The sequence below is a fragment of the Sturnira hondurensis genome, unplaced genomic scaffold, assembly GCF_014824575.4.
Source record: "Sturnira hondurensis isolate 20B ecotype Veracruz unplaced genomic scaffold, ASM1482457v3 Scaffold0018097, whole genome shotgun sequence".
NCBI classification, from domain to species: Eukaryota; Metazoa; Chordata; class Mammalia; order Chiroptera; family Phyllostomidae; genus Sturnira; species Sturnira hondurensis.
This window is the reverse complement of record NW_028090728.1, coordinates 1,671,657-1,786,140: the sequence shown is the minus strand read 5'-3', so window position 1 is coordinate 1,786,140 and position 114,484 is coordinate 1,671,657. Positions and strand designations below refer to the sequence as shown.

The following is a 114,484-nucleotide window of genomic DNA, read 5'->3' as shown; positions in this document are numbered from 1 at the left end:
ATTTTATTGATTATGCCATTACAATCATCCCAACTTTTCACCCTTGGCCCCCATCCACCCAGTATCCCCACTCCCTCAGGCAATCCTCACACCATTGTTCATGTCCATGGGTCACGGGTATAAGTCCTTTGGCTACTCCATTTCCTATACTCTACATCCTCTATACTGTTCTGTAACTGCCTATTTTAACTTCTACATCCCTTTAGGGGACTGCTTTGCAAGGCATGGAAATGTAGCTCAACACCCACATGAAAAAGCAGTGGGGAGCGAGTCAGCACATAGGACCAAGCTTGAGAAGAAGTTCTCCCATGGGAAACCAGGCCTGCATTATAACTAGGCTGCGTTGTGACTTGCTCTTGCTAAAGCTCCCTCACCCTGAGTTCAGGCAGAAAGTGCTTACTGCATATCTTTAAAGAAACTTCCTGAAGTCTGTGCCAATTCTCCCAAGGACTGAAGTGTAACCAGACCTGTTACTCTTATCGTTCCCTTGCATTTGCAACATTTTTTCCTTATTAATCTGTAAGAAGTAATCAGTAACATCCCTTCTGTGGCTATCTGTAAAGAGTAATTACCTAAAGCAAACCTAAGTATAATGAATGAAAACCTTCTTTGATGTATACTATTAGAAAGCCAATAAAAGCCTGTCAAGGCAAGGGTCGGTGTGCTCTCCTCTTGAGAGAGTGGCTAAGCCACTCCAAGGCACCTTCACCCTGAGAGAGTAGCCGTGCCATCCTTTTTCCTCCACAAGACTCGGTAGTCCATGTGAATTTGTCTCGTCTCATCCATAACGCCGCAGAAATGTCCGAGTCACATCCCCTCACTTCATCCATTCTCCCCTTTCCCCTGCTTCCCATCAAGCAACCATCGAAATATTCTCTGTACCCATGATTCTGTCTCTGTTTTTATTTGCTTAGCTTGTTTTTTATTCAATAATTGATAGATATGTATTTATTGCCATTTTATTGTTCATAGTTTTGATCTTCTTTTTCTTAAATAAGTCTCTTTAAAATTTCATATAATGATGGCTTGGTAAGGATGAACTCCATTAGTTTTTTCTTGTCTGGGAAGTTCTTTATCTGCCCTTTGATTCTAAATGATAGCTTTGCCAAGTAGAGCAATCTTGGCTATAGGTCCCTACTTTTCACGACTTTGAATATTTCTTGCCAGTTCCTTTTAGCATGCAAACTTTCATTTGAGAAATCAGCTGACAGTCTTATGAGAACTCCCTTATAGGTAACTAACTGCTTTTCTCTCACTCCTTTTAAGATATCTCTTTTTATCTTTAACCTTTGGCAGTTTAATTATGCTGTGTCTTGCAGTGGGCCTCTTTGCACCCATCTTGTTTGGGACTCTCTGTGCTTCCTGGACTTACTTGCACGTCTATTTCTTTTACCAGAGTAGGGGAGTTTTCTTTCATTATTTTTTAAAACAGATTTCCAATTTCTTGCTCTTTCTGTTCTCCTTCTGGCACTCCTATGATACAGATTTTCGAATGCTTGAAGAGTTCCCAGGGTTCCTTACACAATTTTCGTTCCTCATGTTGTTCTGATTGGTTGTTTTGCTTCCTTATGTTCCAAACGATTGATTTGAATCTCAGCGTCATTTACTCTGCTATTGTTTTCCTGTAATTGTTCTTTATTTCAATTAGTGTATACTTCATTTCTGATTGGATCTTTCTTTATGCTGTTGAGGTCCTTGCTAAGTTCCTTGACCATCCTTATAACCAGTGTTTTGAACTTTTCATCTGATAGATTGCTTATCTCAATTTTGTTTAGTTCATTATTTGAAGGTTTTAAAAATCCTTTTTCTTTTTTAAAAATTTTATTTATTTTTATCGACAGAGGGGAAGAGAGGGAGCAAGAAGGGAGTGAAACATCAATGTGTGGTTGTCTCTCGTGTGCACCCTGCTGGGGAGCTGCCTCACAATCCAGGCATATGCCCTGATTGGGAGTTGAACCAGCAACACTTTGGTTCACAGGTCCGTGCTCAATCCACTGAGCCACACCAGCCAGGGCCATTTTATGAAATTTTGATTTGTTCTTTCATTTCGGTCTTGTTTCTTTGTCTTCTAATTTTGGCAGCCTCCCTGTGTTTGTTTCTATGTATTAAGTAGAGCTGCTAGGACTCCCTATCTTGGTTGCATGGCCTACTACAATACTGGCACAGCCTCTCCTATCACCCAAGCTGGGCATTTGAGGTGTGCCTTTTATGTGGGCTGAATATACTATCCTCTTGTAGTTGAGGCTTGATTTCTGTTGGCAGGCCATTGGGAGGGATTTACCCAGGCCAGTCAGCTGCAAGAACTGGCTGTGACCACTGACCCCCAACGTCCACCCTCCATTGAGGATTAGCCATGCAGGGACTTGATGGTGCTACTGCATTGTGGTCTGTAGCTGTCCACTGGGTGCACAGGCTCTGGGGTTTCCTGGATGGTGCAGGCCAAAGTCAGCTCCCACCTGTGTTTTGCCCACACCCTGCCTGGGCTATAGAGCAATCTTAGATGGCTGCTACTTGTGCTGGGCTTGAAGATTCCCAGACAAAGCCAAGCGGTGAATATAGGCTGGCTGCTGCTAGTGCTGGGCCTAGGGCAAATTGGCAGGAGGTACAGGGGCTGGGGGTTCACTGAGGCTGGCTGTGGCTTGTTTAGAAGATTTAGGAAGTTGTGAAGCATAAATCAAGACTAACCATTTATACGGAAAAGTCTCTGTTAACAGCTTGGGTGGGCCTATCAGTTGGGTGGGATGGGATCTCAGTGGATCTCCAGGACAAAGCAAACAATTTTAAACAGGTTGATGGAGTCTCAGATACGGCACCTACCTGCTGGTTCTATGAATCTGTGGCTCTGTGGCTCTGTGGGGGGAAGGTTCAGAAAAGAGACAATGGTTTCTGCCCACCTTTCTCTCTGGGAGAAAGCTGTCCCTCAACTCTCACCTTGGTGCCAGACACTTCAGTTCCTCCCTGTATGCAACTGGTGCCTTTCAAGCTGCTACCCTATTGCTGGAGCTCAAAGGGAGTGAGTCTGAGTAAGTCCATGTGTGGATTCTTTAAGAGAAACTGCTTGGTATTCCAGCAGTTTATTTCACTGACTCAATCTATGCTGGGTTTTGCAGCCAGAAGTTATGAAGACTTACCTTCCTGGCACTGGAACACTGGCCTGTGGGACCTGGTGTGGGATTGGAACTTCTCACTCCTGAGATAGCCTTCCCGAATTTTTATCCACCACACATGAATGTGGCACCAGCCTTTCTGTGTCAGGTAGGACCAGCCCTCCTACCTGTCTGGATGGGTGTGGATTCTTTAATTCCATAGCTGTCAGACTTCCACCCAACTCAATTTCGATGATTCTGAGTGATAGTTGCTGTGTAGTTTAGTTGTAATTTTGATGTGGTTATGGGAGAAGGCGAGCTGTGTTTACCTATATCTTCATCTTGACTAGAAGTCCTATCCCAGTTTTCTAAAACCTATTTCAGAGAAAAGAAGCAGAGGGAACACTTCCTAACCTATTCTGTGAGGCTGGCATTACCCTAATACCAAAACCAGACAAAGACATTACAAGAAAAGAAAACCAAATACCAATATTACTCATGAATATAGATGTAAAATTTCATAACAAAATGTTAACAAATTGAGTGAAATAATGCATAAAAATAATTATATACTGTGAACAAGTGAGATTTAACTCGGGTATGCAAGGCTGTTTTAACATTCAAAAATCAATATAACCCATCATATCAACAGGCTTTAAAAAATGCATGATTATGTCTATAGATGCACAAAAATCACCTGGCAAATTCAACCTCCATTTATGATAAAAACTCAGAAAACTGGGAGTAGAGGAAGAACATCAACTTAATAAAGAATAAATACAAACAACCTACAGTTAACATTATACTTAATGGTGAGAAACTTGAAGCCTTCCCACTAAAGTCAGGAAAAAGACAAGGATGACCCCTGTCATCAACTCTTTTTAACATCATACTGGAAATCCTAGGTAATGCAGTAAGGCAAGAAAATGATATAAAAGGTATACAAATTTGGAGACTTCTGGCCAAGATGGAGGTGTAGGTAGACACACTGCACCTCCTAGCACAAGCAAAAGAAGGACAACAACAAATTTAAAAACAAAAACCAACCAGAACTGACAAAAAATCAAACTGTATGGAAGTCCAAGACCAAGAAGTTAATGAAGAAACATTCATCTGGACCAGTAGGAGGGTGGAAGTGGGCAGGACTTACGGCAAGGTGGCCTCTAGAGGACGGGGTAGTCCCACATTCACATGCAGATAAGCAGAGAGGAACAGCTGGGGATTGAGACAGACCACGCAACCCAAGGTTATAATACGGGGAAACAGAGCCTCAAAGCCTCTAAGCCTCTAACTGAAAACACCTGCGGGGTTAAGGCAGCAGTGGGAGAGACTCCCAGCCTCACAAGAGAGTGTGTTGGAGAGACCCACAGGGTCCTAGAGTGTATACAAGCCCACCTACCTTGGAATCAGCCCCGGAAAGTCCCAATTTGATTGTGGGTAGCTGGGGAAGTGACTGAAAGCTGCCAGAGAGTGGAGCAAGTGGTATTGTTCCCTCTTCCCCCTGCCCCCACATACAGCACCACAATTCAGGGAAGTGGCTTGCCCTGCCCTGGTGAACAACTGAGGCTCTGCCCCTTATTACATAACAGGCATAAAGAGACAAAAAATGGCCCAAATGAAAGAACAGATCAAAGCTTGAGAAAAAATACAACTCAGTGACAAAGAGATAGCTGACCTGTTGGATGAACAGTTTAAAACACTGGTAATCAGGATGCCCACAGAAATGGTTGAATGTGGCTGCAAAATAGAGGAAAAACTGAAGGCTATGAAAAGTGAAATAAAGGAAAATGTGCAAGGAACCAACAGTGATGGGAAGGAAACCGGGACTCAAATCAATTGTTTGGAGCAGAAGGAAGAAATAAACGTTCAACCAGAACAGAATGAAGAAACAAGAACTCAAAAAAAAAAAAAAGGAGAAGCTTAGGAACACCGGGGACATCTTTAAACATTTCAACATCTGAATCATAGGGGTATCAGAAGAAGAAGAGGACGATCAAGAAATCAAAAACTTATTTGAAAAAATAATGAAGGAAAACCTCCCCAATCTGGCAAAGGAAATAAACATGCAAGTCCAAAAAGCTCAAAGAATCCCAAAGAAGTTGGACCCAAGGAGGAACACACCAAGGCACATCATAATTACGTTAGCCAAGATTAAAGGTAAGGTGAGAATTTTAAAAGCAGAAAGAGAAAAGGAGACAGTTATCTACAAAGGAGTTCCCATTAGGTTACCAGTCGATTTCTCAAAAGAAACCTTGCAGGCAAGAAGGGGCTAGAAGGAAGTATTCCAAGTCATGAAAGGCAAGGACCTACATCCAAAACGACTCTACCCACCAAAGCTTTTATTTAGAATGGAAGGGCAGATAAAGTGCTTCCCAGATAAGGTAAAGTTAAAGGAGTTCATCATCACCCAGCTCCTATTATATGAGATGTTAAAGGGACTTATCTAAGAAAAAGAAGATAAAAAATATGAACAGTAACATGACAACAAACTAACAGTTATTAACAACTGAACCTAAAACAAAACAAAACAAAACAAAACAAAACAAAAACAAACAAAACCAAGAACTAAGCAAACAACTAGAACAGGAACAGAATCACAGAAATGGAGATCACATGGAGGGTTATCAGTGGGGGAGGGCGAGAGAGGGGGAAAGATACAGAGAATAAGTAGTATAAATGGTAGGTAGAAGATAGACAGAGGGATGCTAAAAATAGTATAGGAAATGGAGAAGCCAAAGAACTTATATGTACAACCCATAGACGTGAACTAAAGGTGGGAGGGAATGCAGGTAGGAAGGGGTGTGCAGGTTGGAGAGGGATAAAGGGGGGAAATGGGACAACTGTAATAGCATAATTAATAAAATATATATTTTTAAAAAGGTATACAAATTTGGAACAAAGAAATCAAACTGCCTTTTCTCAGATGACATGATCGTCTACATGGAAAATGTGAAAGAATAGACCAAAAACCTCCTGGAACCAAAAAGGCATTTTAGCAGGGTTGCAAGATACAAAAGTCAATCACTTTCCTGTATACCAGCAATGAACAAGTGGAATTTGAAATTAAAATCAGAGCCGTTTTAATTAACACCACAAAATAAACTAGTATAAATCCAACAAAACATGAATAAGATCTGTATGAGGAAAAAGATAAAACTCTGATGAATGAAATCAGAGACCTAAATAAATGGAGAGATATTTCATGTTCATGAATAGGAAGATTTAATATTGTCAAGATGTCAGTTCTCCCCAAATTGATCTATAGATTCAACGTAATCCCAGTCAAAATCCTAGCAAGTTATTTTGTGGCTGTCAACAAACTGATTCTAAAGTATATAGGGATAGGTGAAAGACCCAGAATACTTAACTCAATACTGAAGAAGAACAAAGTTGAAGGACTGATGATACCTGACTTCAAGACTTATTCTAACGCTACCCTAGTCAAGACCATGTGGCACTGGAGAAAGAACAGACAAATAGATCAGTGGAACAGGACAGAGAGCCCAGAAATAGACCCCATAACTGATCTCTAACAAAGGAGCAAAGGCAATGCAATTGTGTGCTTCCTGTTGTTGTGTTGAGAACTGGACATTTTCAGCGTTATAACGTTGTAACAACTCTGGAAATTAGGCCTCCCTCCCTCCTGATGAGTTTCTGATTTTTGCTTGTTGAGATCTTTGGCATCCATTTACTTGGTCAGTTTTTCAAGCTACTTTTGCAAAGTGTGTATTACCTTTATGTGTTCAACATCACTACTCATTTGGGAAATGCAAATCAAAACCATAAGACATACAACTCTACACACACTAGTATAGCTATGATAAGGAAAAAACAGAAAACACGTGTTGGCAAGAATGTGGAGACATTTGAAACCTTGTGCATTGTTGGTAGGAATGTAAAATGGGACAGCCACTGTGGAAAATAGTTTGCAGTTCCTCAAAAATTGGAACACAGAATTACTATGTTAGTTCACAATCCCACTCCTGAGTACACACACAAAAGAACTGAAAACCAATGTTCAAACAAAAACGTGCATACTTGTTCATAGCAGCACTATCTGTAACAGCCAAAGGTGGAAACAAGCCAAATGTTCAAGAGCTGATGCATGAATAAACAAAATAGTGTATATCTATACGATTGAATATTATTCAGCCATAGGAAGGAATGGAGCGTTGATACATGCTGCAACAGGGATGAACCTTGAAAACATGCTAAATAAAAAGGATGCCAGATATGAAAGCCACATATTACATGATTCCACTTACATGAAATTTTCAGAATAGATAAATCGATAGGGACAGAAAGTTGATTACTAGTTGCCAGGGGATGGGAGCAGGGAATTGGGGACTGATTGCTTAATAAATACAGGTTTCCATTTGATGGGATACAGTCTCTTAGAACTAGATACTAGTGATGATTGCAGAACATTGTGAATGTACCAGAAGCCACTGGATTGTATGATTTACAAGAGTTGAAATGATATATTTTATATTACATATTTTATGTTATGTTATATATTTTACAAATCAATGTTGAAGGAAACTACAGTAGACCTAAGTGAATGGAAAGACAGACCATGACCATGGATTGGAAGACTTATTCTTAAGATGACAAGACTTCCCAGAGTGATAGTAGAATCCCTATTAAATCTTCACAGAATAGACAGATCAATCCTAACATTCGCATAAGTGGAATCTCCAGGGACTTCCAACAGCCAACACAGTCTTGAAAAAGAAGAACAAAGTTGGGAACTTGCATTTCTCCATTTCAAAGCTTATTACAAAGCAGCAGTAATCAAAAGTGTGGTATTGGCATAAGGAGACATATAGACTAATGGAATAGAATTAAGGGTTCAGGAATAAACCTATACATTATGGTCTATTCATTTTTTAATCCTCCACCAATGATATATTTATTAATTTTAGAGAGAGAGGAAGGGATGGATAGAAACACAGGGAGAGAGAAACGACAATGTGAGAGAGAAACATCAACTGGTTGTCCCCCATATGTGTCCTGACCAGGGGTTGAACCCGCAACCTTTTGGTGTATGGGTCAATGCTCCAACCAACACAGTCACCTGGCCAGGGCTGTTTATTAATTTTTGACTAGTGTGTCAAGACCTTTCAGTTAGAAAAAAATGGTGGGCTTTAATTTTTTTAATTTTTAGAATGGTGTTTTTAACATATGGGGCTGGGATAACTGAATACATATGTGCAAAAGAATTATAATGGATTTAAAATAAATCAAAGACCTATATTTAAGAGCTAAAATTATAAAACTTTTAGAATAAAACATAAGGGTAAATATCCATGAACTTGGATTTGGCAATGGTTTCTTAGATCTGACACCAAAAGCACAAGTAAACAACAAAAAGAAATAACATATATTGGATTTCATCAAATTAAAACTTCAGTGTAAAAGCACATTATCAAGAAAGTGAAGACAACTTAAAGTGGAAGGAATGTTTGCAAATGATGTAACTGATACGGGTGTAGTATCTAGAATACGCACACAATGTTCCACCCCTCCATCCATGGTTTCACCTGCAGTCAGCTTTGGTCCAAAGATATTAACTGGGAAATTCCAGAAAGAAACAGTTCATAAGTGTTCATTACTTGCTGTTCTAAGTAGCATAATGAAATCTCTCGCCATCCTGTCCCGCTCTGCCCAGAATGTGGGTCACCTTTGCCGAGCACATCCACACGGCGCATGCACGCTACTTACTCATTGTTAGCAGTGCCATCTCCATGATCAAACCGAATGTGTGGTATTGTGGGGCCTGCGTTTAAGTAACGCATGTTCTACTAAGTAACGACCCAAAAGACATGCGCATAGCTTGTGTTACAGCACATCGTTATAATTAATCCATGTTATTATTGTTGTTGTTAACCTCTTATTGTGCTTAATTTATAAATTGATCTTTATCATAGGTATATAGATGTAGGAAAAAAACACAGTAATAAGGCTCAGTACTATTTGCTGTTTTAAGCATCCACTGGGTGATCTTGGAAAATGTCCCCCATGGATAAGTGGTGACTGCTGTGCATGTGTGTACATATATATGATACATGTATGTGTGTGCATGTGTGCATATATAAAATCTTACAATTCAACAACAAAAAGACAATCCAATTAATAAATGGGCAAAACACTTGAATAAACATTTCTTCAAAAATATGCAAATGGCCAAAAATTACATGTAAAGACGTTCAACATCATTAGTCATTTGGTAATGCAAATTGAGAACCACAGTGAGATATCACTTCATACTCCACTGGATGCTTATACTAAAAACAAAGCAGAAACACAACCAAACAAATGAAAAAACAAACCAGAAAATAATGAGTGTTGGTATGAATGTGAAGAAACCCTGAAACACTGATGGCAGGAGCGTAAAATGGTGCAGCTACTGTGGAATACAGTCTGGTTATTCCTCAAAAAGTTAAACACGAGTTGCCATATGACCCAGCAAGACCCCAAAACAGATGTTCAAATAGGCAGGTGAACATACAGGTTCACAGCAGCATGTCCACAATAGCTGAAGCATGGAACAGCTTGAATGTCCACCAGTGGGTGAATGCATGTACAAAATTTAGTATTGCAAATACACGAAATAGAATATTATTCAGCTATAAAAATGAATGAATTAGAGATACAAGTTACAATGTGGATGAATCTCCAAAACGTTATGCTAAGTGAGAGAAACCAGGCCCCCAAAGCCCCATGTTGAATGAGTCCATTGTTATGACAGGTCTGGAATAGGCAGATTGATAAGAGTCAGAAAGCGGAGTGGTTGCCAGAGGGCGAAGGGTATGGACAGAAACTTCTTGATGGGCTCAGGGTTTTACCTTAGAATGATGAATGTTTGGGAGCTAGATAGAGATGGTGATTATAAAACTTGTAAGTATACTAAAAAACACTGAATTATTCACTTCAAATGGTTAATTTCACATTATATGCATTTTATCTTGCTAAAAATGAGAACAGGCTTCTGAGACCTAAAGGCTTCGCGGTCCCTCAGCCACTGGGCATGCTGCAGGGACACAGGGCGGAGCAGACCTGTGCTGGTGCAGCTGCAGCACACGCAGCTCTCAAGCAGTGCAATGGTGGCACCACCCGCGAAGCAGACAGGCACAGGGATGCCCGGGTCCAGCCCCGGCAAGTCTCAGGGTCCCTGAAAGATGGACGGCGCAGGCAATGAATGAAGAATCAGACACCCAATTGGATGCCAAAGAACAGCCAGCCTCTGTGGGTCTGACCAAACTTGCAGAGTTTGATTAAGCTTTATTTTTATAGAGATCGTTATATAAACATTAAAGGAACAGGTGCATGGCATGATCAGTTAAGTAGAAAAAATCAACACAGGGGTAACTAGGAGAAGTACAGAAATTCCATAGATTCAGTTATGCTAAACAAAGGTTATTTTGACCAGGACAGCCATTAATCAGACAATTAGAAATAGCTGTGTGTACAGAGTTTTAAATGTCTTATTGATGAATAGATTTATATTAAAGTTCTTAGAATTTGGCATGGGTCAAAAGGATATGCTAGACTGAACAGCAGTTATAGAAAATTTATTACAAGGCCTTTGTGGTGTCTAACTTAACTATCTATCTTTGTGTCTAGAATCTTTCTTTATGTACTTTGGACTCTAACTCCTTAGTAATTGTTTCTACGTGCTTAGCTTGTAATAGTTAACCAGCTTCTCCTGCTTTTTAACCTAATTCTATTAATACATACTCCTGTCCAAGGTAGAGGAGGGGCTGTTACTCCATCAACTTTTAGACATTCAAGGGCTACCTCATAAGGGGGAGTTTGTTCTATGGCCAAGAAATCATTTTGTACAACTTCATCGGAATTCTGCCGATCATTGGACCTGAAATACAGGTGTTTGAAAATCCCACCACCTTTTAGTCGCAAAGACAAACATGCAAGGAGAGACAGACAGGAAATCCAGCCATAGTTGCCTCTGCTGTGCAGATGCATCTCATCTGTCTTGACTGTGTCAAGGGACGGCTGTTGGTTGGCTCCTGACACAGGGATGCACAATGGTGGTGGTGACAGCTCAGCACGCCCTTGGAGGTTGACTGGAGTTTGCCTGGTGGGCCCAGTCGTGGGCCAGGGAAGTGTGGGGCAGAGTGGTGGGGCTGCTGGGGAGCTGGGAGCAGCAGGAAGTGGATCTGGGCCGGTGCTGAGCTAAAGGTCCTGCATTTGATCTTATAACTAGCAAGGGCCATTGAAAGGTGATTTTTAAAAGGTGTGCCATGTCGGGGGTTAACTTATTAGGTCATTCTGACATCTTCTGCATGGTGGGTGGATTAAAAGGGGAGACCAGCTCTTTTTCTCAGTACCTCAGAGGCAGTGGGCTGCTTCAGGATGAAGCTGAGCATGGCTTTCCCAGCCGCTGATTGCCAGAAACACACCAAAGTGGACGGTGTACGCAAATGTTGTGCCTTTTATGAGAATCATGTGGCAATGGAAGTTGCTGCTGACGCTCTGGGTGAAGAACAGAAGGGTTATGTGGTTCTAATCAGTGGTGGGGACAACAAACAAGGTTTCCCCAAGAAGCAGGGTGACTTCACACATGGTTGTGTCTGACTGCTGTTGAGTAAGGGGCATTCCTGTCAACGACCAGGGGGCACTGGAGAGAGAATGCACACCCATCCATTTGGGGGCGTGCAGTGGACACCAATCTCAGTGTTGTCCATCTGGTAATTGTCAAAAAAGTGAGAAAGGTATTCCTGGTCTCACTGACACTGCTGTACCTCATCACCTGGAGTCCAAAACAGCTAGCAAAATCCACAAATCTTCCAGTTTCTCTGAAGAAGACTGGAAGATTTCACAATATGGGGTGAAAAATCCACTAAACAAAGATGGTGATGAACCCAGAACCAAAGCACCCAAGATGCAGTGCTTTGTTGCTCCATGCATCCGACAGTGCAAATGTCAGCGTATTGCTCTGAAGAAGCAGTGTACAAAGAAAAATAAGAAAGAGGCCACAGAAGATGCTAAATTTTTGGCCAAGAGAATGAAGGAGGCCAAAGAAAAATACCAGGAACTGATTGCCAAGAGACATAGGCTTCTCTCTCTGAGAGCTTCTACCTCTGTCTGAGTCCTGTGAAAAATGAGATTTCCTGAAAGTAACAAGTAAGAATAGACATTTAAAATATATATATAGTTGAGACCAGATGCAGGGACACCAATCAGGCTCTGAGATTCAGGTGAGATTTCAGAAATATTTAGAGTCGAGCAGCCTGGAGGAGCAGACCAGGGCACCTGGGAGAGTATGTGAAGACTGAATGCCTGTCATGGGCTTCAACAGGCAGACTCAAGACGGAGATGATTGGGCCTTCACCTCTTCTCTGTCTCTCACTCCGTGACCTTGAGCCGGTTATTTAATTTCTCCATGCTTCCACTGTTGCATCCACCAAAGAGCTGGGGAAGGGTGCCAGTGTGCCTGAGCACGTGGGAAAAGCTCAGAAGAAAATGATGATGGTCATGCTCCAGAGCAGCCCCAGGGTCCAGACCTGGGTGGCTGGTGGTATTGCCGACCCAGCTCCGGAGAAGGGCAGATTTGGATTGTCGAGTCTAAGGGTAGCCAAGTGGGCAACTGGACATGAGCATCCAGATTGCACCCACCTGGTCAGCACATGGCCAGCAGACTCAAATGGGAGGTGCTGGCTGTCTCTGGTCAGACCAGCAACAGAAGAACTCAGTTTCCTCTCCAGCAAAGTGCTCCTTGGAGCTTCTCTACTCTGTGGTAAGAAACAGCTGGAAATGGCTCAGGAGAGGGAACCGAATCAGGGTCAGAGACCTCTGGGGGCTGGTGAAAAAGGGGTCTCTGGGCCCGCCTCAATCCCTTTCCCTGTCATTAACAAATTGGTGCACGTCCACATCCTCAGAACTGCAGTCATTTGGATGCACTCTTCTGCCTGGAACGAGGGGATAAGTATGCGTGCTTTCTGCAATTTGCTTTTTTCACTTAAAAATGTGTCTTCCCCTGTATTATTATATAAAGCCATCTTGTGTTTTTAATGACCACAGTATTCAATGTACCAAGATTCACTCTGCTATCCCTCTAGTTGGATATTTAGATGATTTTCAACTTTCTTCTACCTTGTACTTTCTTACACATGCTGCTGTGGTCACTCATGTGTTTCTAGAGGGATAGATGGGCTGATGATATTTAATAGGAACAAATGCTAAGCCTGTCTGTGTTTATTGCAAAAGCAGGAGCCACAGATAGGCAGCCAGATGGAGGGTTCAGTCCACAAGCTGGTGCAGAATAATTGTGAGCAAATACCACTTGTGTTTCAGTTCCTTCTAGCTCATCCACATTGTTTAGATGAGGCAAACCTCCTGCACGATTCTGGGGCACTAAGGAAGGAAATAAACCCAAAGACATCTCCTACGCCCACACCCAGAGAAGGAGACACGCCTCCAGGCCTCTCGCCTTGGCCCTAACAACCCCTTTCCTGCCCCCCCACCCCGACTCCTTACCCAGGAGATGCGTTTCATGAGTCTGAGGCAGTGATATAATAAAAAACAAACATGACTGTGCTACTTAACGACAGGGACACATTCTGAGGTGACTTCGTAGTTGTGTAAACATCATAGAGTGCGCTCACACAACCTGGGTGGTGTAGCCCACCGTGCACCCATGCCCTGTGGCTTCCCACCAAAGGAATTCGTGGAGTCCGTCTTGGACCCAGCTGTTGTTAGGCTGTGTCTGACCCAGATCCTGGCACACAACTTCCACAGTCATCCTTTGGGAATTTCCAGAGTGAAAAGAGTGTCTTTTGTATGATAATGAAATAATAGGCAGCTGGTGGCCCCTGTATAATTTAAGGATAGAAAACGGGCACCTGAAAGACCAGAGCATGATTAGAGGGTAGAGAACTTTCAACCCACAGCCCACCCCCCAACCTTCAGGAAGAGAGAGAGGCTGGAGACTGATGAATCACCAGTGGCCAAGGACTTACTCCATCATGCCTACGTACTTAAGCCTCCATAAAACCCCTGCACAGTGACTGGGGCTTGGAGAGCTTCCAGATCAGTGAGTACACCCATGTGACAGAAAGGGGGGTCACACCGCAGCTCCTCGGGGCAGAAGCTCCTGTGCTCAGGGCCCTTCTGGACCTTGCTCTGCACATCCCTTTACCCAGCTGTTCACCTCTTTCCTTCATTATATCCTTTATAAAAGCCATTCAGAGCGAAGTGTTTCCCTGAGTTCTGTGAGCAGTTCTAGCAAATTATCTACCTGAAGAGGGGGTTGTTCTGGACAGCTGGTCAGAAGTATGGGAAGTGCAGGACTTGCCTCTGGTGTCCTGAAGTGGCACCGTCTTGTGGGGCTGAGGCTTTCATCTGTGGGGTCCATGCTGAGTGGGGTAGCAACTGAACTGCAAGACGGCTGGTTGGTGTCCGCAGAGACGGGGAGTTGTTTGGTGTGGAAACCCCGACACAGTAGTTGTCAGAGTGATGTCTGAAAACACTTAGGTGCCCTCTCTTGGGATGGATGCAGCTTACAGGGTGTTGTGTGGCTGGCTGGCTCTTGGCTGGGCAGGACCCTGGCATTCCTGTCCTGGGCGAGTTGGCTTGCCAGAGTTGGACCTGCGACTGTGGTCATGCTGGGTTGGATGCGCTGGGCACGTAGGTGTGAATAGTCTTGAGTGTGGGGTTTCCCTCTAGTGTCCTCCGGTCCACTGCCCCTCCCTCTCTCCCGGGCCCCAGCCATCAGCTCCTCCTGACCCACCACCTTTGTCCAGGGCTTTTGGTCTGAAAGGGGCGGGGGTGCTATCTCTAAGTGATTTATTCCTTCTGAAGCCCAGGCTAAGGAAAGGGGGCCAAATACTATTTCTTTCAACTGCTTTATCTTTAGGAGACCGGTTTAGTAAATCTGACTCCTTCTGACAGGTACTAAGTGACCTTTGATTTACAATTCCCATCTAGCCCTGCCTTGGAAAGTAAACACTGCCGATAGGTTAGCTGGTTGAAGGTGAGGGCAGCTAAGGGGGCAGTCTGAGCCTTCCTGGGGTTACAAAAAGCAGTGACTCTGCCTTGGCCTGCATGTGAGGGGATTGGTTTCAGCCCCTGTTACTGAGTAACAGGCACAGTTGGTTTGGCAGACCAGCTTGTTCCAAGGCAGCTGCTCACCCGTGAACACTTCTGGACAAGCGACATGTCCTGGCTGAGCTCCAAAAGCCATGTCACAGAGGTGCCCGCCTGGTTTGGCATGCTGATTTGACCTGTAAGCCAGCACTATGACAGGAGGGGCCCGATGGCATCTGATGGAACCAGAGCCATCACTGCCACCAACAGGGAGGATCTGGGGGCCGGTCTGGAGCTACATCTCAACTTTGCCTCTTAAGTGGCTTTGAGATGATAGGAAGCTCAGCCTCCTGGCCTCCCTTCCTGACTGATTTGATGTCACTCACTTGATGGGTTTGCTGAGCACAATGTGAGTGTGAGAAACGGCTGAGCACAGTCAGTCTTCAGCTGCAGGCAGGCTCTTACTAGATATCAGGTCCCTTCATGCACCTAAGAAGGCCGTGGGGACCCAAAAAGAGAGTCAGGATGAGGGGCTTGGGCCTGTCTCACTGGTCTGGAAAGAGAAAATTTGGCAACAGGTCTCTATCACCCAACATGGCTACATTCTGGGCCCAGGACTGCTGTGACTGGTAGCAAAGCACATGCTGTGAGAGCCACACCCCAGGTCCTTCTCGGTCCACTCACAGCCCAGTGGCTGCCGGATGCAGCTGCCTGTCAGGATGGTGTACTTGGAAGGGAGACATCTGTCCCCAACCCTCCATGCTTCTTAGGGGAATTAAATATAGGTTGAGCCATGATTAGGTAATTGAGCCCTTTCTGGGATTATTCTGGTTGCCTTTGGATCCACTAAACTTTCTTTATGTTTCCCAAACCTTCTCTAAATTTAAGGAGGCTCCCCTTTCCAACCCTTCCTTTCCCCTCCCCACAAAGGGGAGGGGTGGGGAGTGGAGGAGACAGAGCTGCACTTTGAAGCAGGTTCCCTGCACATGGCCACGCCGTGGGCTGGAGATGCCACAGTCTTGCTTTGTTTAATGATCAATTTATCCCTGCTGGAGATCACATTCGACCTGGTTTAGCCCTCATTCTCTCAAGCTGCAAGAAGGCACCTGCTGCAGGATGGCGCTGGACAACTCCACCAGCGACCCTCATGTGCCTTGGTCACAGCTGAGGTTGGCTGACTTCATTGTCATCACCGTGTACTTCGCCTTGAATGTGGCTGTGGGGATATGGGTGAGAACACTGGGCTGGGTGTGGGGGCTGGGCAGCAGGTACCTGTGGCGTCTGCGTTGTCTCCCTGGGCAACTGGGGCTCTCAGGGATCCTGCTCCCAGTCCTGGGGTAGATTTGTCAGAGACCTTGATCAATTTCCTTTCTCTCTTCAGGCAATGGATTCTCAGCCCACAAAGTGAGGATGAGGAAGGTCTGTCTAAGGGACAGGCGCTACAGGAAGCTCAGTGGGCTTTTACAGGGCGCTGCCCTGCAGCGTGTCACCTTCCAGGTGTCGGTCTCCTCTATGTCAGATGGGCTCTTGAGAGAATATCTCCCTGAGCAACAGAATCACATGGGTTCCCGAATGTCCCCTAGACCTGCTGAGTCACAACCCAGAGGTGTGGAGGGGCACTTGGGCCTGGGCAAGGGTATCTTGATTTTTAACAAGCACCCCAGGGCATCTGAGTTTGCCACCTAGCCCAATCCAGAGGGCAGTTTCTCTCACCCTTGATAAGAAAGAGACATGATAGGAGCCATCACAGAATCCAGTGGAGTATGGGCCTTGTGACACAGGTGCCATGCAAATAGCCCTACAGGCAGGGGAGCCAGGGTTCACAGTGAGCCCCAAGGCCCCTTTGAACAGGGGAGGGGTCCCCATTTATGTGTGGGGTTGATCTCTTGAGGCCTTCGGACCAAGAGATGAGCACAATAGGCCTCTCAGCTGTGGGTCTGCCAGAGACAAGCTACCCTCCCAGTACCAAGTGTCCCCAGGCCAGTGTCCTTGAGCCTTGACATGTTGTGGTCTTTACCTTCTTATCTGCTTGGGCACTTGGCCTAACCCTGAGGGCTGTGGAGAAGACAATGGCTGTGTCCTCTGCTCTGGCACCCTAGGAAGTGGCTTGGCTTTCTGGGCCTCGGGGTCCTGATCTATAAGATGCACCCACCACCTACTTTGTCCTTAGCCCACATCCCTGAGGTTGAGGGAGATCTACCTGAGGGGGCTGGCCCCTGCTTCTGTTGCCACAGGAGCAGTGGTGGCGGTGGTCCTCATAGCCGCTGTGGCAGTGGTGGTGGGGTGGCGGTGATAATTAGTGGTGACAGTTGTGGTAATAGTAATAGCATCAACAGCAGCAGCAGTAATTGAAGTTGATTGTTTCGTGATTAAATGATAAGTCACAGTCCTGGTAGCCCAGTTACTTAGAGAGTTGTCCCAATATGCAAAGGTTGCAGGTTCCACTGTCAGGGCACATACAAGAATCAACCAATGAATGCATCGATAACAGCAACAAGTCAAAGTTTTGTGCGTGTGCATTCTCTCTCCCCCCTTTCTTCTCTCTTTAAAATCAATTAATAATTAAAAAAATAATAACCCTATAGATGGTTAATCACAGTGGTGGCCATCTAGAAAGCTGGGCTCTGGTTCTGACTCTCTCTATGTGCTTGGAACCCATTCATTACTTAGCTCTCTGGCCTCACTTTCCTCAAACACACAGTGCAGTGTCTGTGCAGTGCAGTGCCCTGGGTTGTTCTGAGGAGTGCATGGGCCGCTGGGCATGAGTATCTAGTGCTACCCTAGCAGGCAGTGTTCCTGGGGGAGCTGGGAATGCAGAGGAGGGGCATGCACACAGAATGAGCACAGAGGTTTTCCAGACCAGATGAGGTGAGAGCCCTGCTGAAGGTCAGCAAGTTCTAGTGAAAGAGGAGGAGAGGAGAGAGGAGAAGAGGGAGCTTTCTCGGTCAGCACCAGCAGGCACTGAGTTGGAAGTGCATGCCTAAGAAAGGTATTTTGGCCAGAACCTGGGCTGCCTGAGCATCCACCTCTCACAGCTCAGTCTGGCTATTGCTCAGGCAGTGTGGAGTTGGGGGAGTTCTAACCTGTCCCTCTCAGTGTCCATGCCAGCCCAGCTGGGTGCAGTTGGCAGAGAGCTGTGAGCATATGCAGAAAGGGACAGGGCTGGGTGAGGAGGGTGCAAGAGGTCCCACAGAGTTGTAGGTGCTCATGGGCCATAGGCAGACAGAGCAAGCTGGGAAGGTATAGCTCTGCAAAGCTGCTCTGATCATGGTAAGATTAGGAGAGCCAGGCAGGGGAGGGGGGCTTCAAGGAGGAGAGGGCCCTGAGCTAAATCTTGGCATCTGTGAGGGTCTTTATTAACAAGGGACAGAAAACCAACTTCAAATGAGCTAAATGCTGAAGAAAAGGTAATGACAGCCATACTGAAAACTTCAGCAACAATGAAGGCTTAGGTACAGTGTGATCCGGGGCTGCACTTCGCTGTGGTTCTCTCAGCCTCCGCCCACGTGTGGCTTTGTCCTGAGCCCAGTTTCCCTCAAGGAGGCAAAACGTCCAGCCTAGTGGTTGAGCCTGGGTTTAAATTCTGAATCCACCACTTCCTAGCCGGGTGTCCTTTCACTGCTGAAAGCATTGCTGCCTTGTTGATAACACAAGGATGATCGTGGTACTTACTTCATGGGACTATTGTTGTGAGGACAAACCTCGTGTAGGTAAAGCATTTGGAACCAGTTCTGCCACAGAGGGTTCTCAGTGGGCACTAATGAGGGGTGCGTGGCTACCGTAGCCTCAGAGCCCCAGCTTCCTCGTTCAAGTCAGTGACTGTCCCACCTGTCCCACTGTCACACCTGGTTCAGGTGTGACAGCTCAGAAATGGGATGGGTTCAGGGCCCCACAAGCTGCAGACTGGGTCGGGCTTACTCAAGTCGATTTCTGGGAAAGACAAGGCCCCTTTAGGGAGGGAAAAGAAGTAAGTAAGGAGGCAATTGGCAGTGCCCACTATATCCTTAAAAGATGACAAGACAGGGCAAGGAAAAGCCTGGGTCATGGCCAGAGCTGCTCTGGAGTTGTGTGGCACCCAGCTGGGTGCGGCAGTCCCCCGAGACTGCATTCTGCATGGCTAGGCCTCAGGGACAGTGAGAAAGTAGTGGGGGTTGGGACTGGAGAAGAGCATGAAGGAGTGCACCGAAATCTTTGGGTTTTTTTAAAGGTATATTTTACTGATTATGCTATTACATCTGTCCCATTTTTTTCTCCCCTTTACCACCACCCCTCTGCCCCACCTTAGTTTATGTCCAAGAACTTATTGTACATATAAGTTCTTTAGTTTCTCCATTTTCCATACTATTCTTAACCTCCCCCTGCCAATTTTGTACCTACCATTTATACTTCTTATTCCCTGTACCTTTCCCCTCTATTCCTCCCCTCCTCCTCCCCACTGATAACCCTCCATGTGACCTCCATTTCTGTAATTCTCTTCGTGTTCTAGTTGTTTGCTTTTTTTTTTAAGGTCCAGTTGCTGATAGTTGTGAGTTTGTTGTCATTTCACTGTTCTATTTTTGATCATCTTCTTTTTCTTAGATAAGTCTCTTTAACATCTTATGTAATAAGAGCTTGGTGATGATAAGTTCCTTTAACCTTACCTCATCTGGGAAGCACTTTATCTGCCCTTCCATTCTAAATGAAAGCTTTGCTGGATAGAGCAATCTTGGATGTAGGTTCTTGACTTTCACGACTTGGAATACTTCTTTCCAGCCCCTTCTTGCTTCAAGGTTTCTTTTGAGAAATCAGCTGATAGTCTGATGGGGACTCCTTTGTAGGTAACTGTCTCTTTCTCTCTTCCTGCTTTTAGAATTCTCTCCTTACCTTTAATCTTGACTAATGTAATTATGATGTGCTTTGGTGTGTTCTTCCTTGGGTCAAACTTCTTTGGGACTCTCTGAATTTTTTGGACTTGCATGTTTATTTCCTTTGCCAGACTGGGGAGGTTTTCCTTCATTATTTTTTCAAATAAGTTTTTTATTTCTTGCTCTTCCTCTTCTTCTTCTGGCACCTCTATGATTTGGACATTGGATATTTAAAGTTGTCCTGGAGGTTCCTAAGCTTCTCCTTTTTTTTTTTTTACATTTTTGTTTCTTCATTCTGTTCCAATTGAATGTTTATTTCTTCCTTCTGTTGTAAATCATTGATTTGAGTCCCAGTTTCCTTCCCATCATTGTTGGTTCCCTATATATTTTTCTTTATTTTACTTTGTGTAGCTGTTACTTCTTCCTCTATTTTGTGACCTTACTCAACCAACCTTACCAGCCAACCTCACTCTGAGCAAAACAATTACCAGTGTTTTGAACTCTGCATGTGATAGGTTGGCTATCTCTTCATTGCTTAGTTCTTTTTCTGTAGTTCTTTTTTTTTTTAAAGGAAAGGTCTTAAAACTTTTATTTATTTGATTTATTTTTTTAGGATTTTATTTATTTATTTTTAGAGAGGGGGGAAGGGAGGGAGAAAGAGAGAGATAGAAACATCAATGTGTGGTTGCCTCTCATGTGGGACCCACTGGGGACCTGGCCCACAACCCAGGCATGTGCCCTGACTGGGAATGAAACTGGTGACCCTTTGATTCCCAGCCCGTGCTCAATCCACTGAGCTATACTAGCCAGGGCTAGAGTTTAAATCTCTTCTTTCATTTGGGCCATATTTCTTTGTCTCAGCGCACCTGTTATGTAGTAAGGGGTGGAGCCTTAGGTATTCTCCATGGCAGGGCAAGCCACTTTCCTGCATTGTGGCACTGTATGTGGGGGAGAGAGGGAATAATGTCCTTGCTCATCTCTGATCCAGCTTTCAGTCACTTCCCCTGCTACCCACAAGCACATTGGACCCTTCTGGTGCTGATTCCCAGGTGGGTGAGTTTGTGTACATTCTAGAACCCTGTAGGTCTCTCCAACAAACTCTCCTGTGAGGCTGGGAGTTTCTCCTCCCAGGAGTTTTGAGTCTTTCTTTTCCCATGCTGGAACCCTGGGTTGCATGGTCTGTCTCACTCCCCATTTGTTCCTCCTGGTTCATCTGCATGCAAATGTGGGACCACCTGCTCTACCAGCCACCACCTTACCTGCCCCAGTCCACCAGCCACTGCCTGGCTGCACATCCTCTCTGCCCCTCCTACTGGTCTGAATGAATGTTTCTTCTTTAACTCCTTGGTTGTTAGACTTCCACACAGTTTGATTTTCTGGCAGTTCTGTTTATTTTTTGTTTTTAAATTTGTTATTGTCCTTCTTTTGTTTGTGTGAGGAGGCAAAATGTATCTACCTACAGCATCAACATCTTTGAATAGTAGGCGCAGACAAATTAGCCTAATCATCTTGAATATAGGCTGTGGACAAAGTCAGGAGAAAGGAGCCTATATAGTGATTGGTATTTTGTGATCTAGCCTTATGTTATGATATGTATGCTGTGAAAAAAGGAATGCAAAATATCTGTCTAGATACACCTTCCATGTCCCTCTTTCCAAATTTCTTCTGTTTTCAAGTTTACACCTTCTCAGCTCCTCTCATCCAGGGAGCACTGCACAGGGGTCTGAAAAAGCCACCTGATCACTGACCCTCCCTGCGTGCTCACCAGGCCCCGGCACTGTTGTCAGAGTGTTTCATGGATTAACTCACTAATCTCCTAAAAGCCCTGTGAGGGCAGAACTGTTATTAGGCCATGATTCAAAAGAGGAAATGGAGGCACATAAGTTAAATCACTTGCCCAAAGTCACACAGCCAGGTGGAGCCAGGATTTGCTCCCAAGCATTCTGATCTCAGATTTTAAAAATTCCATACACATGGAACACAAAATCTATACCCCCCCCGCCAGACAAAAGGTATTCAGGAATATGCAGGTGATAATTTGTTGAACTGTATCAGAAATACAAATATTAGAAGAAATCAAGGCCAGACCTGGCTGGTGTGGCTCAGTGGGTTGGGTGTCATCCCACAAACTGAAGGGCCACCTGTTTGATTCTCCGTCAGGGCCTGTGCTTTGGTTGCAGGTTCCGTCCTGGTTGGGCCACATACAGAAGATAGCCAATCGATGTTTCTCTCCTTTTTCTTCTCCCTCCCTTCCCATCTCTATAAAATAAAAAACAAACAAACAAACAAAAAAACCAGATCAAGGCCAAATGGCTCTCAGATTTTTTGGCTCAAAGAAAGCCCAGCTTAGCTGCTCACTGAGGAATGATCTCAGAGAGGTCCAAACATAGACTTGACCTTCAGGGCCACAGTAACTCCTCTGAGGCTGTTTGACTGGTTGAGGATAGGAAGCATGGAGGAGCCCTGCTCAGCCAGACACGTGACACCCTAGTCAGTGATGGGCAGTGGGGCTCATGGTCACCAGCTCCCTGTTGTGTCTGTCTCCATCCTTCCCTCAGGCCCAGAGCTCGGGAGAGGTGGGGCAGGGGTGGGCAACAGCCTGAAGAAGGCTGGAAATAGCGGAAGCTCTGGAGAAGCAGACTGCTGAGCTCCACACTCCCTCCAGCAATGCACAGGGTTCCAATTTTTGCTCTGTCCTTGCAGTCCTCTTGTCGAGCCAGCAGGAACACAGTGAGCGGCTACTTCCTGGCCGGCAGGAACATGATGTGGTGGCCGGTGAGCATACCCTGACTCCTCCCACCCCTTCTTTCCATGGGCCACAACTGACCTCCAGGCCAGCCAGCATCTGACTCCCTGAGGTCACTGCCTAGGCTGGCTCAAGTAGGTGGTGATGGGGCGGGCTGAGGCTGTCAGGGCGTCGCCAAGCTGGGGGTGTAGGAGAGGGGTGCTGGAAATTGTGGGAAGGGCGCATGCATTGGAGTCAAAGGTGATCCGAAACTGTTGCCTTTTCCTCTCTCCCCTCCAGATCGGAGCCTCCCTCTTTGCCAGCAGCGAGGGCTCAGGCCTCTTCATTGGACTGGCAGGCTCAGGCGCAGCAGGAGGCCTGGCTGTGGCAGGCTTTGAGTGGAATGTGAGCCCCCGGAGTCTGGGCCCAGGCTGTGGGAGGGCGTAACCACCTGGAAGGCCCTAGATGGCAGCCCCATTGGATTCCACCCCTCAAAAACCAGAAGGACACCTCCCAGCCACTTGGATCAGCCAGTGTCTGCATGTGTCCTTTGCAGCAGTGTTCCTGGGGAAGTCTGGCCCAAATGTTCAACAGACCAGTGGGCAGGGAGCTGCTGGCCTTGGCCCAGGCTGTCTGTTTACAAAGGTGGAAGGAGGGGAAGGGGCTGCCCTGGGTGCTCATGGTGAGTCAGGCCTCCTGACCACCGGTCCTGGTTTCACTCTGGGCAGGGCTTGTGGGAGCTATGCCCACTGTCCTCACCCTGACTCTGTCCCCCTTAGGCCACATATGTGCTGCTGGCCCTTGCGTGGGTGTTTGTGCCTATCTACATCTCCTCGGAGGTGAGTCTGGTCAGCACAGCCTTGCATGGGCCTGGGCCCTGGTTCAGTTTGGTGGCGGGGATGAGCAGGACCCCCTGGCTTCACTCACAAGTTGGTGAACACTCAGAGGTGTGTCTGTTATTAGTCCATTTAACATTCCTATTAACCCACAAAGGCAGGGCCCCTGGGATGTCAGCCCAGGTACCTGTTGGGTTTCCACTGCCCTGGCCTGCTGCATCTTGGGGATGATGCGCCATCTAACTGGGCACACAGGCTACACATCTGGGTAGCACATGTGGACATCTGGGTGGCACACCTGATCCGCACACCTATGTGCCACACCTGGGCAGCACACCTGGACTGCACACCTGGATGGCACACCTGGGCAACGTTGTCCCTGACTGCCCATTCCTTTAGCCACAGCCGAGGAGTCACTAAGTCTAGGCATGGGCGTCCAACCTTTTGGCATCTCTGGGCCACACTGGAAGAAGAATTGTCATCTTGGGCCAGACATTAAATACATAGACACTGATGAAAACTAATGAGCAAAAAAAGGTTTTAAGTAAATTTATGATTTTGTGTTGGGCCGAATTCATAGCCATCTTGGGCCCACAGAGCCCATGAGCTGGACACTGGGATTCCATTTCCTGGATCTCTCAGTCTGTCCCCCACTCTGCCCCTCACAGCCACCTTCTCCATTTAGCCTCAACATAGCTTATCTGGTTTTATCAAAGCAGTTTCCCAATGTGTCCCTCTGTCCCTAGCTACTACCCCTCGAATCCATTCCTCATATCAGCCCTGAAAAGCCCACATGAGCCTCCCGCTTCCCTGCCTAAAACCCTTGGGGATGGTCAGAACCCTGAGCCCGGAGTTCAATGCCCAGTGTGGCCTGTACCTTGACCTTGGACGGCTCCAGCCCTGAAGGCTTTAAAGGCCCTGAGTGCTGGGCATGGTCTCGGGACAGTGCTCAGCCCCTGCCCCTGCCTCCCCAGATTGTCACCATGCCTGAATACATCCAGAAGCGATACGGAGGCCAGCGGATACGCATGTACCTGTCTGTCCTGTCCCTGCTGCTGTCTGTCTTTACCAAGATATCGGTGAGCTGCCCCACCCCCGCTTCTGGCCAGTATAGCCTGGAAGAATCCCACTCTGGGGGCCCCTCAAACACACCTGACATCTTCTTATCCATTTCTGCCTAAACATCTGGGGAAACGGAGGCCCAAAGAGGGGCAATGACTTGCCTGGTGTTACTCAGTGAGTTTGTGACAACTGGTCCAGGCCCCAGTAGGTTCAGCAGCCAGCATAGTTGGGAGAAGAATGTAGGTTCTGTGACTCCTGATTCACTCCAGGTTCTAGACTTGGGGCACCAGAGGGGTACTCAGTATCAGGGGTTGGTGGTGGGTGTCCCGTCCACTTCCCACCTTCCTGGGCCTGCACCAAGTGAGCCAGCACTGCCCGCTAGGGGGTGCTGAGAGTCTGTGGTGTCTGGGCTGAGGTTCGGAGGCTGCGAGGAGCCTGCCTCCTGCCTCTCCCCTGTGGCTGGGCAGCTCTGCCACATACTGATCTGCAGCAGCGCCCTCCTGGCAGCAGGGTGCCACCGCAGAGGGCGCTTCCAGGCCTCTTTCCCTGGCGGCCTGGTCCTGGCCCCACTGGAAGGTCAAGAGCTGAAAGCATAGAAGAGCGTCAGTCAGGACTTGCTGATGGCTGGTCTTGTCTGAACCCCTGACTTCACAGATGGAGAAACCAAGGCCCAGGAACGGGACTTCCGGTTCTTGCTCCCCTAGGGCCAGCTAACCTACTTCTGCTCTAGCTGCTGACAGGGCTCAGGATGCAGGGCCTCTGGGCTGGAGCTCTGGGTTGGCCTGTTCTGGCTGGGTCAACCTGGACAAGCCTGAGCTTTGTGAGGTAGAGGACTGACTGGCAGGCCCGTCCTCAGGGCTGAAGTGGAGGGTGAGGAAGGCAGGTCCGTGGGGTGATGGGAAGCTCTCAGTGAGGCTGGCTTTCTCCTCGCTATTAAAATCATGTACTGGACCTTCTTCAGATGGGTGCTGGGACTAGGAATCCCAGGCATGCCATCATCAGCTTTGTGGAACAAGTGGAGGCCTTGCGGGCCAGCTAGGAGCTGCGGGCAGGGCTCCCTGGGGACGAGGCCTTGGGCCAAGCCGAGGATCCCCCTTGTCCCTTCGCTGGGACCTGACTACGGTCTGACCTGGGCATGAGAGTAGTGCCTGGTGGCCCCTCTGCAGAACCCTGGAGCCTTGTAAGACTGGCCTGTGCCTTTCGCCCACCAGACAGCCCTGGGATCTCCAGGGCATCTTGTTGTTCCTGTGAGCAGCTTTCCAGGCATAATCAGAAAGAGAGCACCCCTCCACCTTCTGTACTAGATGCGTGCAGTGTCATTAGGGCTCTCTGGGTCTCCCGGAGTGGAGGGCCCTGGCTCTGCATCACTCTAAGGCCCAGGGTAAAATTTCCCACTCATGCTCTTTCCCCACTCCCACATTTTCTAGCACCCCACCCTCCACCCCAACCACCATCTCCCTGAGAACCAGGGGCTGGCACTGCGGTGGGAGAAAGATGTGTACATGGGAAGGACAAGCGTGGACCTCGGAAGAGGTGGCAGAGCCTGCTGGGATGGCATCTGATTTGGGCCTCAATGGAGAAAGGGATAGTGAAAGGGGAGCAGGCAGCCAAGGAGAGATGGGGTATGTGGGATGCGTTGGGTCAGGAGGCCTGGACTTTATGAGTCAACAGTCAGGCAATTTGGGGACCAGAGAGAAAACTGTGAGGAGGAGCAGGGAGGGAGGTCACAGGGAGTGGTGGGGACTGAGGTGCTCCAGCAGTCACACAGAGCAGACCTATGAGCCATTTGGCTCTGGGGCTGCCAGTGTCCCACCCCTGGCCTGGAGGGCGCTGTGAAGGATGAGGCCAAGGGCTCCGATGTAAGGGGTCCAAGTGCCCTGGTGGCACCAGGGCTTTAAGCAATGTAATGACGCAGTCAGGTTTGTGTAAGTGCCTCTGGCGCCTCCCAGAGGACAGGCTGGAAAGGACATAGACAAGGGGGTGGCACACTGGGGGTCGGAGGGGCCGAGTCATGAACCTAAGGGGTTCTTTTGTCCCCAGTTTCAGCCTGTTGATATTCTGTGGTAGGGCTTATAGCTCACACTCAGAGCCACCTAAAATGGGGGGGCTTCGGTGGGACTCCCAGAATGGATGAGGATTAAGGGGGAGGAGGATTAAGGGCAGTCCCAGTGTCTAGATGAGAGCACTGAGACCTAGCAAGAGGGGTCAGGTGCTGCAGGTCCCGCTGAGTCAGGCAGAGGTCACAGTTAGAACACAGGCCTCGGTCTCTCAAGCCAGGGGCCTGACCACTGCCCTGCAGTGCTGAAGCATGCAGGACGCAATGCTCCAAATGCCACTTTGTGATGAGGGTGACTCAGTTTATCCACTTGTAAAATGGGAAGCAGCCCATTGATGCCAAGGCCCTGGCTTCCCAGATGAGTAAACAGGGAGCACTAGATGCCAGGCTTGGTTTGGGAGGGGCTGCGGCCACCCTGGCTGCTGCTCTGGGCTGAAGCCGTTTGAAGCGCATGTGCTGGCCAGCTGGCCCCAGACGCCCTGATCTCACTGGGCTGAGCCTCGGGAATGCCTGGGTCTGCATTTCCAGACCCATCCCAGCTAAGGCCTGTGCAGATGGAGACTGTGGGGCCGCCTGCTGCCATCCCTTCGGGGCTGGCCCTGGTCTGCAGAGAGGGCGTGCAGTGTCGGGGTGCAGAGATCACACTGGCTCAAGGAGGGGATGGGAGCCGAGGTCCAGCTCCGTCACCAAGTAGCTCTGGGCCAATTCAACCTCCAGAAAGTGGATAAACCTGGTGAGACACCTCAGGTCACTTGGAATGAAGATCAACTGCGGCCTCCAAGGTCCTTCAAGATGCAGCCCCTGCTTCTTTGCCAACCTCACCTCTCCCTCTTCTGTCACACACAACCCTTCTGCCATGGCCTCCTTGCAATTCCTTGAACATGCCAGGCAGGACTCTGCCTTGGGACCTTTGCCCTTGCTTTGGCCTCTGCCTAGAAACTTCTTTCCCTGGATATCCACATGGCTCACTCCTTCACCTCTTCCAAGTCTTTCAAATCTCACCTTCTCAGCGAGATTACTCCTGCCCCAGCAGGGCCAGACCCACTTCCCTGCTCCCTCTTTTTCATACATGTACTGTCTTCCAGTGCGCTGAATAGGCCACTTAGAATGTCTATTGTCTGTCTCCCCCATTTTTTCCTTTGTTTATTGATGCAGTTTCAATGCCACTTTATGGGACTGAATGAGATCATGTATCCCAGGGGTCAGCTATTTTTTTTATAGAGCCAGAAGTATTTGTGACTGGGCAGGCCACATGCAAACTACATTTGACACTTCAACAACACAGGTTGGAACGGCACAGGCCCACTTATACATGATTTTTTTCCTCTAAATACATCGTCGGCCCTCCATACACCTGGGGTTTGCATTCGTGACTGGGAGTCCACAGACAGGGCGAGCGGACTGTGGGCATTGTCCTTACACCACTTTACCTGAGGGACAGGAGTATCGGTGGATGCTGGTGTCTGGCGGGAGTCAAAAGTTATACTTGCGTTTTTGGCTGTGTGGGAGTCACAGCTCTGAACCCCTGTGTTGTTCAAGGGTCAGCTGCTTTTAACCTTGCCGCTGGAGTATGGAAGACAGTGCCAATGGGCGTGACTGCATTTGGTCTGTGGGCGCTAGGGTGCCAATCTCTGGTCTGTGGAAAGGGGCCTATTCACTGAGTGTCTGTAGTGAGCCAGGCCCTGGCTGAGCCTGGGTGATGAACATGTTTCTTGCTCTCAGGGAACTCATATTCCAGCCAGATGAAATAAGTAAACAGATTGATACAGTCACAGCAAACACTGGGCTGACATCTAGAATGAGAGAACGGGCATGGGGTCCAGGCTTGCTTTGGAGAGTGGTCTGGGATGCAAGTGCAGGGCTTGCAGCTGAAGGAAACTGATGTAGCTGAAGCTGTGGAGCCAGGAGCCGGGGAGGGGGTGGCCAGGGGTGCAGGGAGTGCAGTGGAAACACAGGACAATCCAAGTGCAGGAGGGGCTGCTGAGGGGCTTCCAAAGGGATGGGGCCAAGCGAGGTGGGGCGGGGGGGCGTGACTGTTTTGTAACAGTGTCTGGTGGCATCAGATGAAAGGGAGTGTGGCTAAGCAGAGAAGTTTCTGGAACCCTGACAGGGTGATTATGGCCTCCATGGAGATAGACAAGGTTTGGGAGCAGGGGACACCAAGAGGATGCTTTAGGGTGAAGGCACGTGGTAAAACTGTGGACCACCTCGGCTTCTCTGCTACCACACAAAGGGAGGGGAAAAGGCCTCCGTGTCGGGAGGAAGTAGGGCAGGGTGCAGGTTCTGGCAAGGGGCAGCCAATGCTCCTGGGAAACGTGGGGCTCAGCAGATCAGCCCAACCTGAGAGCCAACTCAGCGGACAGCTCCCCTCGCACCTCCTCCACCTGGCTCCCTCCCTTACCCTCAGCTCAAGCTTTTTTCTGAACTCCATTAGTTGGTGACAAAACAGGGTCTGCTCCATCTAGGGCCCTGAGAGCTCCCAGTCCCCAGGGTCAGCCTGGTGGGGAGGCTGCAGCCTTGGGCCCTGCCTGGTGACTGCAGGCAGGGCTTCAGGCAAGTTGTTTGACTCCACAGTGGTGCCTCCTCTGGGGAGGAGACTCCTCATGACACCCACCTTGTAGGATACCCAAGCACCAGATGAGATACTCAGAATAAAGCACGCAGGGCAGTGTGCGGCATGCTTGTAGGTTTACCATGCACCCCAGGGGGACTTCCTGGGGTCAGGGTCTGCCGAAGGCATCAAAGATGAGGGGGAGCCCCTGTGGGTAGAAGGCACAGTGTGGGCACAGCCTGGGCCTCATGCTGGGGGAAGAAGTAACAGGAGGTAGTAAAGACAGCCAGTGAGGAACGAGTTCAGGGCCAGATCTCAGGGATAACAGAGGACCTCGGACACCATCCCAGAGGCAGCAGGGCCCACAGCAGGTTTCTGATGGGGGCGGATCAGTGGTTCCTGCCCAGCAAGACCCTGGCTGGCCTCACACCCTGAGAGTGGGCCTGCCTTTGAGACTTGGGTTCGCTGCCACTGTCCTTTTGATTTTCTTTCCAGGGTTTTGCCATCATGGGCAAGTCCCCTTGGCCTTGCCTCCCTCTGTGCCCACAGGGAGTTATATTAGATGCTGCAGCTGCTCCTGGGCCACTAAGCAAGGAGACACAGAGCGGAGGTGGCTCCCTCAGAGGGGTCACCTCCCATGTCCCCAGTCCTCCTGACCAGGGGGTCTGTAGAGGTCAGTGAGGACTGAAGGGCGCCAAGGGCTGCCTGCGTTCTTTCCACACCCACTTCCCCATTTTACAGATGAGAGCTCCTGAGGCTGAGGAGGGCTCACAGCCATCTTGCTGGGACACAGCTGACCAGGGACACAGACCCAGGTCCCTGCAGCTGGTTCTGAGGGCAGCTGCGGTCCACGGAAGGACCTTCAGGAGTGGCCAGAGGATGACCAGGTGGAAGAAGAGGCTGCTTTCTAGAGCTCTCCTGTGCCCCCACCCTTGGCCCTCTCGCCTGGCATCTCCCACCCCCATTTGCTGAGGCCTGTCCTTGGTGAAGTCCATTCCTTTCCCTGTGTCTCTGTTTCTCCTCTGGTCTCATGGGTGCTGCTGGCAGATGCACCACAATACACAGGCACACACACACTGCCAGAGCCAAGGGCCTGAGAGCCCCTTGTCAGTCTCTACCCTGGCGGGTCTCCTCTCTAAAAGGTGAAGGAGGAGCTTGGAGGGAGAGGTACAGGAACATGGGCTTTGGGTGAGGCCCACTTTCCACCTGGGCTCTGGGTCCCTGAGGCCTGAGGGAGCAAGGGTCCCCCAAGTCTGGCTCCCAGTAGTGTTCACAGTGCCAAGTTGGACAAAGCGCTGGGGCAACTAAAAGAGGCTGGTGCCCTGTGGCCTTGCAGACTGGCCCACAGCCTCGCCTGGCCTTCTTGGGGAGCTCTTGGTCCCAGCAGCCAGTTCAGTCTGTCTCTTCTCTACTCAGCTGGCGTAGAATGGCAGGTTCGGGAATGGGGAGGCCCGATGCCCTGCCCCCAGGTCTCACAGGGCAGGCTCCTGCTCTGGGCGCCTGCTGCATGTTGGAGGAGGGGCATGGTCTAGGAGGCTTGGTCCGGTGCTCACCCTGAGGCTAGGATTCTTGCTCCAAATGGGTGCTGGGACGGTGGGTGGCTAGTCCTGCCCCTGGGGACCAGCCTGAACCTAACATATGGTCCTGACCTCAGTTCCAATCCCACCAGGGGCCGGGGGCAGTAAACAAGGCTGCTCACTTCCCTAGCCCACACCAGCACACACGGCTGGTCTCTTCTTGGAGCGCCCTGTCTGCCATGGGGCAGAGAATAGGAAGTGCACCCAGACTTGAGCCTGCAGACCAAGACATGTGCACCTATTTTCTGAGGCCTACTAGTCTTTGTGGGCCTCCCTCAAGAAGCTCCCCTGGACTCTTCCTCATCAAGGCCCCCGGAAACCAGGGGGCCAGGGTTCTGCCCATCACACCCAGAAAGAGTCCAGACTCAATAGCTGTGCTGCTCGCTGGTGGGCGTCAGCCACTTGGGACTCCATGAACAATAGTGATGCCCCTGCACCCAGCCTCTCCACAGCCCTCCCTCACCGAGCCCCTCCTCATCCCTTACCCACAGGGCGCTGAGGCCACTCAGTGAGAGAGCAGCCAAGTGGGGGCTCACTCGTGCTCTGGGTCCTGTGGTTTGTCATACAGATCGACCTGTACGCGGGGGCTCTCTTTGTGCACACCTGCCTGGGCTGGAACTTCTACCTGTCCACCACCCTCACTCTCGCCATCACAGCCCTGTACACCATCGCAGGTATGGCACCCAGGCAGGATCTGTGGGGTCTTGGAGACAGGGGTCCTGACCACTGGGCGGGGCATCCGTGAAGCTGGTGGACATGGGCTGGAGTCTGAGAGGCTAGCAGGAGCCAAGGATGTGGCTGGGCTACAGTCAGAGATTTGTAGTCCGGCTCTGTAGGTCCCACAGCTCACCCACCTGCGAAAAGGCGGGGAACATGGGTGTGAGCAGCTGTCCCCCCTGGAGCTCCTGCTTGCTTCCCTGGTCCCACTCCCCCAAGAGCAGCGCTGTTCAGCTAGCAGAGCAGGTGGCCCAGCTGACACTGGCCAACCAGAAGAAAATAAGCACTGGATTCTGGTGCCAAAAAATGCAGTTTATGTTGCTAAGTATTTACTAATTTGTTTTTCTATTCTTATTGACACTGTGTTTTCTTTTAAAGGAGTAACTTTATGCTGCAAACAAGGAACTACAGTAATTACTATCAGCTCTCTATGATAAGCGCAACTGGCCTGTGTACCCAGGAGATTTATCACACTCTCAATCCCCCTCCAGTTCCTCTTCGTACTTTAGACAAGAGCCATAAAGACTCAGTCTCTTGGTCTTTGTGCAGAAGACCGAATGCCACTATTGCTTTTCTCCCCAAAAGTCCTTTTGTAGTAGAGAACTGGGGGGATGATTGGAAAAGTACTGGCTAAACTTGGCACAGGAGTTTCAAATCAAATGCCATATACTAATAAGTGGTGGGAGGGGCCCGGTACCGGGACACCTATTATTAGAATTGTTTCTTCCAACCACAGTAGCCCTTGACGTTACAATTCTTAGAAAATGGGCTTCCCTTTTATTACTAGAATGTATCTGTATATAAGAATTGTATGTGACCCTAAAGGCATCCATAGGCGCTCTCCCCTTGAGAGAGTAGTCATGCTGTTCCCTTTTTTCCACAGGACTGTTATCTCCTGTGCATTTATTCTCGTCGTCAGCCACAACAGGTGGACTCTGCTGGGTGGAGTCTGCCACACTGTTCCAGCTCCGTTTTCTCCCACAGGAGGCCTGGCTGCTGTGATCTACACAGATGCCCTGCAAACAGTCATCATGGTGGTGGGGGCTGTCATTCTGACTGTGCAAGGTGAGGGCTGAGGGCCATGGCAGCAAGCTTTTGGAATCTGGGGGTCAGTGCTGGGGGGTGGGTTGGGCTCGAGAGGCTGAACCCCAGCTGGCCTTCCCTGAGGCGTGGAGGCTGTTGGCCCTGTCCGGCCCACAGGGCCCAGCTACATTTCTGTCACAGCTCCCAGAGGACTCAGGGCTGGTACACAGCTGACTCAGGAACACAGGACCAGCCACACGGGCCCTGCCTCAGGGCGTGAGGGTGAGGTTGGACCCAGGTAGATGTGTGGACACACACTTAGGAGACCACAAAACTGCCGGGGTGCCTGCTCCAGGTGTTCAGAACCATGTACAAGATCCCAGGAAGGGCTACTGCAGCCTGCTGGCAGAGCAGGGGAGGAGAGCCGGGCTTCAGACAGACCTGTGACACTGGCTTGGGGATGGAGAGGAAGCTCAGACAGCGGCCCTGAGGCCTCCAAAGGACTACTCACCCTGGGAGTGTACATGCAGAGCCAAGGGGTCCCACAAAAGGCGAGTGGAGGCCTTCCAGTTTCCTCCAGACTCAGATGCTAGGCAGGGCCTGGGGGCCTGGCCATGCCTGCCCCTTGCATAGTGTTTGCAACTTTGCTCTGAGCACTCACCCCAGCCTGGCCTGGGCTCCAAGCAGCGAGGGTGTTGGGGACCCAGAGTCCAGGCAGCAGGCTTCCTGCTTAGGGAAAGCGGGTGCTGTGGGTAGGGCCCGGGCTGAGACTGGGGTTTTCCTGTGTCCGGGCTTCTGTGTATCTGCCTCCTCTCGGACCAGGGGCCCATGTCTCTAGAATCCAATACTGGAGAGAGACTGAGGTAGCCGGGCCCAAGTCTGGGCAGAGAGGGGTGACTGCAGACACAACAAAGCCACAGATGGGCCAGGGCTTGGCTGCAAAAGGCCGACCCTGAAAACAGGGAGAGGGTGAATGTGGTCTGGGTGTAAGGCCCAGCTGGCCACCCCTGTGACTTTGGTCATGCCCCTGGCTGGTCCCGCTGGACCTGTTTCTTCGCTTAGTGCCACCTCACTGCCAGCCATTCTCAGCTCTGCCAAAATGCATGTCCTCCAGAAGCCCCTGGGTCAGGACCTTAGCACTCTAAACCTTTTGGAAGGCCCTTAAATACTAAGACAAAATACTCCTGCTTCCTTGAAGCAATAGTGTGAAGCCTGGCACAGAACCCTGCTGCTTAGGGCCAACTGGCATCCAGAGGCCAACCAGACACTGCTGCCCATGTGCAAAATGCTCATTTAATAGCATTGTTTTAAATACATATAAAATAGTCACTTAAATTCACCTTTTTGGAGAACCCTGTACGAGGTCACACCCTTCCAGATGCCGGGAGAGGTAAAGTGGGAAAAGGCCAGGTGTGACACAGCAGGAAGCTCCTTGTGGGAGAGCAGCAGGGACTGGGAGTCAGGGCCACTGGCCACCAATCATCCCTGTGCTGTCCCTGCCAGCTTTTGACCGGATCGGCGGGTATGAGCAACTGGCAGCAGCCTATGCCCAGGCTGTCCCGACCAGGACTATCGCCAACACCACCTGCCACCTGCCACGGGCAGACGCCATGCACATGTTCCGTGACCCCTACACTGCAGACCTCCCATGGACTGGGATGACCTTTGGCCTGACCATCATGGCCACCTGGTACTGGTGCACTGACCAGGTGAGTGTCAACATCACCTTGTGCCACCTTCTTGCTTTCCTTGGGGGGCTCTGGAGGGTCCCGGCAGCCCATCTGAAATCTGCCATGTGGCTCCAGGGAACGTCTGCGTGGTGGGTCTGGGCATGAGTGAAGGCTCTGGAAGGCCTGGTCCCAGGCCCAGGGAGAGGGTGCTAGGGGTCCTTGTGGTCCTGGGGGGCCTGGGCCCTTCTTTTAGAACCGGATGAGGCCCACTGGCTGCCACCCACCCTGGCCTTCAAGTGCTTCGACTGGGACAGTTTGGAGTATGGGATTCCGAAAGGACTTGGGTGCACTCTGGTGGCCCTGCCATCAGTGAGGAGACTGGTGTTGTGGGCCAGCCTTGGGCTCCCAGGGTCTGGCGGCACGTGGGGCCCAGAGCTGCCCTTGGCCTGCCAGTAATGGGAACCTGCTTTTCTGGTAGAGCTCTGGGTGCCCTCAGCCGTGGAGCAGTGCCGCGTGGGTCCTGGGGTCCTCAACAGCCGCGGGAAGCCATCTTTATCCCGGGTCCCCAAAGCAGGGACTCCATACTGGTGGTCCTGGGAAAGAGAACAGACAGAATGACATCCTGCAGAGCAGCACAATCTCTTCCCATGGATGCCTGCCAGGCAGGCTGCAATCAGCACAGCTGGGCTTATCTCCTGGCCCCACCACTCACTGGCTACTGGGCCTGGGCAAGTTTGTTGTTACTTTGTGTCTCAGTTTCCCCACATGTCCCACGGGAATAATCTCGCCTTTGGTGGCGTGATAAGGCAAGCTCCTACTCCTCCTCTACATCCTTCCTCCAACCGTGAACAGGGTGGGGACAGGTGGTCGGAGGTGGCAGCTTGACCTGGGCCTGAAGTTCTGGTGAGTACAGGGGCCAGGTCTTCTCCTGGAGTCTGTCTCTAGCCTTCTCTGTGTTGTGAATGCACTGGGTGACCTCAGACTGCCTCCTGCCCTCTTGGGGCAGGGGTGGACAATGGCCATCACTCAGCATGCCCTGGAAGGCCATGGGCAGCTCCAGGCAGCACTCAGGTGGGTGAAGGCCTCTCGAAGCAGCAGGGCCTTGACAGGCATAGGCCCGATGGCTGTGCCTCAGACCCACAGCAGGGCCCCATTGTGGGAGCAAGGCAGCGGGGTCAGTGAGGACAGCTTCTTCTGTGGGGGCACGCAGAGGGAGGGATGTTTCCCAGGGTCACGGCTGCCCATCCAGCAAGGGGAGCGCTCGGAGGGCCCCCTCTCCTGAGCAGCAGGTGTGCGTTTGCTGGTAGACTCTCCCTGGGCTTTGGCAGTGGGGAGCTCCCAGGGCCACACTGGAGGCTTCAGAAACCCTGGGAGGTTGGGCCTCAGTTTCCTCGTTTGCAACATGGGGCACCCAGACTCCCACATTGGCCTCGCCTCCCATGTGGGCCTCCGAGGACACGTGGTTTCCCAGTGGGCAACTGTCTGGCCCCCCCCAGGAGGGCTATGGGCCAGCCCCAGTGAGTGAGGGGCTGCCTGTGGGGCATGCTGGGGGGGCCAGCCCGTTCCCTCCTGCCCACCCAGCACAGGCCCAGCATGGCACTGACATGTCTGGGCCAGAGGGTATGAGGAGACTTTCCCATAAAGGCCAAGTGGGCCTGGACTTGAAAGCAGGGCTGAGTGGGCCTCACTGACCAAAATGGGGGCCACACAGGAAGACAGGACACTGCCCACAACCTTACCTCCCCATCCTCCTACTGCTTAGTCTAGATCTGCCTGGGGGTAGCTGGGCCTTGGTCCAGAGCACCCACAAGGCAGGGACTGCATCACTGGGTCCCGCCTGCTTAGTCCTCTTGGTCCTGCTCTGCTGTGACCCCCACTAGCAGCTGGGGACTCTGCAGAACTACTCAGTCACAGTCCAGGATGCCCCTTCAAGAGGCCCAGTCGGGGAAGCACCAGGGGGCAGCTCTGTGTGCTAGGACCATGTGTGCTTCTCCTCGTCTCCTTCAGAACTTTTCACTGTCTCCCAGCCCATCCACAGTATATGGGCTACCCTCTCGTAATCAAAACCAAACAAAGCCAGTCAAAGAGGAGGCCTGAGGAGCACTGAGACCAGCTTCTCCACCTGCAGGATGAGGTAGCAAAACCGGCCTGGCCTGCCTCCCAGGCTGGCCCCCAAGGGCCTGGGAGGGAACGATGAAATACAGAGCTCAGGGTTTAGGGAAATGCTTTTCTTCTCCCACGAGGAGTGGCCCTGAGCTCTTGTAATGACAGCGCATCAGTGGGGATGGTCCATAGGGAACCATGTCTGGCTCCCTCCTTGTCCAGACAGGGAAACAGGCCCAAACTGAGGCAAGGACTGGTCCCGAGTCACTGGAAGCTGGTGGAGAAGCAGGACTGACAGCAGCTGGCCCTGCACATCTGTGCCACCACTCCCAGCACCGAGAGCCCTGCCTCAGGGGGTGTGCTGGGAGCTGCCCATCCAACTAGCGTGTTTGGAATGTAGTTAAAGTCACAGGTAATTCCTGCTCCTGAACTGCTACCAGTGACTGACACTGCAGATGAACAAAGGGAAGACAGGGAGAAGTTCCAGGCTGCACAGCGTCGTGGACACACTGAGAAGCACTGGAATGTAAACTTCATGTGGCTGAACCACGGGTGAATTATATACCCCAAGAGAGCTGTTTAAAAAAAATGTTTTGTTTTTTTAAAAGTAGAATCGTGCCGGGGCTGGTGTAGCTCAGTGTATTGAATGCCGTCCTGTGAGCTGAGAGGTCGCTGGTTCGGTTCCTGGGCAGAACACATGCCTGGGTTGCAGGCCAGTTCCCCAGTTGAGAGTGAGCAAGACTCGATCACATCGATGCTTCTCTCCCTATCTTTCTCCCTCCCTTCCTCTCTCTCTAAAAGTAAATACATAAAATCTTAAAAAAATAATTGTAATGTCAGAGCTGGGAGGGATCTCAGATGCCACCAGTCCCCATTCTGTAGACCTGGAAACTGGGGCCCAGCTAGGGTCTACCCAAGGTGGGGTAGACCCTACCCTTGAGGGGCTGCCCCCAGGCAGTCCCAGCCCCTCCCCTACTCTACAGCCAGGGAGACTGTGGAGGCTCCCCTAGACCCCAGGCCTGAGAGCCCCAGATCCCTGCCAGTGACGCAAAACAGTTGGTGCCAGTGTCACCTCCAGGCATGTGCGTGAACATACCAGCCATTCTCATGAGGCGCAGGAGATGGGGGAGTCCCCTGACAGCACTCTACCCGGGGGCTCCTCCAGCCCTGCCAATGGCAGGGTGCCAGGCCAGGCAGCAGCCACCCCTACTCAACAGCCAGGGAAGAGGAGTGCCCTGGCCCCAGTCACTCAGCCAATCAGGGTGAGCTCTGCTTCTGTGGGGAACCATCAGGGGCCAGGTTTGGGCTTTGGTTGTCTCAGGTGAGTCTGGCGCTGGAGGGACAGCATCTCATGCTACCCTCTGGGGCCCACCAGGGATAAGTCTGGCCACAGGCACCCCAGGCACAGGGGATGGGACTCACATTCCTCACATGCCCACAGGTCATCGTGCAGCGGTCGCTGTCTGCCCGGGACCTGAACCACGCCAAAGCAGGCTCTATCTTGGCCAGCTACCTCAAGATGCTGCCCATGGGCCTGATTATCATGCCGGGCATGATCAGCCGTGCACTGTTCCCAGGTAGGGAGGACGTCGGAGGCTGGGCCAGGGCTGCGAGGGTAGCCCAGAAGAGGCAAAGGAAAAATATGAGCTGGCCCCGGGGGAGTGGGGGAAGAGTGGTCCCAGGACCACTCTGAGGGGTGGACACACAGGTGGCTTGGCACAGGCCCAGACAAGGCCTACTGACTGCGGGGTGCTTGGGGGTATAAGCAAGTGCCTTTGCCACTGCCATTTTCTCATCCAAAAACCAGGCACTGACTTTCCAGAACACCACGGCCTGAAACCTCTGGGGTGTTAAATGCTTCATTCAGCTCCCAGTAGCGGGCACAGGCTGCCTTTAGGGGTTAGTGGGGCCGAGGTCTGCAGCACTGCCACATGTGTGGCTGGGGTGGTTCCTACCCACTCCCCACCCTGTTCATCAGTGTCCCCATCTGTAACAGGAAAGGGTCTGAGCCACAGATGAGGGAGCCCAGCAGAAGGCTGCTCCGGGTGCTCAGGCCCAGGGAAAGGGGCTCCCAGACCCCTGGTGTGAAGGGACCCCAACCCACCTGTGCGTCCTTGTTCATGGAACACAAGGCCGGCATCTTCCTCAGAGTGCCTGCTTCCTCTCTCTGCCGGCCCCGGGCCCACGGTGAACCACACAGGTGCTCACCAAAGGTCCTGCGGGTCATGTTGGGGGCACTCAGCTGTCGGCGGGGGGGCTGAGCTGGCCCATTAACTACCTGCTCTGAGTGGCGCCTCTGGAAAGGGGCTTGGTGTCCCCTCAGCTCAAAACACTCATCTGACACGGAAGAGGAGGCCACCGAGGGCCGCCGAGGGCCATGGCCAAGGCCAGAGCTGCCCGAGAGGCTGTCCTGGTCACTGAGGGTCACGTAGTCATCATCATCTTCCTCCTCCTCCTCCTGACCCAGCCCATTGGAAATCACTACCCCCTTGCCATCAGGGTCATCCTGGGTCACAGACAGCTGTTGCTGGGGCAGGGCCTGGCCTGGGCCTGGTGTCCTGGGTAGCCGGTGGTCTGTCCTGCTCTGAGGTACCTCCTCTCTTGGGCTCCCCAGTGCCCCGCCTACACTGCCACCACTCTGGGCAAGCACGTCTGCCACAGGCACTGTCCGGGGCTTGGGCACGGGGGGCTGTGGTATGCAGTCCTCCTCAGGGAGGCCGTTCTTGGCAGGGACCGTGTCTTGGGGGTTGCAGGGCTCTAGAGCAGGGTCGCAGTCCCGGCTGTGCCTCCACAGCTGGGCCCCAGCCTGGGACGTGTCTCGGATCTTGATGCGGTTTATCTGGCTAGGCTGAGGGTTCCAGATATTGGGGTCAATGATGTTGATGTAGCCCAGGATGTCACTGCCTGGCTCTGGGTCTGGCTCCACCCATGTGGGCAGGTAATCGAACATGTTGGCTCGTTCCAGGTTGAGCAGTCCCGGGTGGATGGGCAGGGCCGGCTCAGGCAGGTCTGCTGGCTGCTCGGCCAGTGCCGCACCCCGTAGCCCCAGGGGCTTCTTGACCTCCTGTTTCTCAGAGGAGACCTTGGCGATCTCCTCAGCGCTCTTAGCCTTGACCAGTGCATACTTGGGGTTGACAAGCTTCTTGGCCACAGTGCCGGAGGGCACCAGAGGGGCCACAGCAGGCAGCAACATGGGTTCGGGCTCGGGCTCCTTCTCCATGGGGATGCCCTTGAGGCTGACACCGTGCGACATGAGATACAGCTCCTGGAATTGCCGATCAAAGGTCTCCACCACCTGGCCAGACAGCACGGAGATCACGTTCCGGTCTGTCCTCGCGGCCGACCACGTGAAACTGCAACACAGGGCAAGGGGGCAGCCTGGTCAGGCACATGGGGCCTGCTTGCTGTCTTGGGCCCTGGGTCCCCTCGTAGTGGGTGTCCGAGAGAGCCTCCGTGCACTCCACAAGCTGCTGTCTCTTGGACTGTGGCTAAGAGGCCCTGGATGGGACTGATCAGTGAGGGGAACCAAGGGGAACCAGGGCACAAGCCTCAGGGCCAGCCTCTGGGTCCTCAGGCAAGTCACGGACACTAGGTCCTCTGTCACCTGTGCAAAACAGCACAGTGCCGTGCTCCTCTGGGATCACAGGATGCCTAGAGCAGCCCGGACACCCGGTGTCTTTGTCCTACCACCTTTCTGAGTGGCAGTGCCCCCCACCCCCCTGCATGGCGGGGCTCTTGAACCTGGGCCACGGTCATCTTGTTCTGGGCCTGGCCCTGAGAATGGCTTTCAGAACCACTACTCCATGGACCTGGGGAGACACAGACAGGCCCAGCCCATACCCTACTCTAGTTGGAGCGAGTCTCTTGAACAAAAGCCTTCCTCTGCCTGCTTTTGGAGATGGGTGGCTGGCATGTGGGTGTGCCCCAGCCCAGCTCACACCTCAGCAGTTTTGGGACCAGTGAACTGGAATAACCAGAGTGTCATGAGGCAGGATTAAGGGCAGAAACCAGCTGGGATCCAGAGCCACCTCTCCCCCACCCCAGAAGGCCAGGGAGTCACCTATAGGAGCCACAGACGGCTCGATCTCCATCCACGAACATGAACTTCTGGGCCAGGGCGCCCTTGAACTTGGTGGCTGACCTCGTGAAGAACTCTGTTCCTCCGCTGCTCCGTACCCTGAGATTCTATGTTGGGGGAAAGAGACAGAATTACATAGCCACAGCACTGACCACGCAAAGGGAGGCCCGGCAGTCTCTGCCTGGGGCCTCAGGGGCTTTGGGGAACCTGGGTGCTGAGGCCTGGAGTAAGGGGGTGATGTGTGTGGGGACTGCAGGGCCAGGCCCACTCAGGTGGGACAGCAGGGATGAGAAGCTGGAGAGGAGGGTGGGTGCTGGTGTTGAAGGGTCTGGGCCTGGTCCGTGGGTGCCCGCAGGGTAGCAGGCGGGAAAAGACCTATGCAGCCAGGCCAGTCTGAGGAAACGCTGCTCCAGGTGATGGGCTGTTGCAGGGCCTTGAGCAGGAGGGGATGTGGACTCATTGTGGAGAGGTCCCAGTGAGGCTGGGGGCTGTGTGATGGGGAGACAGGGGCCTGCCCTAGGGATCTAGGCTGGCACTCTGATAGGGCACTGGCCCTCCTAGAATGAGTGCCTGGCAGACCTCGCCCTGGCTCTGTTTCCCGCAGCTGTCTCTTCGTTGTCAATGCTGACCTCTACTCCCAGAGGGCAGGGCTCCCAGAAATCTCTGCTACTTCTCTGGGGGCCAGCCCACCACCTGGCACCCAGGAGCAGTTTGGGACACGGTCTGACCCCAGTCTGCACTGGGCCTGCACTGTCTGGCTTAAGAGCCAGCCAGAGTCACTGGGAGGCCATGGAAAGAGGTGCTGAGACCTAGAGAGAGGAGAGGGGGTCCTCCCAGGAGTCACAAGCAGTGCCTCAAGTCCAAGACCAGGCCATGCCTGCCTTCCTGTGAACTCTGGCTGTGAAGAGCCCTCTTGTCTTGGTTTGAGGTCTAGGGGCATCTCTGGGCTGGGCACTGTAGGCCGGCAGGGCTGGCTCCCCTCCCCTCCCCACAGGAGGCTCTAGCTCTGAGGGCGGGGCAGGATAAGCCTGGCTGACACCCCCAAGTTGAGGGGATGGCTGAGGGCACCCCAGTCCTCAGGCCTGGAAGGAGACATGGGCTCCTGGTATAAGCAATGCCCTGTAGGGCATCAGAAACATGAGATCCTGTGCCCCCAAGTCATGGGGGTAGGGGTGGGGCTGAGAACTCCCCTGCTAACACAAGCCCTAGGAAATCTAACACCTGCCCAGGGCAGGAACTCCCCTAAGGGCAACCCTCCACGGCTGCTTGAACACCCCTGGGATGGGAGTCCCACGCTCTGCGGAGACCTCTTGTGCCAGCTTTGGGCACAGGGCTCTTACATCTGTGACTTCTGCCATGCCCCTCACCCACTCACTGGCTTTCGACTACTGACTGCCCACTTGCTCTGTCACTCCCCACCCCCTGCTGAGGCCCTTAGTTGCAGGCAGAGATGACTATGGCGGGAGCACATCGAGCCGGCAGTAAGGAGGGATGATGGCAGCTATGAGGGCTGGGAGAGGCTGGCACTCGAAGACAGGGAAGGGGGTCAGACTCAGGGTTACCATCCAGACACAGGAACACAAAGGCCACTCACCAGAGCAGCAGCCTGTTTCAAGACACATTCAGACTTTAGGGGAGGAGGGTGGGCAACGGAGCGTGTAGAGCAAGCTCAGCTGAACCTCTGACAGACCCTACACCTGCTCAAGGGCTTGACTTGGCCTTGGGGGCAGTGAGGGGCACGGGGGAGTTCAGAGCAGGGAGTCACAAAAATGGTGTCATACCTCCGGAAGAGGAGAGCATACAGCAAGTGACTCATAAAATGAATGGGGGGGGTCAGGGGCCGAGGACAGGGAGGGGATGAGTCTGAGAGAGCCAGAGTTTGCCCCCCACAACTGCCCATAACCTCCAGGCGCTCCTGCTGGCCACCCCTTCTGTGGCAGGGCCCAGACCCCTCTGCTCGGAGGCTGAGGGGCAGATATGAATGGCTGCCTGGCTGTGGAGTGCACAGGCACGGCTATCCTGTTGTTGGGCCCGGCCCAGAAGCACACAAGCCTCTGCTCCCAGGGCCAGCTCCCTCTGTCTGCCAGGCTGCTTGTCTGCACACAGCCAGCTCACAGTCAGCTTAGCAGGAAGCTGGACACAGCCCAGAACAATTAGGGCTCATGACTTTGCACCCAACACAGAGCACGCTCCCGACCAGAAACTGGAGCAAAGAGCCTGGAGGCAGTACAAGGCCATCCTGGTCGACCACAGCCAGCTCCACGGCTTCTGTGGAGCTTCAGCTCCAGCTTCCAGGCTCTGTGCTCGGTGGGCTGGGCCACAGGCCCCTCCGTGGCCTCAATTCCCCTCTCACCAGCATCTGTCCCCACCCACCCCAAATCTTGTCTTGCTGGAGAGCTCAGAGGTCACCATCTACATCTGAGACAGACTCAACTCCGTGTGAGAGAGACCAGATTTGCTGTGTGACTCTAAGCAAGTCTCTGGCCCTCTCTGGGCCTTAGTTTTCTTGTTTGCATGCTGGGGATTGGCCTCAATCTAAGGCAATTAGCCCTGGGGCTCAGCAGCAGGTGGGGCCTCCTGGCAGTTGCCATGCCCACTCCCAGGCCTGTTTTCCTGGGTGTGCCCCGCCTCGTGGGGCCTGGCCCAGATGAGGTAATGTCTCAGGAGTCAGGGCTTGGGTGAGCAGCAGAGGCTTCCACAAAGCTGCATTGTCTCTGAGCCCATGATGCCCTTGGCAGGATACAGCAGGTGGAGCAGGATGCCCAGGAGCACAGCCACTGGGCTGGCCCAAGTGGGATGCCCTGCACAAGCCCTCAGGCTCTGTGGGACCTCAGCCTCCTCACACCTGAAAGGAGGAGCAGTGATGCGTCCAACAGAGGATGTCAGGGCAGGATGGCTGGGCAGCACATCATCTGTTCCAAGTGTGGCTTCTGCCCAAGTGCCTATGGGGCAGGATGGAGTGGGCACTAGGGATAAGGCAAAACTGCTCCACGCTCCCCACCAGGCCTCCTGTGCTCATATAGAGATGTGACTTGACCTGGTCCTAAGTCCGCTGGGGCCCGGGCCTCTACTGGCGGCAGGCAGGCAGGGGGAACAAGCCCAGGCCCCCTGCCACAGAGCCAGCCTGGGGCATTTTTGAGCCCTGGTCAAACAGGGCTCCAGTCCCAATGCCAACCAAACACCAATCTGGCCTCTCCACACCTCAGTTTTCTCATCTGTGAAATGGACTTCACCCCCCCTTCTGCTAGAGGGCTGCTGTGAGGATGAATGAAACCACAGTAGCGGGGTTGGGTGCTTCCCAAATACAAGGTGACAAAGTGGGCTGTGACTAAGTATGTTAGGGTGTCATCCCTCCGCTGCTGAGGGGATTGGGTAGGGACCAACACGAAGGGCCAGAAAACATAGGAACAGTCCAGGTTGGGGGTACCAGGACCATCGGCTGCCTGTGGTGGTCAGGTGGGCTCAGAGAGCAGGGGGGGCTTGCCCATAGTCTCCCAGTGGCAGGGGCCAGCCTCCCGGGCCTAAGGACAACCTCCAGCTGTGCTGTGGTGGCTCCTTGCCCCCATCCACTGCAGGGGCCTGCTGGCATCCCCTGGGCCTGAGGAGGAGGGGTAGGGAGGCGCAAAGATGCATCCTGACTGGGCCTGGCCAGTGATGACAAGATCGAGCCAGGCGAGCAGAGTACAGGAGACAGAGGGCCCAAGTCCCCATGTGCTGGGTGCCTGGCCAGCCTCTGCTCTGTCCTACAGAGCCTGGTCTCCTCTGAATGGGGGAGGGGGCCAATGCTCACCCTGGCCCTCACTGGCCATCGAGAAGCTGGGATGGGGAGCACCTTTGTGAACCACCTTTGGGGAGGTGGGACAGAGCAGGCGGCACCAGCCCAGCTCCAAGACCTTGTTGGGAGGATGCCCAGTTCTCCCTGGGGCTGCGTTGCTCGGCCTTGGCACTGCTGATGGTCTGGGTGAGGCTCTGCTCCGCTGCGGGGCTACCCCAGGCATCACAGGGTATGTAGCAACATCACTGGCCTCTGCCCACCAGATGCCAACTGTGCCGTCCCAGTTGTGACCCTTAAAAATGTCTCTGGACACTGCCCACTGTCCCAAGCCAATAAACCCCTCTATTTGAGGAGCACTTCCCTACCCTGAGTCCATGACAGATGCAGGCCAGGACCCAGGACTTGAGGAGGGGTGGGAGGAAGCCCTGAGCACCAGTGGGAAGCTGCCTGTCCAGTGTGAAACCTGGGCTGCAGGCTGAGTCCTGGCGCCCCTATTGAGCACCTTCCCACAGCCACCCTGGCTGGGCTGGCTCATCAGAAATGGGCCCAGCTTTTGCCCAAGTGGCTGCGGGTTTTTCCAGTTTGGCGGCAGAGCCAATGAGCTCTTCCAGTTCGGCGGCACCACACAGCTCCTGGCCTGTCCCGAGCTGAAAGCCTGGCAGACCAGCCTGGTTCCCACTAACTCTGGGGTGCCCCTTGGCACCCAGCCTTACCCCCAAATGTGGTCTGGCCATGCGGCCTGCCCTGGGCCCTGGAGAGAGTGCAAGGGCTGGGCTTTCTTCTAAGGGGCTATTCCTGTTGCTAACATGGGCCGTCATTCCCATTCTCCCTGCTTGAGGGGCTGCCAGAGGCCAGGTGCCTGGGGAGGGCCGTGAACCTCACTCCAGGGTGGGTGCTAGTGTGAGTCCTCCTGCCTTACCTGAAAGCCAGGAGGGCAGCTGTTTCCAGAATGTACTGGTGTGAGCTCAAAGCTCCAGAGGCAGGAGACAGGAGGCAGGAGGCCGAGAGGCGCTGCCTGCATCAGGCACACGGGGGCAGTCCCAGCCAACCGCAGCTCAAAGGGGGCAGGAAAGCCCCGTGGCACTCATCAGACCAGAGCTGGGGTTTCATAGGAGGAGGTGTGCCTGTCCCCAACCAAAAACAGGATGAGAAGGGAGCTCATCACTGAGAGTCCTACCCCCGCATGGCCTCCTCTACACTTCACTCACAGCAGCCCTGCCCGTTTTCAGACAAGGAGACTGAGGCCTGGAAAGATTCAATGGCTCTGTCCGAGGTTACAGTGCAGGGGGCAGAGCTGGGGCTCAGGCCTGGCTCCTAGAGTTGCCCCTAGACTGGCACCTGATATTGCTGTGGTCACAAGTATGACCCCACATGTACACTCTGTACCCTGGGCCAGCAGGAGCTGAGGGCAGGTCGAAGCTGAGCCAGCTGAGGGTGGCGGGTGGCTGAGTGACAATCAGGCTTCCCTGAGAAGGAAGTGCTCCCCAGACAGGTCTGGGCCCAGCCGGCCCGCAGGCAGGGAGCTGGGCTGTGTGGGCAGGTCCTAGACAAGGTGACACCTGGCCAGGGCTGGGCCCACAGGAGCCTCTAGCTGCCTGCCCAGGCTGTCGAGGGGGACAGGGGTAGAATGAGGGTAGAATGAGGAGCTCCAAGGGTAGAATGAGGAGGCCAGGGCTAGATGCCCTGTGCTGTGAAGGTGCTGGCTCATGGGTGTGCCCCTCTGCAGACCCTGCCACCTCCCCTAGTGCACGGAGCTGGCTAGTAGGACAGCCGGACCAGGAAGCCCTGATGCGTGAGGCTCTCCTGAGCCCTCAGCTGCGGCTCCACTTTCCAGCAGTGGGGTTGGGGGAGGAGGCCTCCCATCCATACCCTGTCCCCTGCCCAGGGCCCAAGGTTTATAATTTGTTGTTACCAGAAGCCGCGTAGCTCCCCTTAGCTCACAGAGCACTTTTATAGCTATTGTCATCTTTAATTTCATCCTCAAACAACTCTGGGAGGCGTCATTACAGCTGTGAGGTGCCGGAGGCTTGGAGAGGTGGGGCCGCACACCAGCCCCGTGGTGGCCCCACTGGCAGGTGCTGCCCCCATCAGGCATGTGGGGAGCCAAGGGTCTGTGTGCCCCCCTGTGCGTGCTGATATCTTGCTATGGGCTTTTAGTTTCAGCCTAGATTTTAGGAACACAAAGGCAGGGAGGCAAGTCACAGCCTCCGGCAGGCCTGTTTCCCCATCTGTCCCATGGCAGCTTAGTATAGGCAGCCCAAGGCCCCCTCTGGCCCTGGCGTTCTAGGCATCCACAGAGCTATGGGGCTACACCACATTCTTTTTTTTAAATTTAATTTATTTATCTTTAGAGGGGAAGGGAAGGAGAGAGGAAGAGAAATATCAATGTATGGTTGCCTCTCATGAGTCCCCTTTTGGGAACTGGACTACAACCCAGGCATGTGCCCTGACTGGGAATCGAACCTGGATCGTGTGGTTCGCAGGCCCAAGCTCAATCCACTGAGCTACACCAGCCAGGGCTACACACATTCTAAGGCCCCCAAATGTACTGGGGAGTGAAAGACAGGGCAGGTGAGTGGGTGGTGCAGGGCCGGCCTTTCAGGAAGGGAGCCCCACAGCCTCTGGGCCAGGCCCTCAGCACAACCCCACTGCCCACCACTTCTGGGAGCTCCAAACACTCTGAATACTTCAAGCACTTCAAGGGGACTTGAGTGGGATTTCTTTGCTGAGAAAAGGCTTGGGGCACTGGACAGGGCACGAGGCTTCTAGCCAAGGGCTCAGGTCCCTGCTCAGAATGGACAAGCACACTGCTGCCTTATCATCCACACTGGGAATGCAAGGGGGCTGAGGGAAGTGATGAGCGTAAAGCGGACCCGAGCATGTGGCAGGGCACAGTGGGGGTGGGCCTTCAGGTCTCCAGAACTCAGCGAGGCTGGACAGCGAGCCCTGAAGTTGTGTGATCTGCTGCCCACAGGGCTGGGGCCAATACAGCCATCTTTGGGAAGATGCCTTTTCCACCTTCTGGACCTACCCTAAGCTGTCTGCCCCGGGACTTGGTCCTCGGTGCTAATTACATGGTGGGCAGTGTGGTGAGTGAGCGTGGGGCTTGGGTCAACCCACCAAAGAGACCACGTAAAAATGTCACAACGGCTAGAGACTCACCATTCTGAGAGCTTGTGACCACTTGAAAAGGCTCAGTGGGACGGGGGAGCACTTGACAAACGCCAGTAAATTACAGGCACAGGTGCCCAGCCCCTGTCTACAAACCTGGCCTCTCCCCTTCTCCCAGGATTCGGATCCCAGGTTTAAAGCCCAAGGAATTCTGACCTGTCGGAGGCTGCTCTCAGCTAGGGGGCTCTGGGGCTGGCCCCCATGCTGCTTCTAGGGCTCCCTAGCTGTGAGTGAGCCCTGGACGAGAGTGCCTCCATTGCCTCATTGTAATAATATGGGCACAACTGGACAGTCGTGCAGAGTAAATGAGTTAACCGGTGTAGTGCCAGGACAGGCATGGGCCATGTCTGACGTGAAACTATTGGCTGTTATTATGTAGACTGATATGTATTGTCTGAGGAATGTGCTGTACACAGTGGGTGACAAGCGATGCTGGGGCAGAAAGAGGGCTCCCTCTATCCGCAAGCAAAGTGCCAAATGCTAGGGTGTCTGTGCAGAAGAAGCCAGCCACACTGGCCCGCCCACCTGCCCCTCAGCTGGATGTGAGGTCCTGCAGCCAGGAGAGGGGAGGGGATGTGTGTAAGGACACACAGCAAAGCAGTGCTGAGAGCCAGGCTGTCACGACCCTCTCCTCTGCTCTGTGGTGCCCCCATGTGGCCCTTTCTGCTCTGCTCTCATTCCTCAAGCCCACTTTAACTCCGCAGCTATCAAGGAAGCTTCCCCTGACCTCAGCCCGAGGGAGTGTCCTTTGTAGGAGCCAGACCCTAAACCTGTGGGTGGGCGATACAGAGGCAGAGTTTGGCTTAACCTTGAGGAAGGACTTCCTGGCAATCAGAGCTCTCCAGGTACCAGATGTGAGCTGCTGGGGCTGTGGGGGGGCACCCTGTCCCTACAGGTGTGTGAGCCAAGACAGACAACCAACGTGGCAGGGCCTGCTTTGAAAGGACAAGTGAGGCAGCACCCTGACGTGGACTCTGGCTCCTGGCCAGTAGGCCCTTAATCAGTGTTTACCTTATCTCTGACTGCTGGAGGCACTCAGTGTCCTGTCCCTTGGGGCACTCGGGCAGAGGCTAGGGGACCACCAGGCAGGAGGGACGAGGCTTACTGGGCCCTGTCTCCCCGGCACAGGCCTCTATCCCTACAGGGCAGGTGCACAGGGCGTTTGTTGAGTAATGAGTTGGCCATCATGACAGCCTACTCACCTTTAGGTGCCCCAGGTGCATGCGGGCCCGCTCACACATGNGAGGCACTCAGTGTCCTGCCCCTTGGGGCACTCGGGCAGAGGCTAGGGGACCACCAGGCAGGAGGGACGAGGCTTACTGGGCCCTGTCTCCCCGGCACAGGCCTCTATCCCTACAGGGCAGGTGCACAGGGCATTTGTTGAGTAATGAGTTGGCCATCATGACAGCCTACTCACCTTTAGGTGCCCCAGGTGCATGCGGGCCCGCTCACACATGTGTAGGAAGTACTTGACATTACTCTCATCCAAGATGATGTACACGGCCACCTTCCTTTTGAAGCTGGCATCCAGCAGGTCCTTAAAGATGTCTACATCAGTGAACATGTCCATGACCACGGCTATCACCTGGGAGTAGGAAGAGAGATTGGGGCCTTCATTCAGTCAGGCAGCAGGGGCGACAGGTGCCTTGCAGGACACACAGCCCTCCTGCACCTGCCACCTTCTCTGGGTGCTGCTCCGGCCCTGCTTCCTGAAGCCTCAGGGCCGGAGCTGGGAAATGTCGGGCTGTGTGTGGGCCTTTCCAGCCCTGAAACTCTAGGCTCAGTATGCTACCCTTAAGATACGAGACTCTCAATTAGTGGCATGGAGTAGACTCTGCAACAGCAGGGAGGCAGGTGGAGGCTTGCCTCATACACCTGCTGCATCCCTACCACAGACTCTGGGAGGCCATGTGCAGGCCGAGGGCAAGGGCCTGCAGGGAGCGAGGCGTGCAAGGTGGGGTGTGCAGGGAGGCATGAGGGAGACAGCTGTGTGGGAGCCAGGGAGGGACAGACTCTCAAACGTCCTGAAGTCAGAAAGGGGCTGCATCCCGAGGTTTCCTTTCCTTGTGACTGTCGGGGCTCAGCCCAGGGCCTGTTTCAGTCTGTTCCTGGGTTGCATTCCTGAGCCTACACCACTACCCTGGGATGCTGAGATAAACCACATGTGTCAACAGCCAGCAGTCAGGGCAGCAGATGGCGTGGCTGCTCACTGAGGTCACCCATGTGTCCCTGGGTTGGTGTGGACTTTGGCAGGCTCCCCTGCCACCCAAACCTGTACATGTGCTCCTCGTGTCATCAGACAACCTCTACCCACAACAGCTGACCTCCACCTTCCTGGACCTGGCTTAGGGCAGAGCCCCAGAGGTCAAGGTGTTCCTATCCTACCCACAGCCCAGCCATAGCCCAGTGTGATCAGCGACACCCCTGAGGCCTATGCAGGGAAGAGGTGCAGGGAAAGGACAAGGTAGTGAGAATGAGCCTGCTGCCTGCAGGGGTGGTCAGCAGGTGCTTGTGCCTGGAGAGGCTCAGCAGCCATCAGGTACTGGCCTCCAGTCTCTCATGCTTCTTCCCTGTCCCAGCTGGCAGCAAAGGAAAGCACGCTAGACAGTCTTGGTGCTGCCACCCAGGCAGACGTCCAGCCCCTCCTGCCCTCTGAGGCCTGCGTCCCTGCCCTGGCCTCGGTCTCAGGACTTCCTGGAAAAGTCTCACCCAGAGAGGTGGGGTATGTGCTCTGGGTTATACATCGGGCCAGACACTCAGGCCAGAACCTACCCCTCTCAGGGAGCCAAGCTTACCCCCACCCCCAGCAAGGGCAGCCTGGCAGGCCCCCCCACAGCTGGGGTCTGCAGACTCAGGGTGACAAGGAGGCAGCCCAGGGACTGCTGGTGGTGACTCTGCACCTCCAGTGAGCACACCAGGCTGGCCCCTGCAGGCTGCAGACGTGATCTCTGTGTGGCCCCGAGCAAGACATCTATCTGGCTTCTGTCATCAGCACGCGAGAAAGGGCTCAGCTTTCTCAGTGGTACGGCAGGTCCCATGGAGCTGTGAGACCCAGCCAGCATTCCCCAGTGATAGGCCCAGGGTCTCCTCTATCCCCTAGGAGACAGCTGCTATGTCATGGCGCCTTCACAGAGCTGTCCCAGATGAGGCAGAAGAGAGGCGCAGTGCCTGCAGGGGCTGGGCCATCTGGGAAAGCCAGGCCCAGCAGATGTTGGCACCAGAGTTAAGCAGGGGCTCTGAGGGCAGTGAACTCCCATCCTAGGAGACATCTGAGGAAAGATGTCTGGGTGAGTGGGCGGCAAGAGCACAGATGACACCCAGTGTTCTCACCAGTCGAGGGTGATGAGACCCTGAGGTGGGTGGGGTGGCAGCAGACACTTCCTTGCCTGGGACCTGGCAGCCCCAAGGCCATGGCAGCCCTTGGACCCTTCCGATGGGCCGTTCTTGCAGGCCAGCAGGCTCTTGTGCCACCCCAGGAAGGGCACAGACAACATGCTTCTCTGTGGAGGGAGCCATCCCATCCCTTCTCCACACCCCCCACCATTGGATTGGTCAGGCTTGGTGCCAGGCCCTGCCACAGCAGACGGAGGCTTGCCCTTGGCCTGAGCTGGGGGATATGCCCCAGCAGGACCTACTCCATGTCTGCCCTTCCCCATGTCACCCTGTGGCAGGCAGGGTGCCTGATCCAGGGACCCTCTGCTGTCTGGCTGCATCTCCTGAGGCCTGCACCCCGCAGCGGATCCCTCAGGGGTCCCGGAGCAGAGAGCAGCTCTCTCCAGGCACTCAGCCTGGTACAAGGGGAGATCAGAGAAGGGCCTGTAATAGGTGCCGGCAAAGGCTCGAGTGGAGAGGGGTTCTTGGCACTCCCATGGAGGCCCCCAGTGTGCTCGCAGCCAGAGCCCAGAGGCCCTCCTGCAGCCTCGAGTCCTGCAGGCCCTGCCGCATTCCACATGTGGGGAAGCTGGGACCAGAGACTTGAGATTAGAGCCCAGGGTCCTGAACCCCAACACGGACAACCTTGTGCCCTAGAGAGCACAGCTAGTGCCAGGCCTTGGGCTGCATGAGGGTTTCTAATAAACCCAACAACTGCTGCCTGTTCAGTCCTAGCAGACATGCTACAAGTCACTCCCGTTTCACAAAGGAGGAGACCGAGGCACAGAGGGGCTGTCACACCCCTGCCTGTAACAGTGTGAGTTTGTCCAAGGCAGAGCCAGTCCGGGTCCAGCTAGGGATGGGACCCTTGGTTTGCCACCTGCCAGCGGGGGTGCTAGCCTGGCTCACTGGGTCTGTCAGCTCCCACACCCCAGGCTACCAGCCCCACCCAGGGGTAAATACCAGGTGCTCCTGTTGCCCTGCCCACATGTTCCCCTGGATGGCCTGGGTAAGGCTGGGCCAGAGCCACAGGAAAGACAGAGGGCAGGCTGGGATGGGAGCCTGTCCTGCCCTGGTGTGTGTGACAAGACCTCACAGGACAAGAGAAGGTTGGCCTGGGTCCCAGCTCCGAAGCTTGCACCTGTGACCCCTGGGATAGGCAGTGTTCTGAGGGGGCAGAGACAGCAGGCACATGTTCAGTGCTCTGTGCTCCAGGCCTGGTCACCATGGGGCTGACAGGCAGGTCATGCAGGCCAGGTTCTGAGGGAAGGAGGGAGCCTGGTGGTCCCTAAGTCTTAGTCACCGGATAGCCTCCTCTCCAAGATGCAGCCACAGAACAGGGAGGGGCCAAACACCATGGACAACATACAGGTTCCCAAAGAACAGTGGGGTGGAGGCTGAAGGATGCTCAGGGGTGGGGGGCTGTGCTAAAGCTACAGTGGAGGGGGCATCGCAGGGACTGGGGTCAGTGCTGGGTGTGAGTGCTTCTAGTGCTCAAATGCCTCCTCATTTGCCTCCCCAAATGTCTCTCGGGGTCAGGGCAGGGGTAGGAGCTGTGTAGTATGTGCAAACTCCCCAAGTGTGGGCCCCTAGCAGCTCCCACCCCTCCCTTCCCTTGGCCACATGCCCGCCAACCTATGCATCTGCTTCCTGCCTCCTACTGGGTCTGAATGCCCTCCCCAGCTCTGCACGAGGCTAGGAAAGCTTGGGATCGTTGCCTACCGTCTCCTGCTCCCCTCTGTGCCAGCTGAAAGTCTGGTGGAAGGTGGCACCCCATGGACCTGGCTCAGGGCAGGCCGCAGGAGGTCCTGAGGGTTGAGATGATGGATACTGACCACAGGATTTAGCTTCTGCTTCCAGCCAGACAGCAGAACAGATCCTGCACTACCCTCCTACCTAACAATAAAAATAAAAAAAAAACAGGCAAAATCCATGATGGCAAGCCCACAGGCAGCACAGCAGGCACAGGGCTCCCCAAGAGGAAGGAACCAGTGAGGCAAGCAGCAGGGCTGCCCCCGCTTCCTCCAGCCGAGGCATGAGGGAGCTGTGGGGTCTGGGCGTGTCCCCAAGCTGAGCAGAGTTCACTTAGAATTTGTAGGGCGTGTACTGGATGGGCAAGGGCCACACAAAGCAAGTGCCAGAGATGGCAGAGGGCCCCTGAGAGCCTGCAGCTGGTGACCGTGCAGCACATGCCTGGAAGGGAACCCTGGGAGCCGGGACAGGCGCTGGTTCACACAGAGACAGGGCTGTCTGTGTCTCTGCGGGGCCTACAGGACAGCCTCAGAGGGACACTGCCCAAGGAGTGGGCACGTAGGCCCAAAAGGTGCTGCCACACTTTTTCTGTAAAGGCCAGAAAGTAAATGTTTCAGGCTGCTGCAGACAGCAGCCAGAGACAGCACAGGAACAAGTGTAAGTATCTGCGACTGATGCCTCACAGAAGCAGGCAATGGCCCAGATGGACTTCATCTGCAGTGTGGGACTCCCACCTGGCCACCCCCACCGCTGCACTGCTCTGGCCCCACCTAACAGACCTTAACAGCAAGCCCCAAAGTGTTACACTGTTTCCAAGCAACATCTCTGCATCCCAGAACAAAGCTCCAAAGTATTTAGAGGGAAAAAAAATCAAACTTAAGCACTCCACAACATAAAATTATCTGCCATCCAGTAAAAAATTATGACACACACAAATAAACAGAAAAATAATGACCCTCATGAGGAAAAAAACTGTCTATCAAGACTAACCCCTAACGGATACAGATGTTAGAACTGATAGCTACAGACGTGAAGAGTTATAACTGTTATAACTGTTACATGTTCAAAAGGTTACTTAGAGACAGGGGAGATATTTTTTTTAAAATCCAAATTGAACCACCAGAGGTGAAACAACTCAATATTTAAGATGAAAAATACCCAGGATGGGATTAATAGTAGATTAGACACTATGGAGAGAAGCCCAGTGAACTTGAAGACATCAAGAGAAAGGATCCAAGAAAGAGACTGAAAGACCAGGTGCGGAGCTTTAGGGAGCTGTGGGCCCACTTCGAAGGTCTGATATAAGCATAACCACAGTCTCAGAAGACACCGAAGCATAGGGTGGGGCTCTGGGGGCAGGGAGACAGAAAACACTGAAAAAAAGAATGGCCACAGAGCATTTCCACATTTGATGAGAATTATACATCCACAAGCCAAGAAAGTTCAATGAACTCTATCTAGCAGAAGAGATAAAGAAAACTACACCAGAGCCCATGATAACCACATCACTTAAAATCGATGATGAAGAGGAAATCTTACAAGCAGCCTGAGGAGAGAAGACCATTCATTACCTATTGAGGAACAGAGGCAAGCAGGTTTCTCCTCAGAATCAACGCAAGCCAGAGGACCTGGGAGCAGCATCTTTAAGGTCCTAAATGGGAAAACTATTTATTTATTTATTTATTTATTTATTTATTTATTTATTTATCTTCAGAGGGGAAGGAGAGAGGGAGAGAAACATCAATGTATGGTTGCCTTTCATGTGTCTCCTGCTGGGAGTTGGCCTGCAGGAAACTGGCCTGCAACCCAGGCATGTGCCCTGGCTGGGAATCGAACCGCGATCCTCTGGTTTGCAGGCCCGCACTCAATCCACTGAGCTACACCAGCCAGGGCTTCAGAAAACTATTAACCCAGATTCCATGCCCAGTGAAAAAGAGCTTTCAATGCTGAAGGTGAAAGAGGGGCCGTGTTAGACAGCCCAGGGTTCCTGCCAAGAAGATCTGCACTGCTGTCATCGTGCAGAGGAGGCGGAGGCTCCGGAGCTGCAGCTGCTCCCATCCCCTCCCCGGGGACCTGAAACAGAGATAGGAGTTGCTGCCACCCTACCCCCAACCCCCTCCTCCAGCAGGAGGGCTGGGGCAGACCTGGCTGCAGTGCCTCAGTCCCATGTTCTCAATGTGGACCTGCCACCTGAAAAGCCAGGAAGGATCCCCAGGCATTGAAGATGCTTCCTGGGAGCCCTGGCCTCACGGTGGGCAGTGCCCTCTGACTCCTGGGGCTCTCCACACCAGTCAGCCCGTCCCCTGGCTTGAAAGACCTGCTTCCAGTTGAGTCCTGCCTCCCGGGTAGACAGGGAGCAAGTCTGTGATTGCAGTGACAAATGCTGCACCAGCTTGTGGACAGCTTAGTGTTCTGCAGCTACAGGACCAAAGTGGGGCAGTGACAGCCACTCACATTTTCCAGGGTAGCCATTGTCAGTGGGCAGCAGAGCCTCTGGTTCATGGGCTGCCCTCTCTGTCGGGGAACCTGTGTCTATTGTAGCTGCAACTTCATCCACCACCTCCCAGAGCCACCCAGGTCCTGAAATAAAGCCCTGGCCATCAGCACTGCCCTGAGGGCAGGTGCCTTCAGCTTTGTCACTCCTTCCCTAGGTGGCTTATGGCTGGGCACTTCCCACTTGCAGCCTCAGTTTCTCTTCTCAGGAACATTGGGATTTGGAGTAGATGGCCTGCAGTCTCACCTCCAACACTCCACTTCTGGCACCTTCCTTACCCTCCGCAGTGTTAAGACAGAAGCCTCATCAGGGCCAATGAAAGAGGGCTGGGCTCTCCAGAAGAACCACTGACTGAAGCAGGATAGGGTCAAGAAGAGCATACTTGTCCCGTCCAGAGCCCTCTGACTGGGAGGCCCAGCTTAGCCCGGTGGCTGGGCTGGCCCTGAGTCTCCAGCCTCCACACAGAAACATCACCCCCTCAGCGCAACTCAGGAATATGCTGCAGACACAGAGCTGGCAGAACGTGGGGAAGGCCGCTCGGTGACCAGGGCTGTGCCAATGGGTGAGACCAGAGGGTGAGCTACTCCCTGTCCCCACAGCCTCAAGGGGCCTCAGCCCTCTGAGCTTCCAGGCCTGCAGGTGCAGGGTCCAGCCAACCAGGCCCCCACAGTTGTCAGCAAATGGTGCAAGATGAGGATTTTCAGACCGGAAAATTGCAGAATCATACGTTTGAAAGCATTTAAGAGGTTAGCTTCTCCAGGGTCCAAGAGTGACAGACACTGTGGAGCCACTGAGCATTCTGATCCTCTGGGAAGAACAGCCTAGAAAAGACTGGCCCAAAGTCATACAGCAAGCAGGGCTGAGGCCCCTGAGCCACCTGATGCCCACATCCCTTCTACCGCACTCATCCAAGTCCCTGCTTGAACTCCCAGATGAGGAACTCACCACTTCGCCACCCAGACTTCTCCCAGAGAGTGGCAGTCAGGACAGGGGTGAGGATAGAGGGAGAGGGAAGGAGGGAAGAGAACTGGTGTTTACTGACTGCCAGCCCCTCGCCAGATCCCACACCAAATGCTTTCAGACACGTTTTCTTCCACCAAAATCTCACCACAACTCTGAGGTGGCAGTGTCATCACCATAGCACCAAAGAGGAAGGAGTGGAGGGTCCGACAGGTGAAGCCACTGTCTCAGGGCAGCCTGGCTAGATAACAGCAGAGCTGGGGCTCAATCCGGGGTCCGTGCGACACGCCAGCCAGTCTTCCCACCACCCTACATGGCATTTAACCTGCGAAGGCAGCTGACCCTGGGGATCACACGGCCCTCACCAAGGAGGCTGGTGGAGCCCACCCAGGCCAGGGCCTGCAGAGTTATAGGCTGTGGTCCCATGTGCTCAGCGTCCGGTTGATGCTCACCACTGTTACTGCCTCAAGGCAAGTGCCCAATCCCCATTTTATGGATGAAGAAACTGAGGCCCAAGATTATGGAGCAAGTAAGTAGCTGAGCTGGACAGGTGGGCCAGAGACCTCTGAGAGCACCAGATCCCTGCTGCTGGCCCGGGGGAAGGACCCTGGCTCCAGAGTGAGCCTATCAGACCAGGACGTCTGGGACTCTGTGGAGCCCAGTGCAGGCAGGCTGGCCATGCCAAGGAGCCCGGTATGACCTGCAGTTGGCCCTGGCCTGCTCTGGGCCTCAGCATCCCCATCTGCGACAGGAGCGTGACAATGGGCACCACCCCACAGGATTGAGGGAGGGCAGGGCTGTAGGGGTGAGGCTGCCTACCCGAGAGCTGGGGAGCCAGGGGTGCGCCCAGCCCAGGGGTGCTGGCCCTCCCTCTCGGCGGAGCCACTCCTGTCTCTCCCGGCTCTGAAGGAAGAGGCAAATGCCGTTGGGGAAGAAACCTTTGCAGAAGACAGGAGCCAACATGGGATTTTGTTATCAGATGGTTCCCCACCTGGCACGTGAGGGCCTTGGGCCCTGGGCTGGGAATTGCCGGAAGAAGCAGGAAGCAGCTCCCTGAACCTACTGTGTGCCCCTGGGACAGCAGACCAGGCTACCTTGAGGCATCCTGAGGTGTTTAAGCTGTCCTGGTATTGCCCAGCTCAGAGACAGTGAGAGCCTTCCCTCCTGGTCTGCAGGGATCCGTGGTGGCTATGGTCCCCACCACCCTCTCCTCAGCAGTCCCAGTGCACTACCCCCTCACGGACAGCCAGTGTTTAGGAGCCTGAGGGGGGCAAGAAGACCAGTGAAATTGCCCTTACTGTCCTGAGTTGAGCTGGGGAAAGGCAGCAAGGCCCCAATGCTCCCAGGAAAGCCTGGCTCAAAAGAACAGCCAAGACGCTACTTTCCTGGGGAGAGGGCTCAGGACCTGCTGGCCTGGGCCTGGGGCCCAGATCCTTCAGCCATCAGCTCTGTGACCTGAAGTGGGTTATTTGCCCTTTCCACCCCACCAGGCCTCAGTTTCCTTATCTGCACACGTATGGAGTTGTTGGATTACCGTGTAGGATTACCGTGTAGGTCAAGTACCCACTCTACCTGGCACATGCTTTGATTCTCCTGCAGCTAAGCCATCTGCCAGGACTTCCATGTGTGACAGTGGAAGAAAGAATGTGGGCTTAATCAGGCATCGAGAAACCTATTTCTTGTCCCTTCTTGCTGGGTGGCCCTGCCTCTGGGTCCTTGTTCCCAAGCCCTGACCTGCCTGGAGTGAAGTCCAGTTCTAGTCTAGCCATAGCCACTCATTCCCCCTCAGTTTCCTCATTGGTATGGGACTCCCCCCTGTCCCTGGGGCCTCCACGCAGGCGGCCAGGCTGGGAAGGGGTGGCTTCCCCCTACCAGGGGCCTGGTCCCAGGTTGTGTGTGTTGGGGCGGGGGGAGGGGCACTCCTACAGTAGCCCCTCCCCACCAATCCAGTCTTTCCTTGTCTCTCAGAGGCTGCAGCCTAGTGAGGCTGGGGCTTGGGGCTCATCCCTTCTGGGCGTGATGCTACAGGCCCAGCCTCTGGAATGCAGCTGAAACCCCATAGCAGGGTTTTTCCCAGACAAAACCCTGGCTCCAGGGGCAGGGGGATGGGCAGGCAGATAACCATCCGTCTTGGAAAGTTAGAGCCCACTGGGGCTGGAAGCTGTCTCAGAGACAAGCTGCGTGCCGAAAGCCACATAGCCAGTGGAGTCCACTGAGACCCAGGGCTGCCCATCTCTGCCCTGCCTGGCCCCCAGAACCCCCGAGGAGTCTAGAATCACAGGGCAGCAAGGTATTGGAGCTGAAGGGACATTAGCAGCCTCCGATGCCTGTATCCATTTTACAGATAGGAGGACTAGGGCTCAGAGAGAAGCTAGGGCATGTGCCTGGTCACACCAAGGTGGAGACAAAGCAGGGACCTGACCCCAGCACTCTTGGCCTCTTATATGGTGGCCTATTAGTACCACTCTAATGGGGGGATTTGGTGGCAGCCCTGACAGGAACAGTCTCCAGGTCCCTGTCCCAGGATCTGCCTGCCATGTTGATGGCAAGCTCGGCTAAGCAGGTGTCAGGCCAGGCTGCCCTGACTCAGTGGCAGCAGCACCAGGCCAGCGGCCCAGTGGAAGGGGGTTCAGTATTCCAACCAAGCGGCCCGACAGTGGGATCCCCATTCTAGGCCTGCACTGGTACCAGGGCTGAGAGGAGGAATCAGGGGAGAGGGGAAAAGAAGTGATTCATGAGAAGACAGACAACAGGAAGAGTTTGCAGGCAGGCGGCCAGGCAAAGGGCTCCGTCAGCATTTGTCAGCATCCCCCAGTGTCCCGGCCCAGCCCTGTGGGCTTGGGAAGCCGCTGGAGCCGGGGAAATGGGAGGGTTGTAGGAGCTGGGGTGAGCTGCCCCTCCCTGCCCTGTCCTGGAGGCTGAGGACAACACAGGCCTGGTTCCCACCCCTCCCCCCAAGAAGTAGCTAGGTAACCTTGGAGAGTCTCAGTTTCTACATCTGAAAAATGGGGAGCTAGCATTACCTGAGATTATCAAGTGCCTCGAACTCAATAAGCAGCAGCTATTGTTATTGCAGATGGCTCAAGAGCACAACAACCCTGTTGGCCCCGGGTCCCAGGGTGAATGTGACAGGGAAGCAGATGGGCTGGAAGGCTGGGGCTGGTGCACCACGGTGCAGTGGAGTGAGAACAAATTCCCACCTTCTCTGTGCCTCAGTGTCCCCACCTGGAGGATGAAGTGCTTGGCCTTACTGCCTCTGAGACCCCTCCGCTGTGGCCCCCAAGGTGCCCTACTCTCTGAAAGGGTGTCAGTCTCTGCAAGGAGCCCCCATTCTTAGTGGGGTTACAGTAGGGGGCAATGCCGCACCAACTGTGGTATCACACAGAGTGGGGTTCAAACCTGAGACAGACTTCTTCCTTAGAAGGTGATGCCTGTAACCTTGTGGGGCTTTTATAGGAGCAAATGAAATTACAGAGGGCCCATGGGGTGGCTGGGTCTCATCCCTGGCCATAGAGACATGGGGAGGCCGTCCTGAGGGCCCAGCCTAGCCCCAGGCACCCTTATCTGGCCCCATCAGCAGGACAGGCTGTCTGTCTTTCTGTCTGGGGGAGATTAGACTCTGGCTGTCCCCATGCCAAGCTGGGATCTGATGTCTGCCTCCTTTCTACTCCTGGTGGGGAGGAGAGGGAAGAGGAGGGGGAACCCTGGCACAGCAGGTCAAGTTTCCTTTTCCTCTGTTTCCCCAATTTTAAAAAGGGGGTTGAGGCTAGACAATGGATCCCAACAGGCCCTCCCAGGGGATTGGGTTCCATGACCTCAGGTCAGATCCCACGTCAGCAACACCTCCTGAAACCATAGCAGGTGAGGGGCGGGTTAGTCGGCCTGAAAACTGTGAAGGCTCCTTTCTCCCCCCCTTCTCCTCCTCTTCCTCTGGCTCTTCCTCACTCCAGTCACCTGATTCTATCTTCGTAACAGCCAAAGACCCAGCTTCTATCCTCATCACCTCCATCGTAAAGACTAGAAACCCGAAGCCCCAAAGCTGCCTAGGACAGGCTGAAAGCCAGGCTCCCTGACACAGGCTCTCGGACTTGGCTGGCCCCTTGGACACAGAAACTCTGTGTTTCTGGAAACCTAAGCTGTGGCCACCTCCTCAGCTCCTGATCCACTTTTAGTTTCTTTGCCCCAAAGCTCCCCCAAGCCTTGTCTGTCAGCCAGCATCATCCCCAAAGCCAGCATTCAGGTCTTGAGAAGTTTGCTGCCCCGCTCCGGGCCTGGAACAGTGAAGGGTCTAGATTCCACTAGAAACACCCTGCCTATAACCTCGGCCAGGATAGACATTGCCAGTCACTTCTCTCTGATGAGCCCAGACCTGACCTCAGAATCCTTCTCAACACAGCTAGCTAGGCAAGCTTCTTCAATCATGTCAGGATGCACTTTAAAAACCATGAGAAAGGCACTTCCCACACAGCAAGAAGAAGTATCCGCTCACGGTCATGGCTGTCCAGAAGCAGCCCGGCTGTCTCTGCAGGTGGTGAGCTCCTCTTTTCAGAATATGTGTCAGTGTGTCAACTGATTACAGCGCCCCTCCCCCCCGGGACACTGTACAGCTTGGCAGGGGTTGGGAAGAGGAGGTCCAGACAATGCTCAAGGTCCCTTCCAGTGTGGACATTCAACCCAGGTGGATAGCCCTCAGCTGAACTCACTCTGCTCCCACCCCTGAAGACCAAGCCATCCCTACCCTCACATCCCCAGCTGAAAGGTTCTGCCATTGCAAAGCACATGAAAAGGATCAGAGAGGATGAGCAACTGGCTTCCTGCTGCCCAGCACCGCCAGGAAACAGGCACATTTGGACTCAGGCCTCCAGGCCAGCCTCAGATAGGCTCAGGTGACTTCTCAATCTCCGTGACTCCTCCTCCCCTGCCCAACAAAAGCAACTTTGGAGAGCTCATGGTGTGTATGAGAGACTCACTTCTTCAGGGTGAATCAGAGCCATCCCAGGGGCAGTAAGAGAAAGCCACATAATGCCTTCCCACTGCACTCAACCCCACCCGACCCCACTGTATCACCTTCTTCTGGAAAACCTGCTCACCAGGCCTCTGGAAATCAGAAAGTACCCCTCTCCCCCACGCGCGCGCGCGCGCACACACACACACACACACACACAACAATGCACAAGGGCCCTTTGAGATGCGGCAGCCTACTCTTACCTGCCAGAGGACCCAGGCACCCTATCCCTCTGCAAAGAATGAGGAGCCCACTGGGTGCAGGAAGGAAGGCAGCCAGGACACCTATGGTGGACTATGGGGGACTCTCTGTGTTGGACTTGGAGGAAGTGTTCACCGGGGTGGGAGGTGCTGGGGAGCCAGCTTCCTCTCCAGGGACTCCCACCAGTAGTTCACTCACCTTCTGGGCCTGGCTGATCATCTTGCGCACCACCTCTTTGATGTGGGCCTGCCCGTCAAGAGGGGGCTGCATGTAGACACTGGCCCGGGTCACACCACGGTAGGCGATAGTGTCAGGCCAGCCCAGGTCCAGCTGTGGGATGGAGCGGTCTGACTTCTGGGGCCAGTACTCCAGCGAGGGCGGTGGCTCTGCCTCATTTGGGACTCTTTCTGCCCCATTGGCCTCCTCACCATCCCGGACTCCATTGTCCTCAGGCCCCAGGGGACAGCCTGAGCCTCGAGGGTCCTGTGAGCCCGGGTCATACACTTCAATGGTCTCCAGGATGCGCTTGAGCTCCAGCTCCGAGAGAAAGTCTCGGATGTTCTCCCGGTTCAGCACCTCATAGAAGGCCTCTCGGCCGTGGGCCACCAGGGCCTCCAGTGCCAGGCGCTGCTCCTCACTGTAGAAGAACTCAGGCTTGGACTCGCTAGAGCGCCAGTTGACGTGGCTGTTGTCCAGACACTGCACCTGGGAAAAGGCCATGGTGCCACCTGCGCAGAGCCCCTGCTGGGGTGGTCGGTCGGGAGACAGATGCTCAGCAAGGTCTGGGTCCTAACTCCAGTGAGACTGGGACACAGTGCACTCCGGGCCCTTGGGGTTGCCTCTGCTCCTCTCCGGTAAGGAACCTGCAGAAGAGACAGGACAAATGTAGGGTCAGGCAGAGCACAGACAGGGCTGGGGCACCAGATGGGGCTGAAGTAGATAGGGGCACATCCCCGGCCAGTGTCTGGTATCTGTGTAGACAGGGCACTCACATCCCAGAAGATTTCTGGGGCTGTCTGAAGTTCTCGGCTACTTCTGGGAAAACCAGGGCTGGCGGGGAACTTCCCAGAAGTTTCCAGTAGTGGGAGGCAGGAGACTGAAATCAGATGGACACGGGCCCTGCCTGCATTTCTGGGCTTCCAGGAAGTCCCTGGGTGCCTGGATGGGCAACCCAGGGGGCCTGCCTGGAGATGGCTGGGAGGGGGCACGGAGGGGGGGAGGCGGGGGGCGGCAGCGCTGGGGGGAAGAGGGCACCTGAACCCTGGGGTGTGGGCCAGGGTGAGCTTACCGAGCTGTCGCAGGGCCGGCAAGGAAGCTGGGAGGGAGGAACGGTGAGCGCAGGCTACAGCAGGCCGGTGACTAAATGCCACCCCGCCCACCCGCCGCCACCTGAGGTCACGTGCGGCCCCGGGGCGGGGCCGGAAACTGATTCACGCCACCGGCGGATCCAGACCTGCCTCCTCCACTTTGCTGCGCCCAGTCCGGGTGGCGGACAGGTGAAAAGCTCAGGTACTGAAGTCCAAGTGTTCCTGGAACACTGCGCCCAGAGAGGGACAGTATTTCTCTTGGGGTCTGCCAGCAAGTGAACAGACTTGGCACAGCCCCTTGTCCCCGGGACGGTGGGAATCCCGGTTCCACCCTACCTGCACCTCCTCCTAAGTGGAATGGGAAGTCCCGGGAGATGCCCAGCTGTCTGGTTGTGGAAGTGGAGTTGGGGTACTAGGCCTAGAGTTCCCAAGGCAGGCTACATTTCTGACCCAACCTTAGGAGCCTTCTCAGAGCTTGGTGTGGACAGAGCTGGTACCCAGTTCTAGAGAGGAACCCTGCTCCCTGTTGGGAAGGGTCCCCTCCCTAGGGCTGGTCCTGTTTGATGAGCAGCGCCCCACAGGCTGCAGGAAGAGCTAGTGAGGGCTGCTGTGGGCTGGACCTGGCCTAGCTCCCTGGACCAGCTCCATGGACCGCCTCCCTGGGCCTTGAAACCTCAGTTATGGGAGGTGTGGGGACCACATCTGAAAGCGGGCTGCCAGGGGAGGGACAACAAAGCCCATTAAACCTGGCCAAACAGCTCAGACCCCACTGCGTGCCACAGCCAGTCAGCCAGGCACCTGGCCCAGCCCTTCCCTCTGTCCCACATCCCCTGCCGCTTGCCCTGGATGCTGTTGCTTTGTGCTCTGTGCTGCTGAGGACGGCAAACCCTGCTGCCTCAGGACCCTCACTGCCACTCCCCTACCTGCCAGGCTGCACCTGGGTCCACTGCCCTGAGCAGTAACTGCTGGCTCCCAGCCCCAGGACCCCTGGGGTCCCCATCAGTCACCCCAGTTTTCAGTTCTGCACTCTACCCTGGCCACAGGGAGCACCACAATGTGTCTGAACATAGTGGCCCCAGAGAACAGGCCCCTGAGCACAGCCCCATTAGGAACCCAGTGCTCTCCCCAGGTACAGGTGGCAGACCTGCATCCTCCTTAGCAAGTGCTGTGGGCATTGCTGTCCTGGGGTTTCTGAAGCCTGGTTTACAGTCTCTGCCCCTAGGGACCCAGGAGAGGACCCCCTCCAGGCCTCTGCCTCTGTTCTGTTCTTACACAGTACCAGGGCCTCTGGCTCACAGAGCCAGGGCCTCTGGCTCTCCGGGGTGACAGGCCTCCAGGCCTCCAAATTCTGTAGTTACCTGCCCAGAATTACAGATACACAGAAGTTGTCAAAATACAAAAACAAAACAACAAAACAAAATAGAGAGCTTACATGCAGCCTTTACCTAGCTTCCCTCATGGTATCACCTTGTACAACCATAGTACAATAGCATCACAGCAAGAATGTTGATGTTGCTGTGATCGGCAGCTTCCTCAGATCTCACCAGTTCTCATGTGTTCACGTCTGTGCGTGCATGTAGATATATGCAACCTCATCACCGGTTTGTGTAACCACCACCATAGTCAAGATGCAGAGCTGTTCTATCACCACCAAGCTCTCCCTCTGTTCAGCCATACCACAGCCCCACCCCTAGCCCCTTGCAGCCGCTGGCCTGCTTTCCACCTCTGGGATTCATTCAGGTGGTTGTATGGTTTGATTGACAGCTTGCTCCTTTCTGTGGCTGACTGGTACTCCATGGTGTGCATGGATCACACTTCGTCCAACCGTTTCATCTGATGAAGGACATTTGGATTTCCAGCTTGGGACTACTAAGAATAAGGCTGCTCTGAACATTCACACATGTATTGCATAGGTTTTACATTCCCACCAACGATGCATGAGTGATTCAGTTTCTCCATATCCTTGCCAACATGTTGCGTTGCCGCTGCTGTTTCATTTTAGCCATCCTGATAGGCGTCTCTTATTGTGGTGTTGGTTTGCATTTTCTTAATGGCTAATGACATGGAACATACTTTTATGTGCTTATTGGCCATCTCTATGTACTCTTCAGTGAAATGCCTGTTCATATCTCTTGCCCATTTTCTAGATTAGATTTTTTTGGTGTTTACTGTTGAGTTTTGAGGATGCTTGTATAGTCTCCATACAAGGCCTCTGTTGGGTATGGGGTCTGCAGATATTTTCTTCTGGCTTGTAGCTTTCTTTTTTCTCTCTTTTTTCAAGTATATAATACTGCTGACTTCTGAACAATATGGGGATTAGGGGCATTGAAACCCTCTGTGTAGCTGAAAATCTGCATACAATTTTTGATTCCCCCCAAACTAAACTACTAATAGCCTACTGTGACCAGGAGCCTTACTGATAACAGAAATAGCCGATTGATACATATGTTACATGTTATATGTGTTATATACTCTATTCTTAGAAAGTAAAATAAAGTAAGCTAGAGAAGAAAATGTTATTAAGAAAATCGTAAGGGAAATACATTTAAAGTATTTATTGAAAAAATCCCATCTATAATTTCAAATCCGTGTTTGTTCAAGGGTTAACTGTATAATATTAACTATAATCACTATGGTGTACACTAGCTCCCTAGAACTTACTCATCTTTTTTTATTTTTAAGGTTTTATTTATTTATTTTTAGAGAGGGTGAGGAAGGGAGAAAGAGAGGGAGAGAAACATCAATGTGTGGTTGCCTCTTGGGTGCTCCCTACTGGGGACCCTGGCCTGCAACCCAGGCATGTACCCTGACTGAGAATCAAACCAGTGACCCTTTGGTTCTCAGGTCAGCACTCGGTCCACTGAGCCACACCAGTTGGGGTAGAACTTCCTCATCTTATAACTGGAAGTTTGTACCCTTTGGCTGACATCTCCCTCTTCCCCTGACTCCCTAGTCCCTGGTAACTACCATTCTAGTCTTTGTTTCTATGAGTTTGGCAACTTTTAAATTCCGAGTGTAAGTAATACCATACAGTAATTGTCTTTCTCTGACTTATTTAACTTTGCATAATACCCTCTAGGTCCATCCATGTTGTTTTAAATGGCAGAATGTCTTTCTCATGGATGAGTAATATTCTGTTGTATAAATATATATATGTACATTATACATATATGTATATATAATCTTTTTTATTCATCTATCTGTGGATGAACAGTTAGGTTGTCTCCATATCTTGGCTGTGTTCATTACTCCTGTGAGTAATGAACACAGGAGTGTAGATATCTCTTAGAGGCAGTGATTTCACTTCCTAAAGACGTATAACCTAGAGGTGGGATTGTTGGATCATATAACAGTTCCATATATGTATATTTTTTGAGGGACCTCCCTGTTCTTCATAGTGGCTGTACCAATTTGCATTCTCACCCACAGTGCACAGGGTTCCGTGTCGTCCACATCCTTACCAATGCATGTCATCTCTTGTCTTTTTGATGATAGCCATTCTAAGATGCTCAAGGTGATAGCTCAAGGTGGTTTTGATTTGCATCCTGATCATTAGTGATGTTGAGCACTTCCTTACATACTTCTTGGCCATTTGGATGTTTCCTTTGGAAAAATATCTATTCAGTTCCTGTGCTTATTTTTAAAACCAGATATCTATCTAGCTAGCTAGCTATCTATCATCTATTTATACACATAGCTATTGAGTTGTATGAGTTCTTCATATGTTTTTGGATATTATCCCTTTCTCAGACATATGTGTTGCAAATAATTTTTCCTAATCTGTAGGTTACCATTTCATTTTCTTGACAGTTTCCTTTGCTGTGCAGAAGCTTTTTAACTTGATGTAGTCCCACTTACTTGTTTTTGTTTGTCTGCCTTTGCTTTTGGTGTACAACCCAAAAAATCATTGCTAAAACTGATGTTAAGTAACTTAGCCCCATGTGTTCTTCTAGGAGTTTTCAGGTCTTCTGTTCAAACCTTTAATCCATTTTGAGCTGATGTTTGTGAGTGGTGTAAGACAAGGGTCCAGTTTCATTCTTTTGCATGTGGACATCCAGTTTGCTCAACACCACTTACTGAAGAGACTGTCCTTTCCCCACGGAATATTCTTGGCTCCTTTGTCATAAAGTAATGCACTATATATGCATGAATTTATTTCTGGGCTCTCTATTCTGTCCCATCTACCTATGTATCTGCTTTTGTGCCAATACTATACTGTTTTGATTACTATAGCTTTGTAATGAAGTTTGAAATCAGGAAATGTGATGCCTCCAGCTTTGTTTATCTTTATTAAGATTTCATTGGCAGCCCTGGCTGGCGTAGCTCAGTGGATTGAGCTCGGGCCTGCGAACCAGAAAATCGTGGTTCGATTCCCAGTCAGGGTACATGCCTGGGTTGCAGGCCAGTTCCTTGCAGGCCAACTACCAGCATGGGACACACAAAAGGCAACCATACATTGATGTTTCTCTCCCTCTCTCCTTCCCCTCTAAAAATAAATAAATAAATAAAGCCTTAAAAAAAAGATTTCATTGGCTATTTGGGGTATTTTAAGGTTCCAACAGATACTTTAGAATTTTGATAGAGATCACATTAAATCTGTAGATCACTTTGGGTATTATTGACATTTTCAGAGTATGAATCCTTCTAATCCCTGAGCACAGAATATCTTTCCATTTATTTGTGTCTTCTTCAAATTCTTTCATCAATGTCTTATAAGTTTTCAGTGTGCAGATGTTTTACTTCCTTGGTTAAATTTATGTTTAAGTGTTTTATTCTTTTTGTTATAATTGTAAATGGGATTGTTTTCTTAATTTCTCTTTCTTATAGTTTATATTGTTATAAACTATAAAGAAAGGAGGAATGCTTCTTTCCAGCCCCTTCTTGCCTGCAAGGTCTCTTTTGAGAAATCAGCTGACAGTCTGATGGGGACTCCTTTGTAGGTGACTGTCCCCTTATCTCTTGCTGCTTCTAGAATTCTCTCCTTCATTTGAATCTTGGCTAATGTAACTATGATATGCCTTGGTGTGTTCCTCCTTGGGTCCAACGTCTTTGGGACTCTCTGAGCTTCCTGGATTTCCTGGAAGTCTATTTGCTTTGCCAGACTGGGGAAGTTCTCCTTTATTATTTGTTCAAATAAGGTTTCCATTTGTTGCTCTTCCTATTCCCCTCTGGTACCCCTATAATTGGGATGTTGGAACGTTTAAAGATGTCCTGGAGGTTCCTAAGCCTCTCCTCATGTTTTTGAATTCTTGTTTCTTCATTCTTTTCTGTTTGGTTGTTTCTTTCTTCCTTCTGGTCCACTCCATTGATTTGAGTTCCAGTTTTCTTCCCATCACTATTGGTTCCCTGTGCATTTCCCTCATTTCACTTAGTGTAGCCTTCGTTTTTTCATCTAATTTGTGACTAAAATCAACCAGTTCTGTGAGCATCCTGATCATCAGTGTTTTGGACTGTGCATGTGATAGGTTGGCTATCTCCTGGTTGCTTAAAAGTATTGGCTCTGGGGCTTTGATCTGTTCTGTTTGAGCCATAATGTTTTGGTCTGTTCACATCTGTTACATATGAGGGGCGGAGCCTAGATATTCACCAGGGTGGGGCAACTCAGTCACTGGGTTGTGATGCTGTATGTGGGGGTGGGGTCAGAGAGGGAGCAATGGCGCTTCTTCCATTCTCTCTCGGATTTCGGTCCCCTCTGCCACTTCCCACAGCAAATTGTGCCCTTCTGGTGCTGGTTCCCAGGTGGGTGGGCTTGTGTATGTTCTAGGACCCTTTGGGTCTCCCCAACGGACTCTCCTGTGAGGCTGGGAGCCTCTCCTGGCACCTCAGCCCCCAAAAGTTTTTCCAGTTGGTGCTTTTAGCCTTTATTTCTCATTGCTGGAGCCTGGGTTGCATGGTATTTCTCACTGACCGTTTTTAAACCTGCCTGGTTTATTTGTGTGTGAATGTGTGTCCGCAGTCAGCCAGCTGCCTTGGGAGGCTTACTGGGTTTTCATCCCTGAGCACTTGTCACGATTGCCAACCACTGCCTTTTCCTGCCCGGACCCCTCCCCACCGGCTGCTGACTCCGCCCCTCTTACTGGTCTGGATGAATGGTTTGTTGTTATCAGACTTTGGTACAGTTCAATTTTCTGTCTGTTCTGGTTGTGTTTTTGTTTCTAAATCTTTGTTGTCCTTAAGTTTGGTTGTGTGAGGAGGTACAGTATTTCCACCTACGCCTCCATCTTGAGCGAAAGTCTGCCAAAAGCTTTGAATTTTGATGAAGTCTGATTTGTTGGGGAGTGTAGGAGAAACAATCAATTGATGTTTCTCTCTCACATCAAGGTTTCTCTTTCTTTCTTTCACCCTCCTTTCCCCTATCTCTAAAGAAAAAATCGTTTTAAAGAAATGGCCCAAAACTCTTCACCTTTCCCTAGGTCCAAAGATTTCCTACTGTTTTTTTTCCCTAAAAGTTTGATAGTTTTATATTTAAATCTGTGATCTTTATTTAAATTATATTTTATTGTTGATGCTATTACAGTTGTTACAATTTTCCTCCCTTTGCCCCCTCCACCCAGCATCCTCACTCCCTTGGGATATCTCCATGCCATTGTCATGTCCATGGGTCATGTGTATAAGTTCTCTGGCTACTCCATTTTCCTATACTCTCTATACTGTAACTACCTATTTGTACTTCTTAATTCCCTCAGGTTTTCTCTAATTTCCCCACACCCCCTCCCATCTGACAACCATCAAAACACTCCTTGTTTCTATGACTCTGTCTCTGTTTTTGTTGTTTGCTTAGTTTGTTTTTATGATTCAATTGTTGATAAATATGTATTTATTGCCATTTTATTGTTCATAGTTTTAATCTTCTTTTTCTCAAATAAGTGTCTTTAACATTTCATATAATAATGGTTTGGTGATGAGGACTTCCTTTAGTTTTTTTTCCTTGTCTAGGAGTTTCCTTATCTGCCCTTCAATTCTAAATAATATCTTTGCTGGGTGGAGCAATCTTGGCTGTAGGTTCCTGCTTTTTCATGACTTTGAATATTTCTTGCCAATCCCTTCTTGCCTGCAAACTTTCTTTTGAGAAATTAGCTGACAGTCTTATGGGAATTTTCCTGTAGGTAACCAACTGCTTTTCTCCTGCTGCTTTTAAAATTCTCTCTTTATCTTTAACCTTTGGCATTTTAATTATGATGTGTCTTGGAGTGGGCCTCTTTGCATCCATCTTGTTTGGAATTCTCTGTGCTTCCTAAACTTGCATGTCTATTTCCTTCACCAAATTAGGAAAGTTTCCTTTATAATCTTTTCAAATAGATTTCCAATTTCTTGCTCTTTCTCTTCTCCTTCTGGCACCCCTCTGATGCGAATGTTGGAACAATTGAAGTTGCCCAAAGGCTGTTTCCACTATCCTCATTTTTTAAGATTTTTTTCTTCTTGTTCTGATTGGTTGCTTTTTGTTTCCTTATGTTCCAAATCATTGATTTTATTCTTGGCTTCATCCACTCTACTGTTGTTTCCCTGTAAATTGTTCTTTATTTCAATTAATGTATCCTCTGTTTCTGGCTGTCTCTCTCTTTTTTAGACTTTACTTATTTCTTTTTAGGGAGAGGGGAAGGGAAGGAGAAAGAAAGAGAGAGAAACCTCAACTTGTGAGAGAAATCAATTCTTTTGCACCTGGGGATCTGGCCCAGATCCAGGCATGTGCCTTGACTGGGAATCAAACCCACAACCTTTGGTTCATAGGGCAGCGCTCAGTCCACTGAACCACACTATCCAGGGCCTGATTGGACCTTTTTTATGCCATTGAGTTCCTCACTAAGTTCCTTGAGCATCCTTATAACCAGTGTTTTGGACTCTATACCTGATAGATAGGTTATTTCCATTTTGTTTAGCTTTGTTCCTGGAGTTTTGATCTGTTCTCTCATTTGGGCCATGTTTCTTTGTCTCCTCATTTTGGCAGCCTCCCTGTGTTTGTTTCTATGTATTAGGTAGAGCTGTTATGACTCCCTGTCTTGGTAATGTGGCCTGATGTAGTAGGTGTCCTGTAGGGTCCAGTGGCACAGCCTCCACTATCACCCAAGCTGGGTACTTGAGGTGTGTCCTTCATGTGGGCTGAGTACACTCTCCTCTTGTGGTTGAGCCTTGATTGCCGTTGGCAGATCAATGGGAGGGACTTACTCAGGCTAGTCAGCTGTGGAGATTGGCTGTGAACACTCTCCCTCAACCTCTGCCCTCCATGGAGGATCAGCTACACAGGTTCAGGGTGGTGGTGCTCCGGTGTGCTCTGTAGTTATCCACTGGATGAGCAGGCCCTGGGGTTTCCCGGGTGGTGCCAGCCAAGGTCAACCTCCACCTACGTTTTGCCTGGGGCCTCCCTGCCTGAGCTATAAAGTTATCTGAGATGGCTGCTACTTGTGCTGGGCTCGGTGATTCCCACATGAAGTCAAGCTGTGAATCTAGGTTGGCTGCTGCTAATACCATGCCTGGAGCCACTTAGCAGGAGGCAAGGGAGCTGGGGGCTCACTAAGGCTGGCTGTTGCTTGTTTGAAAGGATTTAGGAAGTTGTGAAGCATAAGCCAAGACCAGCCATTCATATGGGAAAGCCACTAACAGTGTTAAGTTGGGTGGGACTGAATCTCTGGGGATCTCCAGGGTGAGGCAAACAGTGTTAGGTTGATAGAGTCTCAGATATGGCACCAGCCTGTCAGCTCTGCGGCTCTGTGGGAGAAAGTTTCAGAAAAGGGACGATAGTTTCTGCCCACCTTTCTGTCTGGGAGAAAGCTGGCCCCCAACTCTCACCTTGATGCCAGCCTCTACAGTTCTTCCCTGCATGCCACTGGTGCCTTTCAAGCTGCTACGCCATTGCTAGAGCTCAGAGGGAGTGAGTCTGAGTAACTCCGTGTGCAGGCTCTTTAAGAGAAACTGCTTGGGACCTCAGAAGTTTGTTCCACAAACTCAGTCCCCACTGTTTTTTTGCAGCTAGAGTTATGGGGATTTATCTTCCTGGCGCTGGAACCCTGGGCTGAGGGGCCTGGTATGAGGCTGACTCCTCGCTCCCCAGATATCTCTTCTGAATTTTTCTCTGTGACACATGGATGTGGGACCAGCCTGTTTCATATTGCCATCCCTCCTACCAGTCTGGATGGATGTGGTTTCTTTACTTCCATAGTTGAATTCCATTTGACTCTATTTCTGACAGTTCTGAGTGTTGGTTGTTTTATATATTAGTTGTAATTTTTGATGTGGTTGTGCAAAGAGGTGAGCTGTGTTTATCTATGATTCCATCTTGACCAGAAGTCCTCCAAATCTGTGATTTATTTTTATTTAACTTTTGTGTAAGGTGTGAAGTGTAGGGTGAAGTTTGAATTTTTGGCCTATGGGTGTCTCTAGAAAAGTTTTACAGAGGAGAAAACAGCTTCAGAGAATCATCCTACCCAGGGTCACAGAGTAAGGGATTGGAGAGCTAGACTCAAACCCAATTCTGCAAGCTTCTCTTCTGCCCCACACTGTGATTGTGACATATGGACTGGCTCCCATGAATGGCCATGCCTGGATAAGGAGTGGGGAGTATCTTGACCAGCCCTTGGGGTGGTATTTCCAGTGGCCAGCGTGGGAAAGCTTCATTCAATCAGTCAGCAAGCCCCAGCAGAGCCTGCCATGCATTGACTTGTGCTGGTCCCCACTGGGCCCCCGGCTCCCCTGGGCCCAGGGTCATACATAGGGAGGTGGGACAGACATAGGCCACAGAGTTATTGGTGCCATGGAGGATGTTACCCTGAAGCTCTGGAGACCCAGACACCCACAGAGTTGACAGGAGTGAGCATGAGCCCCTGGGTTTAGGAAGGAGAAAAGGGTGTTGCAGGAGGAGGGAGCAGCACACACAGAGGCCCCACAGTGGGGGGGACTTGGTGGGGTGATGTGACCAAGTGGGCAGAGGGCTGTGAACAGCAGTTAGAGCAGGTCATCCTGACTGCAGGGGATGGAGGGCCACAGCGGGATGTGAGCAGAGAGGAACATGGGCAGATGGGTGGTTTTAGGAGCTTCCTCTCCTGCCCACAAGGAGAGCAGGTTAGCTAAGGCTCAGTGATGAGGTGGTGCAGTTCCCCTGATCACAAAATCCAGTGGCTGGACTTGGCATTGGCTATAGGGAGGGAGGACTTGGAGGAAAGGAGAGGAGCAACTCCCAGTCTGCCAGGGTGGGCCCTCGGCTGGATGTGGGTGTGGTGCCAATGTGGAGCTCAGTGGGGAAGCTCCTAGACCCACACAAGCCCCCTGCCCAGTAACCCGGGCCCTCGCTGTTGGGGGACTCTTCATTAAGGAGTTGGCACATTCAGGGGACTTTAAGTGGTGACACCCTGCCCCTGCTGCTGTCATAAAGGACAGATTGTTCTTTCTTGGAGTTCAGCACAAACACTCAGGTAGGTGACCTGAGCCAGCCATGCTCAGAGGTGGTGCCCACGCCTAGAGCCTGGAATAGGCTGAATAAATGCAGCCAGAACCTCCTGACTCAGGCTTTCTGAGCTATTATGTGGCTGTGACTCCTTCTCTGTCCCCCAGGCATCGCAGCCAGCCCATTCAAGCCCAGAACTTGTCAGGAGGGGCCCACCACCTACCCTCTGAATGCTGGACCCTAGTGGCCCTAGAATCCTGCCGTGGGGCCCTGGGCTCGGACCTTGGTCTGATTGCATGTCCAGGAAAGTTATGCCCTTTGTGTCCCTGAGTTCTCTCACCTGCACAGCAGGTGGAGGTGAAGGTGGTAAGGGAGGGAAGCTGGATCCAACAGTGCCTGAATTCCTTCAGGGATACTTTTGGGATTCTGTCTCCCTCTCTTTCTTTCCTCCTCTACCTTTCCTCCTTCCTCATTCATTCATTCCTTCATTCACAAATGTTCATAGAACATCTCCTCTGGGCCCAGATCCAAACTAGGTGATACCTGGGAGTGGGAAATGATTCAAACTCATTATCTACCCTTGGGGAGCTCCCAGTCTGGCAGGGAAGGTGAAATGTGCAAGCAAACAGTTGTGATTCAACCTTTGGCCTCAGAGCCCTTAGGAGGAAGCTACTCTGCCCAAGTGGGCAGTGGTGGTGGGGGTGGGGGGGGGGGAGAGTCAGGGAATCCACAAGCCCTCTGCAATAGGCCAGGAAGCAGGAAGTGAACATGGGTAGGGATGGGGCATCTGGAGGAGGAGGCATCTGCAAAAGCTTGGAGAAACCCAAGTGCTGGGTATGTATGAGAAAACATAAACAGGTCAGGGTGGCTGGGGCACAGGTGCCAGATGGGAGGACTCGAGACCAGTTGTCAAGGGCCTCAAATGCTTAGAAAGGATTTTTTCCCCAGAGAGCCATGGGCTCCAGGGATGGGGGGGTGGGGTGGGGAAGGGTTCCTGAGAAGTAAGTGGTATGAGCAAAGCTGTGATTTTGAAAGGACGGAGAGGTTGGGCAGGAGGCAGTGAGGAGCTGGTGCCTGGGGATCGTGGGGAAGAGATGGATCCCAGGTGGCACAGAGTGAAGCAGGCAGGGTGAAGGCAGGAGAAGCTGAGGGGCTGGGGGGAGGTTGAGGGAGGGAGGGGGAGGATGGGGGACCATCACTGGGACAGGCAGGGGAAAGGGACGAATCTGATTGGACACGCTGAGTGGGAAGCAGATGGCAGGGAGCAGGTGTCCTGGGAGACTGGCAGGCTCCAGAGTCTGAGAGGGTGGCTGGGGTGGAGGGTCATGGGGTAGGGGTGACATTGCTCCAGCCCTTCTGACCTAGAGGAAGGGATCTGACACACACCCTGTCCCTGTGGGTTGGGCATCTAAGGAGGGGCCTTTCAGCAGGGGCATTTGGAGCGATCAGTGCTTAACCCAAGAGTGCCCTGTCTGCACAGGGAACCCTGAGGCATAGAAACCTCAGGCTGCTGCGTGGAGACTTTATCCCCCTACTCACCCACCCCCAAATGGGCCTCTGTGGCCCAGCAGCTCCATGCCCATCCCTTCTGGTCACCACTGGGTCAGTGTCTGTGTCTGAGCTTTCCTGTAACTGAAATCCCAGGGGACAGGAGCCACAGGTGCTTCCTGGGGAACAAATGAGATTAGGTGGTGCTGCCTGTCACCTACACTGTGCTTGTGAGACAGGCCGAGACATGCTGCAACAGCTGTGGGCAGTGGGCGAGCAGACCCCTGCTGAGCACTGTCCCTCCTCCCCCAGGCCTGTGGTGGCCCTGGGCAGTGCTGAGGTTTCTGCCGTGCGCTATGCTCCAGTGGTGTGCCAGGGAACCCTGGGACCTAGGGTTCAGTATGGGTCTGGGCAGAGGCCCAGGACATTCATTAATTCCTACGCTCACATGCCAGATAAGCTATGTGGCTGTTCCAGCTGCTGGGGGATGGCCACAGCACATCCAAGTCACTAGCCTTCCTGGACTCTCTGCCATGGGGAGGAGGCAAGAAGTAAATATGCCCAAATCATCCAGGGAAAGGGAAGAGACATGGGAGAGGAGATGGGCAGGGGAGCAGAGAGGGGCTACTTCAGCAGGAGGGGCCTGTTCCTGGGGGAGGTCTGGGAGAGCCTCTTCAGCTGGGGGCTGGTAAGATCTCAGCTGACAGGAAGGTTGGTGCAGGAAGGGCAAGAAGGCCAACGGGTGGGCGCCTGGTGAGAGGGTGGCAAGGAAGCAGGGGAGTGCTGAGCACTGGGCAGGATGATGGAGGGTCTTGTAAAGTGTTGAGAGGCTAAGCCCATGGGCAACTGTGGGTGGGGTGACAGGTTCATCTGGACGCTGCTGGAGGCAGCATGAGGGTGAGGGTTGCGGAAGCGCTGCTGCCCTGTCGCTCTGACCTGAGGGTCGGGGGAGGTTTGCCTCTCTCGCCTCCACTTGCCCTTTTGGGGCCCCAGGGCAGGGGGCAGCTGGGAGACTAGCCAAGGACTTAGCAGCCAGAAGAATTCTCAGAGGCCAGCCTCCTCTTTGTAACCTAAACTAGGAAACTGAGGTGCAGGCCAAGCGGCAGCTGGTCAGAGGCAGTGAAAATGTGTCTCCGGTCTCACCACCCGCTCCTACCCAGGCATTGGCGTCTGAAGGGGCAGTGTGGGGCAGCTGTGGGACTCTGGGCCTTTCTCTCCCACAGATGACGTGGGCTGTGTTGTGCCCTCCGAGTGCCTACGGGCCTGCGGAGCCGAGATTGGCTGCTCCAACATCGCCTACCCCAAGCTGGTCATGGAACTGATGCCCATCGGTGAGGCTCTGGCTGGGGGGACCAGTGTGGGGGTCCGTGGTGCCATTCTGGATCCAATGTAATGCTGTGTGGTGCCCAGGTAGGAAGGTAATAGAAAGCACATGGCACTCACCACACACCAGGTGCTGTTTCAAGGCCTTCACGTGGGAGTGCCCTGCCTCTTCCTTCCTCCCATTGTTATCATCCCCAGTTTAGAGACGGGGAAACTGACACCCAGAGAGGTTAAATGAGTTGGCCAAGGTCAAATGGCAAGTGAGGGACTTGAACCTGCAAAGCTGGGATTTGAACCTGAAATATCTGCCTCCAGAGCTTGCCCTCTTAAGCCAATTTCTCTTCCTTCAGGCCAACTGGAGGAAGCCTGACAAGCCCTTTTACAAACTGCTTTTCTTCTTTCTTTATTTTTTAACCTCACCTGAGGACATGTTTTCATTGATCTTTAGAGAGAGAGGAAGGGAGGAGAGAGAGATAGAAACATTGATAGGTTGCCTGTCATACACAACTCAGCCAGGAATTGAACCTGCAAGCCAAGCAGATGACCTGAGTGGGAATTGGACCTGCAACATTTTGGTATAGGGGACAATGCTACAAGCAACTGGGCTACGCAGCCAGGGCATTCAATCTGCTTCACTCCTTTAAGGCAGAGTTGCTAGCTGTGTCTTATGGACCAGGGACTGGGGCACAAGGTGGGGCTCGCCCAAGACTGCCGAGTGGCGGCAACACTGCCCACAGTCTGTCTGGCCCCACACCCACTGCTCACTCTGCCAGCTACAGGAGCTCAAGCCCCAGGGAGGCTTGCTCGGGAAAATGTTGGGGCAGGTTGTGGCCTTTTCCATGTCTCTTGGGGTGGCAGTGGTCCACCCAGCGTGATGTGGAGGGATGAGGGGGGTCCAGTCACAGCAGGGTGCGACAGAGCCGCAGCAAGAATGTGGGAGGCCCTGCCTCAGCTCAAAGGGAAGACAGCTTCCCTGGGCCCACCACAGCCCAGTTCACTTCTGGATTCTCAGATCCTCTGTGGGCACTGCCCTGGCCTCCCTGTGGAAGGCCCACCCTGCTCTGTCCTCCCCTCAGGGGATGTTAGTGCACAGCCCCGAGATCAGATTGTGGCTCTGCCAATTGTTGGCTGAGAGATTTGGGGCATGTCACTTCCTTGCTCAGAGCTTCAGTGTCCTTATTTGTAAATTGGAGATAATGACACCTACCCACCCCTCAGAGCTGTTGCTGGGATTAAACTAACAATTTAGGAAAACTGCCTGGCTCAAGTCTTGGCTGCAGAGTGGGTTTCCACCCCTGGGCCTTGCCTTCTCCTCCTGTTCTGGGGGGCTTCGTAAGCCCCCCTTCACTGACACCCAGCTGTTATTGGGCCACAACCCCCACCCCCAACCTCAGCCCTTGAGCTCCTGGTCTGAAAAATTAAGCTCTGAGTTAATCCACCTGTCTAAGCAAGAAAAGGAGGGTGGAGAAATGTTTTTGGGAAAATACTTTCTTGAACTCGCTTTGCTTTGGGTGCCATCCCAGTCAGGCTGACCTGTGAGCAGTGAGGACTACGGTGTGCCCAGAGGCCACATGGCTGGTTTGGTGCAGAACCTAGGGCCAGCAGCCCTGCCAGGCAGCAAGTGGCACCTGTAAGGCTAAGCCCTCTGCAAGGGCCCTGTTAGATTTACCCTAGCGCCAGGGGTGGAGGCAAGCAGACAGGGAATCTGTGGAAGTCAGGGGAGGGTGGGAGCTTAGACATGGGAAGGAAAAGTGTGAGAAACCTTGGACACAGAGTTGCCCTGAGACCCGTGAGGGGTGGCGAGCAGCCCGAGGCCTCCCAGCACCGAGCCCTCTCCATCCTCAGCCCCTTGCCAGCTGGGGATCCCTGGGAGCCTGTACACAGCAGCACCTCATTCACCTCAAGGGGAACCCCTCACTCATTTTCAACCTCTTGGCAGGTGTATTTTTCTATGCCCTGTGGGAACCACAGCCCCTCTTCCACAGAGTCCAGAAGAGAGGGACTCCCCTGGGCCTGCCGGGCCTGCCACACAGGAAGACCTCCGAGGCTGGGTCTCCACACCCTGCCCAGGGTGCGACCAGTAAGCCGGGGGTTGCGCCCCAAGCCTTCCTCACTCCTCCACCTCACTGCCTCCGGCCTGCTGTTGGGTCCCTGGACACCTGTCTTCCCCTCTCTAAACTTTTACTTTTTCATCTGTCAAACAGGTTAATAATCCTTCCATCACATGAAGTCACGGGTGTGAAAGTGCTTTGTCAACTGGGAAGCTCTGTACAAATGAGAGGCAGATAATAGCACCAACCACAATAGGAGTGAAACCAGGAAAGTCAGCATCGCTGACGCCCATCACTACTAGAAACGATCAGCAGAGACAAGGACTCGGTCTTTGTGGGCACTTTATTCAGGTGCTGGCAGTCAGAGAAGATGGCACATTGTGTACCCTTAGAAACTATCTTGACATCTCATCTCAAGCTGACATTTTTATAAGGAGAAGAAAGGGTGGGTAAGAGATGTTGGGGGAAAAGGTTAATTGGATAAGANGTCAGCATCGCTGACGCCCATCACTACTAGAAACGATCAGCAGAGACAAGGACTCGGTCTTTGTGGGCACTTTATTCAGGTGCTGGCAGTCAGAGAAGATGGCACATTGTGTACCCTTAGAAACTGTCTTGACATCTCATCTCAAGCTGACATTTTTATAAGGAGAAGAAAGGGTGGGTAAGAGATGTTGGGGGAAAAGGTTAATTGGATAAGAGTTGCAGTGTCCCTGTGATTTTCCTAGAACTTCTTTACCTGTTAATCAGCAGTTCTTCATCTGCGTCACAGACGTCCTCCCAGGAACACAGTGGCTCAGGCACTGTCTGGTCCCCACAGCTAGCAGACCCCCGGACACAGGGTCAAATTGCTGGTCCCCTCCTGGAGTTACATGATCGTGCGTTCCAGTTTCTAGAACAACAGCTTTCCATAGCATTTGTCACTTAACCATATCAGCTAAGACTAAAATCTTTAACTCTTGAGTTACAGCTTTAATCACTTAAGCCTATCGATTATGACTGAAGCTAAAACCTCTAACTCTGAAGTTTCCCTATCATTCCCCCTGGTTAGTTTTTAATTATCTTGTTTCTATAAGCTTAGTTTAATTAAAGAAATACAAACAAAAATAACATAAAAGCAGATAAGATTATTTAAAAATCACTTGGCTGTTGAATAAACAGCTCTTCTACATTTAGAAACCATCTTGCCAGCAATTTCCTCTGAAACAGTTTTAGTGCAGTTGACTCAAGTGGCACCTTCTCCAGCTGCGGCTACGTTCAAATTTTTAAAGAAAACAGTTCTCTGTCCTTTAGAGTGACCATAGGTCCCCAATTATCTTTCCAGGGGAGTACAAACACCTACAAGACATGAAATGAAAGTTTGTTCAACTTGGGCTCCAGTCCACTTTCTAGTTGGCTCTCCAGGGGATCCTGTCCAGGTTTTGAGTAGCACCTTATCTCCAGGCTCAAAGGAATCTATCGAACCTGCAGGGGAGAGGTCATGAATCACAGCTAAAGTCTGACTTAAACCTCATGTGTAGTGCTTTACCTTCAGTTCTTGACCTACACACATATCTCCCACCTTAATCATGGCCTGAAAAGGTCGCCCATATAAAATTTAATGAGGACTCAATTCCATTTCAAGGAGCCACCCTTATCCTGAGCAGGGCAACAGGTGAAACTTGATTCCAATGGAGATGAGTTTCTTTGCACAGTTTGGCTACCTTTTTCTTCAGGGTGTGATTCATCTTTACCTTCCCAGAAGCCTGAGGTCTCCATGCCATGGGGCGTCTCCCCTTGATTCCTAAAAATCTACTAACGTTCCGTTCCGTGTAATTTCTGAGACAAAAGCAACTCCATTATCACTCTGGATGTTGCTGAGGTAAGCCAAAGTGAGGAATTACTTCCCTCACTTTGGAAGGCTTCCTCACTCAGGAAGGCTTTCACTACCTCTGAGGAATTCTCAGTTCTAGCAGGATAAGCCTCTGCCCATCCTGAAAATGTATCAACAAAGATTAACAATGTTTCCACCCTCCGACCCTTGGTGCCTGGGTAAAGTCTCTTTGCCAGTCCTCAAACGGGCACGGTCCTTGGTAATTTTTCCCCTCTTCTTTCTGACGGGGATCTGTCCTAGGACTGTTCTTCTGGCACACGGGGCTTTGGGAATTCCGGGACCCGTGAGCCGTGGTTTAGTGTAGGTGCTCAGAACCCCAGCTCTCAGCTTTCTCTAAGTCTGCAGTCGAATATTCAGGGTCGAATTGTGACACGTCTAGAACAGGTACCAAAGGCACATAAATGTCCCTTCAGCAGCCCCTTTCACTGTTGAATCAGCCAGATTGTTTCCTCTAGCCCTGTAGGTGTCCTCTTTCTGATGCCCCAGGCAGTGCATAACTGCCACCTGTAACGGTCCCTGAGCAGTCTCTAATAATTAAAATTTCTGTTGCATGTTTAGTTTCCTTTTTATTGGAAGTTCATAGTCCTCTCTCCTCCCAGATACACAGTCACTGTCGTTTAAGTCAATTCTGCTAGAATAAACATCAGTTATTTCAGCGCAGCCATGCATTGGCACAACTGAGTCAGGCTCTGGGAGAAGGGAGGCAGGCAATAACTTACAGTTTTGAATTGCTTGGTACCCGCCCATTCTTCCAGTAGTGAGCCACGAATTTCCTTGTGCTCCAGCAGGCTCAGCACTTGGTGTGGTGCAGAAAAAGTGATAAGCTGTCCCGAGGAAAACCTTTCAGCTTGCTGTAAAAGCTCATAGGTGGCTGCCACAGCTCTCTAGCAGGCTGGCTACCCCTAGACAGTGTGTTCTAGTTTCTTTGACAAGTCCAATAAGACTTCTTTTTGCCAAGTTCAAGCACGAGCCCAAGAAACCTTATTGCTTGTTGACAATTCTGGGCCTTCTGTGCTGATACTTTATAGCCACAGATGTCAAATGGTTCGTGCATGTTCATATTTTAAGAGTTTCACCTTCTAGACCTTTCAAGTCCTGGCTCAGGGCCTCCCAAAAATCACTGGGGAGTTCTTGAAGCCTTGTGGTAAGACTGTCCAGCAGTACTGAGTCTTGACCTGAGACTCCAGGTCCTGCCATTTAAAAGCAAGCAACAGTTGAGAGTCTTGGTCAACCAGAATGCAAAAGAAAGCATATTTTCAGTCCAATACTGAATACGAGGCTGTGCCCAGATACACTGTTCTGTACAATGTCATTTATGGCCCTTAACTCTTGTATTGTAGAGGGAGCAGAAGGGCCAAATGAGTCTGTATTTCTGAAATTTCTGAATTATTGGGCACATTCCTTCTAGGGTCTCCTTTTGCAAGGGTACTGCCTCCTATCAGGAATCCCCACCCCTGGTTTGAGGTCAGCTTTTGCAGGGGAGGCTCACTTAGCCCTCCCCAGCCTTCCAGCATTCCACACAATGGGGTTTACCCGATTCTCAGTTTCTTCTAGCCAGAGTTGCTTTCCTCCTCCTTCCCGTGGTTACATAAGGAACAGCTGGGCTTGCTCTGGAGGGAGCTGCTGTTATTCTGAAGAGAAAGTGATTTGAGCATAGAGTTTTGGTAACAACTCTCTTCCCAGAGGAAGAAAACTGTATCTTCCACAGCACATTCTAATGGCTTCAAGAGAAACTGGCATTCAGCCCTGGCTGGTGTGGCTCAGTGGATTGAGTGCTGGCCTGCAAAGGGTTGCTGGTTCAATTCCCTGCCAGGGCACATGCCTAGGTTGCAGGGCAGGTCCCCGATAGGGGGCACACGAGAGGCAATCACATGTTGATGTTTCTCTCCCTCTCTATCTCTCTCTCTCTTCCCCCTCTCAAAATAAATAAAATAAAATCTTACAAAGAAAAAAAGTGTGCATTCAGGGCTTCCAGAAATTCCAAGTACAGCTCAGTGAGAAATTGACCGACCACAGAATATGTTGTTCTGGTATCAATGATAAAGGTCTACTATCAGCCCCCCCCAGTGTTAGTTTTTCAAGTTCTCAGACTCTGACCTCTTTTTCCCTCACTTGGGCCTCTCATTTTTCCAGTGCCCTTGTCCTTTGCAGTATGATTGCCCTGCCCTAGTAGGGGCTTGTCCTGCACTGAATTTGGTTCCCTGACAGATTTGGGATGGAGAGACTGGTTCAGGTCCACCTCTGGCTCCATCAGCCAAGTAAGGAGGATGGTCTCCCCCCCAGGGCTGGAGGGACAGTGGGACCCCTGACCGTGTTCGCAGCAACCAAATGTCCTGATCTCCCTGGTCCCTCCTGAGCTTCCGCTATCTGCCGCAGGCAAAGTCTCTGTTGTCTAGACCATTTCCCCATTTCCCAGTTTTTGACAAAACAACTCTAATTGCACTATAGTATAGTAATTTAAAGGCCTGTCCAGTGGCCAGCATTTTCCTGAGTCCAGATTATACGTAAGCCAAACAGTACTACCATAAAAAGCCATTTTCTTAGGTTCATAAGCATAGGCTGACCAATCAGCTAGAATTTGCCCCCACGGGCTGTTTTCCAGAATGGAGGCTCCACCCCCATTTTACCAGACAGAGCTCTGTAATATCTAAGTCATCACACAAACCAATAGGCACCTTAGTTAACACAGGACTTCAATCCTCAACCAGGGAGTGCAGTGATTCAATTGAAGTGAAGGTGATGGGGAGTGCCATGAATCAGAGAAGGAGAGTCCCCCAGTGAGGTCACTTGGCAGATTCTAGGGCCCCCCCAGTCTAGGCAGCCGATGGGACCCTCCACCAAATACCCAGACTTACTGGTGAGTCCTGAAGGTGTCCCATCTGGGTTTCCAGAATATGAAACTAGAAAAGCCAGCATTCATGCTGCCTATCACTACCAGAACCAATAAGTAGAGATAGGGATGAATCTTTATGGGCGATTTATTCAGATGCTGGTGATCTGAGAAGATGGAGGGTTATGTACCCTCAAAAACCATCTTAATATCCTATCTCAAGCTGACCTTTTTATAAGAAGAAAGGGTAGGTAATGGATTTGGAAAAAAAGTTAACTGGGTAGAGTTGTAGTCTGGTGACAATTTTCCTAGTACTTCTTTATCTGTTGTAATTTTGATGTTGTGTGATGAGGTGAGTTGTGTTTACCTACAGCTCCATCTTGATCAGAAGTCTACTTCTTTATCTGTTCATCAACACTTTCTTATCTGCATCACAGATGTTCCTTCCCTGGAACACAATGACTCAGATACCATATCCATCACTTGCAGACCTCTTAGGGCACAAAGGTTGCATTGCTTGTGGACCTCCTGGAGTCATGTGGTCATGCATTCTAGTTCTTGGAACAGCAGCTTTACACATGCATCACTCACTTAAGCCTATCAACTATGACTGAAGTTGAAATCTTTAACTCTTGAGATCCCCTATGAGAAGCAGTTACAGTTGTGACTATTATTGCCAGCAAGCCACAGGCTTAAGAAGCACATTCAGAAGTTCTCACAGTTTGTCCTTGGCCTCCCCAGCCTCCTGATTTTGGGTCTTTGTTCCACGACCTCAAACAACTCAGCCTCCTCCCACTTGGCTGTGTGCTGGTGGGACTTGTGGGTGGAGGCTCAGCCATGCAGTGCTGAGGGTAGGCCCCCACACACAGTGGGACAGAGACAGGGGGGCTCCTGGGGGCTGGGGAGGTCAGGCAGGGCCCGGCAACCCTTGTCTTTAACCCACAGGTCTTCGGGGACTGATGGTTGCAGTGATGATGGCTGCGCTCATGTCATCGCTGACCTCCATCTTCAATAGCAGCAGCACACTCTTCACCATGGACATCTGGAGGCGGGTGCGGCCTCAGGCAGGCGAGCGGGAGCTACTGCTGGTGGGACGGTACGCTGGGTGGGTGCTGGCACCAGGAGGGGCTCAGAGGTGGGCTTCCCGGCCACACGAGTAGCCGGTGGGCCCTGGGCCCCACCATAAGTGAACTTTAAGAGATGAACAAGAAAATGCTAGGAAGGAGAGAGGAGGCCAGAATGTCTCATCCATCCCACCTTCCACACTGCTCCTCCGGCCACTCCTTCACAGCCCAGACCTCTTCTTGGATGTGTCTCTTACCTGGAACAGAGCCTCTGAGGGGAAGTTCCCTTCCCCAACCATCCCAGTGATCGTTCTTCTTACCCAGACCTGAGCCCTGAGCCCTTCTGATGATCCCCATCTGCTTCAGAGAGGGCCTCAAGCCAGAACTCAGGAATGACCACACTCAGGCCCTGGTACCTGTGGCCCCACTGAACTTCTGTCCGTTTCCTGCTTTGTTACCTCCATGACTCACTCCAAGTCCCCTTTTCAGTCTTTCCTGATACTGCTGACCAAGGAATGTGCCCCTCTCCCCTCCATGCCTCTCACAGGGAACTATTGCCAGGTTCCTTCACAGCACTTGTGGCCCCTTAATAGGTCCAACGTCTTCCCCGTGCCCTGCCCGGCTGCAGGAGCAGGCAGGGGCTGTGTCTGGCACAGCTCCCTGGATCTGTGCTTGAGAGGTACCGGGAGTACCTCTCATGCTTGGCCAGGTACCTGGAGTCTTTTGGGGTGAACTCAGCAATGGTTGATGAGGAGCTGGTCTCTGAGTGTGTGCATGTGTCTGACTGGGCCCTTTCCTGGGACCCTGCTCTTGTGTCTTCCACTGAGCCACGTGGCCCATCCTCTGCTGGTTGAGGGGTTCAGCCTTTCAGGGCTTAGCTTGGCCAACAGTGCACCCTCCTCCAGGGATCCCATAGCACCCATCGGTGGGGACAGGGGGATCTCCCCCAGAGCTAAAGGCAGTGTCCCGGTGATGCAAAACAGCCCGCTTCTGTCAGAAGGGCCCTGCTGGGACACGCCTTCAGAGGGCAGGCATGATCTCATCTGCAGCCTCCAAAACAAGGATCCTCCCTCCTACCTGGCAGGAGGCGGCAGCCTCAGCGTCAGCACCCTCCCAGGACCACCCCTCCCCAGCCTGTGGCTTCCTGCCTTCGTGGCTCCTTCCTGGAGCCCATCCCTACTGACAGGCTTCTCCCAAAGTTGTTCCATGCTCAGCAGTCCTGTAAATTGGAACCAGCCCGCCTTCCTGTTGCCCAGGGTGCACCCACCCCACCCTCCTTCCACCCTGCCATCCTTCTCCTGGCACAAGCCTGTGTGGACCAAGGGCTCCCCCTCTCTGAGTCCCACTTCTCTCATCTGCCAATTTGGCAGAGTGGAAAGGGTACAATACTGAGGGTTCAACTCTCCCAAACCTCCTTCCTGAAGCACTGGGATACCCCTCACCCCTCCAGTCTCCTCTTGCCTAAGAACCTGGTTCAAATAGGCCATGTGGGGTTGTGAGTCTGCAGAAGTGCAGTTCAAGATCTGGGACTTAGAAAGGGGCAGCAGACCCCCCTCACCAGAAGCCTGGGGAGGAGACCTTCTGGGGGCAGGGCCCGGCAGGAACATGCTGGGGACCCCACAGTCTCATCAGGGTGGGGTGGTTGCCAGAGGAGATGTCACAGTGACAACTCTACCTCTAGGACCCTGGCTGTTGCCAGCACCAGGCCCACTCCCCACCCTTCTGGCTCCTTTGTTTTCCTCCCCCCAACCCCCACCCCTTCTGTCTTCCATTCTCTGTGATTCTAGAAGAATGCCCAAGGCCTCCCTTGTTCCCGGCCTTGAGATGGGCAATATGGGTATCCACTCCTGACCCTAACCCACCCTGACCTCAGGCCCCAGAGGCTCCCTACAACTTGGACTGCAGTTTAGGAGCCATACAAGGGGGCAGTCATCCTGTCAGCAGAGGGGCGGGGTTTGGGAAGGCCGTGAGCTGGGCCTTGGAAGGTGAGGAAGTTTGCTGGGGGAGGAGTTGAGAGCGGCCTTCCAGGCCGAAGGAAAAGCCTCTAGGTTTGGGGTCCCTCAGGCAGCCAGGTGTGACTGAGTCCGAACAAGAAACCCTACAGGGCAGCAAGGAGACGAGGGTCCTCCCCTGGCTGGGCTGGGGAGGCTCTGGACCCACACAGAGATGCTGAGTCTTGCGTGGACCCCGGGAGCCTGTGTGGGGAGGGTGGGTGGGGACAGGTGCTCATGGAGGACGCCTGTGCCTTTGAAGAGGGCAGTGCCTGTGCCTGCCAGACAAAGGGTTAATTAGCTTTGATCAAAGTGGCACCTCCTGCCTCCACCCTCTCCCTGAAGCCAGGAAAGGGAAGAGGGAGGTAGGCAGGAAGGAGTGAAATCAGAGGGCGGCAGAGTCTGAGGCTCAGGCTTTCTTTGGTTACCACTCCTCCAGGAAGCAGAGACAGGGATTGGGTTATAATCGCACTTTTGTTAATCTCAGAGGACAGCAGGCTGAGAAGGGGGCAGGTAAAAACCCTAACACCCACCTTCCCCTTGTGCTCTCAACAGCAAGTTTATATAGGGGAACCGCAGGGATGTGAGAGGGGGAATTCCTAGGGAGAGCATTTCGGGGGTGGGGGTGGGGGTGGGGGTAGGAGAGGAGGGTGGTGGTGGTTCCCAAGTTTGCTCCCTTTGTTTCCGTGTCCTGTCTGTCGGCATCAGCATTTCTCTCTCCTGGGGTCCCTGTGGTTTGTGGCCAGGGAGGCTGTGTGTGCTCTGGTCAGGGAGGAGCAGTGTAAGCCACTTGCTCTCAAGGGCCCTTGGTCAGGGAGGGTAAGGTCTGGCTATTCACCAGCTGGCTGTAAGTTGCTCAAACTGTTGAACCTTGTTTAATTTTCTTGTCTCAGTTTACCCATTCCACTCGCCCAGGAACTTTCCTAACTTCTCACTGTCCTGCCTCAGGAGGACCCACCCCAGCTGCATATACAACCTGGTGCACCACTGCTCTCCCACTCAGGGTTCCATGTGGTTCCATCCACCACCCACTTTTGGGATGGGAGGCACCCAACTTACACAGAGGGGTGGGGTGCTCAGCCAGGGAGGCGTAGATGGAACACTTTGCCCAAGCCCTTTCTCTTCAGCTGAGCTGCCTGCCGCTTCAAGGCTCCAGGGCCCACTCCTTCCAGAAGCCCTCCTGGATTGGTGCTTCCTCTGGGCTCCCATAGCCCAGCCCTGACTGTAGGGGGACAGGCTCCTCATTGACCAGGGCCCGCTCTTCACTGACACTGGGCTACTAACACAGTGCCCTGTCGTCAGGCGGGCTCTCGTTGAACAGTTAAGTGAATGGACACAGGAAGTGTGTCTCTGCTGTGGAGGGCCCTTGCACAGAGAGAGGCAGGGTGGGGAGGGGAAGGGGCTGCTGGAGGTCTCATGGAAGGGTTTGGGAGGGCAGGACTGGACTCCCATGGGAGGAGTGGGCCGTGGGCCAAGGGGGAGGCTGGAGCTGTGAGGCAGAGCACCAATGGGGAGCAGGTGTTGGTGAGCAGGGGCGGGGGGGTGTAGGGGAGGGAAGGGTCTGCTGTTGAGCCCCTCGTGGCCTGCCCACAGGCTGGTCATTGTGGTGCTCATCGGTGTCAGCGTGGCCTGGATCCCCATCCTGCAGGGCTCCAACAGTGGGCAGCTCTTCATCTACATGCAGTCGGTGACCAGCTCCCTGGCGCCCCCAGTGACTGCGGTCTTCATCTTGGGCATCTTCTGGCGGCGTGCCAATGAGCAGGTGGGGTGGGGAGAAGAGCTGGGGAGAAGGCTGGAGGGGGGTCCAGCTCTGCCCCTGCCATGGTGTGTGTGCGCGCGCCAGGGATGCCGGCCTTCCTCCCATGGCCAGGCTACTCTGACCCCTCCTCCCTAGGGGGCCTTCTGGGGCCTGATGGTGGGGCTGGCAGTGGGTGCCACAAGGCTGGTGCTGGAATTCCTCTACCCGGTCCCACCCTGTGGTGTGGCGGATGTGCGGCCTGCCATCCTTCGAAGTTTCCACTACCTGCACTTTGCTATCGCCCTCTTCGCCCTCAGTGGAGCTGTGGTGGTGGCTGGGAGCCTGCTGACTCCACCACCCCAGAGAGCTCAGGTAAGCCTGCCCTGACCCCAGACACCTGACCCTTAGTGAGTTCTGACTCACTCTGGCTCCTGACCCTCCAACTCAAGAATTTTCTAGTTCTTGACTTCAGCCCCTATCTGGCCCTGGCCCTGGCCCCTGGGCCTTTTTGTGTTCAGCTGCCCTTTTTCATCCCTGCCCCCTGATTTTGTCTGGGCCCACCCCCACCCCACCCTAGTCCTGCCACACCCCCATCAGTGTGCATTCCCTGCAGATCCAGAACCTTACCTGGTGGACTCTAGCTCCAGACCTGCTCCCGGGAGCCAAAGCAGGTATGCGTGTGACCCCTGGCACTCCCTCTCACTCCCAGCCCTGGGAATAGGGCTTGGGAAAAATGCGGCACTGGGTGCAGCCCTGTGACCCTGGTCTGTTCCTCTCCCACCCCCTCTAGGTGATGCCCAGAGACACGCTTTCTGGGCCCGTGTCTGTGGCTTCAACGCCATCCTTCTCATGTGTGTCAACATCTTTTTCTATGCTTACTTTGCCTGACCACGTCCCTGGGCGGGAAGGTGGGCGTCCTCAGGGCCTCAGGCCCCCTCCCTAATGAGGACACCAAGGCCACAGAGGGTGAATCCCTCAAGTCTGCATGGCAACCAGGTCAGTGCCAGGGACTGGCCACCCCCAGCAAAGCAGAACCCTGAAAACTCAGGGAGGAAATGGGAGAAAAGAATGTGACACTTAAAAAATGGTAATCGTAAGTGGAAAGAAAATTAGATTTCTGATGGATGTCCTTACACCATCTGGCTGTTTTATTTGGAGCGCGAGGTCTAGGTGAGGAGCAGTGCAACCTTCCAGGGCTCAGGGCTCCAAGGGTCTCAGGCCACCCCTGGGTGGCCACCCCAACTCAGGCTCGCAGACACCTCCCTGGGCACCCCACCCCATCTGCTCCCAGCTGCCACAGGAGCCTCCTCTCCCTCCCCCGCTCACTGCCCCTGCGTCACCAGCCCTGCGTCACCAGCCCGGCATTCAAGGCAGTTTCCAGGCTCCCCTTACTCTGCCTGCTCCCAAAGGTACCCGGCTCTGGGCAGGCATCGCTTAGTAACACCCTCCCTGCTGGAAGCACAATGGATGCAGACACCCTGTCTTTTCTCAAACTGGGGACTCACCCAGACTGCCCACCCTATTCTAGGGGCTGCTGGATTTCAGACTCCAGCTCAGCCCCTACTTCCCACCAGGCCTGCAGTCCCCAAACTGCCTGGAGTCTGGGTAGAACCTGGGCCTAAACCGAGCCTCTCAGGTGGCTGTGTCCAGGGCTTGCCCTCAGTGCTTGTCCATTCTGAGAGGAGCAGCTGCCTCCCTTTCTCTCACCACTGAGGCCTCCTCCTCAGGGACTTCAGCCCTCCCCAAAGTGTCTGCAGTGGGCGGGGCATCAGATGCCCTGGTGGAGCCTGGAGTTGTCATGGGGCTATGGAAAAGTCAGTGTCCACTTGGAGTCTGTCCACTGAGTCCAGGCCAACAGGTACCCAGTGCCCTCGCCTGTCTCTTACATCTAAGCAGCACTTGGATGTCTCCAAGTGTTCCCTAGTAGTGGCACTTCAAAGGTCCTTCTGAGGGAGGGGCAGGCAGGCCCAGTGACTGGTCAGTTTAAGGTGAACACACCTAAGCCTTGGGTTGAGACCCTAACGTGAGGAACCTAGGAGCCCTCAACTGTCTCTGAGGATGGGGCCATTGAAGGTTGGGGTGGTTGGGGCCTTGGCCAGCCCACCCTATTATGTCACGAAGCTGGTGACCAGTGGAAACTCTGGGAGCTCCCCCTGCCTGGTGGTCACTGAATACCACATCGGTGGTGGGCAGCTGAAGGCAACCTAGTCCATGTGGAGCAGTGGGGTCTGGGTGGGGCACTTAGAGGTCCAGGTTCCTGTCCAAGGGCCTTGGCTGAGCCCCATAGGACCTAGTAGGGGTGTCCATGGTCTCTGTTGGACTTCAGTGGAAAGACCGTCTGCCAACTCCACCCCCTGGGTCCCACTGTGGTCAGAGGTGCACAGGCTGGACGTAGCTCCGTGGGAAGAAACCTATGTGCCCGCAGAACCGGCCTCGCCACCAGTGGGGGTCCAGGTGCTCCAGGACCTCGATGATATCACCACGGCGGAAGCTGAGCTGTGAGGAGTCCTGCGCCGAGAAGTCGAACTGCGCCTGAGCAAAGTGGGCCCGGGCTGACTGTGGAGGGAGAAAGTTGTCAGTGAGCCCCCCCAGGAGTCCTCAACAGAGGTTTGCCTCATCTTGCGAAGGGCAGGATGTTTGGGGCAGAACTGAGGTTGAATGTGCTTGTGCCTCCAAGGCCAGGTGATGGCCACCACCCATGGGCCTCTTGCTGCTGCCTGTGGTCTACAGGGAACGATACGACTATCCTGGTGGCTTGACTGGGCCCTGAGTCCTGGGCTTTGCGAGGGGCTGTGGTCAAGTCCTTCAGTTTTCTCGCCTGCGAAGGGCACTGGGACAAGAGCTCTCTCTAGGCATGCCAGCCTGACGCCGTGGCAATTGTGCCCAGCTCCGCCAGGAGCTGCCTTGCCCATCAGAATCTCTGCTCTGAGCCTTTGGAATCTTACCCAGGACAGCTGATAGGATCAGTGGGCAGGCTGTAATTACTGGTTCTCCGCTCAGGAAGGAGGAGGCGGTATGGGCCCCAAGATACTGAGCCAGCTCTGGAGTCTTCCCAGAGGGTAGGTGATCCCAGGCTGGGTCGGAGTGAAGTGACAGGTGTGGGGGAGCCCTCAGGCAGCCCCCAGCTCCATCCTGGTTCCCTCACACTCTTCAAGGTCAGAGCTTACCCAGGCAGCGAGGGGGAGGGGAGGGAGGTCTGGTATACGGAAGCGCAAAGGAGAGCTCACAGCTGTCCTGGCCCCCAGGGTCCAGCCCAGGGGGCTGAGTCCCCTGCTGGGCCAGAGTGTGCACCAGTGAGGGTCTCCTGAAGCACTGCTTGACTTTCCTGGAATATTGGACCCCAGGGCTCATCCTATCAGACAGAGAAGAAACTGAGGTCCCGTTGACTGGCCCAAGTTCACATGTAGTGAGGCGGCTGGGGTCTAGGAGCAGGGCAGGACGGGAGGCTCTGTAGCCGTCCATCAGCAGCTCCTTGGGCCGTGGCCATGCTCCCCATACCCTCTTCACATCCAAGGGCCAGCTGGCCTTGACCTCCAGCCCCAGGCCTGGCCAACACCCCCTCCCAAGGAAAATAGCACATTGGGGCTAATAGCCCCATTAGCTGCTGTCATCACCCTAATGAGAGCTGGTCCAGGGGCCCCTGATGAAAGAGCTGGCTGGCAAATTGCTGTTGTGAGGACAAGGGTGGCCGCCCCTCACACGCACATACACACCCTGTGTCTGGCCAGGGCCTCACCCTTAGCTCCCCACGCCCCACCCATGGCTGGCACCCTGGGAGCAGAGAGCAGGACTGGGCCTGCCTGGTTGGCAGTCTTAGTTGGGTCACATCACATCCCAGCCTCGGTTTCCTCACCCGTACCACGGGGACAGTAAAGCTCCCAGTGCACAAAACGGCCCTCAGCAGGCTCAGTGGGTGTCAGTACCTTCCTTCAACATTTACTGTTGAGTACCTACTGTGTGCCGTGCACTACCCAGCCATGGTTTGTCCCGTGGGATTTTCACCCTGTTCCTTCCTCTTCCCCTCTTCTCCTCCCCACCCTTGCTTCACTGCTGGGCCACAAGAACAGAACTGTGCAGTCCAGGTTGGCCCCTCCTCCCACAGCCTGGGCTGCCGGGGGCACCTGAGGCCGGCCTGTGTCAGGCCCCACTGGCATCCTCGCCCTGGGATGGCCCAGTGGCGGTGACGGGAGGCACCCACTGCCCTGTCCCTGCCCGCCTACCTTGAGTGGGGGCTCCTCATCTCGTAGGAAGACCTGCCGCTTCTTGGCGATGGTGGTGGTGTGATAGAAGTCGACCAGCTCGTTGAGGGAGTTGAACTTCTCCTCCCACAGGAAGTACTTCCCGGAGGCCTCTCGCAGCACCTTGAAGTGTTGGACCTCGTCCCCGTAGCTGGGGGAAAGGGCCCCCAGTCACCTCAGACAGCCCCCAGAAGCCAGGGACAACTCCCCTCCCAGCCTGGCCCTGGGCCTTCCCTCCTCACAAATGTCTGGAGCCAGGCCTTTCTCTTTCCTGTTGAGACCTGGTGAATGAGGAAGAGGTGCTGGGAGTGGGGACAGTCCCAGGCCCCCTGACCTGGTTTGGATGAGACCTGGTGAGCATCCCCTGGCCATGGTGTACAGAGTTAGTGGTTTGGACCCTGGACCAGGCCTCTTTCTTGCTGTGTGACTTTAGGCAAATCACTCAATTTCTCTGAACCTCAGTTTCCTCATAACACCTTTCTGTGAAAGTGTTTCAGAAAGTGCTGAGTGTTGTTTGTCAGCATATTAAGTGGGTTTCTCTGAGTGAGGTGACCAGATAGCATCCCCAGTTTCCCTCTCACCTGCACACTCTTCTCCCTCCCCTCCCCCTGCCCAGCCCTTGTAGTCCCTTGAGGAGTGAATCCCAAGACCGCCTGACTCCGTGTGAGAGGAGCTTAGGCATGTTGGAGGCCTCATGTCCTTCCCACCCACAACCACCTCAAGAACCTTCTATGGTTCCCCATTACCCTAGGGATAAAATCCTAACACCTCAGATGCAAGATCTGGCTCTGATTACATGTCCAGCCTCATTGCTTTAATGCACACTCTGATGCAACCCACAAGTCCCTTTCTCGTCTCCCAGCCTTTGCCTGGCCTTCTGACCCACAGCCACTAAATCCTGGCGAACATCCTCTAGCTCAGCTGAGGGGACAGCCTTCCTCTCCCAAACCAGCCAGAGGGGTGGGACCTGCTCTGGCTTGGCCTGGGCAGAGGAACCTGCCTGGTGCTTTCCACATGAGGCAGGACCCACACCAGGGCAGTCTCTGCAGCCAGAGGCTGGAGGCGGTGCTGGTATGTGTCAGGACCATGGGCCACACAGCCACAGCGACCCCTCCCTATGACAGAGGAGGCCAGGCCTACCACTTGGTGTGGGGTGGAGCTGGGATGAGCACATTAGGCCCCTCTCACAGTGGGGAAATGGAGGCCCTGAGTGCAGCCAGGCCCTGCCGGGAGCCACGCAGCAACAAAGGCCACCTCCGAGCTCCTGCATGTCGAGTGTCAATCTCAAGTGCTCCCTGACCGGTGGTCACTGTATAAGAACAGCCATCAACACTGATACCAGTCGGGATGCCTATTGTATCCCAGACCTTGTCATCCTGGGTCCACTCCCACTCCTCCGTGTTGTTCCCTGGGCTGTGACTCCCCAGGGGCCGCCCATCTCTCCTGCTCTGCCTGGCCACAGTGGAGGCACCCTTTCCAGCACCACAGTCAGCTGGGCCAGCGTCCACACCTGCCCAGTGGGGGTGGGAGCCAATGTGCCCCACAGAGAGATGAGGAAGGCCTGGGGCCAGGAGCCCCCCTGGCCAAGCTGGCAGCCACAGGGGAACACAGAACAGTCCTAGTCCCCACCAGGAAGACGCCAGTTAAGGGACCTACCCACAGGGGGATGTCCTGACCAATTGGCTGGTGAGGCTGATGGCAGGGAAAGGGTACAGTCAGGTGTGTGCACTGGGGACAGGGGAGGGCTCCTCGGAGGGAAGTGGCCCCGTGGCCTCCTGGGCCACAGGCTGTGTTCGTTTTATTTGGGACTAAATGAGAACTCAACACCAGTCTGGAAACTTGATAGTAAAAAGAAAAAACATCTCTGGGGTTCTAAATTTAAATTCTGTTAAATGATTTTGGACACAGTGTGTTCACAAGCCAGGCTTAGCCGGCGGCATGAGTTCTGGGCGGGCCCACAGCCCGTGTGTCTATAGGCCCTGCAGGGGTGTGGTGTCTAGTGTCTGTCCCGCCCCTGCCTGCTGCCCACTTCTGCCTACGGTCCTGCACCTCTGTGCTGCCTTGTTCAAAGTTTAAAGATTTAAGATAAAGAGTTGTTGAAGGTAAACACCCACCAGTTTGGGGGGCAGAGAGCAAAGTGGGATACCCCGACCCAGCCCAAGCCAAGGGGTCCAAACCACACAGAACCTCTCTCTACTTTTAAGCATACCTCCAGGCTTTGTATATATCATTTCCTCTAAATTCTCCTAGGGTCAAACTTGTACTCACACTTCAAGGCCGAGGGGAAATGGCCCAGCCTGTGAGAGCTGCCTCCGCCAGAGTTGGGGGCTTTGTGGGCTCCCTCAGCCCTTGCGCAGCCTTCTCGAGGCCAGCCACTCACAATGGCCCTCACACCAGACACCTGGATCTGAGAATTCAAGAATTCTCACACTGGGCAGCTTGCCGGTTCCGGCCGCAAGTCTGTGCACGGTACTCAGTAAAAGGCAGGGCCCGTCCCCTCTTCTACCTGGTCCAAACCTATTCTACAGCAAGCTCTGCCTGTGGCCCCAGGTGGATGTGCTGGAGACACCTGTGCCATGCAGACCCTCGATGCTGCACCCATCCCTCTCTCCGGCAGTCTCGCCCAGCCAGCCTGTCTCCCAGACGCCCCAGGCCTCAACGGTGACTCTCACCAGGAGGCTTTTTACTTTTGTTCTGCCTGGGCTGGGTCTTGGCTGTGTTCCGAGGCAGCTGAGAACACCCCAGCCAGGGGTTGTCCTCTGGGGACTCTCTAGATCTGCCTCCCCTGGGCCCAGGGGAGGAGCAGGGTAGCAGGGGAACTGAGCCTGAGTGCAGGTGACCCCTGAACTAGGAGGAATGGCTTGAAAGCAGACAGCCCTGCTGAGTGAGCCCTCATGAGCTGGAGCAGGGAAGTGCAGCCCAGAGCGGGTGTGAGCCTGGTCATAGCCAGAGGAGGGGCCCAGGACAGTGGACAGTGCCCAGGACATGTGTGCGTGTGGCCTGACCCATGTGTACTGTGTGTCTGGTGTGCGCATGTGCCTCTCTCCCTGAGCTGCTGGGACTGTCTGTGTTCCCTCTCTGAGCAGCTAGGGCTGCATCTGTCTCTGTGTGAGACCCTCAGACCTGCCTACAGTGGGAAGGGGCCTGGGCTTGGCCCCCTCCAAGGACCAGTGGGATGTCCCAGGAGAGAGGTGGTGAAGCTCTGGCCCAGCTGGGACAAAACAGGGGTGGAGGGAGCCGCCTGGAGGGACTGTGCATGAACTGGCCCAGGGCCCAGGAAGTTCCTGCTGGTTCTGACCTCAGGGGTCTCCACCAGGAAGCCTTGGGGGAGGTGCCGAGGGACATGTGCAAGGATGTCTCTGAGAGACACTCCCAGACCCTGTCCCAGGACAATGCTGGTGCTGGCTTCCCACTCGAAAACGGCTCCCTAGTATGGCCCATCTCCCCCTGGTCAAGCCTGCCCCTCACTGGCCTGCCTTTGCACAGGCTCTTCCTGCACCTGGCACAGACTCTCCTGCTTTGTACTCCAAACTCCTACTCAGGCTTCAGGGTCCAGTTCTGACATCACCCCCTTCACCGTGTGGAACCGCTGTCACCGAAAGTTCCTTACTCATTCACTCTTCGCAAACCCCCTGGGCCAGGCTGTGCCTGTGTCCTCACCACACTCCTTGGGCCACTCCACTCCCTGTTCTGCCCCTCCTTGCTTGACACACAGTAAGTAGGTGGAAAGGTTTGGGTCTGAACCTGAACACGTGGGCGGGCTTGGCTGCATTTACAAAGAGATGCCAGGAGGGGACAGTGCAGGAGGCACTAAAGGAGAAGTTCAGGCACTTGGGTTTGCTAGCAGAGGTGGGAGAGTCAGTGGTGGGGTGGTGGCCACCACCGCCCCTTAGCTCAGGCTCCAGAAGCCAGTCCAGTGATGCCCCTGTGCCCGTGCTTTGCTGGGTGGCCTTGGGCTTTGCAGCTGATTCCAGGAGCCATGCACGGCCAGCCCAGCCCAGCTGGTAGGTGCCATTTGCAGGAGAGGACCTGGACAGCCAGCATGAGGAGAATGACTGTTTCCTGCTTTTGCAGGGAACAGGGTGGAAAGTGGGGGTTGGGCTTGGGCAGTGGGGAGGTGGCAGGGGCTCTCAAGAACCCCACAATCCTTCTGGAAGGGAGTCGGGGCCAAGAACTCACAGTCACCCCCAGTCCCCAACTACAGTGCTCCCATTTTTAAGATTGGGAAGCAGAGGCTCAAAGAGGGTCAGAGCCTCTCCTGCCACTCTGGATAAGTAGCCTGTTGCCAAGGGGGGAAAGGGAAGTGAAGAAAGCTGACAACTGGTTTACACAGTGTGGAGGGGATCAAGCTGAGCATAGCGGTCTCCCACTTGGGTGCCTGTCAGCCCAGACAGGGAGATGGCCACCTCCCAGGGTCCCAGGCTGCTGATCACACCCCACCATGAGCTCCTTACAGACAGAAGCGGCAAGTATAGTAAAAGTCACAGAGCTCACAGCAGGGCCTGTGGGAGCCGGGAGGTGTCAGCCTGGGCTACATCTCTGCAGAAAGGAGCCTCATGTGGGCCATCGCAGCCCAGTTTCTTTGGAGTTGCCAAGGACACCATGGACACTCCCTGGCCAAGTCTGTCTTTCTCTGCTTCACTGGGCCTCCCGTGACCCCACACCCCTCCCCCTAGTCCCAGAGGAATCCACCGTTTTTATGTCCTTTGGCAAAACCTCGAGCCATTGGCATGAGCCACACAATCACTGGCAGCCACTGCCACCAGAAGCCACACTGCTGAGATCCCAGATGTGCCACTTGTCCTTCCTCCCAGTGGTAGCCTGGCTACCCCAGCACTGCACTTGGCCCCGTCAAGGCTGGCACAGCATGCCTCCTCCATGCGGCCTTGGTGCCTGGCCCTCAGCAATCCTGACAGCTGCTTTGGTGGTTCCCACTTCACAGACATATGCCACCTCCCCAGCCCAGCCACTTTTTGTCCCCCAGCCCCTACTATGGTCCTCAGTGTCGTCACCTCCTCCTGGGTCCTTGCCAGGCTCCCAGCACTCCTGCTGCTCCTCGCAGCAGCCAGGGGTGTTGGCCAAAAAAGGGAAGCTGATCACACCTGCTGCCCAAAACCTTCCCATGGCTCCCTATTGGCTGAGATAAACCAGGCCTCCTTGTCAGAGTCTGACAGGCCTGAGTCTTTTACTGTAGCCTCTTGCCCTGCCCCTTGACCTCTCTGCTCCAGTTGTGCCCTCTCCATCCCAAGCCCCTTCCTGCCTCAGGGTCTCTGCACCTGCTGTTCCCTGTCTGGAAGGCCCTCCTCCTAGGTCCTCCTCCCTGGGGACCTGGGCAGCTTCCCTCTCTGGTTCCATAGATGCCACCTCCTCAGGCCATTCCTAAATTCATATGTTTTCGGCCCACAGGTTCCCCAACTAAGACATACACCCACAAGGGCAGCAATGCTAGTTTTCCCATTGTCATTTCCCCAGCCCCTAGGTAGCATGGCACAGGGCACATCGCCACAGGGGTATCTCTCAGATTTAGGCATCTCACCCTGCTGATCTGGTGAAAGGGAGCAAACACCATTGCCACCAACCGTGCCTCCTTGGGAGAGCAATTGTTTTAAGCTGGTTATTTTTAAGAAGCAAGAGACTCAGGAGGAGCCTTTGACATTCCCTTGAACTGCTTAAAGATCTTAGACAGAGGACCTGCTCCAGGAAGTGGGCAGCCACCACAGATAAGTACGGTTTCGCACAAAGAGGTGTGACAGACAGAGAGGAACCCAGGTTGGCCCTTTGACCAACCCCTCTCCAGGTCCCCTTGTTAAAGACCCCAGCAAACACCTGTTTCCCAAACGTGTGGGTTGCCATCTGCACAGGGGCGACCTGAGGAGGGCACAGAGAGGTTAGGTGATTTGTCCAACGTTGCATAGACAGGAAGTGGCAGAGTCAGAATCTGAACCCAAGCAGCCTGGCCCCAAGGTCCATCCTCTCACTTATGTCCCTGTAGAGTGGGACCCTGTGACAGGTACATCCTGAAAACCCGCCCTAGTGCCTTCGTGTCTCCTGTCTCCAGTCCCTGGGGACAGGAAAACCGCCAGCAACCTCCTTCCTCCCTGGTGACTAATCTTTTTTTCTTTTCCTCTTTTAGTCTTTTTTCTTTTCTTTTAAAATGATGAATCTTTGATGGCTCCCTACTGGTCCCGAATAATGTCCAGAACCCTCAGCCTGGCACCTGAGGCCTGGCATGCATCCCAAGCCTGATTTCCAAGCACACCTTTACTGCTCTGGGCTACAGCCTGGGGTGTGTGTCCTCTAACCTGCTTCCAGGCATTTGTGGGGCTGTGCCTCTCTAGGGTTGCTGTGCTTGCCACCCCAACCTGTGAGCCTGTTGCTTGCTTGGAGTCTCAGCTCAGATGTCACTGTCTGGCCTTGCTCCACCCCTGCCACGGTCACCACTCACTTCACAGAGATGGAGAACTCCCCTGGGGAGCTCTCGCTCTCCCGGATCAGAAAGGCTCCCAGGAAGTTTCGCTTCATCAGAATCTCTTCTGCCAGCTGCCTGGAAATCCTGCCCGAGTACCACCTGCGGAGAGAGGGACAGATGAAGGCCGAGGGGAGGCAGGGCTGCCTTCTCTGTGCCCAGATGCTCAACATGGCTGACCCTCAGGATGGTCCCGAAAAGCCAGAGATATGATTGCCCCCATTTCACAGCTGAGGGACCTGAAGCACAGAGAGGCAAAGTAAGGAGCCCAAGGTCGTGTGCTGCAGAAGCGAGGACCCAACCCCAGCATTTGGCTCCAGAGCCCAATTTTCTCCCACCACACCAGGCAAACATACTATTAGGAAAACAGAAATAGCTAGCAAGCCAGTGTGAACTTCCCCCGCCCCACAACCCCAGCTAAGCTTTTCCGTTTTAGATGATAGAGACTTAAAAGCGGAAAACAGAAAAAAAACAAACAATGACAAAAACAATAGCAGCTTTGATCTGGTGATGAAGGATCTCACCCAATACCCATTTTACAGATGCATAGACTAAGGCCACCTGGACTTTTTCCTCACAGGTACAAGTCTCTTTTCCTGCTGACCAGACAGAACCAGATATACAGAAGGTAACTGATAAATGCTTGGAGTCTTGCAAGACTGCCACCACCCCCAGGATCTGGGAGTGAAAGTCTGGGACCCTGCGTCTCCTTCAGTCCTGCACCCCTGGTGGCGTGGCTCTACGTATCTCCTCACCCCTACCCCAGCCCCTGCTGATTTGGGCCACACCCACCCTCCAAGGATCCTGGTGGTCTCTGACTGGCTTCTCAGCCTCAGGGTTTCCACCTGGGTCAGGGCAGGGTCGAGGAGGGGACGGGAACCAAGGCCCAGAGAAGCCAAAGTCTCATGGCAGGACCAGGGCCCACAAAGGGCAGGCCCTCCATGCCCTTTCTTGTTGCCCCACCTACTTTCAGCAACTGTGTAATGAATCTGAGCTTTGCCCTGGGGACAGGTGTGAAGTGGCAGGTTTTCTATCATCTCAGGATGTGGACATGCCCTCGAGCTGAGAGCAGAGGACATCACATCAGGTGCAGTGACTGGTGGGGTCCTGCCCCCACCACTCCCCACTTGTGCCTTACATGCCCCCTGTTGACGAAAACCCTGGGGACCCTGCCCAAGGGCTCTTGGTTTCTGGTGACTAATGTGCTTGGCCTGTGTGCTGAGCCCCTGGTACATACATTCTCAAGTGATGACTGAAGGAGCAGGTGGACAAATAGCCAGCCCTCCCCAATACTCTGAGTGCCCCTGCTGTCTCCCAGCAGTCTGGTCACTGACACTCCCTGTTGGCTCCTTCCCTGCCCACTTCTGTCTCTCAAGTAAAGTCCCTGTCCTCAAACCAGGTCTCAGGTCTCCTGCTTCTGCAGGAGCCCACACCCTCAGAAGTGAAGTTCCAGCCAAATGCTGTCCCCAAATGGGTGGGGACCCTGGGGCCATCTCACAGTGGGTGTCCCTAGGAGGAGCACCAGCCAAGCGGGTTGCTGTTGCTGAATTTGGGGAACCAAGGCAACCTCCTGGAGAGCTCGGCCTGGGGCTCCAGAGTTCTGGAGTCTCAGGCACAGGCTCCTGGCCAGCAGGAGGCTGAGCTGTGTTCCGAGCTCCCAGGCTTGTGGGGGCCTAGGAGGCAGCGCCTGTGCCCGGAGCCCCAGCAGCACACAGTGCCGGGCCTGCTGTGGGAACAGGGGCCCAACAGGACTCCACGTGGGTGGTTTCTGAGGACCTGCATGTCTCCAAAGAACCCACAGAACCACACAGGAGGCATCGGTGTGTGGGTGGCTGTCATCCTCAAAGGGTGTTGCAACTGTACCCTCCAAGGAAGCCACCCTACCTCCACCAGAGGGAGACAGGGCTGGTCCTCCCAGGGCACCTCCCTGGGTGGTGCCAGCATTTCCCACTGCCCTGCAGCCCAGCTCTCTCCCACTGGTGCCACTCCACTGGAGGCCAGCTAGCCTTGTCCTCCCTTTTACCAATGTGGAAACTGAGGCTCAGAGATGGTCAGGGGTCCCCTGAAAGGTTGCACAGCATGTCTCTGACCTTGGACTGTCCCCCAGTCCCAGATGCTCTTCAGGGACCCACCACCCTTCCTGGCGAGCACCACCCGGGGCCCACAGCACTGGCTTCAAATTCCCTTCCCCCTCTTGCCAGCCATGTGGCCCTGGAGAGGCTACACGTGCCCCCTCACCCCACCCCCATCCCCTTGACCCTCTGTGGCCCTCAGGAAGACAAGGGCACTGTTGCGTGCAGTGTTTCCACTGCTGCCAACCTGAGGGGGTTCCCAGCCCTCCTCCACACCTCTGCCTGGGCCTGCCTGCTGCCCTCCTGGGCATACTTCTGCTCTAACTTGCAGGCCCAGCAGAGCATGCCCTCCCTCTGGGTGGCCCTCCTTGACCCTCACTGGCCATGCAGCTGGAGCAAGTGCCTTCATGCCCCACCCAGGGGCTCTCTGGGCAGGCAATAGTGGCAGTGGGTGCTCAGGGAAAGGGTGGGTCTGGTGTGGGGACAGGGCTTTTGAAAACCCAGCCCTCATTTCATCCCCGCACCCCCATATCTCCCTCCCTCTCCTCACACCCTGGGGCCTGATAGGTGGAGTCAGGCACTGAGCTGGGATTTCCCCACCTCTATTTTGGGGCCAGGGCGGGCAAGTACTGAGGTTAGCCAAAGACAAAATTAAGCATGGCCTTGGGTGGGTTGGTTGAGACCCTGACCCCCATTCCCACTCTGTCCCATATGTGAGCAGCCAGAGCTGACCTCAGGGACCCTAAGGGCACTGTAGCCTGGAACTCACCCCAGCCCCCAGCAGTCCCAGCATTCTCTTGCCTCAGCCACCAACATTACCCCGATGGGCCCAGCCCGGCACCATGCACACTCCTCAGTTCTTCTCCTCCTATGCTCAGTGCTCCTCAGCAGCTATGTGCCTTCCAGGCCTCTAGTCTTGGCTAGGTCACTGCTTCCTCCGGGAGGCACCCGCCAACTGGCCAGCCCCAGGGATGGCCCTGCCTGTCCCCAGCTACCCATGGATGCCAGGGATCTGGGCCCCTGCCCAATGTCACACAGCCTGGAGGGACCCTGCAGGGCCTGGAACCAAGGGCTGCAGCCCAGGGTGTCAGCCAGAGGCCGCAGCCTCTGTGGGGGAGGCTGGGGTGCCCTGAGCCTAGGTAGAGCAGGTAGGGCCCTGGGTGGGATGGGGCCTTGCCCAGTACATGGAGTTCGAGGTGTGGCAGCTTTGCAAGTAACTCAAAGACAGATACAGAGGATGTACCCTCAGGCCCCACCCTGGCCCTGCATTCCCCTCCCCTCTCCCCCACACTCGCACATGCATGCGGCTCCCAGGTGGCCCACCCAGCCTGCCTGGCCTGGTCACTTGCCTCCATATCTGACTGACTCCCTTCCCAACTCAGAGGCCTCCATCGTTCCCCACCACCCTGGGCCTGGTATTTGAGGCCTTCCTGCCAGTCCCACTGCCATGGGCTCTTCCTCACTACTTTCCCTGTCCAGCAATGTCTTTCTCCTTTTCTCCTTAGCTGACTCCAACACATCCTTCAAAGCCTCACTCATCGCCACCTCCTCTGAGAAGCCTTCCTCGGTTAGGTGCCTCCATGCTGTCTGCCTTCCCAGGCTGTGCTCTCTTTATGACCTGTGTCTACTGCAGGACAGGGCTGCTCTGACCCCAGCCTCTCACACATGTCCCCAGCTGGGTCCTGGCTAGGCCCCTAGGACTATTTCTAGCTTGTAGTGAGCGGCTTGGAGCAGCTGTATTTTGAGGCTACCCCATCTATCATTTCAAGCGTATGTGGTGGGTTTTCCATAGATTCTTGGCTCCCTAGACCGCCCATTCTCAGGGCAGTGGCGTTGGATGCCGCCAATGGACAGCCTGACTGGGGGCTTCCCTGGGCCAGCAGGTCCCAGGCCCTGGACACTGGAGCCCCAAACAGAACTGCCACTCTGCCCTGACCCCAAACCCTGCCTGGCCAATGTCCAGCTCTCCCCTGTGCCCTGAAGGCAGGGCCCACAGAGTCTGCTTCCTGCTCACCCCTCTACTGTTCCAGTGCCACCAGACCCCCCCTCCACTGCCTCAACGCAGGGCTGAGTCAGCCTCTTAGGGAGATCTCCAGGCTCCCCCAGAGATGGGGGCCTCAGCCTTCCTTCTGCTTTAGAAGGGGACCTGAGGAACAGGGGCAGTGGGCCCTGCCCAGAGCCACCCCACAGGCAGCAGCCCAGATGGCTGAGAGCCAGGGGCCATCCTGTCCTGTGCTCCCCTGGGCATTCTCTGGAGTTCAGTCCGCAGTCTCGCATCCTGGGCTGGCCCTGATTAGACAAGCCCTTGAATCTCCACCCCCTGTCCCCAGCTTGGAGTCGAGTCCAGAGCCCCAGAAAGATGGATAGGGGCTAGGGATTAGGAGGTTTCGTGCTTGGGGGTAGACTAGGCAGCATCCAGGCCAGGTGGGGACATTTGGCAGCGGGAGTAGAGGTGGGTGGTGCCCTGAAGTTGTAGGACCCGGTGATGGCCACTTACGGGTGGGGCTTGATTCGGATGTAGTTCTTGGGAATAAACCCCTCGGCACCCCGGAGCTCAGCCTTGTACCAGTTCTGGTCATCTTCCATGTTCAGGATCTGCAGGTAGGAGAGACAGCTGTCACCTGCTGTGGGCTCATTGCTCAAGTGCCCTGGGCTTCACCAAGGTAGGCCTGGGGCCTGTTTCACAGAGCAGGGGGTGGGGACCTGGCCGAGGTCACAAGGGCCATAGTCCCAGGATAGCCTGTCCCCAGGCTCACAGTCCTGAGACTCACAGCTGCCCCAGTGGGGCTGGAGCTGGAGTCTCAGGATCTCTTGCAGACTGTGAAGTCATGGGGAGCAAAGATAGGGTGCTTCTGTTCCTAAGCTGTGCCCCTGAGCATGGGGGTCCACAGTATTTGTGCATTAGGCACTGAGCCATTGGCATGGGCGCAAGTCCCCAGGGAGCTCAGACAACCTCAGCCTGAGCTCAGCGCCCCGTGGTAGTCACTTTGAGTCACTTGCATTTATTTTTTTTTAAAGATTTTATTTATTTATCTTAGAGGGGAAGGGAAGGAGAGAGAGAGAGAGAGAGAGAGAAATATCAATGTATGGTTGCCTCTTGTGTGTCCCCCACCAGGAACTGGGAACTGGCCTGCAACCCAGGCATGTGCCCTGACTGGGAATCGAACTTCGATCGTGTGGTTCGCAGGCCCGCGCTCAATCCACTGAGCTACACTTGCATTTAAATAGCCCTTCTAGTCTCAATTCAGGGGTGCAATGTAATAGGAGGTGGTGGCTTTGAGGCACTGGGGAGTATGGGGAGCAGACGAGGGAGACCTTGGGCTGGGCTGAGGCTGAGGCCTGGCTTGCTCAGGTCATGAGGGTCCTCATCCATGGTGTCAGACCCTTGCAGCCCCACAGTTGGGCCAAGAGGAACTGAAACAGGCAGAGTGGGGGTGGCGGCCACTGCAGCGAGTGACTGAGTGGCTTCTTAAAGAAGCAGGCAGGCCTGTAGCGTGGGCACAGACCGTAGCTCTGGGCCCTCCCTTCCCTGGGCAAGCTGCCCATGCATGGCACTGGCTCTCCCATGAGCCTCTGAGGTCATGATCACCAAAGGCCATTACTCAGGTGAAGAAGCAGACCCTGGGGTGGGGAGTGAGCCAGGCCAGCATGAGCCTGAACCCTGTGGCCTGGGATCTCAGACTCAGCTGGTTGAAGCCACCCCTGACCTGCCAGCTTGCACTCTTCCTGCACCTCCCACTTTGTCTCTGGACCCAAGTCTGGAAGTGGGGGCATCTCTCCTGAGTCTTGCAGCAGGTCCCAGCTCCGTCCTAGTGGGGACACTTCCTAAGAGAAAATGCTGGAGGTAGGACAGCACCCCAAGGAGAGCGTACTGCAAGAGTCAGGGCAGGGGTGCTGGCGTAAAGGCAGCTGCTCAGACAGCTTGGTTTTGCCAAGAGAAACTGGGATGGACATCCTTGGGCCCAAGCCAGGGCCCAAGCTGAGCCCTGAGCTGTGCAGGCAGGCACCCCCTCTCTGCGCCCTCTCCCTCCTCTGCCCGAGGGCCCTGCTGAGTCCCTTCCTTCCTGCCTTTGCAGCTAGAGCAGGGTCAGCAGCCCTGGGGACAGGCGGAAGCAGGTGGCTGACTCAGGAAAACTTTTGCTCAAAACAAAACAAATTTTCCAATTTATTAGGAAATTAAATCCTCTGGGCCTCCTTCTAAAGCCACACATTCAACGGAGGAGCCCTGGAACCTGGGACTCCAGACTGCTCTGGCTGCCCCTGGCTCCCTCTGGAGCTTTGGCCTGTTCCATCAACCGAGGAATGGGCACATCTGGGGCCTGCACTGCATGGGGCAGTGTCTTTTGAGCTACGAAGTCCTGTGTGGATGTGTCAGTGTAATAATATACCTGATCTAGGCCATGTTTTATTGTATGTTGTTCTGCTTTCCTATTGTCCTCACTCCAAGGCCCCGGAATTGTTCTCATTGTTTATGTTAGCTGAATTCTCACTGTCAATGTGGTTTGAAAGCCCTGGGCCCTCTGAGACATGGACACTCCCACAAAGCAGGGAGAGCCCCTCCTCCCTGGGGAAACCCTGGCATCTGCCCCACAGCACCCTCAACCCAGGATGCGGTGCTCCTGCACTGGGCCCTAGGCAATGCAAGTGCTCATGTGCTATTTACTGAGCACCTACTGCACACCAGGCGTCGTGCTAGGCTCTAGCAATACAGCAGGGAACAAGAGGCTTCCATTCTCCCGAACACAGGTAACAATACAAAAGGAAGAAAACGAGTTCACATGGTAACAGTGTAGCAGTGGGTGATCTGAAAACTGCATAGCACAGGATAGCACAGATGGAGGATGTCTGTTTGGGGGCAAGGAGGTTTGCAACAGGGGTCAAGAAATGCCTCTCTGAGGAGGAGACCGGAGTCACAGGCACAGACAAGAGAAGACATGGAGGTGGTGTACAAGGCAGAGGGAACAGCCAGCCAGTGCAAAGGCCCTGCAGTGGGAGCAAGCCCTGTCCCTAGAGCAGGAAGGAGGCAAGTGCATCTGCAGTCAAGGCAGGAGGGGCAGCGAGAGACGGTGAGTGGGGCGAGGCTGGCAGGACAGGCAGGGTGGGAGCACGTAGGTCTTGCAGTCCAGGGGAAGCAGTTCAGGTTTTGTTTTAAGGGGGCCATCAGGGGACAGCCAAGCTCTGAGTTAATGCTGCTATGTGGAGACTGGGCTAGGGGAGGGAGGGGGTGGGAAGAAGCTTCTCTCTAGCCCAGGAGCTGAGGGTGGAGGTCTGAGGGCCATGGTATAGGGGTACTGAGAAGCGCAGGATTCGGTGTAGATGTTGGCAGAGTCCCTGACAGGACTTAACAAGAGGGTGTATGTGAGACAAACAGGGAGTGGCTGAGACGACTCTGAGGGGCGGGGCCTAGGCTGGCAGGCTGTCATAGCCGTGCACGCTGTGGCCATGTACAGTGCTGCAGGGAGGCCAAGCTCAGGGTGGCCTGTACTGGGTCTGAGGTGCTGTTAGCCTTCCCTGTGGAGATGCCAAGGCAGCCATGGGCTCCTCGGGTCTGGGTCTTGGGTGCCAGGTTATCCATGGAGAGATGGGGTGAAGCCACCACCCACATCCCTCCTCCAGCCAGGAGAAACAAGATGCTGTGCCTCCTGAGATGCCCAGCCTATCAGAGAATGGGCCTTTGTTTCAGGGAAGTGATGTCTGGGGCCATTTTTCCAGTGCAGGTTGAGGTGCCACCAAGTTTCTCTCCAGGACCAGGGCTGAGTTGTTCACTGTGGTCCCTGGAGGCTGGGGTGCCTAGTGGGCAGGGCAGCAGACAGGGCCTGGCCCACAGGCAGTGCTCAGGGAAGGGACATGCCATGCAGTCCCGCCTCACCCCAGCACTGCCCAGAAAGGGCTGGCCCAAGAGAGGAGGGGGGCCACAGTCACATTTTTATAGTTACCAGAAAGCAGGCTCCAGACTAGTGTGGGTGGGCAAGGTGCCTCGGGAGCAAAACTTAGGGGAGCTCCAAAAAACTCAGGAATCAAGATCATATTTAAGACAATATGTTAAAAAATAAAAGTCAATACACAAATGCTGAATATGGTCATTAGTTAATAATAATTTCTAAACATGGACACTTAGTTTAACAAAACTGTACTAGCCACTCACGTAAGATGCTCCTGATGGGGGAGCTGAGCGCAGGTAGGTATCCCTCTGCACTATCTTCTCAATTTTTCTGGAAATCTAAAACTTTTCTAAAAAGTAAATCTATTTAAAAATGAATGGAAAGAAGATCCGCCCAAATCTGAAATAAAGGCAGTACCTGCCCAGCCTTGAGAGTGGGAGTGGCCGGCGCCCAGACCGGACACCTCTTAGGTTGTCAGGTAGTTTCTTTCCAGTCTTCCTTCCGGGCACAGCCCCTTGCGTGTGAGGGTCAGTTTTCCCTCCGCGAAAGCAATGCCTGTTGGTTATCTGTCTGTGTACATACATTTGCGTTCTGCTTGACGCCATTTAACACTGTGTCATGAGCATTTTTATGTCATTAAACATGCTCCCCAAATCACATTTTTAGGGCTGTGTCATCTTTTTTGCCATTGCTGAACAGGTCGTCTAGCTTGATTCCATGTGACAAACTGTCACCAACATTCCCCTCTCTTGCTTGCTCCATTTTTCTCCGCATCCTGCTTCCAGCTGACAAGCTCTCCGTTTACTGGTTTATCTGGCCTGTGGCCCCAGTGACGCTGCATTTTCTCCCCACTACATCTCTGAGACCGGGACGGACGCAGTGCGCGCCCTGTGAGACCTTCGAGCGAGGATGCACACACACCTCAGCTTGTCCCGGTTTCCCAGACACACGATTCTGGGTCAGAGGGTGTGGAGATTTTTAATGCTTTTTATGTTTCCCAAAGGCCCTTCAAAATGTTTGTGCCACTTTACCTGCCCTCCAGCACATGTAAAGGTGCACATTTTCCCACAACCTCAACAACCCCTGAGATTCTTTTAAAAATAGGGTTTTGCTCATCTGGTGTCTTTTGTCATGGTGAAATTGGCCACACGCTCACATTGCTTCTTTGGCAGTTTTCCTTTGCCCATTTTTCTATTCTGCTGTTTGTGATTTTTCTGTTGACTTATAAGAGCTCTGTCCGTATCAAAATTATTAATATATTGACATTTTTGTCAGGCATTTTTTCTTAGTTTAAGCCACCTTTATTTCTTACCCGGGAGACTGCAACAGCCCCTCTCCTGCCCCTCTGTCGTCTCCCTAAAATGCCCCTGGCAAAGCCCTCCTTCGGGCTTGTGCACTTCCCACTTGCAGCGGCACTGGGCCTTGGAGATCCTGCTGCCCGACACCCCAACCCCACCCTCACCTCCTCGCCTGTACTCCTTGCTCTTCAGCACAGACCTTTCAATTTTTCACACCTGTGAGCAGGTCCTGCTTCAGACTCCGGGCTGTTTGCTTGGCCACCCTGACCATCCCTCAGGGGTCACCTCTTTTGAGAGGCTGCCCTGACAATCCACTGGTCACTGTGTGTCCTATTTCCCTGTGTTGTTTCTTCCATCTACTCAGCACCTCGTGATGCCACTTACCCTCTGGAATGTCAGCTCCAGGAGGGCAAGGGCTTTGCCTTATTTGTTGCTGTGTCAGAACACTCAGAACAGTGCCTGATAAACAGCAGGTGCTCAATACTCAACAGAGAACAGATTGGTGGCTACCAGAGGCAGGGGCAGGGGGAACGGGTGAAGGGGGCCAAAGGTACAAATTCCAGTTATAAGGACAATAAGTTCTGGGGGCGTCATGTGCAGCACGGTAACCATAGTTAGTCACTCCATATTGTCTGAAAATTGCTGAGAGTAGATCTCAAAAGTTGCCACCAAGAGAAAAAGTACAACTATGTAAGGTGACAGCTGCTGACTAAACTAATTGTGATGACGGTTTCACAGACATGTGTCAAATCATTAGGATATACACCTTAAATACATGTGATCTCATATGTCAGTTTTATCTCAGTAAAACTGGAAAAAATAGCCCCACAAGTATTCGTTGAATAAATGAGGGAAAAGGCAGCCCCTCCCACTGCCTTCCTTCCTCTGTCGTTTTTTGAGCTTTAAAAGTCCCCTCCTTGGCCTTCACCCACATGAGGTACAAGTCCCACTGGGAGGGCGTCCCCTCCACTCCCCACCCTTGTCTCTGCTAACACTTTAGCCCCCCTTCCCTTTCCTTCACATTTCCCTTGTCATATTGAAAGTCTACTATGTGCTGGGACTGTTTTAAGTTCTGCAGCTCCAGCATGATCCCCTGGCCAGGTAGCTCAGTTGGTTGGAGCATCATCCCAATACGCCAAGGTTGAGGGTTCAATCCCTGGTTAGGGCACATACAAGAAGCAACCCACGAACACATCAATAAATGGAACAACAAATCCACATCTCCCTCCCCCCACACTCTCTCTAATCAATTAAAAAAAAAAGCAAACACCCCAGGAATTGGCTAACATCTTAGCATAGCAAGGTTAGTGGAAAATGACTAAGACAAATCTCGGGTGGGAAAGCTGGCACAGGAGTCTGGGAGGGCAGCGGGGGTGTCACAGTCTTTACAACTGCTGTGGGGAGCCCCACTGTCCACCCCACCCACTGCTGGCTGGTCACCCTGAGCCTCAGGTGGAGCCCATCGCTTACCCTCACTTCATTCCTATCTCCTCCCTGTTCCACTGCCTCCCAAGCCTCAGGTCTGGGTTTAGAGATGCCAAACTGCTCTCAGATCGGTAAGTGAGGCCTCTGAACCCAGGCTTGCTCTCACAGACAGTGCCTGGGCCATCCTGGTGCTAGGCCTGCCCTCGTCTCCCTCTGGCCACATGTCCATGGGGCCCTATGGTACCCGCACCAGAGGCACAAAGGCATCCTGGCATAGAGAAGGAGGGGGTGGTTCCTTAAAGGCACATGGTTCTTTTTGGGAAACATCAACCTCCCAGACCCCTAGCCCAGTCCATTTGACCTCACTTGGGGCAGAACAGTTCCCAGACTCAGAGGACAAAATTTCAAGTTCAACCCCATACTAAACAAGTCACGTCACTTCCCTGTGACTCAGTTTAGCCACCTGTGAAAATGGGGTTGCCAATTCTCTCCACTGCAGCAGCTTACATGGGACACAGGTGCATTGCTGAGCTTGGGACTGGACATAGCAAGGTGCCAGCAGAGGGGAATTCTTGTCCCTTCTTGTGCTTGAAGCTTCGGGCCACAAGGAGGACTCAGGGCTCAGGGCTCAGAGTGGAAGGGAGACAGAACATAAAAGAGCCAGGAAAAGTCCTGGGCCAGTGGACTGGCAAAACTGAGACAGAGCACTGAACACAGTGGCTGAGCAATTACAGGTGATACAGAAGGTCACTTTCCTGGAGACAACATCTAGGCCTCAGTTGTGTTTCAGCTCCAGGCCCAGAAAAGCAGCAAAACCAGGTGTGCAATGCCAGGACCAGCTGCGATGACTAATGGCTCCCTACTTGGTCACTGACCCATCAGAGGAGACCAGGACCCTGAAAGGGCACACCTGGAGGACTGATGCATATTCTGCTGAGACCCTCCCCTGAGACCTCCTCTAGGGTTCTGCCTGCAAGAGAGAGATAAGCCCCAACATGTGGCTCCATTGGTTGGGTGTTGTCCTGCACAGTGAACAGTTGCATATTTGATTCCCAGTTGGGCACATGCCTGGGTTGCAGGTTTGGTCCCTTGTGGGATGCATATGACAGGCACTGATATTTCTCTCTCTCTTTTTCCCTCCCTCCCCCTCTCTCTAAAAATAAAATTAGAATCTTAAAATTCTCCTAACTTGAAGGCAATGGGCAGCTGGCAGCTCATCCTAGGCTAACCCCCTAATCTGTCTCCAAAGCCCCCTTTTCTCTGGCTTCCCAGTGAGCTCGGGCAGCCCAGCCTGGGCTCTCCTGTTGCTTCTTCTACGTAAGGCTCTTTGGTGTTTCACTGTCCCCAGTTTTAATAAATGCACCCCCATAGTCACTTGGACTCATGTTGTGAAATCTCTCCTTCAGGAAATCAAAAGTCCACACACTGCAGCTGGCTCCTGGCAGCCCTGCTCCAGGCCGGTCCCCTTTGCAGTAACCGGGGGTGGGGGGACACCCCGTCAAAGGCCCATTGCTGCTGTGCAGACTCAAGCCCAGGGGGGAAGTTACTGTCTCAGCTCGGGGCAGCTCCAGTGCCCGAGTCTTGCCATGGTCACGCCTGAATCCAGCTCCTTGGCAAACTTGCAAGCAAAGACCTTTCCGGGGAGAGAGACCCCATTAACCCTTCTGCCTGGACCTCCCTTGGAAGCCTGAACAAACAGAAAGAAGTGATGGTAGGACTGACTCTTTTCCCTTTTCTCCATTCTGCTGGGAAGCTCATTCCTGACACTTAAATCACAGCTATTTTCAGCCCAATAGGTTAGTGTGTGTACTTTTTACTTTCCTAAGAACTTCCTCTTTCCTCCTTCTCTCCCTCCCCCAATCTCTCTCTCTCTCTCTCTCTCTCTCTCTCTCTGTCTCTCTGTCATTTCAACTACTGTCTTCTTAAATTCTTCCCCAGAAAATTGGGCATTGAACCAACTGCTAGGTGCTGTACTCATGTCTCCTCAAACCCTCACACTGGCCCTCAAAGGAGAGACCATTAAAGACCTCCCCATTTCCTAGAGGGGGGAACTGTGACTTGGAGAGAAGAGGCAGCTTGTCCTGAGTCACGCAGCTGATGACTGGAGAAGCTACCCTTCTTCCTCCACACATGGGACTTTTTTTGGGAGCTGTCCTGGGCCCCGGTTCTTAACCTCCCCATCCCTCGTGGGCCCACTCAGCCCACTCCAGCCATCCTACCTTGAGTGTGTCCCCCTTGTTGAAGGCCAGTTCATCGCTCTCTGTGGCCTGGAAGCTGTACAGGGCCACTGACTCCATTCTGCTGCCTGGGAGCCCAGCAGCCCTGTTCAGAGCAGGGCTGGCAGCTTCCTGCTTCCTCTGCAGTCAGGGCTGTCTTCCTTTGTTTTGAGAATATGTTTGTTCTTTTGAAGCTGAGACTGAAAGTGCCCCTGACGGGAGAAACAGGAAGCACAGATATGTCACAGAGCTGGGTGGCTGGGTGGTGGGTGGCTCACAGAGCCATAAGCCTTATGTCACATAAGGCGGGGAGCTGGCCCACCCTTACCTTAGACCCTGAGGCAGGTGTTGCTCTTGGGGAGTCTCCAGCAGGCCTGGGAGTGGGTCTCTCTCCTTGTACCCATGTTGTAGACATGAAACTGAGGTCTCCTGAGGAGGATACTGCAAGGCCATCTTGGCGCTCAGGCATTGGCTCTTGTGGTCCCAGCCACCCCCACCACTTCACCACTCTGTCTGCCACATTTGCTAAGCTCCAGTGCCTCCCATGACTTCCCAATGCTTACTACCTCAACCCCAAACTTGTTTTCTGGCATTCAAGGCCCTACCAAGCCACTACCCCCCACACCTGTCCAGACTCACATTTGTTTCTTTTTTTTTTTACATTATACTATCACATTAAATCTTTAATAATAAAATCCCATTAAAGATTATCTGTCGCATTCCACACAATGATTAGTTTTCTGCAAAAAGCTTTGCTTTCTGTGTACAAATCAATGTCAATGAAATTTTAAAAACTGTACCAGGCAAAGACCTTTATTAATCTTTGTTTCAAGCTTTATCCCCAGGCTTCTTCAGCTTAATTAGCTGCAAAGGATGCCTTGTGTATAAGCAAAACCTGAAAAGAGCTAAAGTGGGCAAGGGACTATGTCTTAAAAATATCAGAGAGCTAGATTCTGTCAGACCCATGAACAGAATTTGAATATAAATAATATAAAATAGCAAGTCTCAGTAACTTCTTCGAGTTTATCCTCTTCGGAAGTTGACTCCATTCAAGTTTGCTTTATTCTTGGAAATCTCTTCAAAACTCTCCAGAAGAGTGGGAACTTCATCTTCTTTCTCTCCTGTAGCAAGTGGCACTTTTCTATCCACAGGCTGCTTGGGCCAAGCCCCGCCAGTCTCCATCAAGGGGCCAGGCTGTGTGCACCAGGTGGGGTGGCCACGGTGGCGCAAGTGTCCACTGCCAGAGGCATGTGGACTCTAGGGCTGTTGAAGTGAATCGCCGGTCCCTCATTTGTGAATATATTTACCTCTTCACTACCAGAGGTACTGCTCACTCCTCGCTTCTGTAAGAACAGCTGAAGATTGTTATCATCTGCCGAAGCTGTTCTGTGAACCACTTTCTTCCTACAAGCGGTTCCTTTCCCACCAATGTGTACGTGTGCCCTCAATCAGGCAGGTTTCTCCTGGCTCAGAATACCTTCTTCCATCTTGTTGGGGAGGAAGCAGGGCTGCGTGGGGACAGGGGAGCCTGGCTTGGTGCTCAGGGAGTGCTGGGCAGACCAGCTGAGAATAAGTGTGCACACGGCAGGACTCAGGAAGGCAGCTGGGGCCACGTGTTGTTACTCACTTTCCCACTAAACAAACCTGGGCTCAGCCCCCGCAGGGAGACACACCACACTTTCACATCACTCCTCAGGCTTTGCGCTTGCAGGTCCATCCACTTAGGGCCTCTCCCTCTCTTCCTCCAGAAGACCCCCATCCGTCCGTCAAAGCCCAACTCAGAGCTATGGCTCCTCCTTCCCAGCAACAGAGAGCCAAGGGCAGAAAGACCTGCAGGCAAACCTGGACCTTTCCTTTGGGGTTTGTTACAAACTGTGCATCTGTGTGGCGGTCCTGACACTGTTGTGTGACTGTTGGGGGAAACGATAAATGCGGGACGCTGTTTTCTCTGGGGAAGAAAGGAGACTTCGCCTGAGAGGGGACAGCGAGGAGCCCTCGGAGTTCAGTGGAAATTAGATGGATCGGTGCAAAGCAAGATTAATTTTTCCTGTAGAAGAGTTTTTCCTCCTTCATTTATGTCAATATGGTTAATCATGCTTTCCTATTTTAGTCAGTGGTTAACAATTCATTACTATTGTTGTGTTTCTGATGCTTAAATTGTCCCAGGTTTGGCCTCTTTGTCCTTCTGACAAGTCCTCATTGTTCCCTGCATTCTTGCTAACTTTCTGACGAAAGTTATGTTCCAGGACTTCTTCTGCTCCAGCCCTGGAATCGGCCATCTCTCCAAAGAGATGGAGGATGGTATTTCTTTTTATATCATTAAAATACATTTTTAATGTATTTTATTGATTATACTATTACAGTTGTCCCATTTCCCCCTCTTTATTCCCCTCCACCCTGCACACCCTCTCCCACTCACTTCCCCCCTTTAGTTCATGTCCATGTGTCATAAGTTCTTCAGCTTCTACATTTCCCACGCTGCTCTTGCCATCTCCCTGTCTATCTTCTACCTACCATCTACGCTACTTATTCTCTGTACCTTTCCCCCACTCTCCTCCTCCCACTCCCCTGTTGCTAACCCTCTTTGTGATCTCCATTTCTGTGGTTCTATTCCTGTTCTAGCTGTTTGCTTAGTTTGCTTTTGCTTTTGTTTTAGGTGTGGGTGTTAATAATTGTGAGTTTGCTGTCATTTTACTGTACATGTTTTTTATCTTCTTTTTCTTAGATAAGTCCCTTTAACATTTCATATAATAAGGGCCTGGTGACGACGAACCCCTCGAACTTGACCTTATCTGAGAAGCACTTTATCTGCCCTTCCATTCTAAATGAAAGCTTTGCTGGGTAGAGCAATCTTGGATGTAGGTCCTTTCCTTTCATGACTTGGAATACTTCTTTCCAGCTCCTTCTTGCCTGTAAGGTCTCTTTTAAGAAATCAGTGACTGTCTCCTTATCTCTCGCTGCTTCTAGGATTCTCTCCTTCACTTTAATCTTGGCTAATGTAATTATGATGTGCCTTGGTGTGTTCCTCCTTGGGTCCAACTTCTTTGGGACTCTGAGCTTCCTGGATTTGTTGGAAGTCTATTTCCTTTGCCAGATTGGGGAAGTTCTCCTTTATTATTTGTTCAAATAAGTTTTCCACTTGTTCCTCTTCCTGTTCCCCTTCTGGTACCCCTATAATTTGGATGTTGGAATATTTAAAAATGTCCTGGAGGTTCCTAAGCTTCTCATTTTTTTGAATTCTTGTTTCTTCATTCTCTTCTGTTTAGTTGTTTCTTTCTTCCTTCTGGTCCACTCCCTTGATTTGAGTCCCAGTTTTCTTTCCATCACTATTGGTTCCCTGTGCATTTTCCTTCATCTCACTTAGTGTAGCCTTCATTTTTTAAATCTAATTTGTGACCAAATTCAACCAGTTCTGTGAGCATCCTGATCACCAGTGTTTTGAACTGTGCATCTGATAGGTTGGCTATCTCTTCATTGCTTAGTTTTATTTGTTTTGGAGCTCTGATCTGTTCTTCCATTTGGGCCATTTTTTTTTGGTCTTGTCGAACCTGTTGTATATGAGGGTCAGAGCCTTAGGTGTTCACCAGGGCGGGGCAACTCAGTCACTGGGTTGTGACACTATGTGGGGGAGGGGTCAGAGAGGGAACAATGGCGCTTGCTCTGCTCTCTGCTGGATTTCAGTCCCTATCTCCTCTTCCCCCAAGCAAACTGGGCTCTTCTGGTGCTGATTCCTGGGTAGGT

General features: G+C 53.0%; 3 protein-coding genes and 1 pseudogene across 6 annotated transcripts; 2 read left to right on the top strand and 2 right to left on the bottom strand.

Moving 5' to 3' along the window:
* The first annotated feature begins 11,462 nt into the window (after window positions 1-11,462).
* LOC119002757 (40S ribosomal protein S6-like) lies at window positions 11,463-12,198 on the top strand (annotated as a pseudogene).
* A 795-nt stretch (window positions 12,199-12,993) lies between these two features.
* On the top strand, window positions 12,994-88,281 carry SLC5A10 (solute carrier family 5 member 10). 3 transcript variants are annotated; one of them, XM_037068769.1, is made up of 16 exons: window positions 12,994-13,035; window positions 14,355-14,357; window positions 22,682-22,753; window positions 23,004-23,108; window positions 23,483-23,542; window positions 24,514-24,618; window positions 31,354-31,459; window positions 32,487-32,567; window positions 34,029-34,234; window positions 37,740-37,875; window positions 75,500-75,607; window positions 83,299-83,449; window positions 87,002-87,170; window positions 87,303-87,518; window positions 87,760-87,817; window positions 87,937-88,281. In XM_037068769.1, the coding sequence occupies exons 3-16, from the start codon at window positions 22,739-22,741 to the stop codon at window positions 88,032-88,034; spliced, it is 1,614 nt and encodes a 537-aa protein (XP_036924664.1). In that variant the 5' UTR covers window positions 12,994-13,035; window positions 14,355-14,357; window positions 22,682-22,738; the 3' UTR covers window positions 88,035-88,281. The 3 variants fall into 3 exon arrangements, with proteins under 3 accessions (XP_036924664.1, XP_036924663.1, XP_036924662.1); XM_037068767.1 differs by lacking the exons at window positions 12,994-13,035; window positions 14,355-14,357 and adding an exon at window positions 16,204-16,364; XM_037068768.1 differs by lacking the exons at window positions 12,994-13,035; window positions 14,355-14,357; window positions 75,500-75,607 and adding an exon at window positions 16,203-16,364.
* On the bottom strand, window positions 33,805-62,477 carry SACK1G (scaffolding CK1 anchoring protein G). The gene is made up of 6 exons (XM_037068766.1): window positions 62,395-62,477; window positions 61,305-61,969; window positions 48,740-48,907; window positions 40,359-40,483; window positions 38,403-39,651; window positions 33,805-34,788 (listed from the first exon to the last, which is right to left on the bottom strand). Exons 2-6 carry the CDS (start codon window positions 61,824-61,826, stop codon window positions 34,405-34,407), a joined length of 2,448 nt encoding a protein of 815 aa, XP_036924661.1. The 5' UTR covers window positions 61,827-61,969; window positions 62,395-62,477; the 3' UTR covers window positions 33,805-34,404.
* On the bottom strand, window positions 82,188-110,950 carry GRAP (GRB2 related adaptor protein). 2 transcript variants are annotated; one of them, XR_005069794.1, is made up of 6 exons: window positions 110,747-110,950; window positions 102,420-102,517; window positions 97,830-97,952; window positions 91,367-91,535; window positions 88,988-89,702; window positions 82,188-82,198 (listed from the first exon to the last, which is right to left on the bottom strand). XR_005069794.1 is itself a non-coding variant. In XM_037068770.1 (5 exons), the coding sequence occupies exons 1-5, from the start codon at window positions 110,822-110,824 to the stop codon at window positions 89,517-89,519; spliced, it is 654 nt and encodes a 217-aa protein (XP_036924665.1). In that variant the 5' UTR covers window positions 110,825-110,950; the 3' UTR covers window positions 88,272-89,516. The 2 variants fall into 2 exon arrangements, 1 of the variants encoding a protein (XP_036924665.1); XM_037068770.1 differs by lacking the exon at window positions 82,188-82,198 and having other exon boundaries at window positions 88,272-89,702.
* Between the last annotated feature and the right edge of the window lie 3,534 nt (window positions 110,951-114,484).

Coding starts and splice junctions, on each gene's coding strand:
- SLC5A10 (XM_037068767.1), top strand. CDS start 16,251: ATGGCGCTGGACAACTCCACCAGCGACCCTCATGTGCCTTGGTCACAG. Junction 34,235..37,739: donor GGTACTGGTGCACTGACCAG/GTGAGTGTCAAC, acceptor ACATGCCCACAG/GTCATCGTGCAGCGGTCGCT. Junction 87,171..87,302: donor GGCGGCGTGCCAATGAGCAG/GTGGGGTGGGGA, acceptor CCTCCTCCCTAG/GGGGCCTTCTGGGGCCTGAT.
- SACK1G (XM_037068766.1), bottom strand. CDS start 61,826: ATGGCCTTTTCCCAGGTGCAGTGTCTGGACAACAGCCACGTCAACTGG. Junction 48,908..61,304: donor TGATCAGCCAGGCCCAGAAG/GTGAGTGAACTA, acceptor TCCTACTCCCAG/GTGATAGCCGTGGTCATGGA. Junction 39,652..40,358: donor GCCGTCTGTGGCTCCTATAG/GTGACTCCCTGG, acceptor CCTGTGTTGCAG/TTTCACGTGGTCGGCCGCGA.
- GRAP (XM_037068770.1), bottom strand. CDS start 110,824: ATGGAGTCAGTGGCCCTGTACAGCTTCCAGGCCACAGAGAGCGATGAA. Junction 91,536..97,829: donor GAGTTCTCCATCTCTGTGAA/GTGAGTGGTGAC, acceptor CCTTTCCCCCAG/CTACGGGGACGAGGTCCAAC. Junction 89,703..91,366: donor ATGAGGAGCCCCCACTCAAG/GTAGGCGGGCAG, acceptor CTCCCTCCACAG/TCAGCCCGGGCCCACTTTGC.